This window comes from Podarcis liolepis (assembly GCF_965112155.1).
Source record: "Podarcis liolepis genome assembly, chromosome: 3".
Classification (NCBI taxonomy): domain Eukaryota; kingdom Metazoa; phylum Chordata; class Lepidosauria; order Squamata; family Lacertidae; genus Podarcis; species Podarcis liolepis.
Genome location: NC_139557.1, coordinates 119,180,135 through 119,293,144, shown reverse-complemented (window position 1 = coordinate 119,293,144; position 113,010 = coordinate 119,180,135). Strand labels below are relative to the sequence as shown.

The following is a 113,010-nucleotide window of genomic DNA, read 5'->3' as shown; positions in this document are numbered from 1 at the left end:
TAGAGAGGAAGTTTTATCTGCCCTGGACAAAATATATGATGGGCTGCGACAGCTGGATGAGAAAGTGTCTCTGATGAATCAAAAGTTGGACTATATAACAGCTGCAGTCAGCAAAGGGGTGCCAATGGGAAATGCAGTTACAGAAACTGCACAACAATCTATCCAGGAAACTGGTTTAACAGAGCAAGTGCAAGGGCAGAGAAAGATGGAAGAGATTGTGAATGCATCTCAAAAGACACAGAGAATTCAAGTCCTACATGACCAAAAGCTGCAACACTGGGAGATGGAATTTGGAGGACACTGGCTAAATTTTGGATTTAAGAAAATTCCAATGTCTGGTGGGACTGTGAAACAAGTGGAAGATCTTTTTTGGAACAATTACTCTTTGGATTATAAACTAAATACTGGGGAGTGCAACACCAGGGAATGGGATAATTGGATAAAAGGAAATGAAGAATATTACTTGTCACGGGAATTGGGGTTGCTTGTGTGTAAACCTCTAGCTGTTCCAAACTGCTTAGGGGCGGTTGTGTCTTTCCCTGACTGAGCAGCTTGGGTGCTGCTGCTCAGTCGCTCGAAGAATCCGTGAGTGGGCGTCTCCTAAATTTCCTCCAGCATAAGAATTCCTTAACGGACAACCTTCGCCTCGCCTCTCTGCGCGGAAGCCTTCTGCGCAGAGTGGGCGTGCCTAGTGGTGGTCCTCCACCCTCCTCACTGACTTCACTGCTAGAGTCTCGGAGCCTCTCCTCCGAGATGCTCTCTCCCTCTCCCTTCTTCCTGGTGTCACCTGGACATTCTTCCCCAGATGACGTTCTCTCTCTACCCTTACTCGTTCCCTCTCCTGCAGAGTCTGGAAGCCTCGCCTCCCCCCTCTGCTCTGATGTCAGTTCCCTGACATCCACCTCCCTCCCAGGGCCCTCCACCCCCCCGTCCTTCCCTCTGACGGTGATGCAGGAAACCCTCGGAAGGAACTCTCCTCTCCATCTGACGATTCAAACACCCCTCTCCAATTGCTGCTGTCTCTTCTCTCTTCCCAATCTCCCCAGTCGGATTCTTCTTCGGGCCAATCCCCTCCCTCCTCTTCGGAGGCGGGAAAACCCGCAAACTCTTCCTCCTCATCGGTGGTGCCAAATTGCTCCCCCCAGAACCTCTCTGGTGGTTTGGGCTTTCTCGGGTACCTGCTATGAAACTCCTCCTGCAGATACTCATCCCTCACCTCTTCTGCTGGGACCCATGCGTTTTCCTCTGCTGGCTCCCCCTCCCACGCCACCAAATACTCCACCCGCCCCCCTTTCCACCTGGAATCAAGAATTTCAGCTGCATGGCCACTGAGTTCCCTTTCCTCCATCTGTGGATGCAAGGATGTTTCATTTTGCTGACCCAGAAATTCCCTCCCTTCCCTGAACGGTGAGAGTAAGGACCTGTGGAACACAGGGTGCAGTTTCATGTGAGATGGCAATTTGAGCCTAAAGGCCACCGGATTAACTTGCTGGGCTATTTCGAACGGTCCCAGTCTCTTTGGCCGTAGCTTCTTGCACCCTCCTTTAAACGGTAACCCTTTGGTGGACAACCACACCTGGTCCCCTACTCTTATGTTTTCTCCCTCCCTCCAGTGCTTGTCTGCCTGCCTCTTGTACTCTTCTTTGGCTCTTTCCAGGTTTAACTTAAGCTGTTGGTGTAAAGCCTCCATCTCTTCCACAAATTTTTCAGCTGCGGGAACACTCCAACTTCCCTCCCCTTCCCCTGGGAAAGCCCTGGGATGACACCCGTAATTTGCCATAAACGGACTCATCCCTGTGGACACATGTTCTGCGTTATTGTATGCAAACTCGGCCAGCGCTAATTTGTCCACCCAATCCTTCTCCCTCTCGTTGACGTAGCAGCGTAGATATTGTTGCAGCACGCTGTTCGCTCTCTCTGCCTGTCCGTTGGTTTCTGGATGCCGGGCCGTTGAGAAACCAACCTCAACGTCCAGCAGACTCACGGATTGCTGTCACGGGAATTGGGGTTTCTTGTGTGTAAACCTCTAGCTGTTCCAAACTGCTTAGGGGCGGTTGTGTCTTTCCCTGACTGAGCAGCTTGGGTGCTGCTGCTCAGTCGCTCGAAGAATCCGTGAGTGGGCGTCTCCTAAATTTCCTCCAGCATAAGAATTCCTTAACGGACAACCTTCGCCTCGCCTCTCTGCGCGGAAGCCTTCTGCGCAGAGTGGGCGTGCCTAGTGGTGGTCCTCCACCCTCCTCACTGACTTCACTGCTAGAGTCTCGGAGCCTCTCCTCCGAGATGCTCTCTCCCTCTCCCTTCTTCCTGGTGTCACTTGGACATTCTTCCCCAGATGACGTTCTCTCTCTACCCTTACTCGTTCCCTCTCCTGCAGAGTCTGGAAGCCTTGCCTCCCCCCTCTGCTCTGATGTCAGTTCCCTGACATTACTGTACGGAATTCCCTGATGATCGGCTCCCCAAAGAGAAAGAGAAGAAAATGCGAAAGAATCCAACAGGGAACAAGGATGTATGCAACCATAAGCAGAAACAAGAAAACTCGCAGAGGGGGCTTGGAAGTGACTTGAGAGCTTTAGATATTAGAACACCTGACTGATGAGGATATAATGACATAAGGACTGACATCACCCGGAACCAGGAAAAAGGACGTTGGATAAACTTAGAATGAGAAATGCTTTTTGTAATAAATCTATATTTATGGAATTAGTGTAATACTAATGAAATATTAAGAGATGTTGGAAAGGAAGTAATTGGCTTTTGCAGAAAGGTTAAATATGGATAAAATTTAGAATTTTTAGAGATCTGAGGACAAGATAAAATTAATGAAATTAATGTAAAAAATGAAGTGGCTGAGTAATAAGGTGAAATAAGAATTTGCAAGAATGGTTTGATTATAAATGAAAATATGAAGTAATATTATATGAGGACATATAATTAAGGGTAAGATAAGAGGGTATGAATTTGCTGAATAAATTTTTAAATGGAACACAAAGAGGGAGGTGAGAGGAAGTCAGTAAAATAAGTAAAAGAATGGTAGAAATTGAAGGGAGGGATTTTTAGCTGTATTTTTCTTTTTTTCTTTTTTTGTTCCTGCTTTTATGTGGAATTTTTGGTTTTGGGGTTTTTCTGGTGTTTATTTTCTTTATCGTTTGTTGTTATTTTTTTGTTGATGTTTTTTGTAACCTTTTTTCTTGTTAAAATTTAATAAAATATTATTATTATTATTATTTTAAAAGAAACTTTTAGAGACAAAGGTAGAAGCCATTTCAAACTGGCCTACCCCTACCTCCAAGAAGAAAGTCAGAGCTTTCCTAGGACTAGCCGGTTATTATCGCAAATTTATTATGAAATTTAGCGAGATAGCAGTGCCTTTATCTGACCTAACGCAGAAGAAGGAGCCAGACAAGGTTAACTGGACAGCAGCATGTCAGCAGGCGTTTGACGCCTTAAAAAGCAACTTGACATTAGAGACTTCCAGGTTAGCGCGATCGACTAATGGCGGATTCCCTCCGAGCTCCGGAGGGAATCGGCTCCGCAGGAGTTGGGTCTAGCCGCTGCGGCGACGCGGGGACCCTTAAAAATCACAGGCGGTGAAGCCTGTGAACCTGGTGACTCAGCAGGCACCATTTGCGCCCCCCGACCCGCGAAGGAGCCTTTTTAAAGGCTTCGGAACGGGGGACGGGGTGAGTGGCGTGGTGCTGAGAGTCGACTGCTTCTCCTGCAGAGTGAAGCCACATGCCATGGTCGGAGAGCGCTGACTTCTTCTTATGAACAATTGGACTCTAAAGCAGCAACCCGTGAGTAGTACAGAAATTGGACTTGTAAAGAAAATATTTTTTTGAATTAGGCACGATCGGGGAAGGCGCAAATAGGAAGTCCGTCTCCCCGTCTTATACATAATCTAAAGCAAGGACCAGCTAACTAAGGTCGAGAGGATTTTATCTTTTTTATTGGGTAAAGACATTAATTTCACGATTTGGCAGTTTAAGTAATCTTACTGGAGGATAAGAGCTAATTTTGGGAGCTGAAGTGCCATCCCCCAGGACCCGGGAGTGATCCGCGAGAGAGCCTGCTGAAGAGATATTGAAGAGCTTGACAGCTGTCAAATTAGCTGTCAAGACGGGAAAAGAGAACTTTGTTTTATACTGTCTCTGCTGGTTATATTCGTTACAATTTGGCTATATTTTGTTGAAAATAAGGAAAAACTGATACAAACTAACTTGATTTTTGGATTTGAACTGGAAGGATACTAAGTAACCAAAATCCCTCTAGAGGGGTTTTTGGGACATTACAAGAATGGCTGAAGGAGGGAAAATTCAAGCTAAATTGGACAGAGTGTTATTTCTCTTGGGAAAGTTACAAGGCCAAATTGATGTTTTGGCTACCAGCGTTGCAACTCTGGACTTAACAGTAAACAAATTCACTGAATTCGATAAGGACTTGATCCAGGTAGTTTATGCAGCTGGACAAGAGGAGAAATTTGAGAATCTTGAGAGTGCGGAGAAAGAGACACAGGTTGTTGTTTCTGAGGAAAAGGGAGGAGGAGATGTAATGTTGCAGACGGCAAAGGAGAGCCAGAGGCCTGACATGATGGTTACAAAGGAAAATAAGAACTTGATGATGAAAATCTGGTCTGAGCTCGAGATTGAAGAATGGAGAGATCTCCTTATGTGGAGATCTGAAGACCCAAGGATTACAAATTTGATTAAGGTGAAAGTTGGAGCTTTGGGGACATTTGGACTTGAAAGGAATAAGAAACAAGATTTGGGCTCCACTTTTAAGTATGGAGGCCTGGCTGGAAGAAACATTGTCCCTATCGGGCCAGAGCGTCTCCGACATTTGGTGTTTAATACTAAGGACTATCAAAAAAACCGGCAGAGAGGAACTGAGAGAGAATTGAGAGCCTCGGACGTGAGATCTCCAGGCTGATAGCAGATTAAGACTGATGGACATCTGTTGGGGATTGAAACCGGGAAAGGGGACGGGGTGGGGTTTGGGGATCCAAAGGGTGCATAATTATAATCCATCTTTTTTCTTTTTATTCTGTTTTGTTACTAGTATGAAAAGTGGGGAATTCGTGGAAGGGAATTTGGGTCGACTTTAGAAAAAGGATTTAAGATTGAACATTGATGCATAAATTTTGATGTTGTAAAAATGGTCTTTTAAATTCAACTAAATATAAAAAGGTTAAAAATTGGGGATAAGAACTTGTTGAATTAACAATTTGAATTGGAATATAAGAAGGGGAGGTGTGGGGAAGTCAGAGAAATATGTTATAGAAAGGAAGGGTTTTAAACTGTATATGTTTTCTTTTTTTTGTATTTTCTTTTTGGTTTTTTTTTTTTTGAAATGGAAAATTCTTAATAAATATCTATTAAAAAAAAGCGGCTTGACATTAAATCCAGTCCTTGTTGCTCCTGATTATGATCGTGAGTTCACCGTCTTCAACGATGCATCTAATGCCGGGATCGGGGCCGTGCTGTGCCAACAGGAAGGACAACCTGCATCCCATCACCTTCATAACCAAGAAACTACTACCAAGGGAAAGACATTATTCGACCATCGAGAAGGAATGCCTTGCCATCGTGTGGGCATTACAGAAACTGAAGCCGTACATCTGGGGCCGAACTTTGACTTTATGTACTGACCATTCACCCTTGCTGTGGCTGAGAACCATGAAGACCAACAGTAAGCTGATGAGGTGGGCCCTATCACTGCAAGACTTTAATTTTACAGTTAAAAATGTGAAAGGGACCCTGAACACCGTTGCAGACGCCTTATCCAGAAGACCTGCAATTGAAAGTTAAGTGAATGCTTAAGATGTAACAGGTTTTTGTATATATGTATATTTTACCAGAACACAGTATTTGATGTACAAATGTTAGGTGTGAAGTGAAGGGTGAAATGGTAGGTTAGGAAATGTTTATTTGCCATAAAGATGTACTGCTGATTGATCAGGAGAATAACTAGGTTAAGTTATCCCTCCTGAGTCAATCTTCTTAAGGGGGGAGGAATGTGGCGTTTGCCTCCTAGGATGCGTCATAGGAAAGGGTTAAAATGAGTGTGAGAATGCAAGGGGGAGTAAAAGTTAGAGTGGGAGACTTTGAAAGTCAGTTGAGGTTTGGGAGTTGAGAGTTGAGGTTTGGGAGTTGAAGAAGGAAGAGGGAGGATTAGGTTTGGGTTGGCAGAGATGTATTGTGAGAGGAATTGTCAGGTGGAGTCAGATAGATAGTTGGGAAAAATCAGTTTGGAGTTGTTAGGAACTAAGATTAAGAAACTGACAAGAGAAAAATAAACTGAAACCATACGCTTGTTCCTGCATTTAAAAATAAACTTGATTATTTGTTAATGTTAACAACTGTCTGGAGTCCGTGTGTCCCCATGAGAAGCGGGGTGGTGGCAGCGAAGAAAGCAATCACAGTGGTGGCACAGGGTCAATAGACCATCAAACGTCCGGGGGCCCTGTGTGATCGCCACAGTGAGTAAGTAAGTAAATGGCTTAGTCATCCTCTATGGTGTAAAGGAGAAGGGAATGGACAGGTTGGCCAATTGTTATTGTGAAAGGTGCCCTTCCTTCAGGTAACCACAAGGGTCCAGCAATGTGATGGGCACAGGTGAGGGGTGAGTTATTTACCTGAGGGATACATCCCCCTGGCACTGCCTATTCTCCTCATAAACTTTTTGTTTGATCCAAGCTATCTCCTTGTGAAACATGAATGCAGCAGATCTGAATGTTTGCGATCTGTAGTTGGGATCCTACTTCTGTGGAAACTGCTATGACTACCAGATTTCAGCAATATCTTCCCACAAGCATGTGATTTTGGCAACATTCTCCTCCATGTCAGCCTAAGTCAAAATGTTCCAAACAAATTAAAAATATGGGAAGCATGGGTGCAGCCAAGATTTATTTTAGGGGGGTCGGTTATGAAGTTGTGCCTCCGTTTCTTCCTCTTATGAATGAACTTTCCTTTTACTTGTGGACCATGGTATTTGTTCTTCCTCTACACAGGATATGGCCTGTCACAAACTGATTGTATCTGCCTCCCATTTGTTTGTCCTGCTGTCTTCACTGACATTGGGAGCTGTCAACCACGGTATAATTGTTGCAGAAGGGAACTTCAGCTTAGCAAAGGAGAATCAAGTGTCCAGAGGAAAGTATTATTTCTTCTCCCCGCACCATGCCCCTCTTGTAGCATTTTTTGGATCAATCATTTTCAGGAGCCTCCGATCTGAGTAGCTTTAGGCTACCACCCTAAATGGACATCCCTTCTCGGATTTAGGCATAGGGAGCCAGTGAACTGAGAAAATAGTTTCATAACGTAAAACTTTTATGATGCCTGCTAACATGAACAACAGGTTTCTTTACAAGTTGATGATCATTTATCTGATTCCAGTTTAACCTCCTTTAATATAGCATTTTTCTGCTATATCCATTTGAGTTTTCCATTAAACCTTTATTATTTCCTCCATTATGTAAAAACTGCATCAATACAAACTCATCTCCCCTCGCTGCCTCTTCCCTCCATTCTGTGTCTTAGAGCCATTCTATTCCGTCAAAAACAGAAATAAGCAGTTGTCATAATTAGGTTTTTCATTAATTAAACAACCACTAGCAGTACAAAGTATCTCTAATGCAACCTTTTTATTACACAGAATGTCATTTTGATAGAGCAGTGAGTACTAGCTCCCTGTTCCATTCCTTACACAAAGCCTCAATTACTTAAGTGGTCCCTGAATACATCGTCCTTTGATTGCAAGCTTAATTGGTTGCGCAGCCAGTTGTTTCCATACTTTGTCCATTGCAAAAGACACCTATGGCAGAATCAGCTTAGGGTGGCACATCCCTTATTCCCCCAAATGGCTGTGAACTTTTCCAAAATCAGTGCTGATGATACTGGTGCTTCTCCTCCACTGGCAGAAGCATCAGGGCAGGAGGGGCACCCATGGGCATTGTGCCTGGTTGCGGGCTTCTGCAAGCTTAATTGGTTGCTTTGCTCTGTGAGGTTTTGCCAATTCTTCTCGGTCGAATTCTTCAATCACATGGTATTTGATTGTTTAGATTAATATGCAGTTTCATCTATTGTTTATCTCAGTGGAAAGGGATTACTATAACTGTCCATCCTAAAACTTCAATAGCTGCTGGACATTTGCTCAGTGTGATCTTCTCCCCTCCTTCTTGTTTGAATAGCTGAGGACTAAAAGGTAAAGGACCCTTGACAGTTAAGTCCAGTCGCGGACGACCCTGGAGTTGCTGAGCTCACCTTGCTTTACTGGCTGAGGGAGCCTACATTTGTCCGCAGACAGTTTTTCAACGTCATGTGGCCAGCATGACTAAGCCGCTTCTGGTGAAATCAGAATAGTGCACGGAAACACCTTTTACCTTCCCGCAGGAGCGGTACCTATTTATCTAGTTGCATTTTTTGGTGTGCTTTCGAACTGCTAGGTTTCCAGGAGCTGGGACCGAACAACGGGAGCTCACCATGTAACGGGGATTTGAACTGCCGACGTTTTGATTGGCAAGCCCAAGGCTCAGTGGTTTAGACCACAGCGCACCCGCGTCTGTTAGCTGAGGATTAGGTTGCATATATTCCTTGCAAAGGGATCCACATTCAGTTCCAAGCACCTTGCGCATGAAAGCACCAGGCCTGAGCATGAAAGCTCAAATGAAACCTCAATGCAGAGAAGGTTAACTCATCGGCCTTTGGATGTTTCTGTTCTGGAGATCCCATCACCCCTGATCTTTAGTCACAAATAACAGTGACTCCAAGGAGTGCAGGGCAGAAGAGTGAAGCAGCTTCAGAAACAGGGTTGGGAAGGGGGCTTAGTCATCTTCAAGAGTGGAAAGGAGAAAGGAAAGGACAGGTTGGCCAATTATTATGGGGTGCAGAGTGGACATGGCAGGTGGAGCAAGCAGAGAAGCAGAGCCCCTCATGTTTGAAAATATTTTTGTAAGTGCCATTGAGTCTAGTTAGAAAAAGGTGTTTGCGAAAAAGGATGATGATGATGATGATGATGATTGTAAGAATGAGAAAAAGGACAAGAGAGCATGTGAAGATTGCCTTGACTTCAAGTAAGCAAAGAGTCCATCATTTCACCTTTGAAATCTCCTTGCCTTGCATGTCCCACTCAACCTCTTCAATCGGTGGACTTGAATCTTCCTTTTTCTTTTTGGAAGAACTGTTTGAAGCTATTACTACTCCCAGTGCTATTTCATGGGGGGATGGAGGGGTAATGCATACCCCTAAACATTTTGTGAATCCAAGTTTGGCCAGATTAAGAATAATCGTTGTGGGAGGTGAGCATGTGAAAAGTCCCCTTCCTTCACGTAACCGCAAGGGTCCAGCAATGTGGTGGGCACAGGTGAGGGGTGAGTTATTTACCTGAGGGATACATCCCCCTAGCACTGCCTATGTGGGGCATTGCATCCTCCGCATAAATGTTTCATTTGATTCAAGCTATCTCCCTCTGAAACATGAATACAGCACATCTGAATGTTTGTGATCTTGTGTGGAAACTGCTATGACTGACAGAATGCGGGAATGCCTTTCCAGAGGCACGTAATTTTGTCAACATTCTCTTCCACGTCAGCCTAAGTCACAATGTCCCCAAAAAATTACATTTATGCAATCTGCTTCTCCCTCCCAGCCCTCTCTTGGCAAGCTTTGGGGCTCCATTTGGCTTAAAAGCTGGCTTTGCCTGGCTTTGCCACCACAATTCATCCTGAGCCATGAAGATCCTTCACCTGTGCTTGGCAGTTCTCTCTTTGCTGCTCCTGGCTTCCCCAGGTAAGGGATGGAGAGGAAGAAGACAGAGGGACACCTGCCAGCCTATTATGGGGTGGAAGAGGGAGAGGAGTACAGTTGCTGTTCTGTGGCCTTGCAAAGGAAGCTCACTTTTCTTGCTAGAGACATTTCTTTAGTGGTAAAATTAGCATAAAAATGTATATATCAGACAAAACTGCTTACCAAAGTGTGTCTATTAGGGGATATATGCACTGTGTTGGTGAATTTCCCCCATTATGCCCATAATTGCTATGCAATTTGCCCTGTTATAACCTATATTTTCATGCTATTGTCATGAAATTACACTTTTTCATGTACATTTTTAAAATGCATTACTTGGAGGGAGAGCTGCCTTTCAGAGGACGGCTGTGCTTTGATGTTCACATGTTGACTTCATTATGGCAGAGTAATATAAGGAAAAGGGGACATGAGTGGCCCTGTGGTTTATTTTATTTTTTATAAAATTTTTATTGGGTTTTCACAATTTATATAAACACACACAATACACAATACAAACATACAAACACATAAACACAAACATGTATAATTTCAAATCCTTTTTTTCTTAAAACCTGTTTCACCGACCTCCCCATACCTCCCCTTTCTGCATTCCAATTTCAAAATTTATTTCAGCAAATCCTCCCCCTTAATTTTATCTAATTGTTTCTTTTTCTTTTCTTCTACTTGATCTTTACAGTTGTAATCCACTTACTTTCTATAACCATAACATTTTAGCACTCGTTAATTTTACAATATTTCTTAAGATAAATTTTAAATTTCTTCCAATCTTCTTCCGCCATCTCTTTCCCCTGGTCACAGATTCTGCCAGTCATCTCAGCCAAAGCCATATAGTCTATCACCTTCATCTGCCATTCTTCCAGAGTGGGTAAATCTTGTGTCTTCCAATACTTTGCAATGAGTATTCTTGCTGCCGTTGTAGCATACATAAAAAATGTTCTATCTTTCTTTGACACCAATTGGCCGACAATGCCCAAGAGAAAGGCTTCTGGTTTCTTAGGGAAAGTACATTTAAGTACCTTTTTCATTTCATTATATATCATTTCCCAGAAGGCCTTAATCTTCGGGCACGTCCACCAAAGGTGAAAAAAGGTACCTTCAGTTTCTTTACATTTCCAACACTTATTATCAGGCAAATGGTAGATTTTTGCCAGCTTGACTGGGGTCATGTACCACCTGTAAATCATTTTCATAATATTCTCTCTTAAGGCATTACATGCCGTAAATTTTATACCGGTGGTCCACAACTGTTCAGAAGGTTGGTGGTTTGAATCCCCACGACGGGGTGAGCTCCCATTGCTCGGTCCCTGGTCCTGCCAACCTAGCAATTCGAAAGTGCAAGTAGATAAATAGGTACAGCTCCGGCGGGAAGGGAAACGGCGTTTCCGTGTGCTGCTCTGGTTCACCAGAAGCAGCTTAGTCATGCTGGCCTTGTGACCTGGAAGCTGTCTATGGTCAAACGCCGGCTCCCAGAGTTGTCTGCAACTGGAATTAACTGTCAAAACAGTCCTTTACCTTTTTATTAATATATGGAAAATGGCATCGCATGTAAAACTGGTAAGGAAAAACAAAAGGAGCCTCTTCTTTTCTCAGTTTGGTAAGATTTTATGCAATTCTATGCAAATTTATGGAATACGTTTTAGAAAATAAAATTTTGATTTGTCTCTTCCACAGGTCTGCCAATAAATTTGGGGTATAAAGTTTCTAATTAGTGGGGAAATGTTTCTTGATGTAATATAGAGCCTTTTATTCTGGGTAGTCCTAGGGGCTCTGATGGCTTCAGTTCCAGGCTTTAGTTTCTCTATAACTTATAAGCCATGTGTGCCTCACTTCTTGCTGTTGTGTTTCGTGGACTGACACCTTCCACTCATGAGCAAATATCTGGATAAGCAGATTGACCATTTCTTCTTGTGAATGTAGCAAGGGTGGAAAACACCAGTGGCCACTGGCGGGGTGGGGGGTAGGAGTTGGGATGCCACAGCACCCAGAGCATCACAGAGCCACTCCTGTTCAAAGGGCTGTGGAGTTGTTCCTCTCTTTCATTCTATTGTGATTTAACTTCCTTCTCCCCAGTGGACAGTTATGTGTGTTTTTCTCTTTGCACAGGATCTGCACAGGACCAGGAACCTAAGAATGCTAGGCAATGCCATGACGCCGAAGGTCTTTGCTTCTTTCTAGGTTGTCGCAATAATACTGAAAAGATTGGAAAGTGTTTTCATAATTATCTCTGTTGCAAAAGGTAATTTCAGCTTACCAAAAGAGAATTACACCTCCTACCCCTCTCCCATTACCCCCTGGATTGATCATTTTAAGTACCCAATGCAGCGTCCCCTAAACTGATCATCTTTTGCCTGCAAGCTCATTTGCTCCATTGCAAAAATAGAAATAAAAATACCTTTGCCAGAATCAGCCAAGGGTGGCACATCCCATTTTGCCGCTTGATGCAAAATGCTAATTGCTGCTTTGCCATTCCGCCAGCACGGCTCCTAAGCCCATCGACCTGCTCCTCCTGCCATGGCCTGATCTGCCGCTGACACACACCATACCCTGTTGGTTGCAGGCACAGAAGCGTTTTTGCCCATTTTTGCCCATTTTAAGCAAGATCGTGCCGGGTACTTTCCCCACAGGCAGAACCAGCGGGGCAGGAGGGGCACCAATGGGTTTGTTGTCTGAGGAGCTTCTCCCACCGGAAGCAGGGTCCTCACCTGCCTCATGGCTGGTCTAGCTGTCTTTGGCCCCTTTGCCCTCTGAGCTTATGCCAGATCTTCTTTGCCAAATCCCTAAACCACACCAGATGGGCACATTTAATTTGTTGTGCAGCTTCATCCATTGTTTATCTCAGTGCCTAAGGGATGTCTATTCTGCAGCTTTAACAGATGCTGGGCTCTTACTCTGTGTGATGTCCTGCCCTCCACCATTTAAGATTACCTCAGTATCACATCCCATACATTCCATGCAGATCTCCCACTTTCAACTCCAAGCAGATTCATTATTATTTTATCTTTTAAAGAAAGAACCTGAGGCAGTAGACTTTTGTCTTGGGTCCTGGCAGAGAAATTAGCAACTGGACTGAAGGAACCCCAGGGTGCCAGTTCTCCTGTGTTTCTCGAAACATCGTCACAAAATTGTGAGCAAGCTTCCTGTTAACCCTGAACTCTTCCTCACGGCCACAAAGACAAGAAATCCCTGCCGTGCATAACATCCAGTCTGCAGGAGAATATTGGAATCCTTGCAAGCTCACTCACTATTCTTTGACATATTTAATTGTACCTAGAAAAGAAAGTCCCCCAGGGGTAGGGGTGTCTGAGACACTGCATTTAATTCTCATCAAAAGGGGAATCTATGTAATTCATAGAGAAAATGCGAAACTGAAACAGACCTATCCCTACCCAATGGCTTATTATCATGAAATCTTTCTTGTGGTCCAACATGCCTTGCTTTGTATTTTCGTGTCTCAAACATGGTCACTTTGCTATGAAACTGAGTTAACTGCTGTCTTTTTGTTGCTGGTTTCTATGTTTTAGACGGGAGGAGTGATAGATGCCTTTGAAAAGTGGAAGATGCTCCCTCTCTTTGAGAGCCACTGGATCCCGCTTGATCCCCAGCTAGGAACTTCTTCTCCAAAGCATCCAGATTGAAAAAGCAACATTTTCAAGGCTTACATGAGCTTGTGCCTTGCAATAAAACTAGATCCAAAAGCCTTTTCCCCTCTGTTTTTCATTTCTAAGCATGAGTGTTCTTGCTAGTGAAGCCAAAATGGCACCTTACATCCATGAGACGGAGGTTTCAGCAGGCATGGTTGTGCAGAGGCCTAAGACGTCATTACAAAGGAAAACTAAAAGGATGCGAGGATCTCTCAAAACAGTCTAGCGAGTAGGACTGGACCACAATGTGGAAAATGAAGAGTGACAAAATATGGAGGGTGGAATGAGAGGGAGAAGAAATTCTGTTCAGTTTCCTTTTAAATGGTAACCAAACTGAGTTGCACTCTTTGAAAAAGTATGCCAATTGAAATATAGTCATCCTTCCAAATTCACAGGTCTCTGAATTTTGGGGTTATTAAACTGACCAGACCAGATCTGGAAGTTTCCTCTTATAGATTCTAGGCCCCTCCAGCCACAGAATTACAGGATGGGAAGTAGCCCAGGCTTTTACAGAAACTAGCTCCACAAAGCCCACTCATTACAGTATATTAGGCATAATTGCATGCACATGTGCCTACCAGGAAGAATTCTTCATCCTAGGATCCCATGGCATCCAGCCTGGTGAGATAAGAGAATGCACATCCATTCCTCTCTATGGCAACAGAGCTCACTCTTTTAAGATGTGAATGGTGGGTACTTAGCTGAATGGCTATACAGTGGTACCTTGGTTCTCAAACTTAATCCGTTCCAAAAGTGTGTTCCAAAACCAAAGCGTTCCAAAACTAACGTGCGCTTTCCCATAGAAATTAATGCAAAATGGATCAATCCATTCCAGACTTTTAAAAACAACCCTTAAAACATCAATTTAACATGAATTTTACTATCTAATGAGAGCATTGTTTCATAAAGTGAAAACAATCAACAATGTACTGCCAACCCACAATCCATCAATCAGTAGCTGAACTGTGTTCCAAACAGTCAGAAAAACAATTCCAAAACAGTGCCTCAAAAACAAAAAGGCAAAATAAATAGGAAAAAAAGACAGTCCTCAGCATAACACTCGTAATGCAAGCGTAACACTCAAAATGGAGCAAAACTCCAAGAGAGAGGAGTGTGAGGAGGAGGAAGATGTAAAACAGGATGAAAGCTAAGGTGTACCAGCCTAAACAACAAAGAGATTCAGAGGTCCGCTGAGAGTGGAGCAACCACACCACTCTAAGGGTGAATCAACAAACAGGGGGAGAAATGTCGGGAAATCTACTGTTGAGACGTGGAACGGTCATTTTTCCAACTTGGCATACAGCCAGTGTTCTCGCCACCTCTGAAGCACATCTTTCATAGGATGTATATGCTGTTCTTGATTCTCTGAATAAATCAAAATGTTATCAAAACAGTCCACCAGGAGTCTGAGTATGTAGCTGATGAAATCTTGGAACGTTGCTGCTCCTGAGTGGAATGCAAAGGGCATGACAAAATACTTGAAGCTGCCATACCTGGTGGAAAATATAGTTTTCCACTCATCTCCCTCTCTGATTCAAATTGACTTTTACACCCCCCTCAAATCCAACTTTGTGAAGACTTTCGCTAGCCTCATCCTTTCCAACAAATCCCCAATCTGTGGTAGAGGATAGCGGTTTGTCAACATTATTTTGTTCACCTTCTTATAGTCCAGACACATCCTCAATTCAGCAGTATTTCGCTTTTTTATGGACCGCGCCACCTGGTTTCTTCGAAGTTCTTGCCAGGTTCTTCTCCAGTAGAGGTGACTTGTGGGCAAATGATTGTAAACATGCAGACTAATCAATAGTTAATCATGACAAGCATCCTAAAGTTTTCCAAATTATATGTACAGGTTGATGATAATTTATATGATTCCAGTATACAGTGGTACCTCAGGTTACGAATTTAATTCATTCCAGAATCAGACTTGTCTTTGGTTGTTTTACTCTGTGAGGTTTTGCAAGTTCATCTTTGTCCAATCCTTAAATCACACTTTATTTGCATGCTTATATTAATATGCAGTTTCATCCATTGTTTTTCTCATTGGATAAGGGATCACTATCATTGTCCATCCTGAAGCTTTAATAGCTGCTGGGCATTTGCTCAGTGTGATCTTCACCCCACCTTGCTTGAACATCTGAAGATTCGGTCCCATGTATTCCATGCAAAGTGTCCCACATTCCGTTCAAAACGCCTTTACTAAAATAAATAAAAAAAGAATCTGAGGTTGCAGACTTTTGCTCTGGGTCTTTACATAGTAACTAGCAGCTGGGCTGAATGAACCCAGGTGGGAAAAGGCCTGTGAGCAGAGAGCAGAGCTTCCTGGACTCACAGCCAAGAAGGTCTCCCAAGATGTTTAAGGTCGTTGCCTTGACAAAAGGACTGCCTGCACATCCCTGGCCCTCTCCTCCTGGTGGCCTTGCTGCCTTCCCTGGGACCCTGCTTGGCTTACATGACTTAAGGAAAGTATTTGTATGGACAGTGGTTTAGGCAGGAGTGCCATCTCTGGTTGTGGCATCTTAAAGTGCAGTCCTAAAACAGGCCCACTCAGAAGGAACTCCTGTTGGTTTCCATGGGGCATGCGCCCAGGTAAATTAAGGCAGGATTGCAGCCTTGAGTGTTGCTGGACGGGGTAGAGGGAACGGCTTCAGAAACAGGGGTGGGAAGGGGAAAGGGGACTTGGTCATCTTCTAGGGTGGAAAGGGAAAGGAATGTTTGTGATCTGTAACTGGGATCTCACTTCGGTGAAAACTGCTATGACTGCCAGACTGCAGGGATACCTTTCCAGGTGCATGTGATTTTAGCCATGTTCTCTTCCACGTTAGCCTAAGTCACAACGTCCCAATGAAATTACAATTATTTAATCTCCCTCTCCCTCCCTGCCCTCTCTTGGCAAGCTTTGGGGCTCCAATTGGTCTACAAGCTGGAATTCAGCTTTGCCACGTCAACTCATCCTGAGCCCTGAAGATCTTTCACCTGTGCTTGGCAGTTCTCTCTTTGCTGCTCCTGGCTTGCCCAGGTAAGGGATGGAGAGGAAGAAGACAGAGGGACACCTGCCAGCCAATTGTGGGGCGGAAGAAGGAGAGGAGTACAGTTGCTCTTCTGTGGCCTTGCAAAGGAAGCTCACTTTTCTCACTAGAGATGATTCTTTAGTGGAAATATCTTTAGTGGGAATTCTTTGCATAAAAATGTATATATTGGACAAAATTGCCAAGAAAAGTGTGGCAAAAGTGTAGGGGAATTTTCCCCATTACGCCCATCATTGCTATGCAATTTCCCCTAATATAACCCATATTTTCATGAAGTTATTCTTTTTCCTGTACATTTTATAAACACATTGTTTTTTAGTCGTTTAGTCATGTCCGACTCTTCGTGACCCCATGGACCAGAGCACGCCAGGCACTTCTGTTTTCCACTGTCTACCACAGTTTGGTCAGACTCATGTTTGTAGCTTCGAGAACACTGTCCAACCATCTCGTCCTCGGTTGTCCCCTTCTCCTTGTGCCCTCCAACTTTCCCAACATCAGGGTCTTTTCCAGGGAATCTTCTCTTCTCATGAGGTGGCAAAAGTATTGGAGCCTCAGCTTCACGATCTGTCCTTCCAGTGAGCACTCAGGGCTAATTTCCTTAAGAATGGATGCGTTCGATCTTCTTGCAGTCCATTGGACTCTCAAGAGTGTCCTCCAGCACCATAATTCAAAAGCATCAATTCTTCGGCGATCAGCCTTCTTTATGGTCCAGCTCTTACTTCCATACATCACTACTGGGAAAAGCATGGCTTTTTCTATACGGACCTTTGTTGGCAAGGTGATGTCTCTGCTTTTTAAGATGCTGTCTAGGTTTGCCATCGCCTTTCTCCCAAGGAGCAGGCATCTTTTAATTTCGTGACTGCTGTCACCATCTGCAGTGATCATGGAGCCCAAGAAAGTAAAATCTCTCACTGCCTCCATTTCTTCCCCTTCTATTTGCCAGGAGGTGATGGGCCCAGTGGCCATGATCTTCATTTTTTTGATGTTGAGCTTCAGACCATATTTTGCGCTCTCCTCTTTCACCCTCATTAAAAGGTTCTTTAATTCCTCCTCACTTTCTGCCATCAAGGTTGTGTCATCTGCATGTCTGAGGTTGATGATATTTCTTCCGGCAATCTTAATTCTGGCTAGGGATTCATCCAGCCCAGCCTTTCGCATGATGAATTCTGCATATAAGTTAAATAAGCAGAAAGGGAGATTTGTCATCTTCTAGGGTGGAAAGGAGAAAGGGAAGGACAGGCTGGCCAATTATTATGGGGTGCAGAGTGGGAAATGGCAGGTGGAGCAAGCAGAGAAGAAGATCCCCTCCAGTTTTGAATTATTTTTAAAGTTGTCTTGAGTCCTGTTTGAAAAAGGTGTCTGGGAGATATAGTGGTGGTGAGTTAGGAAGAGGAGGAGGAGGAGGAGACATGTGAAAATTGCCCTTCCTTCAAGTAAGCTGAAGAGTCCATCAATTCACCTTTGAAATCTCCTTGTCCTCCTTGCCCACTCAACCTCTTCAGTTGGTCGACTTGGGTTTTTTTTTTAAGAACTGTTTGATGCTATTATGACTACAACTAATAATAATTTTGGGATATGAGCCTGTGAAAATGCTCTTCCTTCAGGTAACTGCAAGGATCCAGCAATCTGGTGGGGACAGGTGAAGCGTGAGTTATTTACCTGAGGGATAAATCCCCTGGGCATTGTATCCTCCTCATAAAATTTTCATTTGATCCAAGCTATTTCGTTCTGAAACATGACTGCGGCAGATCTGGATGTTAAAATCCCCTAGGACAACCAAACTAGGTGTCTCCAGGAAGCAGCTCAGGCAGGGAATCCTTGGTGCAGCGGGGAGGTCAGTACACCAAAAGGAATCCTGTACTGCCCCTATTGCACAACTCCCAGAACATGAACTCAGAAAACTGGGTCTTCACAATAGGACGCCTGGTGCAGACTAACGACTTCCTAAAAATACTGGGGAAGCCAGGAGCAGCAAAGAGAGAACTGCCAAGCATAGGTGAAGGATCTTCAGGGCTCAGGATGAGTTGACGTGGCGAAGCTGAATGCCAGCTTTTAAGCCAAATGGAGCCTCAAAGGTTGCCAAGAGAAGGCAGGGAGAGAGCAGGAGATAACATTTCAGTCAGGAGCAGCAACGTTCTAAGATTTCATCAGCTACATACTCAGAGTCCTGGTGGACTGTTTTGATATAATTTTGATTTATTCAGAGAATCAAGAACAGCATATACATCATATGAAAGATGTGCTTCAGAGGTTGAAAAAATGTGCTTCAGAGTTGAAAAAATAACAGTTCCACTTCTCAACAGTAGATTTCCCGACATTTCTCCCCCTGTGTGTAGATTCACCCTTAGAGTGGTGTGGTTCCTCCACTCTCAGTGGACCTCTGAATCTCTTTGTTCTTTAGGCTGGTGCATCTTAGCTTTCACCCTGTTTTACATCTTCCTGCTCCTCCTCACACTTCTCTCTTGGACTTTAGGATTAGAAGTCACCTCCAAACTCTACGCTAGGAGATCAAAGGAGAAACAGGCCAGCCACAGCACAGATGGGCAAGAGAGGCCAGCAGGGTGTGGCCTTCAGGGCAGGACACAAGGGGAAGAGTTACCACGAGCTGAGAACTTTGCCCCGGGATGAGAATGGAAATCGTGTGCCGGCAGCGCAGCGGCAGCAAGAGGCCCCATTAGTGAAAGCACACCTCTAGTTAAGAACAGTTTCAGGTTAAGAATGGATTGCCAGAACGAATTAAGTTTGTAACTAGAGGTACCACTGAAGGAATGGCTTTCCCAAACCCAAAACTGACTGTGCAGGCAGTTTGAAACTGCACCAAAATCCCTATTTTTCCTTAGCTAAAATGCTTTAACTTGAGCTCTTGAGCCAAAACCCAGCTGTATAAACAAGTGCTCAAAGTTCTCTCCCTTATCAGTCTATGAAAGCTGGTAATGACGGATGGCTTTGTCCATTCCAGAGTGGAACAGGAATGACACTCTGGGCCTTATCTTACATCCTGACCACAAAGATGCACAGACCTAGTCCGGGAACAGCGCCAGAGTGTGTTCTTGGAGTTGGTGACCTCTTGCTCCAAGAGTAGAAGAACAGAAATACCCTTTTATGGTCAGAAGTACAGGAAGGAATACCCTTTTATGGTTAAAAATACCGGAGCAGGAACATATGTGATGTCAACCTGCGTGTATAGGCTGACGTGGTTGGATTCCTGGGGAAGGAGGGAGAGGGTGCCAGGAGGATATATATACTGCATGAAATTTCTCATTTCTTTGGACTTGCTGTGGACTGACCACGCAAGTGCCTTTCTGCTTTTCCGGAGAGCAGAAATAAAGAACTCTTTCTCTGAACCAACCCTCGGTGTCATTGGACATCCTTACTCCTGTCCGGGAGCAACGCAGAGCCCACCAATCAGTAAAGTCTAATAAGGCTACACCACTGTATTTATACCCCACCCATCTTAAGTGTAGTCAGGATGTCTGCAGATCTCCAGAAGCAAACCTTTTAGTATCTTTATTTCGGATCCAATAAATTATGTCTAATTTGTTCAGTTTGTGTGTTTTTGAATGATTTAAGACTAAATTTTTATGTTGTAATTATTATTATTTTCCATCTTGCAAGCCACCTCAAGCATGGTATGAACTATGGAAAGGCACCACTCCCATAAAATTATGTCTGGAGGTATATAGCCATTCAGCTAATTACCCACCATTCACATCTTAAAAGAGTGAGCTCTGTTGCCATAGAGAGGAATGGATGTGCATTCTCTTATCTCACCCAACTGGAAGCCATGGGATCCTAGGATGAAGAATTCTTCCAGGTAGGCACATGTGCATGCAATTATGCCCAACATACTGTAATGAGTGGGCTTTGTGGGGCTAGTTTCTGTAAAAGCCAGGGCTACTTCCCATCCTGTAATCCTTTAGCTGGAGGGGCCTAGAATCTATAAGAGGAAACTTCCAGATCTGGTCTGGTCAGTTCAATAACCCCAAAATTCAGAGACCTGTGAATTTGGAAGGATGACTAAATTTCAACTGGCATACTTTTTCAAAGAGTGCAACTCAGTTTGGTTACCATTTAAAGGGAAACTGAGCAGAATTTCTTCTCACTCTCATTCCACCCTCCATATTTTGTCACTCTTCATTTTCCACATTGTGGTCCAGTCCTACTCGTTACACTGTTTTGAGAGAACCTCACCCCCTTTTAGTTTTCCGTAATGACGTCTTAGGCCTCTGCACAACCATGCCTGCTGAAACCTCCGTCTCATGGATGTAAGGTGCCATTTTGGCTTCACTAGCAATAACACTCGTGCTTAGAAATGAAAAACAGGGGGAAAAGGCTTTTGGATCGGCTTTTATTGCAAGGCACAAGCTCAGGTAAGCCTTGAAAATGTTGCTTTTTCAATCTGGATGCTTTGGAGAAGAAGTCCCAAGGTGGGGATCAAGCGGGATCCGGCGGCTCTCAAAGAGAGGGAGCATCTTCCACTTTTCAAAGGCATCTATCACTCCTCCCGTCTAAAACATAGAAACCAGCAACAAAAAGATAACAGTTAACTCAGTTTCATAGCAAAGTGACCATGTTTGAGACACGAAAACACAAAGCAAGGCATGTTGGACCACAAGAAAGATTTCATGATAATAAACCATTGGGTAGGGATAGGTCTGTTTCAGTTTTTCAATTCCAGTAACTATGAATTACATAGATTCCCCTTTCGATGAGAACTGAATCCTATCTCTTGCCCATCCTTACCCTTGGGGGACTTTCTTTTCTAGGTACAATTAAATAGGGCACAGAATAGTGAGGGGGCTTTCAAGGTCTCCAATATTCTCCTGCAGACTGGATGTTATGCACGGCAGGGATTTCTTGTCTTTGTGGCCCTGAAGAAGAGTTCAGGGTTAACAGGAAGCTTGCTCACCATTTTGTGACAATGTTTTGAGAAACACGGGAGAACTGGCACCCTGGGATTCCTTCAGTCCAGTTGCTAATTTCTCTGCCAGGACCCAAGACAAAAGTCTACTGCCTCAGGCTCCTTTTTAAAAGATAAAATAATAATGAATCTGCTTGGAACTGAAAGTGGGAGATTTGCCTGGAATGTATGGGATGTGAAACTGAGGTAATCTTAAACGGTGGAGGGCAGGACACCACACAGAGTAAGTGCACAACATCTGGTAAAGCTGCAGAATAGACATCCCTTAGGCACTGAGATAAACAATGGATGAAGCTGTACAACAAATTAAATGTGTCCATACGGTGTGGTTTTGTGATTTTGCAAAGGAGAAGTGGCATAAGCTCACAGGGCCAAGGGGCCAAAGACAGCTGGACCAGCCATGAGGCAGGTGAGGACCCTGCTTCTGGTGGCAGAAGCCCCTCAGACAACAAACACATTGGTGCCCCTCCTGCCCCGCTGGTTCTGCCTGTGGCGAAAGAACTCAGCACCATCTTGCTTAAAATGGGCAACAATGGTAGTGCCGCTTTTGTGCCTGCAATCAACAGGGTATGGTGTGTGTCAGTGGCAGATCAGGCCATGGCAGGAGGAGCAGGTAGATGGGCTTAGGAGCCGTGCTGGCAGAATGGCCAAGCAGCAATTACCATTTTGCATCAAGCGGCAAAATGGGATGTGCCACGCTTGGCTGATTCTGGCAAAGGTATTTTTATTTTTATTTTTGCAATGGAGCAATTGAGCTTGCAGGCAAAGGATGATCAGTTTAGGGGACTCTGCATTGGGTACTTGAAATGATCAATCCAGAGGGTAATGGGAGAGGGGTAGGAGGTGTAATTTTCTTTTGGTAAGCTGAAATTACCTTTGGCAACAGGGAGAATTATAAATACACCTTCCAATCCTTTTATAATTATTGGGACAACGTGTAGGGTAGCAAGTACCATTGGCCTTATAGCACTGCATTCTATGCTTTGGTTCCTGGTCCTGTGCAGATCCTGTGCAAAGAGAGAAACAAACAAAAGTGGGGAGAAGGAAGTTAAATCACAATAGAATGAAAGAGAGGAACAACTCCACAGCCCTTTGAACAGGAGTGGCTCTGTGACGCTCTGGGTGCTGTGGCATCCCAACTCCTACCCCCCCCCACCCCACCCCTGCCAGGGGCCACTGGTGTTTACCACCCTTGCTACATTCACAAGGAGAAATGGTAAATGTGCTTCTCCAGATATTTGCTCATGAGTGGAGGGTGTCAGTCCACGAAACAGGACAGCAAGAAGTGAGGCACACATGGCTTATAAGTTATAGAGAAACTAAAGCCTGGAACTGAAGCCATCAGAGCCCCTAGGACTACCCAGAATAAAATGCTCTATATTACATCAAGAAGCATTTCCCCACTACCGGTAATTAGAAACTTTATACCCCAAATTTATTGGCAGACCTGTGGAAGAGACAAATCAAAATTTTATTTTCTAAAACGTTTCCCATAAATTTGCATAGAATTGCATAAAATCTAACCAAACTGAGAAAAGAAGAGGCTGCTTTTGTTTTTCCTTACCAGTTTTACATATGATGCCATTTTCCATATATTAATAAAAAGGTAAAGGACTGTTTTGACAGTTAATTCCAGTTGCAGACAACTCTGGGAGCCGGCGTTTGACCACAGACAACTTCCGGGTCACGTGGCCAGCATGACTAAGCTGCTTCTGGTGAACCAGAGCAGCACACGGAAACGCCGTTTCCCTTCCCGCCAGAGCTGTCCCTATTTATCTACTTGCACTTTGATGTGCTTTCGAATTGCTAGGTTGGCAGGACCAGGGACTGAGCAATGGGAGCTCACCCCGTCGTGGGGATTCAAACCACCAACCTTCTGATCAGCAAGCCCAAGAGGCTCAGTAGTTTAAACCACAGGGCCACTCATGTCCCCTTTTCCTTATATTACTCTGCCATAATGAAGTCAACATGTGAACATCAAAGCACAGCCGTCCTCTGAAAGGCAGCTCTCCCCCCAAGTAATGTATTTTAAAAATGTACATGAAAAAGTGTAATTTCATGACAATAGCATGAAAATATAGGTTATAACAGGGCAAATTGCATAGCAATTATGGGCATAATGGGGGAAATTCAGCAACACAGTGCATATATCCCCTAATAGAGACACTTTGGTAAGCAGTTTTGTCTGATATATACATTTTTATGCTAATTTTACCACTAAAGAAATGTCTCTAGCAAGAAAAGTGAGCTTCCTTTGCAAGGCCACAGAAGAGCAACTGTACTCCTCTCCCTCTTCCACCCCATAATAGGCTGGCAGGTGTCCCTCTGTCTTCTTCCTCTCCATCCCTTACCTGGGGAAGCCAGGAGCAGCAAAGAGAGAACTGCCAAGCACAGGTGAAGGATCTTCATGGCTCAGGATGAATTGTGGTGGCAAAGCCAGGCAAAGCCAGCTTTTAAGCCAAATGGAGCCCCAAAGCTTGCCAAGAGAGGGCTGGGAGGGAGAAGCAGATTGCATAAATGTAATTTTTCGGGGACGTTGTGACTTAGGCTGACGTGGACAAGAATGTTGCCAAAATCACATGCCTCTGCAAAGGCATTCCTGCATTCGGTCAGTCATAGCAGTTTCCACAGAAGATCACAAACATTCAGGTGTGCTGTATTCATGTTTCAGAGGGAGATAGCTTGAATCAAATGAAACATTTATGCGGAGGATGCAATGCCCCACATAGGCAGTGCTAGGGGGATGTATCCCTCAGGTAAATAACTCACCCCTCACCTGTCCCCACCACATTGCTGGACCCTTTCAATTACCTGAAGGAAGGGGACTTTTCACATGCAATCTTCACATGCTCTCTTGTCCTTTTTCTCATTCTTGCAATCATCATCATCATCATCATCATCATCATCATCATCATCATCCTTTTTCGCAAACACCTTTTTCTAACTAGACTCAAAGCAACTTACAAAAATATTTTCAAACATGCGGGGCTCTGCTTCTCTGCTTGCTCCACCTGCCATGTTCCACTCTGCACCCCATAATAATTGGCCAACCTGTCCTTTCCTTTCTCCTTTCCACCCTTGAAGATGACTAAGCCCCCTTTCCCCCTTCCCAACCCTGTTTCTGAAGCTGCTTCACTCTTCTGTCCTGTGCTCCTTGGAGTCGCTGTTATTTGTGGCTAAAGATCAGGGGTGATGGGATCTCCAGAACAGAAACATCCAAAGGCCGATGAGTTAACGTTCTCTGCTTTGAGGTTTCATTTGAGCTATCATGCTCAGGCCTGGTGCTTTCATGCACAAGGTGCTTGAAACTGAATGTGGAACCCTTTGCAAGGAATTTATGGAACCTAATCCTCAGCTAACAGACACGGGTGCGCTGTGGTCTAAACCACTGAGCCTTGGGTTTGCCAATCAAAATGTTGGCAGTTCAAATCTCCGATATATGGTGAGCTCCCGTTGTTCGGTCCCAGCTCCTGGCAACCTAGCAGTTCGAAATTACAACAAAAAATGCAAGTAGATAAATAGGTACCGTTCCTGCGGGAAGGTAAAAGGTGTTTCCTTTTTTTTTTTTGCAAGTAAATTTTTATTCAGAATTTGTAAAAGAAAGAAGAAAAAAGGACAAACAAATACAAAAATAAACATTTTAACATAAATTATTCATCCTATTTTCATGCTATACAAAAAGTAAGCGTACAATCATACAAAAAAAATAATATAAACATTAGGCTCTACTTAGCCTTTGACTTCCCTTCACCCTTTTGGTAAGTATCAAATAAATCCTGGGTTACGTAATTAGCTTATTAAAGTTTATAATTATTAGCTGATAAAGTTTTTCTAATACCGCCAGTTCCTCCTATATATCCGTTCCAATATATTTCCAAAATTTACTCCATTTTTTTTGAAATTTCTGGTCGTCTTGGTCTCGTATTCTGCCTGTTAATCTATCTAGCTCGGCATAGTTAATCATTTTGACCTGCCAGTCACTTACGTTAGGTATAGTTTCTGTTTTCCAGTTTTGTGCCAGCATAATTCTTGCGGCTGTGGTGGCATAGATAAATATTTTTTTATCTTCATTTTTTATTTCCTTACCCATAATTCCCAGCAAAAAGGCCTCAGGTCTTTTGGGAAAAGTATATTTAAAAACTTTTTTAAGTTCATTATAAATTGCTTCCCAAAAAACCTTCACCTTGTTGCATTGCCACCACATATGGTAGAGGTCTCCCTCCACTTCACCACATTTCCAGCATGTCTTATTTTCTGATCTATAGATTTTAGCCAATTTTGCCGGCGTAAGATACCATCTATAGAGCATTTTCCAAGCATTTTCTCTCAAACTCGTACAGGCCGTAAATTTAATATCTCTATTCCACAATTTCAACCACTTTTCAAACTCGATGTTATAGCCGAAGTCAATTGCCCATTTAATCATTGCCTCTTTGACTCCCTCATCTTTTGTATGCCATTCCAGTAATATGTCATATAATTTAGACAGTGTTTTGTTTTTACCTTCTATTATTTCTATATTGAATTTTGATTTCTTGTCCTCAAAGCCCATTTTTCTTTTGTCTTGCTTTAACATATCTGTCAGGGGTTCAGGAGCAGAGACGCAGAGAAGGGAGGAGACAGAGAGCGAGGGGGAGGAATACGAAGGAAGGATGAGTGGGGATGACGACCCGAGATCACCGAGCCTGTCTAGCGAGTCCGAGGATTCCCAGAAGGGAGCGCCAGCAGTCAGAGCAAGGGGGGAGAGCAGGGGGGCACCCCAGGAAGAAGGGTCCAGAGAGGGATCAGAGAGCAGCAGTTGGAGATCGGGACCCACGTGCCCAGCCGGGAGTAGCGGGGAGAAAGGGGAACAGATATCGGGTTCCGGAGACTTTCAGAAGGAGGGAGGGCATGAGTCAGGAGTAGTCACGCCCACCTCGGGGAGCGAGGAAACGGTCAAGAGGAAAGTAGAGAGTTGGGCGCGCGCGCCAAGTTCAAATGTAGCGGAAGCTGGCGCAGTTAGCAGCCCAGAGAGTGAGCCGAGTCCCAAAGCCCGCCGCAAGGAGGCGGAAGGGACAGGGGGGTCCACGTCAGAAGAGAGGAGGAAGGGAGAGACCCAGGGGGGCAGAAGGACCCAGAGACGGAAGGAAAGGCGCAGGAGGTGGAGCAAGGCTAGGGTATTAAGCTGGTGCGCTAGAGGCGGAGACTCAGACGGGTCTTCGTCGCTCTGACCTAGAAGAGGTAGGGCTGCACATTGCAGTTTGGAAATGGAACCTGTAATCCAATAAAGACTCTTTTAAACTGAACGCTGGATGACTTGGTCCTATGTGAGCTGGGACTGGGTGGCAGCCCTGACAGTAAGACCCGTCTCAGTAGCTTCTGACACCTGATACCTCGCAGCGGAGACAGAAGCAGCTGGAGGAAGAGATCGGTGTTTGGGAGCAAGCTCACGACGTTTAGCAGAGATGACGGAAGCAGAGAAAGTTGCAGCGCTGCAACAGGCAGTTACCCAATTGAATACGGAGGTACTGGCATCCAAGAAAAGGGAGGAGGATGCGGCAGCCGCCTACAGAGATCTCCACGCCAGGTTTGAAGCATGGGTTAAACACGGGCAACCAGGACCCCGACCGGAGGGGGTTGGGTTGGCACGGAGAGCAGGAGGGCTTGTGGCTCACTTCGATGGGAATTTACAACAGTACCCCAATTTTCGAGCAGACGTAATGTGCGCACTGCAACTGCTGGCAAAAGACTTTAGAGATGAGGAAGAGAAAGTGGGGTTCATACTGTCCCATTTGCATGGGGATGCTAAAGCGTGGCTACGCAATTTGTGGAGGGATAAAGATCCGGCGCTTCAGAGTGCAGATGCCTTTATCAAAGCGATGGATGGGTGTTTTTTATCAAGTATTGACGTGGATCTTGCACGGAAGGAGGTGCATGGGCTGAGACAAGGGAGGGCCAGCGTCAGGCAGTATCATGCCCGCTTTTTCGCCTTGGTCAGTGCCCTGGAATGGGACAGAGATTCGGCTCCGGTAAGAGACCTCTTTTGGGAGGGGCTGCACAACTCGATTAAAGATGAGATCGCGAGGGGGGAGAGACCCCGAACCACCCAGGAGGTCGTTCAGAGGGCACTGGCAGTGGGGGTGAGGCTGGAAGGACGTCCGTGGAGCAGGGACGAAGGGCGTGGAGAGCGCGAACCAGCCAGGGGCCCCTCCTTCCTTCCCAGAGAAGCAGCACGGGCGCAATCCACGCCTCCGCCAGGAGGAGGAGTCGAACCTATGGAGGTTGGAGGTGCAAGGGCTCAGTCAGCAACCAGAGCCCTAGCACCGGCAACAGTGAAAGCGAAGCCTCCTAGAGGGAACAGGAAGTGTTACGTCTGTGAGGAGCCAGGGCATATGGCAAAAGAGTGTCCCCAGAGGCTCCACAAGCTTACTGCAGCCTCGGCAATGGTGACTGCAGCACCACAGCAAGGGGAACCACTGCAGGGAAACGACGCAGTCTGGCTGGAGACAGAGGCACTGGGGCCCAGCCAGACGCATCAGTGAAGCAGTCCCCAGCGATATTGCAACCCATGGACCCCCTCCCACCCAAACCAGTAGTGCAGCTCACAGCGTCTCTCCAGCTACCCAATGGCGTCACTATCGAAGTGCCGCTTTCTGTGGATTCTGGAAGCAACGCAGACTTTATAGCACAAGATTTTGTGGAGCAGCACACTATAAAGCTACTGCCTGCCACTCTGCCCCTGCAAGTCGTCACAGTGGATGGCAGAGAGTTGCTAGGGGGGCAGGTGGTGAAGCAGACGCCACCAATGGTGATGCAACTTGGTAACCACAGGGAAGTCATCAGTTTTAATGTCACCCGACTGTCGGACACGCCCATTGTGTTGGGCATGAGTTGGCTGGACAGGCACAGTCCAACGCTGGCTTGGTACCAGAGACAGCTGATCTTCGGATCCTCTTACTGCGCAGAACACTGCATCCTGCCCAGACAGGAGGGAGAGGAGGAGGACTCACAACTGCAGTTGGGAACGTTGCAAGCAGTCCCCCACAAATACGCGGACTTTCTGGAGGTCTTCTGCGAGAAAGAGGCAGACAAGCTACCACCGCACAGGCAATATGACTGCAAGATTGACCTCCTGCCAGGGGCAACGCTGCCGAAGGGGAAGCTATATTCCATGTCTGAGGACGAACTACAGGAACTCAAACAGTTCATAGATCACAATTTGCAGCGCGGTTTCATCCGGGAGTCCAGAGCAGTGGGGGGCAGTCCTGTTTTCTTCGTGAAGAAGAAGGACACGCCCCAAAAAAGATTGGTCGTGGATTACCGCCTCTTAAACAGGATGACCAAGCCCTCCGATTTCCCCATGCCCAGGATTGACGACCTGCTGGCGACGGTGCGCAAGGGACGCGTGTTCACCAAGTTGGACCTGCGAGGAGCGTACAATCTCATCCGCATGAGGGAGGGCGATGAGTGGAAGACAGCCATGTTCACGCCTCTGGGCACCTACGAATACAGAGTGATGCCGTTTGGTTTGCAAAACGGTTCTCACTGTTTTCAAGCTTTCATGCATCACGTGTTGGCGGGACTCCTCTACAAGAAGTGCGTCTGCTTTCTGGATGACATCCTGATATTCTCTGACTCGCAGCAAGCACACGACCAGGACGTTAGGGAGGTGCTGGAGAGGCTGCAGCAGCATAGACTGTACGCCAAACTGGAGAAGTGCCAGTTCGACACGACGGAGGTGGATTTCTTGGGTTACAAGCTGTCGGACAAGGGGCTAGCCATGGACAGCGCCAAGGTTCGCGCGGTGTTGGATTGGAAGAGCCCGCGCAACCGGAAGGAGGTCCAGAGGTTTGTCGGCTTCGCCAACTTCTATCGCAAGTTTATCAAGGGGTTCGCGATGCAGACGGCGGCTATTACGGACACGCTAAGCTCCAAGAAAAAGAAATTCATCTGGACGGAGCAGGCGGAGCGGTCCTTTCAGACACTCAAGCGTCTCTTCGCGTCGGAAGAGCAACTGCTGCATATCGACCCCAGCAGACCGCTGCGGGTAGAGAAAGACGCGTCCGATAGAGCAGTGGGAGCGGTGCTGCTGCAGAGGGACCCACAGGGGGTCTGGAGGCCGGGGGCGTTCTACTCCAGAAAGCTCAGCAAGTCGGAGCAGAACTACACCATCTGGGATAGGGAGTTGCTTGCCATTCATGCAGCTTTCAAGGCGTGGAGGCACTTCCTGATTGGCGCCAAGCACACGGTGCAGGTATGCACGGACCACAAGAATCTGGAGCACTGGCGCACGGCTCGGTTCCTGAACCAGAGGCAGATACGTTGGGCGGAGTTCTTTGCTGACTTCAATTTCCGAATTGAGTACGTCCCGGGCGACACCAACATCATGGCGGATGCACTGTCCCGAAAACCGGAATACCTCGAAGAGGCGACGCCAGCGGCAGCCATGCACATCTTCGCGCCAACAGCGTGGGCGTGCGCTTCAGCCACAGTAGACCTGGATGCGGTGCGACGGGCGTTGCAGGACGACTCATTCGCGCAGGCAAAGATGGCAGAAGTGCACAAGGGCACGGCGACGGGCGACGAGTTCCAGATACGGGACGGCTTGCTCTTACGTAAAGGGGCCATCTACGTGCCGGGAGACGAACTTCGCGCCAGGGTACTGCAGCAGCTGCACGACGCACCCACGGCTGGGCATTTTGGCACAGAAAAAACGGTGGAATTAGTCGCAAGAGACTTTTGGTGGCCCAGACTGAGAGGGGAAGTCGCGGACTACGTCGCGAGGTGCGACACCTGCCAGAGGGCCAAGCCGGTGCACAAACCACCGGCGGGACTGCTGGAACCGCTACAAACGCCGTTTGAACCATGGGAGAGAGTGGCCCTGGACTTTGTCACGGATCTACCCAGCTCGAGAGGCAAGACAGCTGTACTAGTGGTGGTGGACTTGTTCACCAAGATGGCACATTTCATACCGTGTGCGAAGGTGGCCACGGCAGAACAAACAGCCAAACTGTTCATAGATCACGTGTTCAAAGTGCACGGGCTGCCGCGGTCTATACTGTCCGACCGCGGCCGCCAGTTCATCTCGAATTTCTGGCAAAAGCTGATGGGCTTCCTGAACGTCAAGATCAACCTGGCATCAGCGAGACACCCGCAGACCAACGGGCAAGCGGAGAGGGTCAATGCCATCATGCAGCAGTACCTGAGATGCTATGCCAATCAACAGCCTGCGACGTGGGTGGATTACCTGCCGCTCGCCGAATTCGCCTACAACAACACGAAACACGTGTCCACAGGGGTGACGCCGTTCTTTGCCAACAATGGGAGGAATCCCAGAACCTTCCCGGGACTGGACAGGGTGGGGGAAGGGGAACCGCAGATGGCGGACGCTTTCGCATCTGAGTTGCAAGAGGTCCACGATCAACTCAGACGGCAGCTGGAGCTAGCGAAGCACGCATACAAAGTGCAAGCTGACAAGCACAGGCGAGTTGGCGAGGAGATCCGAGTGGGAGACTGGGTCTGGTTGGCAGCCCACGCGGTGCCGACCCGATCGTTAGCCAAGAGGAAACTGGGGCACAAGCAACTCGGTCCATACAGAGTCGAAGCGCAGATCAACCCGGTGGCTTTCCGGCTGGTGCTACCGGAGGGTTCCAGGATGCATCCGGTGTTCCACAGGTCGGTGCTCACTCCCTACAGGGCACCGCACAGGTTCCAGGAACCAGGAACGGCACCGATGGAATTTTTTAAACAGGACAGGAAAATTGGCTTCCAGGTGGAAAAATCAAAATTAGAAACCGAACTGTTAGAACCCAATACTAAGAATTTATCTAGAATGTACAACTTGCTGTTGAAATGGAACACACAGGATGAAACAGTTAAATCGGCTATGGTTAAGTGGGCTCAGGATGTTGGACATAACATTATGTCAGCTGACTGGGAATGGTTATGGAACACCGGTATTAAATTTACGGCATGCAATGTTTTAAAGGAAAACATTATGAAAATGGTATACAGGTGGTACATGACCCCAGTCAAGCTAGCAAAAATCTATCATTTGCCTGATAATAAATGTTGGAAGTGTAAAGAGACTGAAGGTACCTTTTATCACCTTTGGTGGACATGCCCGAAGATTAAGGCCTTCTGGGAAATGATCTATAATGAAATGAAAAAGGTACTTAAATGTACCTTTTCTAAAAAGCCAGAGGCCTTCCTTTTGGGCATTGTCGGCCAACTGGTGACAAAGAAGGATAGAACTTTTTTTATGTACGCTACAACAGCAGCAAGAATACTCATCGCAAAGTATTGGAAGACACAAGATTTACCCACTCTGGAAGAATGGCAGATGAAAGTGATGGACTATATGACATTGGCCGAGATGACAGGCAGAATCCGTGACCAACGAAAAGAGACGGTGGAAGAAGACTGGAGAAAATTTAAAAGTTACCTTAAGGACCACTATAAACTTAATGAATGCTAAAATGTTGTGGTTTCCAGAAACAAAGGGGTACAGGGATATAAGGTTAGAATATAAAAGAGGACTAAGATGACAGAGATTTGAAAGCAACAATTGGGAGTTGCTAGTTGAAGTATGGACATTGGGATGCAGAGAGGGGGGGTATGGGGAAGTCCATGAAAAGAGGTTTACATGAAAATATGTTTGAAACTATACGTGTTTGTTTGTCACTTTTAATGTTTGTTTGTCTTTTTAAAATTTTGTAAAACCAATAAAAATTTTATAAAAAAAAAAAAAAAAGGAACCAGGAACGGCACCGAGTCAGTCTCCGGAGCGGACGGAGGCGGAAAGATTGCCACAGCAGGACCCCATTAACGAAGTCACGGAGATTTTGGACTCCAGATGGGGGGAAGACGGAGTAGAATATCTCCTAGCAAGGGAGGGCACCCGGGCCAGCGCGAATAGCTGGGTGCCGGACTACGCCTTGGAGGAACCCCTGCTTAAGGACGAGTTTCATGCCCTTTTCCCACACAGACCTATGCCAGCGGGCTTCTTCGACGACTGGTTGTTCACTCCCACGCTTTCCTCCAGCACGTTCCATGGCTTCGACTCGGACGGGGAACCCGCACAGCGCACACGTTCCCCAGAGGGGTCACCGGAGGGTTCGGCGTCCGACAACTCGTATTGGTGGGACGATCGGCCAGAGGAGCAGTGGCGCCGGAAGTGGCAGGAGATACCAGGTCCAGCGACAGATGCAGAGACTGACATGGACGTTTGCGGGGAGGATCTCGGTTTCGAGCACGGCGGCACCGAAATGGAGGCGGAGCAAATCACCGTTGACGAACGCGGGGAGGAAGACTCGGAGGTCTTCAGTTGGCGGCCAGCAACGGGGAGCGAACTGTATCCGACATTCACTCCCGTGATGACGGAGCACCCACCAACCACCCTTGAAAGCGGGGAGGGGGGAAGGGGGGGCTTCGAGGGGGGGATGGATGTCAGGGGTTCAGGAGCAGAGACGCAGAGAAGGGAGGAGACAGAGAGCGAGGGGGAGGAATACGAAGGAAGGATGAGTGGGGATGACGACCCGAGATCACCGAGCCTGTCTAGCGAGTCCGAGGATTCCCAGAAGGGAGCGCCAGCAGTCAGAGCAAGGGGGGAGAGCAGGGGGGCACCCCAGGAAGAAGGGTCCAGAGAGGGATCAGAGAGCAGCAGTTGGAGATCGGGACCCACGTGCCCAGCCGGGAGTAGCGGGGAGAAAGGGGAACAGATATCGGGTTCCGGAGACTTTCAGAAGGAGGGAGGGCATGAGTCAGGAGTAGTCACGCCCACCTCGGGGAGCGAGGAAACGGTCAAGAGGAAAGTAGAGAGTTGGGCGCGCGCGCCAAGTTCAAATGTAGCGGAAGCTGGCGCAGTTAGCAGCCCAGAGAGTGAGCCGAGTCCCAAAGCCCGCCGCAAGGAGGCGGAAGGGACAGGGGGGTCCACGTCAGAAGAGAGGAGGAAGGGAGAGACCCAGAGGGGCAGAAGGACCCAGAGACGGAAGGAAAGGCGCAGGAGGTGGAGCAAGGCTAGGGTATTAAGCTGGTGCGCTAGAGGCGGAGACTCAGACGGGTCTTCGTCGCTCTGACCTAGAAGAGGTAGGGCTGCACATTGCAGTTTGGAAATGGAACCTGTAATCCAATAAAGACTCTTTTAAACTGAACGCTGGATGACTTGGTCCTATGTGAGCTGGGACTGGGTGGCAGCCCTGACAATATCATTCACCTGATGATATTGTAGCCAACCGGTGAATTGATCCTTTATTTCCTCATACGGTTTAAGTTTAAGCCCTTGTTCTGATTTTCTTACCAAATCTTCGTAAGTGGCTGTCTTCCCTTCCATGTTGGTTTTTTTTATTGTTAAGACCTCTACTGGTGAGATCCACCATGGTGTTTTTTTTCCAAGAAGGTTCTTATTTCTTGTTTCCGTGCACTGTTCTGATTTCGCCAGGAGCGGCTTAGTCATGCTGGCCACATGACGTTGAAAAACTGTCTGTGGACAAATGTAGGCTCCCTCAGCCAGTAAAGCAAGGTGAGCTCAGCAACTAAAGGGTTGTCCGTGACTGGACTGTCAAGGGTCCTTTACCTTTTAATCCTCAGCTATTCAAACAAGATGGAGGGGAGAAGATCACACTGAGCAAATGTCCAGCAGCTATTGAAGCTTTAGGATGGACAGTTATGGTGATTCCTTTCCACTGAGATAAACAATAGATGAAACTGCATATTAATCTAAACAATCAAATACCATGTGATTGAAGAATTCAACCAAGAAGAATTGGCAAAACCTCACAGAGCAAAGCAACCAAAGACAGGGCTGATCCCAGAGCCTTGAGGCAGGTGAGGACGCTGCTCCAGGTGGCAGAAGCCCCCAACCAGGCACAATGCCCATGGGTGCCCCTCCTGCCCTGCTGCTTCTGCCAGTGGAGGAGAAGCACCAGTATCATCAGCACTGATTTTGGAAAAGTTCACAGCCATTTGGGGGAATAAGGGATGTGCCACCCTAACCTGATTCTGCCATAGGTGTCTTTTGCAATGGACAAAGTATGGAAACAACTGGCTGCGCAACCAATTAAGCTTGCAATCAAAGGACGATGTATTAAGGGACCAATTAAGTAACTGATGCTTTGTGTAACGAATGGAACAGGTAGCTGGTACTCACTGCTCTATCAAAATGACATTGTGTGTAATAAAAAGGTTGCATTAGAGATACTTTGTACTGCCAGTGGTTGTTTAATTAATGAAAAACCTAATTATGACAACTGCTTATTTCTGTTTCTGAAGGAATAGAATGGCTCTAAGACACAGAATGGAGGGAAGAGGCAGGGAGGAGAGATGAGTTTGTATTGATGCAGTTTTTACATAATGGAGGAAATAATAAAGATTTAATAGAAAACTCAAATGGATATAGCAGAAAAATGCTATATTAAAGGAGGTTAAACTGGAATCAGATAAATGATCATCAACTTGTAAAGAAATCTGTTGTTCATGTTAGCAGGCATCATAAAAGTTTTACGTTATGAAACTATTTTCTCAGTTCACTGGCTCCCTTTGCCTAAATCCGAGAAGGGATGTCCATTTAGGGTGGTAGCCTAAAGCTACTCAGATCAGAGGCTCCTGAAAATGATTGATCCAAAAAATGCTACAAGAGGGGCATGGTGCGGGTAGAAGAAATAATACTTTCCTCTGGACACTTGTTTGATTCTCCTTTGCTAAGCTGAAGTTCCCTTCTGCAACAATTATACAGTGGTGGACAGCTCCCAATGTCAGTGAAGACAGCAGGACAAACAAATGGGAGGCAGATACAATCAGTTTGTGATAGGCCATATCCTGTGTAGAGGAAGAACAAATACCATGGCCCACAAGTAAAAGGAAAGTTCATTAAGACGAGGAAGAAACGGAGGCACAACTTCATAGCCGACCCCCCTAAAATAAATCTTGGCTGCACCCATGCTTCCCATATTTTAAATTTGTTTGGAACATTTTGACTTAGGCTGACATGGAGGAGAATGTTGCCCAAATCACATGCTTGTGGGAAGATATTGCTGAAATCTGGTAGTCATAGCAGTTTCCACAGAAGTAAGATCCCAACTACAGATCGCAAACATTCAGATCTGCTGCATTCATGTTTCACAAGGAGATAGCTTGGATCAAACAAAAAGTTTATGAGGAGGATAGGCAGTGCCCAAAGAAATTAAAATGATGGAGGCACTATGAAGTTGTGCCTCCGTTTCTTCCTCTTCTGAATGAACTTTCCTTTTACTTATGGACCATGGTATTTGTGCTCCCTCTACACAGGATATGGCCTGTCACAAACTTTAGGCTACCACCCTAAATGAACATCCCTTCTCGGATTTAGGCATAGGGAGCCAGTGAACTGAGAAAATAGTTTCATTACGTAAAACTTGGAAAACTTTTATGATGCCTGCTAACATCAACAACAGGTTGCTTTACAAGTTGATGATCATTTATTTGATTCCAGTTTAAACTCCTTTAATATAGCATTTGTCTGCTATATCCATTTGAGTTTTCCATTAAAAACTTTTTATTTCATCCATTATGTAAAAACTGCATCGATACAAACTCATCTCTCCTCCCTGCCAGAATTAACCAAAACAAAACTCATTATAGTCATTATGTAGGTTGATTATACAGCCTGCAAGGTTTACAGTTGTCTTAATTAGGTTTTTCATTAATTAAACAACCACTGGTAGTACAACGTATCTCTAATGCAACCTTTTTATTACACAGAATGTCATTTTCATAGAGCAGTGAGTACCAGTTACCTGTTCCATTAGTTACACAAAGCATCAATTACTTAAGTGGTCCCTGAATACATCGTCCTTTGATTGCAAGCTTAATTGGTTGTGCAGCCAGTTGTTTTCATACTTTGTCTATTGCAAACGACACCTATGGCAGAATCAGCCTAGGGCGGCACTTCCCGTTTTGCCCCAAATGGCAGCCCAAAATCAGTGCTGATGGTACTGGTGCTTCTCTTCCACTGGCAGAAGCAGCAGGGCAGGAGGGGCACCCATGGGCATTCTGCCTGGTTGGGGGCTTCTGCCACCTGGAGCAGTGTCCTCACCTGCCTCAAGGCTTGTCCAGCTCTGGGATCAGCCTTGTCTTTGGTTGCTTTGCTCTGTGAGGTTTTGCCAGATCCACATGGTCTAATCCTTAAATCACACGGTATTTGCATGTTTAGATTAATATTCAGTTTCATCTATTGTTTATTTCAGTGGAAAGGGATCACCATAACTGTCCATCCTAAAACTTCAATAGCTGCTGGGCATTTGCTCACTGTGATCTTCTCCCCTCCATCTTGTTTGAATAGCTGAGGATTGAAAGGTACATGTAAAAGACCCCTGAAAGTTAAGTCCAGTTAAAAAAGTAAAAAGGATGAGGATGATGATTGCAGGAATGAGAAAAAGGACAAGCAACCATGTGAAGATTGCCCTTCCTTCAAGTAAGCACAAGAGTCCATCATTTCCCCTTTGAAATCTCCTTGCCCTGCATGTCCCACTCAACCTCTTCAATCAATGGACTTGAATCTTTTTTTCTGGAAGAACTGTTTGAAGCTATTACTACTCCCAGTGCTATTTCCTGAGGGGATGCAGGGATAACACATACCCCTAAAAATTTTGTGAATCTAAGTTTGGCCAGATTGAGGAGCAGTAGTATTTCAATATGAGTAGGAAAATGAGAGTAACCCTAAACATTTTTTTTGGGGGGGGGGGAAGCACGGGCTACTACTAAGAATAATCATTGTGGAATGCGAGCATGTGAAAACTGCCCTTCCTTGACATAACCGCAAGGGTCCAGCAATGTTTTGGGGACAGGTGAGGGGTGAGTTATTTACCTGAGGGATACATCCCCCTAGCACTGCCTCTGTGGGGCATTGCATCCTCCTCATAAATGTTTCATTTGATTCAAGATATCTCCCTCTGAAAAATGAATACAGCACATCTGAACGTTTGTGATCTTGTGTGGAAACTGCTATGACTGACAGAATGCAGGAATGCCTCTCCAGAGGCACGTGATTTTGTCAACATTCTCGTCCACGTCAGCCTAAGTCACAACGTCCCCAAAAAATTACAATTATGAAATCTTCTTCTCCCTACCTGCCCTCTCTTGTCAAGCTTGGGGGCTCCATTTAGCTTAAAAGCTGGCTTTGCCTGGCTTTGCCACCACAATTCATCTTGAGCCATGAAGATCCTTCACCTGTGCTTGGCAGTTCTCTCTTTGCTGCTCCTGGCTTCCCCAGGTAAGGGATGGAGAGGAAGAAGACAGAGGGACACCTGCCAGCCTATTATGGGGTGGAAGAGGGAGAGGAGTACAGTTGCTGTTCTGTGGCCTTGCAAAGGAAGCTCACTTTTCTTTCTAGAGATGTTTCTTTAGTAGTAATATCTTTTGTGGTAATTCTTTGTATAAAAAACGTATATATCCAACAAAATTGCCTACCAAAGTGTGTCTACTAGGGAAAATATGCACTGTGTTGCTGAATTTCCCCCATTATGCCCATAACTGCTATGCAATTTCCCCTATTATGACCTATATTTTCATTCTATTGTCATGAAATTACACTTTTTCAGGTACATTTTTTAAACATATTACTTGGAGGCAGAGCTGACTTTCAGAGGACGGCTGTGCTTTGATGTTCACATGTTGACTACATTATGGCACAGTAATATAAGGAAAAGGGGACGCGGGTGGCGCTTCTTGGACTTTGTTGGTTTTACGTGACTCCCGCTAATTGATTTGCGAACCTCAATTAGCGATTTATGGCCGCCCGGCACACTTCCGCTCGGAGCTCTCCGTCACGCCTCAGCAGAGTTTCACACAGCGGTGTAAAACTGTCACGCAGCTTGGCTTAGCTTTCAGACAAACACACAGAGTACAGTTTGTCTATTTACAGTTGTTTATTCCAACAAATCTCCGGAAAAACCAGGACTGCTTGCAGCCATTATAGGACTGCTTCCTTTCCCCTCACAGCATAGAGTGAGACTAGTGAACTCCTCCCATTCTCCTCCCAGCTTCGAAAACTGACGTCAGAATGCTGAGGCATCATGGGAAGAACTTAACCTGTTAAGTTCCGACTCCCATACCCCCTCTGTATCACATTCTGACAAGACCCTTTTGAGTTCAACACCTTTCCCTTTGCCTTGTGCCCCTTCCCGGCATCTTTCCCAGGCACCTGTTGAACCCCTTCAACACTCCCAGAATCACACTGTGCGACACTTTCCCACGCACCCGTGACCTGAAACCCCTCTGACCCACTTGGGCCAGCAGTTGTGTCTTCTCCGTCAGACTTTTCCCCCTCTGACTTGACAACCCGTCCGTGAGCTTTCTCCATTACGCTTACCGGAGATGAAGCCTCACACCTGGACATTCCTTTCACAACCCTTGGAGATGCCCAAACCTGCCCTGACCCCTGACCCTGGACCTGGTCCCCATCACTGGGTTCTGAACCCTGATCCTGGACCTGGTCCCCATCACCGGGATCAGCCTCTGCTTCCCTCTCCTCCCCTTGAGGAGACTCTGCACCCGTCACCTGGTGACGTATTTCCTTTTCCTTGAAAAACTCCTCCAGAGCAGACCCAGTAAACTGTGACCCTCGGTCGCCCTTGAACCCTTGCACCCTGGTGGAGAACCTTCGTTCCACCTCTGCAACCCAATCCTGGATCAGTTGCGCCGCCTCCCCCTGTGATTTGAGAGAGAAACACCAGCCAACCTGGCTGTGGTCATCTGTCAGCGACAGCACATACCTGGCCCCACCCAGACTCTCACACCTCATGGGTCCTGACAGATCTGTGTGAACAAGCTCAAAGGGCTCTTTGGCTACCCTCCCAAACCCGGGAAAACCATGTACCTGTGCACCTTTGCATGCCCTGCACCCTAGGGACCTCCCACATTCCCGGAGTTTGCACCCTTTTGTGCACCTGTGCAACTTTTGCACATGACTGGGAACCTTAGCACACTGCACCTGTGCTTTTCCAGCACTCCCACCACCCTCCAGAGGCGACTCCAGAACAAAGAGATTGTTCTCCCTTTTCACGTTGACCAGTTGTCTCCCTCCTCTGAAAATGGAACAGGTGTCATTTTCAAAACAAATAATGTATCCCTGCTTCATTAGAGCTGATACAGATAATAGACAACAATTCAGTCCCGGCACAACGTAGACCTCTAGCTCCTCCTGTAAAGGAGAAAAAAAACACGTTAGCCACACCACAGACTGATTTTCGTGTTCCGTCTGCGAACATAACTGTCATTCCAGTTGAAACAGCCCTGCAGTTCCGCATTTCGCCAGCAGGTTCGCTTATCAGGCGACGACTGACAGTAGCATCCAAAACCCAGCGCGCCACCATGTCCTGGCTGGAGCTGTTCTTCACAGTTGCCATAGAAGCAGTGATAAGAAAACAACCGTCCCCAGTGTCTGAGCCACGTCCTTCCCTTGCGTTCCCACGCTGGCCTCCTCTTCCAGACTGATTCCCATGGGAACTCAGCTGGTTGACCTTGGCAAACTTGGCAACATCCTGTCTTGCCTCTCTGCTCCGGTGGGGGCAATCTCGACGTATGTGGTCAGCTGACTTGCAAATGTAGCAACAACGAACTTCAGTGGAAAAAAACTGCCCGGGGCTCCTCCCAGCTGGCCTCCTTCTCCTTCTTCCGGAAAAACACTCCTTGCCAGCTTTGCCCCCTCTGAACCGCCATCTCATTCCAGCACGTACAGTGGAAAACTTTTTAAACTTGCCTTTGGAATTTTCCGCCCCCCTGACTTGCTCACTAGCACTCCTTGAGGCTAAATCGTCAGGAACAGGGGCTCCAGCCATCTCTAGGCTTCTCATTGCTTCTCCAGGGCTCTGGCCTCCTGCTGAAGCTTCACAGCAAACACAGCAGTACATCCCCAGACAGCCCTTGCTGACTTCACGTCCTTGCCCAACTTCTTAGAGTGAGCTTTCCAGACGGAATGTCCTCCAAGACCTGGCTGTCTGCCATCGTCTTCCCGGGGCCCCAAGCTTACTCACCAGCTTATCCGGCACCCGTTTCCAGCTGCTCCCAGCTCTCAGCAACACAGGCAAACACTTGCGTCTTTCAGCTAGCTGCTTGCCTCAAAACTCCGGCCTCCGCCTCCTGCCGTGCTCCTTTGCTCTAAACCGCAAACTTCAAACGCATTCCGGCAGCACCAGTGACAGTTTTACGATCGGTGATTAAGGTTAGCCATAACCTCTTGGACTTTGTTGGTTTTACGTGACTCCCGCTAATTGATTTGCGAACCTCAATTAGCGATTTATGGCCGCCCGGCACACTTCCGCTCGGAGCTCTCCGTCACGCCTCAGCAGAGTTTCACACAGCGGTGTAAAACTGTCACGCAGCTTGGCTTAGCTTTCAGACAAACACACAGAGTACAGTTTGTCTATTTACAGTTGTTTATTCCAACAAATCTCCGGAAAAACCAGGACTGCTTGCAGCCATTATAGGACTGCTTCCTTTCCCCTCACAGCATAGAGTGAGACTAGTGAACTCCTCCCATTCTCCTCCCAGCTTCGAAAACTGACGTCAGAATGCTGAGGCATCATGGGAAGAACTTAACCTGTTAAGTTCCGACTCCCATAGCGCTGTGGGTAAAACCTCAGTGCCTAGGACTTGCTGATCGTAATGCGGCGGTTCGAATCCCTGCACTGGAGTGAGCTCCAGCCGTTCGGTCGCAGCTCCTGCCCACCTAGCAGTTCGAAAGCATGCCTAACTGCAAGTAGATAAATTGGTACCGCTTTATAGAGGGAAGGTAAACGGCGTTTCCGTGTGCGGCACTGGTGCTGGCTCGCCAGTTGCAGCTTCATCACACTGGCCACATGACCCGGAAGTGTCTTCAGATGGTGCCGGCTCCCGGCCTCTTGAGCGGGATGAGCGCGCAACCCTAGAGTCGGTCACGACCCTCACGGGCAGGGGTACCTTTACCTTTTTAATATAAGGGAAAAGGGATGTGGGTGTCCCTGTGGTTTAAACCACTGAGCCTCCTGGGCTTGCTGATCAGAAGGTTGGCGGTTTGAATCACCACGACGGGGTGAGGTCCGATTGTTCGGTCACAGCTCCTGCCAATTCGAACGTGCAAGTAGATAAATAGGTACCACTCTGGCGGGAAGGTAAACAGCTTAGTCATGCTGGCCACATGACCCGGAAGCTGTCTGTGGTCAAACACCGGCTCCCTCAGCCTGTAAAGCGGGATGAGCACACAACCCCAGAGTTGTCTGCAACTGGACTTAACTGTCAAAACAGTCCTTTACCTTTTTTTTAATATATGGAAAAAGGCATTGCATGTAAAACTGGTAAGGAAAAACAAAAGGAGCCTCTTCTTTTCTCAGTTTGGTTAGATTTTATGCAATTCTATGCAAATTTATGGAATATGTTTTACAAAATAAAATTTTGATTTGTCTCTTCCACAGGTCTGCCAATAAATTTGGGGTATATAGTTTCTAATTAGTGGGGGAAATATTCTTGATGTAGTATACAGCCTTTTATTCTGGGTAGTCCTAGGGGCTCTGATGGCTTCAGTTCCAGGCTTTAGTTTCTCTATAACTTATAAGCCACGTGTGCCTCACTTCTTGCTGTCCTGTTTCGTGGACTGACACCTTCCACTCATGAGCAAATATCTGGAGAAGCACATTTACCTTTTCTTCTTGTGAATGTAGCAAGGGTGGTAAACACCAGTGGCCCATGGCAGGGGTGGGGTGGGGGGTAGGAGTTGGGATGCCACAGCACCCAGAGAGTCACAGAGCCACTCCTGTTCAAAGGGCTGTGGAGTTGTTCCTCTCTTTCATCCAGTTGTGAATTAACTTCCTTCTCCCCACTTATGTTTGTTTCTCTCTTTACACAGGATCTGCACAGGACCAGGAAATTAAGAACGGTAAGCAATGCGTTGAAGCCAACGGTCGTTGCTTCCGTAAACCTTGTCCCGATACTCATGAAAGAATTGGAAGGTGTTACTTATTGCCTAACTGTTGCAGAAGGTATTTTGAGCTGACCAAATGAGAATTACACCTCCTGCCCCTCTCCCATTACCCTCTGGATTGATCATTTTAAGTACCCAATGCAGCGTCCCCTAAACTGATCATCCTTTGCCTGCAAGCTCAATTGCTCCATTGCAAAAATAGAAATAAAAGTACCTATGCCAGAATCAGCCAAGGGTGGAACATCCCATTTTGCCGCTTGATGCAAAATGCTAATTGCTGCTTGGCCATTCTGCCGGCAAGGCTCCTAAGCCCATCTACCTGCTCCTCCTGCCATGGCCTGATCTGCCACTGACACACACCATACCCTGTTGGTTGCAGGCCCAGAAGCGGCACTACCATTGTTGCCCATTTTAAGCAAGATGGTGCTGAGTTCTTTCGCCACAGGCAGAACCAGCGGGGCAGGAGGGGCACCAATGGGTTTGTTGTCTGAGGGGCTTCTGCCACCAGAAGCAGGGTCCTCACCTGCCTCATGGCTGGTCCAGCTGTCTTTGGCCCCTTGGCCCTGTGAGCTTATGCCACTTCTCCTTTGCCAAATCCCTATACCCTAAACCACACCATATCTTACTGCTCCTGCTGTTATGGCCTGCTCTGCCACTGCCACACAATCTACCCTCAATGGCAGAGAAGCAGCACAGCTATCGTTGCAAATTTTAAGCAAGAAGGTGCTGCGGTGCTTCACCACTGGAAGAGCCAGCGGGGCAGGAGGGGGATGAAGGAGTGTGTGGTCTACAGGGCATCTATCACCTGAAGCACGGTCCTCACCTGCCTCGTGGCTGGTCCAGCTCTGCAGTCAGCTGTGTCTTTCTGATGTAAAGAATTTGAAAGTAGAAATTTTGTCCTGGGTCATTGCAGAGAAATTTGCAACTGGACTGAACGAACCCCAGGGTGCCAGTATCTCCCGTGTTTCTCAAAACATTGTCACAAAATGGTGAGCAAGCTTCCTGTTTCCCCAGAACTCTTCCTCAGGGCCACAAAGACAAGAAATCCCTGCCGTGCATAAAATCCAGTCTGCAGGAGAATATTGGAGACCTTGAAAGCTTGCTCGCTATTCTGTGACATATTTAACTGTACCTAGAATGAAAGTCCGCCAGGGGTATGGATGGGCTAGAGACTGCATTCAATTCTCATCGAAAGGGGAATCTATGTAATTCATAGTTTCTGGAAATAAAAAAATGAAACAGACCTATCCCTACCCAAGGGCTTATTATCATGAAATCTTTCTTTTTTTTATTAAATTTTTACAAATTTCTTTTTTACAAATCATTCAAACATTTTCATATATGCCAAATTACATCTTTATGACTTCCACCCGCTCCTCCCACAATCCTCATATTTTATATTTTTTTACGCATTTCCTTTGTACTGTATTGTAAATTAATAAAGTCCTTTCTTCTCATTTTCTTTTACAATACCCTTTCTCATCACAAAGCCTCTTTAAAACCGACTAGTGTTGTCTGTTCGTCACAAATATTTTACAGATAAAATCTTGAAATCTTTCTTGTGGTCCAACATGCCTTGCTTTGTATTTTCGTGTCTCAAACATGGTCACTTTGCTATGAAACTGAGTTAACTGTTGTCTTTTTACAGATAGGTAGCCGTGTTGGTCTGCCATAGTCAAAACAAAAAAATTCCTTCTAGTAGCACCTTAAAGACCGACTAAGTTAGTTCTTGGTATGAGCTTTCGATGAAGAAATGTGCATGCACACGAAAGATCATACCAAGAACTAACTTAGTTGGTCTTTAAGGTGCTACTGGAAGGAATTTTTGTGTGTTGTCTTTTTGTTTCCTGTTTCTACATTTTAGACGGGAGGAGTGATAGATGCCTTTGAAAAGTGGAAGATGCTCCCTCTCTTTGAGAGCCGCTGGATCCCGCTTGATCCCCAGCTGGGGACTTCTTCTCCAAAGCATCCAGATTGAAAAAAGCAACATTTTCAAGGCTTACATGAGCTTGTGCCTTGCAATAAAAGCAGATACAAAAGCCTTTTCTCCTCTGTTTTCAAACGGTCTCAGTGAATTACAATCATGGGGTGCCTATCCAGACCTATAACTTCTGCTACCTGCTCTTACTTACTAAACCACCTCTCAGATATTTACTTGTCTTCCTGGCTCCTAACTGTCCCTGACTCAGCTTATTTCGCTATACTAATTCAACCTACCCACAGACTATCCCAGTTCACTTCCACTCCAACCAACCTCCCAACGAACTCCTCCCTTTGCCACTCCCAGAGCTGGTTTTATAGTCCCTCTGACTCCACCCCCTGGGTTCTGATTGGGTAACCTGTTTAACTATTTCACCTCCAGCACTCTCATATGTTAACGTCACAGAAAGTAGCCCAGGCTTTTGCAGAAACTAGCTCCACCAAGCCCACTCATTACAGTATATTAGGCATAATTGCATGCACATGTGCCTACCAGGAAGAATTCTTCATCCTAGGATCCCATGACACCCAGTCTGGTGAGATAAGAGAATGCAAATAATAAGAATAAGAACAACAACAACAACAACAACAACAACAACAACAACAACAACAACTTATTATTTATACCCCACCCCTCTGGCTGTGTTCCCCCAGCCACTCTGGGCGGCTTCCAACAGAATATATATATATATATATATATATGCAGGTTTTGGTGTCCTCGGGTGTCTTCCCGTGTAAAAGTTGGGGTGTCTAGGCGACGTTTCGACGAGGTCTCACTCGTCATCTTCAGGCTGGTGCTTTCGGCTTCTTGTTACTGGAACAGAGCGGGATCTCAGTGTTTGAGTTCCTATAAATACTGTAGAGGGGTGTGGTGTATTGCCTCAAAATTAATATATATATTATATATATATATATAATTTGAGCAGCTTTTATTTCTTATATGAAAACAATACAAATAATAACACATAGAGAAGATTTTCATTATTGGTACAAGCAAACCTTGACAACTCCAGTCATTAATTATATATTATTGTGTTATATTGTGCTGTGTATAAATTACCATGGAAAACGTGCAGGACAACATATTAATTTATTATGAAAGGCATATTCGATATTTATGGTGTATATTGTTTTATATTGCTTCTTGATTGTATACAGGGTATGAATTTGGGTATATTTTGTACGTCTTATATGCTTGGCATTCTATTTTCTAAAAAACCCAAGAAACTTTCTAACTAGTTTCATTACCGAACTGGACTTTAACACCCCCCAAAAATTCTGTTTGTTTTTCTTTTCTTTTTTTTAAAATTCTTTTTATTAAGTTTCATATCCGTAACCAAAAAGAGAAAAACAAATCAACAATCACAAAAAAAAGAAAAGAATAAGTAATTTACAAGTGTTTACACATAGCAAAATGGTCTTATCCGTTTCCATTACAGTTATTTATCTTCGCATTTATTTCTTTATAGTTTTAAGCACTTCAATCATTCCTCTGCCCTCTACCGACCTCCATCCCACCCGCTTTCAGGCTTCTTAATTTACATAGTTTGCTTTTCCTGCAGCTTGTACTTGTCAATGATTTGCACATCGTAAGATTTATATCAAACCTGCTATAGTTTTTAGGTTTTTGTAATTCCCTTCAATATATATCATAAATTTACTCCAGCCGTTAATATTTTTTGGGTTTCTAATTTTCTGTGTCATTTTTGCAAGGTTAACAAATTCAAATAATTTGGTTTGCCAGTCTCTAATTAATGGGGTGTTTTGATTCTTCCAGTTTTGGGCAATTAGTAATCTGGCGGCGGTTGTGGCATACTGAAATATTACCTTATCCGCCTTTTTGATTTCGTCCCCGATTATTCCTAGTAGGAATGCTTCTGGTCTTTTGGGAAATGTGTATTTGAGTATTTTTTTTAACTCGTTATAAATATTTTCCCAATATTTCTTCATTACATCGCATGTCCACCACATGTGGAAAAAAATTCCCTCTTTAATTTTACACCTCCAGCAGTTCTTGTTTCCTGTTTTGTACTTTTTCCCTAGTTTTGCTGGTGTAATATACCACCTATACATCATCTTCTCTAAGTTTTCCCTGAGTGTTACACATGCCGTGAACTTCATTCCACTAGTCCATAATTTCGACCACTTATCATATTCTATATTGTAACCCAGATCCATTGCCCATCTTGTCATTACCCCCTTTATTTCTTCATCTTTGGTGTCCCACTCTAATAATATGTTGTACATTTTGGATAGTAATTTGTACTTACCTTCAATTATCTCTTGGATTTCTTTTCACTCATCCCTACTTTTTTGTCATTTAACCATTCTGCATGTATTTGATGGAATTGTAACCAACTCGTTAAATTGTCCTTCAGAACAGAATATTAAAATGCAATAACCTATTAAACATTAAAAACTTCCTCCTGGGCCGTGTTCAGAAAGTGGTGGTGGGGGAATGAGAATGAGTGTTCAGACCCCTGAGCTCTCACTTGTGGGGTGCCTCAGGGTTGTGTCCTCTCCCCCCTGCTTTTCAACATCTACATGCAGCCGCTGGGAGAGATCATCAGGGGGTTTGGGCTGGGTGTTCATCAGTATGCGGATGATACCCAGCTCTAACTCTCTTTCAAATCAGAACCAGTGAAGGCAGTGAAGGTCCTGTGTGAGTGTCTGGAGGCGGTTGGAGGATGGATGGTGACTAACAGATTGAGGTTGAATCCTGACAAGGCAGAAATACTGTTTTTGGGGGGACAGAAGAAGGGCAGGTGTGGAAGACTCCCTGGTCCTGAATGGGGTAACTGTATCCCGAAGGACCAGGTGTGCAGCCTGCGAGTCATTCTGAATTCACAGCTGTCCATGGAGGAGCAGGTCAGTTCTGTGTCCAGGGCAGCTGTCTACCAGCTCCATCTGGTACGCAGGCTGAGACCCTACCTGCCCATAGGCTGTCTCACCAGAGTGGTGCATGCTCTACTTATCTCTCGCTTGGACTACTGCAATGTGCTCTATGTGGGGCTACCTTTGAAGGTGATCTGGAAACTACAACTAATCCAGAATGCGGCAGCTAGACTGGTGACTGGGAGCGGCCTCCGAAACCATATAACAGTGGTCTTGAAAGACCTACACTGGCCCCAGTACGTTTTCGAGCACAATTCAAAGTTTTGGTGTTGACCTTTAAACCCCTAAATGGCCTTGGTCCAGTATACCTAAAGGAACATTTCCACCCCCATCATTCTGCCCGGACACTGAGGTCCAGTGCTGAGGGCCTTCTGGCGGTTCCGTTGCTGTGAGAAGCCAAGTTACCGGGAAACAGGCGGAGGGCCTTCTCAGTAGTGGCACCCGCCCTGTGGAACGCCCTCCCACCAGATCTCAAAGAGAAAAACAACTACCAGACTTTTAGATGACATCTGAAGGCAGCCTGGTTTAGGGAAGTTTTTAATGTTTAATAGGTTATTGTATTTTAATAATCTGTGGGAAGCCGCCCAGAGTGGCTGGAGAAACCCAGCCAGATGGGCGGGGTATATATAATAAATTATTATTATTATTATTACTATTATTATTATTATTACAATTACTATTATTATTAGCATTCTCTTATCTCACCAGACTGGGTGCCATGGGATCCTAGGATGAAGAATTCTTCCTGGTAGGCAAATGTGCATGCAATTATGCCTAATATACTGTAATGTGTGGGCTTTGTGGAGCTAATTTCTGTAAAAACTTGGGCTACTTCCTGTGACGTTAACAGATGAGAGTGTTGGAGGTGAAATAGTTAAAAAGGTTACCCAATCACAACCCGGGGGTGGAGTCAGAGGGACTATAAAACCAGTTCTGGGAGGGGCAAAGGGAGGAGTTCGTTGGGAGTTGGGTGGGTGGTTGGAGTGGGGGTGAATTGGGATAGAGTCTGGGAGTAGGTTGAGTTAGTGTAACGAAATAGGCTGAGTCAGGAACAGTTAGGAGCTAGGAAGACAAGTAAATATCTGAGAGGTGGTCTAGTGAGTGAGAGCAGGTATGAAACCACACGCTTGTTAAATTGCAATAAATAAACAGAAGTTTATGTTCCAACTTAACCTTGACTGGGATCAGTATTGTACCAGGTAAGGTCTGGGTGGTGGTAGCAAGAAATAAACTGGTGGCACAGGGATCAATAGATGGTGAAACGGCCGAGAACCCTGTGTGATCGCCACACTTCCCAACCTGCAATCCTGTGGGGGGAGGGGGCAAGAATCTTTAAGAGGAAGTTTCAGACCTGGTTTGGTCAGTTCAATAATCCCAAAATTCAGACACCTGTGGACTTTGAAGGATGACTATATTTCAACTGGCAAACTTTTTAAAAGAGTGCAACTCAGGTTGGTAACCATTTAAATGGAAGCAGAACTGAACAACTTCTCCCTCTCATTCCACCCTCCATATTTTGTCACTCTTCATTTTCCACATTGTGGCTCAGTCCTCCTCACTAGACTGTTTTGGGGGATCCTCACCCCCTTTTAGTTTTCCTTTCTAATGACGTTTTGGGCCTCTCCACAAACCATGCCTGCTGAAACCTCCTTCTCATGGACGTAAGGTGCCATTTTAGCTTCACTAGCAAGAACACTCATGCTTAGAAATGAAAAACAGAGGGAAAAGGCTTTTGGATCTGCTTTTATTGCAAGGCACAAGCTCAGGTGAGCCTTGAAAATGTTGCTTTTTTCAATCTGGATGCTTTGGAGAAGAAGTCCCTAGCTGGGGATCAAGCGGAATCCAGCGGCTCTCAAAGAGAGGGAGCATCTTCCATTTTCAAAGGCATCTATCACTCCTCCCGTCTAAAATATAGAAACCAGCAACAAAAAGACAACAGTTAACTCAGTTTCATAGCAAAGTGACCATGTTTGAGACACGAAAACACAAAGCAAGGCATGTTGGACCACAAGAAAGATTTCATGATAATAAGCCATTGGGTAGGGATAGGTCTGTTTCAGTTTTTCATTTCCAGAAACAATGAATTATATAGATTCACCTTTCAATGAGAATTGAATGCAGTCTCTAGCCCATCCATACCCCTGGCGGACTTTTTTTTCTAGGTACAATAAAATATGTCACAGAATAGTGAGGGAGCTTTCAAGGTCTCCAATATTCTCCTGCAGACTGGATGTTATGCACGGCAGGGATTTCTTGTCTTTGTGGCCCTGAGGAAGAGTTCTGGGGAAACAGGAAGCTTGCTCACCAGTTTGTGACCATGTTTTGAGAAACAGGAGAGATACTGGCACCCTTCGGTTCCTTCAGTCCAGTTGCTAATTTCCCTGCCAGGACCCAAGACAAATGTCTACTGCCTCAGGCTCCTTTTTAAAGGATAAAATAATAATGAATCTGCTTGGAACTGAAAGTGGGAGATTTGCATGGAATGTATGGGATGTGAAACTGAGGTAATCTTAAATGGTGGAGGACAGGACACCACACAGAGTAAGAGCCCAGCATCTGTTAAAGCTGCAGAATAGACATCTCTTAGGCACTGAGATAAACAATGGATGAAGCTGCACAACAAATTAAATGTGCCCATCTGGTGTGGTTTTGGGATTTGGCAAAGGAGATCTGGCATAAGGTCACAGGGCAAAGGGGCCAAAGACCGCTGGACCAGCCATGAGGCAGGTGAGGACCCTGCTTCTGCTGGCAGAAGCCCCCCAGACAACAAACACATTGGTGCCCCTCCTGCCCCGCTGGTTCTGCCTGTGGCGAAAGAACTCAGCACCATCTTGCTTAAAATGGGCAACAATGGTAGTGCCACTTCTGTGCCTGCAATCAACAGGGTATGGTGTGTGTCAGCAGCAGATCAGGCCATGGCAGGAGGAGCAGGTAGATGGGCTTAGGAGCCGTGCTGGCAGAATGGCCAAGCAGCAATTACCATTTTGCATCAAGCGGTAAAATGGGATGTGCCACCCTTGGCTGATTCTGGCATAGGTATTTTTATTTTTATTTTTCCAATGGAGCAATTGTGCTTGCAGGCAAAGGATGATCAGTTTAGGGGACGCTGCATTGGGTACTTAAAATTATCAATCCAGGGGGTAATGGGAGAGGGGTAGGAGGTGTAATTCTCTTTTGGTAAGCTGAAATTACCTTTGGCAACAGGGATAATTATGAATACACCTTCCAATCCTTATATAATTATTGGGACAACGTACAGGGTAGCAAGTACCACTGACCATATGGCATTGCAAAGTATTCTGAGGTTCCTGGTCCTGTGCAGATCCTGTGCAAAGAGAGAAACAAACATAAGTGGGGAGAAGGAAGTTAAATCACAATAGAATGAAAGAGAGGAACAACTCCACTGCCCTTTGAACAAGAGAGGCTCTGTGACTCTCTGGGTGCTGTGGCATCCCAACTCCTACCCCCCACCCCACCCCTTGCCACTGGCCACTGGTGTTTACCACTCTTCCTACATTCACAAGAAGAAATGGTCAATCTGATTATCCAGATATTTGCTCATGAGTGGAGGGTGTCAGTCCATGAAACACGACAGCAAGAAGTGAGGCACACGTGGCTTATAAGTTATAGAGAAACTAAAGCCTGGAACTGAAGCCATCAGAGCCCCCAGGACTACCCAGAATAAAAGGCTGTATACTACATCAAGAATATTTTCCCCACTAATTAGAAACTATATACCCCAAATTTATTGGCAGACCTGTGGAAGAGACAAATCAAAATTTTATTTTGTAAAACATATTCTATAAATCTGCATCGAATTGCATAAAATCTAACCAAACTGAGAAAAGAAGAGGCTCCTTTTGTTTTTCCTTACCAGTTTTACATGTGGTGCCATTTTCCATATATTAATAAAAGGGTAAAGGACTGTTTTGACAGTTAAGTCCAGTTGCAGACAACTCTGGGGTTGTGTGCTCATCCCGCTTTACAGGCTGAGGGAGCCGGTGTTTGACCACAGACAGCTTCCGGGTCATGTGGCCAGCATGACTAAGCTGTTTACCTTCCCGCCACAGCGGTAGTTATTTATCTACTTGACTTTAATGTGCTTTCGAATTGCTAGGTTGGCAGGAGCTGTGACCGAGCAATGGGAGCTCACCCCGTCGTGGGGATTCAAACCGCCAACCCTCTGATCGCTAAGCCCAAGAGGCTCAGTGGTTTAAACCACAGGGCCACCCACGTCCAGTGGCGTAGCGTGGGTTGTCAGCACCCGGGGCAAGGCAAGTAATTTGCGCCCCCTAACCCGTGGATTTGCGCCCCCTAACCTGTGGATTTGCGCCCCCTAACCCTAACCCCCAGATGTTGCGCCCGGTGCGGCGGGCCCCCCTGCACCCCCCACGCTACGCCACTGCCCACGTCCCCTTTTCCTTATATTACTGTGCCATAATGAAGTCAACATGTGAACATCAAAGCACAGCCGTCCTCTGAAAGTCAGCTCTCCCTCCAAGTAATGTGTTTAAAAAATGTACCTGAAAAAGTGTAATTCCATGACAATAGCATGAAAATATAGGTTACAATAGGGGAAATTGCATAGCAATGATGGGCATAATGGGGGAAATTCAGCAACACAGGTCATATTTTCCCAAATAGACACACTTTGGTAGGCAATTTTGTCGGATATATACGTTTTTTATGCAAAGAATTCCCACTAAAGAGATTACCACTAAAGAAACGTCTCTAGAAAGAAAAGTGAGCTTCCTTTGCAAGGCCACAGAACAGCAACTGTACTCCTCTCCCTCTTCCACCCCATAATAGGCTGGCAGGTGTCCCTCTGCCTTCTTCCTCTCCATCCCTTACCTGGGGAAGCCAGGAGCAGCAAAGAGAGAACTGCCAAGCACAGGTGAAGGATCTTCATGGCTCAGGATGAATTGTGGTGACAAAGCCAGGCAAAGCCAGCTTTTAAACCAAATGGATCCCCAAAGCTTGCCAAGAGAGGGCTGACAGGGAGAAGCAGATTGCATAAATGAAATTTTTGGGGGACATTGTGACTTAGGCTGACGTGGACAAGAATGTTGCCAAAATCACGTGCCTCTGCAAAGGCATTCCTGCATTCTGTCAGTCATAGCAGTTTCCACACAAGATCACAAACATTCAGGATGTTCTGTATTCATTTTTCAGAGGGAGATAGCTTGAATCAAATGAAACATTTATGAGGAGGATGCAATGCCCCACATAGGCAGTGCTAGGGGGATGTATCCCTCAGGTAAATGACACACCCCTCACCTGTGCCCACCACATTGCTGGACCCTTGCGGTTACGTGAAGGAAGGGGACTTTTCACATGCTCACCTCCCACAATGATTATTCTTAATCTGGCCAAACTTAGATTCACAAAATGTTTAGGGGTATGCGTTACCCCTCCATCCCCCCATGAAATAGCACTGGGAGTAGTAATAGCTTCAAACAGTTCTTCCAAAAAGAAAAAGAAAAAGAAAGATTCAATCCACCAATTGAAGAGGTTGAGTGGGACATGCAGGGCAAGGAGATTTCAAAGGTGAAATGATGGACTCTTTGCTTACTTGAAGTCAAGGCAATCTTCACATGCTCTCTTATCTTACTCCTTATCCTTCTTGCAGTCACCATCATCCTATTTCTCAGACACCTTTTTCTAACTAGACTCAAAGCAACTTACAAAAATATTTTCAAACATGAGGGGCTCTGCTTCTCTGCTTGCTCCACCTGCCATGTCCACTCTGCACCCCATAATAATTGGCCAACCTGTCCTTTCCCTTCTCCTTTCCACCCTTGAAGATGACTAAGCCCCCTTTCCCCCTCCCCAACCCTGTTTCTGAAGCTGCTTCACTCTTCTGTCCTGCGCTCCTTGGAGTCGCTGTTATTTGTGACTAAAGATCATGGGTGATGGGATCTCCAGAACAGAAACATCCAAAGGCCGATGAGTTAACCTTCTCTGCTTTGAGGTTTCATTTGAGCTTTCATTCTTAGGCCTGGTGCTTTCATGCGCAAGGTGCTTGAAACTGAATATGGAACCCTTTGCAAGGAATGTATGGAACCTAATCCTCAGCTAACAGACGCAGGTGCGCTGTGGTCTAAACCACTGAGCCTTGGGCTTGTCAATCAAAACGTCGGCAGTTCAAATCCCCGTTACATGGTGAGCTCCCGTTGTTCGGTCCCAGGTGTAAAAGGTGTTTCCGTGCCCTGTTCCGATTTCACCAGAAGCTGCTTAGTCATGCTGGCCACATGACATTGAAAAACTGTCTGTGGACAAATGTAGGCTCCCTCAGCTAGTAAAGCAAGGTGAGCTCAGCAACTCCAGGGTCGTCCGCGACTGGACTTAACTGTCAAGGGTCCTTTACCTTTTAATCCTCAGCCATTCAAACAAGATGGAGGGGAGAAGATCACACTGAGCAAATGTCCAGCAGCTATTGAAGTTTTAGGATGGACAGTTATGGTAATCCCTTTCCATTGAGATAAAGAATAGATGAAACTGCATGTGAATCTAAACAATCAAATACCATGTGATTGAAGAATTCGACCAAGAAGAATTGGCAAAACCTCATAGAGCAAAGCAACCAAAGACAAGGCTGATCCCAGAGCCGGACAAGCCTTGAGGCAGGTGAGGACGCTGCTCCAGGTGGCAGAAGCCCCCAACCAGGCAGAATGCCCATGGGTGCCCCTCCTGCCCTGCTGCTTCTGCCAGTGGAGGAGAAGCACCAGTATCATCAGCACTGATTTTGGAAAAGTTCACAGCCATTTGGGGGAATAAGGGATGTGCCACCCTAAGCTGATTCTGCCATAGGTGTCTTTTGCAATGGACAAAGTATGGAAACAACTGGCTGCGCAACCAATTAAGCTTGCAATCAAAGGACGATGTATTCAGGGACCACTTAAGTAATTGATGCTTTGTGTAACGAATGGAACAGGTAGCTAGTACTCACTGCTCTATCAAAATGACATTGTGTGTAATAAAAAGGTTGCATTAGAGATACTTTGTACTGCCAGTGGTTGTTTAATTAATGAAAAAACCTAATTATGAGAACTGCTTATTTCTGTTTCTGACGGAATAGAATGGCTCTAAGACACAGAATGGAGGGAAGAGGGAGGGAAGAGAGATGAGTTTGTATCGATGCAGTTTTTACATAATGGAGGAAATAATAAAGGTTTAATGGAAAACTCAAATGGATATAGTAGAAAAATGCTATATTAAAGGAGGTTAAACTGGAATCAGATAAATAATCATCAACTTGTAAAGAAACCTATGGTTCATGTTAGGAGGCATCATAAAAGTTTTATGTAATTGTCAGGGGTTCAGGAGCAGAGGCACAGGAAAGGGAGGAAGAGGGAGAGCGAGGGGGAGGGATCCGAAGGAAATATGAGCGATGACAGCGGCCCGAGATCTCTGAGTCTTTCCAGTGAATCGGAAGATTCACAGAAAGGGGTGCCAGTGGTCAGAGCAAGGGGGGCGCCTAGGGGGACACCCCAGGAAGAAGGGACCAGAGGTGACTCAGAGAGCAGCAGTTGGAAATCGGGACCAGCTTCCCCACCAGAGCGCAGTAGGGGGGAGGGGTCCCAGGTATCGGGATCAGGCGGCTCGCCGCAAGCGGGAGGGCATGAGTCAGGATTGGCCACACCTCCATCGGGGAGCGAGGAAACGGTCAAGAGGAAGGTTGAAGGCTGGGCGCGCGCGCCAAGTTCAAATGCACAGGAAGGCGGCACAGTAAGCAGCCCGGATAGGGAGCCAGGTCCTAAAGCCCGCCGCAAGGAGGGAGAAGAGTCCGGGGGGTCAGCGTCAGAAGAGTCCAGGAAGGAAGAGACCACGGGGGGGCAGAGGGACCCAGAGGAGGAAGGAAAGACGGAAGAGGTGGAGTAAGGCTAGAGTATTAAGTTGGTGTACAGGAGGCGGAGACTCAGACGGAGCTTCGCCGGTCTAGCTTCTAAGACGTAGAGCTGCGCGCTGCGGCTTGGAAATGGAAACTGTAACACAATAAAGACTTTTGTACAGTACTGCCGGCTAGCGTGGTCCTCTGTGAGCTGGGACCTGGAAGCAGCTCTGACAGTAATTAGCTTGGCGGAGATGAAAAAATGCCGCCTTTGTTATAGCTGCAATCTGCGCCTCCATGGAGAGGGAGGTATCGAAGATTACACCCAAACTCTTAACGGACGGTGCTGGCACTAATTGCACCCCCGCAAGAGATGGGAGTTGCCCCCTCAATCCCATATCGTCCCGTCCCAGCCAGAGGACCTCTGTCTTCGAAGGATTTAACTTCAACCGGCTCCCACGTAACCATCCAGCCACAGCTTCCAAGCATCTGATCAGTGTGTCTGGGGCCGAGTCAGGATGGCCATCCATCAACAGATAGAGTTGGGTGTCATCAGCATACTGATGGCAGCCCAGCCCAAAACTCCGGACAAGCTGGGCGAGGGGGCGCATAAAGATGTTAAAAAGCATCGGGGAGAGAATCGCACCCTGAGGCACTCCACACACCAAGGAGTGGCGGGATGACAGTTCCCCCCCAAGCGCCACCCTCTGTCCCCGACCAGAGAGAAACGAGCACAGCCATTGAAGGACTGTGCCCTGGATCCCCACGTCGGCGAGGCGGTGGTCCAGAAGTTCGTGATCAACCATGTCGAAAGCTGCTGACAGATCTAGAAGAATCAGCAGCCCCGACCCGCCTCGATCCAGCTGTCTACGAAGATCATCTGTTAGGGCGACCAGAGCCGTCTTGGTCCCATGACCAGCGCGGAAGCCGGACTGGAATGGATCCAGAGCCGATGTTTCATCCAGAAACCTACCAAGCTGTTCAGCAACCGCTCTCTCAATCACCTTACCCAGGAATGGAAGATTCGAAACTGGGCGGTAATTGGATAGATCTAAGGGATCTAATGATGTTTTCTTTAAGAGCGGACGCACCACTGCCTCCTTCAGTTCCCCTGGGAATGTCCCGGTGCCAAGGGACAAATTGATGATATCAAATTGATGATATTAAAGGAGGTTAAACTGGAATCAGATAAATGATCATCAACTTGTAAAGAAACCTATGGTTCATGTTAGCAGGCATCATAAAAGTTTTACGTAATGAAACTATTTTCACAGTTCACTGGCTCCCTATGCCTAAATCCGAGAAGGGATGTCCATTTAGGGTGGTAGCCTAAAGCTACTCAGATCAGAGGCTCCTGAAAATGATTGATCCCAAAAATGCCACAAGAGGGGCATGGTGCGGGGAGAAGAAATAATACTTTCCTCTGGACACTTGTTTGATTCTCCTTTGCTAAGCTGAAGTTCCCTTCTGCAACAATTATACAGTGGTGGACAGCTCCCAATGTCAGTGAAGACAGCAGGACAACCGAAAGGGAGGCAGATACAATCAGTTTGTGATAGGCCATATCCTGTGTTTAGGAAGAACAAATACCATGGTCCACAAGTAAAAGGAAAGTTCATTCAGAAGAGGAAGAAACGGAGGCACAACTTCATAGCCGGCCCCCTAAAATAAATCTTGGCTGCACCCATGCTTCCCATATTTTAAATTTGTTTGGAACATTTTGACTTAGGCTGACATGGAGGAGAATGTTGCCAAAATCACATGCTTATGGGAAGATATTGCTGAAATCTGGTAGTCATAGCTGTTTCCACAGAAGTAGGATCCCAACAACAGATCGCAAACATTCAGATCTGCTGCATTCATGTTTCACAAGGAGATAGCTTGGATCAAACAAAAAGTTTATGAGGAGAATAGGCAGTGCCAGGGGGATGTATCCCTCAGGTAAATAACTCACCCCTCACCTGTTCCCATCACATTGCTGGACCCTTGTGGTTACCTGAAGGAAGGGCACCTTTCACAATAACAATTGGCCAGCCTGTCCATTCCCTTCTCCTTTACACCATAGAGGATGACTAAGCCATTTACTTACTTACTTACTGTGGCGATCACACAGGGCCCCTGGACGTTTGATGGTCTATTGACCCTGTGCCACCACTGTGATTGCTTTCTTCGCTGCCACCACCCCGCTTCTCATGGGGACACACGGACTCCAGACAGTTGTTAACATTAACAAATAATCAAGTTTATTTTTAAATGCAGGAACAAGCGTATGGTTTCAGTTTATTTTTCTCTTGTCAGTTTCTTAATCTTAGTTCCTAACCACTCCAAACTGATTTTTCCCAACTATCTATCTGACTCCACCTGACAATTCCTCTCACAATACATCTCTGCCACCCCACACCTAATCCTCCCTCTTCCTTCTTCAACTCCCAAACCTCAACTGACTTTCAAAGTCTCCCACTCTAACTTTTACTCCCCCCTTGAATTCTCACTGGCCAATCACATCACACCCATTTTAACCCTTTCCCATGACCCATCCCACCAAGCAAACGCCACATTCCTCCCCCCTTAAGAAGATTGACTCAGGAGGGATAACTTAACCTAGTTATTCTCCTGATCAATCAGCAGTACATCTTTATGGCAAATAAACATTTCCTAACCTGTCATTTCACCCTTCACTTCACACCTAACATTTGTACATCAAACACTGTGTTCTGGTAAAATATACATATATACAAAAGCCTGTTACATCTTAAGCATTCACTTAACTTTCAATTGCAGGTCTTCTGGATAAGGCGTCTGCAACAGTGTTCAGGGTCCCTTTCACATTTTTAACCATAAAATTAAAGTCTTGCAGTGATAGGGCCCACCTCATCAGCTTACTGTTGGTCTTCATGGTTCTCAGCCACAGCAAGGGTAAATGGTCAGTACATAAAGTGAAAGTTTGGCCCCAGATGTACGGCTTCAGTTTCTGTAATGCCCACACGATGGCAAGGCATTCCTTCTCGATGGTCGAATAATGTCTTTCCCTTGGTAGTAGTTTCTTGCTTATGAAGGTGATGGGATGCAGGTCGTCCTTCTCTCCCTGTTGGCACAGCACGGCCCCGATCCCGGCATTGGATGCATCGGTGAAGACGGTGAACTCACGATCATAATCAGGAGCAACAAGGACTGGATGTGATGTCAAGGCGCTTTTTAAGACGTCAAACGCCCGCTGACATGCTGCTGTCCAGTTAACCTTGTCTGGCTCCTTCTTCTGGTTAGGTCAGATAAAGGCACTGCTATCTCGCTAAATTTTGGAATAAATTTGCGATAATAACCGGCTAGTCCTAGGAAAGCTCTGACTTTCTTCTTGGAGGTAGGGGTAGGCCAGTAGGAAATGGCCTCTACCTTTGTCTCTAAAAGTTTCATCACTCCTCCTCCCACCATGTGTCCCAGGTATTGAATAGTCGAGCCCCCTATCTGGCATTTGCTAGCTTTGATGGTCAAGCCCGCCTCTTTAATTCGCTGTAGCACTATCCCTAAGTGCTCTTTGTGTCTCTCCCAAGTTGGACTGTACACAGCCATATCGTCCAAATAAGCAACTGTGAACTCTCCTAATCCGTTCAGGATTTTGTCCACCAATCGCTGAAAAGTTGCTGGCGCATTCTTTAAGCCAAAGGGCATTACTTTAAACTCAAACAGCCCTAAGGGACTTCTGAACGCAGTTTTCTCCTGGTCCCTAGGGTCCATTTCTACTTGATAGTACCCCTTTGTCAAGTCTAGGCAGGTGATGTAATGACACTGGCCTATAGCTTCGATCAGGTCATCTAAACGGGGCATTGGATATGCATCCGCTTTAGTGACATGGTTCAGCTTCCTATAATCCAGGCAAAATCTAATAGATCCATCAGGTTTGTCTAATAACACTATGGGTGCTGCCCAGCGGCTTTCCGAAGGGGTTATCATCCCTGCCTTCAGCATCGCCCTTACCTCATTGCTAACTTTCCCCACATACTCTCCAGTTATTCTGTAGGGGTTGACAGCAATAGGCTTAGCATCCCCAGTGTCGATATGATGTATAACTCCTTTAGCTCTACCTGGAGTGTTACTGAAAATGTCTTTATAATCTTGTAGGATCTGCTTAACCTCCACCTGCTGATTAAGGGTTAATGTAGGAGCTATCTTTATTTCTTGTAGATTGCACAATTGCTCCCCTCTCCCTTCCCAGCATGTTATATCGGCTTCATCTGATTTGTCTGCCTCAAAACAATTAACTAAATCAGCATCTTTCTTTCTGTAGCATTCCCCTCAGCATCGAGTGACTGTTGACCCCCCTTGGAGCGAGTAACTACAAAAGAACTCTGTACATGCTCTAAGAGATCCCATCCGATCAGCACAGTAGTAGGGATCTCCTCAGAAATAGCAACCTGCCACTTCCCTGACCAATCTTGGAATTTAATATGGATTTCTGCAACTGGTAATACCTCAGGGTGTTTAGAAATTCCTTTTAATTTCATAACTTTCCCTGGAATTATTTTGGTGGGACAGATGATCTCTGGGTGGACAATAGTGACTTGAGACTCGGTGTTTTTTAACCCCGGAAATCTCTTCCCATCAATCCAAATACCTTCGCCAGCATTTTTTAAAAGAAGATTATCTTGTTTTATAGCATAGCAATGTGCCACTTTAGCCTCTACTACTTCAGCCGGCTTCGGCCTATCCTGACTAGCTTGGTTCTCCTCAGCTTCTTTGATACAAAAGGTTCTTCTCTGAGGGCTTATATTACCAGACTTTTCTCCTCCAGATCTACAATTAAATCTTTTGTGGCCAAATTTTCCACATCCCCAGCATTGAACTTCTTTGGGATTTGTATAGTTTCTTTTTCCACCCTTTCTCCTCAGTGAGACTGGCGTTGGCTTGGGCCTTGTCATTTTGCCCTTTTGACAATGGCCTATCTCCCTTGTCTTTCTCTGAAGAGGGGTTTCCCTTTGCTCGTTGGAATTTATTTCTGTTAGTCCCTCACACTTTCCCGCCAAAACTCGGTTCATCAAACCTATGGTCCCTTATTTCGTTTATTTGGTCAACTAAGTTAGCAGCTTCTTGAAGTGATTGAGGGTGTCTTTCCTTTATAAGATATTTTAATTGGCTGTTTATTGTTTCATAAAATTGTTCCAGAGCAAACACTTCTCTGATTTTTGGAACAGAGTCTGCCCTCTCCTGCTCTAACCATTTTGTGAGGTAGTTTGAGATTTTAGCCCCAAGCTGAGCGTATGTCTCCTCCCTCACTTTAGTCACACTTCTGAATTTCTTTCTCAGTTGTTCTGAGGTAGTCCCAAACCAGGTGTATATTAGTTGCTTAAATATCTCAAAATTTTTGGAATCGGTCCCCGACATTTGAGAATAAATTACAGCTAATCACCCACCAATCCTGGCTCTAAGGATCGTCATCTTCTCCTCATCTTTCACTTGAAAGTCTTGACAAGCTCTTTCAAATGGTATAATGAAAGCCTCAAGGCAATCTTTTTCCTTAAACTCAGGAAAGCGCTTTAAATCTACCTTCACTTGAGTTGGACTACTGGTGTTATTACTATTATTTTGATTCTCCATAGCTGCTAATTCCAGTTTCCTCATTTCCAACTGAAATTCCATTCTTTCGCTCTCACTTTCAGCCCTAATTCTTTCACTCTCCTTCTCAGCCTTAAGTCTTTCGCTCTCAGCTTTAATTCTTTCTATTTCTTGTGCAGATCTAATCTTTTCTAATTCCAATTTATATTCTTGTTGTAAGTTCCATTTTACAAATCCTTCAGTGAATTTTGGATCTCCTCCCTCAGGTTTGATATTAGTTACATTTTCTAAAGTCTACTCTGGGGATTTCCATTCTCCTCTCCTTCAGAGCTTTCATAAGTTGTTTTTCTCACAGGGTTTCTTATCTTTTTGGGTGGCATATTGTGTGAGTGAGAATTATCAATAAATTAACAAAATACGGGAAATTTCCTCTCAGTACTGTTCTTTCTGGCTAGGCTTCTCTCAAGACTCTGGTCCCAAAGGTCTGCTATGGGTTTTCTCTCTAACCCTTCAAGCTCTACTGTGGCATCTGAATATGGACTGCATTTTTAATCAAGGCATATATTGGCTTATATCTTGATCAGGTTCTTAAATTAAATGGGCTTAGATTTTCAAATGTTTCATGCCAGCTGTTCAGAGAACACTGGCAATGTTTTCCTAGACAAGGGGCCCCTTTGATAGATAGCAGAAAACAATTCTCAAAGTCGTAAAAGCTGGAATTACAGGCTGAAGACCAAGGTTACACAGACCCTACATAATTAAGAGTTTGGTAAACAGTAAAATAAAACCATGTGCCTTAAACTTGAGCCTAAGGTCAAAAGGCCAAGAGCACATGGAAAACAAACCGGCTGGAGAAGGGGGGGAGTGTAAACAGGGGAAGAGGCTTTTTTCCCTATTTTATTTTGAGGCTGTAAACTGTTCCTTCCTTGTTACTTTTAGGAAGTTTATCCTTCTAAAAAGCTATCAATGTATGAAATATCCTGGCTTAAATGTAATTATGCAAAGGATCTAGAAAGAAAGAAATGTTAAATTCTTATTTCATAGAATCATAGAGTCCTAGAGTTGGAATAGACCACAGGGGCCATTGAGCCCAGCCCCCTGTCAGACAAGAAGACGCCAATCGAGCACTTATGACAAATGGCTGTCAGACCTTTGTTTAAAGACCTCTAAAAGGAGATATTTCATTGATGATGCATGAGAATATGAACCCGAGGTCTCTGACATCTGTTCAAGATAAAAATTTAAGATTAACCATTTGTTTTAGAAGGTAATAGGGCAAGGAAGGCAAGAGGTGAGCTGGTAATTAAGATTCCTTGTTGAGACACATGTAAGATATATTACTACTTATTTGTCATTTATAGATGTAACAATATATAGCACTTTGTGTTCCATATAAGGACAGAAGGATATGGGTGTATCTTTTAGAATTGGATATAGCAATCAGCCAATAGGAAATTCAACCAGGCTGATTGAACAGAGGCAGCCAAAGGAGGAGCAAAGGGGGCTGGATTAAGGAAATATAAGTGCTGGCCATACTGGCAGGAGGCAGGCCAGAGCTTGGTAACCATATACCACTGTGCCTCTCATTTATTTGTCTGACAAATAAATAATTATTTTAATTTCTCTATTGCTGCGTTGAATATTTCATTCCAGCTAAGCGTTAACCACAAGCAGGGTGCTACACTACTTCCTCTGACCATGAGCCTAAACCCTCTACCAGAACAGACTTTGAGTTCTCTTTCTCTTTGTTATCTTGGCTTCGCTGATCAGAAGGTCGGTGGTTCGAATCCCTGCAACGGGATGAGCTCCCATTGCTCGGTCCCTGCTCCTGCCAACCTAGCATTTCTAAAGCACGTCAAAGAAAAGTAGATAAATAGGTACCACTCTGGCGGAAAGGTAAACGGCATTTCCGTGCTCTGCTCTGGTTTGCCAGAAGAGGCTTAGTCATGCTGGCCACATGACCCGGAAGCTGTATGCCGCCTCCCTCGGCCAATAAAGCGAGATGAGCGCCACAGCCCCAGAGTCGGCCACGACTGGACGTAATGGTCAGTGGTCCCTTTACCTTAAGTAAGTAAGTAAGTAATTAAGTAAATGGCTTAGTCATCCTCTACGGTGGAAAGGAGAAGGAAAAGGACAGGCTGGCCAATTATTGTTGTGAAAGGTGCTCTTCGTTCAGGTAACCGCAAGGGTCCAGCCAAGATTTATTTTAGGGGAGCCTATGAAGTTGTGCCTCCGTTTCATGCTCTTCTGAATGAACTTTCCTTTCACTTGTGGACCATGGTATTTGTTCTCCCTCTACACAGGATTTGGCCTGTTACAAACCGATTATATCTGCCTCCCTTTCGTTTGTCCTGCTGTCTTCACTGACATTGGGAGCTGTCCACCACTGTATAATTGTTGCAGAAGGGAACTTCTGCTTGGCGAATGAGAATCAAACAAGTGTCCAGAGGAAAGTATCATTTCTCCTCCCCGCACCATGCCCCTCTTGTAGCATTTTTTGGATCAATCATTTTCAGGAGCCTCTGATCTGAGTAGCTTTAGGCTACCACCCTAAATGAACATCCCTTCTCGGATTTAGGCAAAGGGAGCCAGTGAACTGAGAAAATAGTTTCATTACGTAAAACTTGGAAAACTTTTATGATGCCTGCTAACATGAACAACAGGTTTCTTTACAAGTTGATGATCATTTATCTGATTCCAGTTTAACCTCCTTTAATATAGCATTTGTCTGCTATATCCATTTGAGTTTTCCATTAAATCTTTATTATTTCATCCATTATGTAAAAACTGCATCGATACAAACTCATCTCTCCTCCCTCCATCTTCCCATCCATGTCTTAGAGCCATTCTATTCCTTCAGAAACAGAAATAACCAAAACAAAACTCATTATAGTCATTATGTAGGTTAATTATACAGCCTGCAAGATTTACAGTTGTCTTAATTAGGTTTTTCATTAATTAAACAACCACTGGTAGTACAACGTATCTCTAATGCAACCTTTTTATTACACAGAATGTCATTTTCATAGAGTAGTGAGTACCAGTTACCTGTTCCATTAGTTACACAAAGCATCAATTACTTAAGTGGTCCCTGAATACATCGTCCTTTGATTGCAAGCTTAATTGGTTGTGCAGCCAGTTGTTTTCATACGTTGTCCATTGCAAACGACACCTATGGCAGAATCAGCCTAGGGCGGCACTTCCCGTTTTGCCCCAAATGGCAGCCCAAAATCAGTGCTGATGGTACTGGTGCTTCTCTTCCACTGGCAGAAGCAGCAGGGCAGGAGGGGCACCCATGGGCATTGTGCCTGGTTGGGGGCTTCTGCCACCTGGAGCAGCGTCCTCACCTGCCTCAAGGCTTTTTCGGCTCTGGGATCAGCCCTGTCTTTGGTTGCTTTGCTCTGTGAGGTTTTGCTAGTTCTTCTTGGTCGAATTCTTCAATCACATGGTATTTGATTGTTTTGATTAATATGCAGTTTCATCTATTGTTTATCTCAGTGGAAAGGGATCATCATAACTGTCCATCCTAAAACTTCAATATCTGCTGGACATTTGCTCAGTGTGATCTTCTCCCCTCCATCTTGTTTGAATAGCTGAGGATTAAAAGGTACAGGACCCTTGACAGTTAAGTCCAGTCACAGACAACTCTGAAGTTGCAGCGTTCATCTTGCTTTACTGGTTGAGGGAGCCTACGTTTGTCCGCAGACAGTTTTTTTGCGTCATGTGGCCAGCATGACCAACCCGCTTCTGGTGAAATCAGAGCAGTGCACGGAAACACCGTTTACCTTCCCGCCGGAGTGGTACCTATTTATCTACTTGCACTTTGACGTGCTTTCGAGCTGCTAGGTTGGCAGCAGCAGGGACCAAGCAACGGGAGCTCACCTTGTAACAGGGATTAGAATTCCCAACATTTTGATTGGCAAGTCCAAGGCTCAGTGGTTTAGACCACAGCGCCAGCTGCGTCCGTTAGCTGAGGATTAGGTTCCATGTATTCCATGCAAAATGTCCCACATTCAGTTCCAAGCACCTTGCGCATGAAAGCACCAGGCCTGAGCATGAAATGAAATGAAACCTCAAAGCAGAGAAAGTTAACTCATAGGCCTTTGGATGTTTCTGATCTGGAGATCCCATCACCCATGATTTTTAGCCAAAAATAACAGCGACTCCATGGAGCGCAGGACAGAAGAGTGAAGCAGCTTCAGAAACAGGGTTGGGAAGGGGGAAAGAGGGCTTAGTCATCTCCTAGGGTGGAAAGGAGAAAGGAAAGGACAGGTTGGCAAATTATTATGGGGTGCAGAGTGGACATGACATGTGGAGCAAGCAGTGAAGCAGAGCCCCTCATTTTTGAAAATTGCTTTGAGTCTAGTTAGAAAAAGGTGTTTGAGAAAAAGGATGGACTTGAATCTTTTTTTTTTTAAGAACTGTTTGAAGCTATTACTACTACCAGTGCTATTTCCTGGGGGGATGCAGGCGTGCGCATACCCCTAAACATTTTGTGAATCTAAGTTTGGCCAGATTGAGGAGCAGTATTTCAATATGAGTAGGAAAATGAAAGTACCCCTAAACATTTTTAGGGGGGGGGGGAGAACTGATTACTACTAAGAATAATCATTGTGGGAGGCAAGCATGTGAAAAGTGTCCGTCCTTCAGCTAATTGCAAAGGTTCAGCAATGCAATGGGGACAGGTGAGGGGTGAGTCATTTACCTGGGGGATACTTCCCCCTAGCACTGCCTATATGGGGCATTGCATGCTCAGCATAAATGTTTCGTTTGATTCAAGCTATCTCGCTCTGAAACATGAATACAGCACATCTGAATGTTTGTGATCTTACTTCTGTGGAAACTGCTATGACTGACCGAATGCAGGAGTGCCTTTCCAGAGGCACGTGATTTTGGCAACATTCTCGTCCACGTCAGCCTAAGTCGCAATGTCCCAAAGAAATTAAAATTATGGAATCTGCTTCTCCCTCCCAGCCCTCTCTTGGCAACCTTCGGGGCTCCATTTGACTGAAAAGCTGGCTTTGCCACCACAATTCATCCTGAGCCATGAAGATCCTTCACCTGTGCTTGGCAGTTCTCTCTTTGCTGCTCCTGGCTTCCCCAGGTAAGGGATGGAGAGGAAGAAGGCAGAGGGACACCTGCCAGCCTATTATGGGGTGGAGGAGGGAGAGGAGTACAGTTGCTCTTCTGTGGCCTTGCAAAGGAAGCTCACTTTTCTTGCTAGAGATGTTTCTTTAGTGGTAATCTCTTTAGTGGGAATTCTTTGCATAAAAAATGTATATATCCGACAAAATTGCCTACCAAAGCGTGTCTGCTAGGGAAAATATGCACTGTGTTGCTGAATTTCCCCCATTATGCCCAAAACTGCTATGCAATTTCCCCGATTGTAACCTATATTTTCATGCTATTGTCATGAAATTACACTTTTTCAGGTACATTTTTTAAACACATTACTTGGAGGGAGAGCTGATTTTCAGAGGACAACTGTTCTTTGATGTTCACATGTTGTCTTCATTATGGCACAGTATTATAAGGAAAAAAGGACATGGGTGACCCTGTGGTTTAAACCACTGAGCCTCTTGGGCTTGCCGACCAGAAGGTTGGTGGTTTGAATCCCCACGACGGGGTGAGCTCCCATTGCTCGATCCCAGCTCCTGCCAACCTAGCAATTCAAAAGCACATCAAAGTGCAAGTGGATAAATAGGTACTGCTCTGGCGGGAAGGGAAACGGCGTTTCTGTGCGCTGCTCTGGTTCACGAGAAGCAGCTTAATCATGCTGGCCACGTGACCCGGAAGCTGTCTGTGGTCAAACGTCGGCTTCCTCAGCCTGTAAAGCGGGATGAGCGCACAACCCCAGAGTTGTCTGCAACTCTGGAATTAACTGTCAAAACAGTCCTTTACCTTTTCGTAAATATATGGAAAATTATAACACTGACATGAGAATACCAGCCAGTGCCTTGGGACGAGCCGTAAGGCTGTGCAAAAGAAGAGGAGGGAATGAAGGAATGGGTTTCTGTGTAGTAAGTTTAAAACTGACTCACCCCCCCTTTTTGTTTTTTCAAAAGAGAGCACTTTTAAGTGCGTAAAACTTGAGCTGTTGAGCAAAAACATAAACGAGCTCTCTCCTTTATCAGTCACGGCAAGGGATGGCCTTGGCTCTCTAAGGGAACAAAGAAAACACGTCAGAACTTTATCTTATGTGCTGACCACAAAATACGCGCAAGACCAACTTCCGGGAAAAACACCAAAAGCGTGTTCCCGGAGATTATGACATCTTCCCAGACAAGAGTAGGAAGAGGAAGATCCTTTTATGGTTGAGAGTACCAGAGCAGGAACATATGTGATATCAACCTGTGTATACAAGTTGACGTGGCTGGGGAAGGGGGAGAGGATGCCTGGAGGATATATATACACTGCATGAAACTTGCCATTTCTTTGGACTTGCTGTGGACTTGATTACGCAAGTGCCTTCTGCTATCCAGATAGCAGAATAAACTCTTTCTTTGAACCAACTCGGTGTCATTTGACTTCCTTCCTCCTCTCCCGGAGCAACGCAGACCCAGTCGGTGAACTCCAATAAGGCTACACTGGCTGTATGCCAAGTTGGAAAAATGACAGTTTCACGTCTCAGCAGTAGATTTCCCGACATTTCTCCCCGTTTGTTGATTCACCCTTAGAGTGGTGTGGTTCCTCCCTTCTCATGGACCTCTGAATCTCTTTGTTGTTTAGGCTGGTACACCTTAGCTTTCATCCTGTTTTACATCTTCCTCCTCCTCACACTTCTCTCTCTTGGAGTTTTGCTCCATTTTGAGTGTTACGCTTGCATTACGAGTGTTATGCTGAGGACTGTCTTTTTTTCCTATTTATTTTGCCTTTTTGTTTTTGAGGCACTTTTTTGGAATTGTTTTTCTGACTGTTTGGAACACAGTTCAGCTACTGATTGATGGATTGTGGGTTGGCAGTACATTGTTGATTGTTTTCACTGTATGAAACAATGCTCTCATTAGATAGTAAAATTCATGTTAAATTGATGTTTTAGGAGTTGTTTTTAAAAGTCTGGAATGGATTGATCCATTTTGCATTCATTTCTATGGGAAAGCGCACCTTAGTTTTGGAACGCTTTGGTTTTGGAACGCTCTTCCGGAACGGATTAAGTTATATGTATAGCCATTCAGCTAAGTACCCACCATTTACATCTTAAAAGAGTGAGCTCTGTTGCCATAGAGAGGAATGGATGTGCATTCTCTTATCTCACCAGGCTGGATGCCATGGGATCCTAGGATGAAGAATTCTTCCTGGTAGGCACATGTGCATGCAATTATGCCCAACATACTGTAATGAGTGGGCTTTGTGGAGCTAGTTTCTGTAAAAGCCTGGGCTACTTCCCATCCTGTAATTCTGTGGCTGGAGGGGCCTAGAATCTATAAGAGGAAACTTCCAGATCTGGTCTGGTCAGTTAACCCCAAAATTCAGAGACCTGTGAATTTGGAAGGATGACTATATTTCAACTGGCATACTTTTTCAAAGAGTACAACTCAGATTGGTTCCTATTTAAAAGGAAACTTCTTCTCCCTCCCATTCCACCCTCCATATTTTACCACTTTTCATTTTCCACATTGTGGCCCAGTCCTACTCGCTAGACTGTATAGAGAGATCCTCATCCCCTTTTAGTCTTACTTTCTAATGACATTTTGGGCCTCTCCACAAACCATGCTTGCTGACACCTCCTTCTCATGGACGTAAGGTGCCATTTTGGCTTCACTAGCAAGAACACTCATGCTTAGAAATGAAAAACAGAGGGAAAAGGCTTTTGGATCTGCTTTTATTGCAAGGCACAAGCTCAGGTAAGCCTTGAAAATGTTGCTTTTTCAATCTGGATGCTTTGGAGAAGAAGTCCCTAACTGGGGATGAAGCGGGATCCAGCGGCTCTCAAAGAGAGGGAGCATCTTCCATTTTTCAAAGGCATCTATCACTCCTCCCGTCTAAAACATAGAAACCAGCAACAAAAAGACAACAGTTAACTCAGTTTCATAGCAAAGTGACCATGTTTGAGACACAAAAACACAAAGCAAGGCATGTTGGACCACAAGAAAGATTTCATGATAATAAGCCATTGGGTAGGGATAGGTCTGTTTCAGTTTTTCATTTCCAGTAACTATGAATTACATAGATTCACCTTTCAATGAGAATTGAATCCAATCTCTTGCCCATCCTTACCCTTGGGGGACTTTCTTTTTTAGGTACAATTAATTACAGGAGAAACAGGAGAGATACTGGCACCCTGGGATTCCTTCAGTCCAGTTGCTAATTTCTCTGCCAAGACCCAAGACAAAAGTCTACTGCCTCAGGTTCTTTCTTTAAAAGATAAAATAAGAATGAAGCTGCTTGGAGTTGAAAGTGGGAGATTTGCATGGAATGTATGGGATGTGAAACTGAGGTAATCTTAGACGGTGGAGAGCAGGACAACACACAGAGTAAGAGCCCAGCATCTGTTAAAGCTGCAGAATAGACATCCCTTAGGCACTGAGATAAACAATGGATGAAGCTGCACAACAAATTAAATGTGCCCATCTGGTGTGGTTTAGGGATTTGTCAAAGGCAAACTGGCATAAGCTCACAGGGCCAAGGGGCCAAAGACAGCTGGACCAGCCATGAGGCAGGTGAGGACCCTGCTTCTGCTGGCAGAACCCCCTCAGACAACAAACCCATTGGTGCCCCTCCTGCCCCGCTGGTTCTGCCTGTGGCGAAAGAACTCAGCACCATCTTGCTTAAAATGGGCAACAATGGTAGTGCCGCTTCTGGGCCTGCAACCAACAGGGAATGGTGTGTGTCAATGGCAGATCAGGCCATGGCAGGAGGAGCAGGAAGATGGGCTTAGGAGCCGTGCTGGCAGAATGGCAAAGCAGCAATTAGCATTTTGCATCAAGCGGCAAAATGGGATGTGCCACCCTTGGCTGATTCTGGCATAGGTATTTTTATTTTTATTTTTGCAATGGAGCAATTGAGCTTGCAGGCAAAGGATGATCAGTTTAGGGGACTCTGCATTGGGTACTTACAATGATCAATCCAGGGGGTAATGGGAGAGGGGTAGGAGGTGTAATTTTCTTTTGGTAAGCTGAAATTACCTGAAATTACCTGAAATCACCTTTGGCAACAGGAATAATTGTAAATACACTTTCCAATCCTTTTATGCTTAGTGGGACAACGTAGAGGGTAGCAAATACCATTGGCACTATGGCATTGCATAGTATTCTTTGGTTCCTGGTTCTGTGCAGATCCTGTGCAAAGAGAGAAACAAACATAAGTGGGGAGAAGGAAGTTAAATCACAATAGGATGAAAGAGAGGAACAACTCCACAGCCCTTTGAACAGGAGTGGCTCTGTGACGCTCTGGGTGCTGTGACATCCCAACTCCTACCCCCCACCCCACCCCTTGCCACTGGCCACTGGTGTTTTCCACCCTTGCTACATTCACAAGAAGAAATGGTAGATGTGCTTCTCCAGATATTTGCACATGAGTGGAGGGTGTCAGTCCACGAAACACGACAGCAAGAAGTGAGGCACACATGGCTTATACGTTATAGAGAAACTAAAGCCTGTAACTGAAGCCATCAGAGCCACCAAGACTACCCAGAATAAAAGGCTCCATATTACATCAAGAAACATTTCCCCACTAATTAGAAACTTTATACCCCAAATTTATTGGCAGACCTGTGGAAGAGACAAATCAAAAGTTAAAATTCTAAAACATATTCCATAAATTTGCATAGAATTACATAAAATCTAACAAAACTGAGAAAAGAAGAGGCTGCTTTTGTTTTTCCTTACCAGTTTTAGATGCGATGCCATTTTCCATATATTAATAAAAAGGTAAAGGACTGTTTTGACAGTTAATTCCAGTTGCAGACAACTCTGGGAGCCGGCGTTTGACCACAGACAGCTTCCGAGTCATGTGGCCAGCATGACTAAGCTGCTTCAGGTGAACCAGAGCAGCACACGGAAACACCGTTTCCCTTACCGCCAGAGCTGTACCTGTTTATCTACTTGCACTTTGATGTGCTTTCGAATTGCTAGGTTGGCAGGACCAGGGACTGAGCAATGGGAGCTCACCCCGTCATGGGGATTCAAACCACCAACCTTCTGATCAGCAAGCCCAATAGGCTCAGTAGTTTAAACCACAGGGCCACCCACGTCCCCTTTTCCTTATATTACTCTGCAATAATGAAGTCAACATGTGAACATCAAAGCACAGCCGTCCTCTGAAAGGCAGCTCTCCCTCCAAGTAATGTGTTTAAAAAATGTACCTGAAAAAGTGTAATTCCATGACAATAGCATGAAAATATAGGTTACAATCGGGGAAATTGCATAGCAATGATGGGCATAATGGGGGAAATTCAGCAACACAGGTCATATTTTCCCAAATAGAAACACTTTGGTAGGCAATTTTGTTGGATATATACTTTTTTATGCAAAGAATTCCCACTAAAGAGATTACCACTAAAGAAACGTCTCTAGAAAGAAAAGTGAGCTTCCTTTGCAAGGCCACAGAAGAGCAACTGTACTCCTCTCCCTCTTCCACCCCATAATAGGCTGGCAGGTGTCCCTCTGCCTTCTTCCTCTCCATCCCTTACCTGGGGAAGCCAGGAGCAGCAAAGAGAGAACTGCCAAGCACAGGTGAAGGATCTTCATGGCTCAGGATGAATTGTGGTGACAAAGCCAGGCAAAGCCAGCTTTTAAACCAAATGGAGCCCCAAAGCTTGCCAAGAGAGGGCTGGGAGGGAGAAGCAGATTGCATAAATGTAATTTTTTGGGGACGTTGTGACTTAGGCTGACGTGGACGAGAATGTTGCCAAAATCACGTGCCTCTGCAAAGGCATTCCTGCATTCTGTCAGTCATAGCAGTTTCCACACAAGATCCCAAACATTCAGATGTGCTGTATTCATTTTTCAGAGGGAGATAGCTTGAATCAAATGAAACATTTATGAGGAGGATGCAATGCCCCACATAGGCAGTGCTAGGGGGATGTATCCCTCAGGTAAATGACACCTGTCCCCAAAACATTGCTGGACCCTTGCGGTTATGTCAAGGAAGGGCAGTTTTCACATGCTCGTCTCCTACAATGATTATTCTTAGTAGTAGCCTGTGCTTTCCTCCCCTAAAAAATGTTTAGGGTTACTCTCATTTCCCTACTCATGTTGAAATACTGCTCCTCAATCTGGCCAAACTTAGATTCACAAAATGTTTAGGGGTATGCACACGCCTGCACCCCCCCCCCCCGGAAATAGCACTGGTAGTAGTAATAGCTTCAAACAGTTCTTCCAAAAAGAAAAAGAAAGATTCAAGTCCACTGATTGAAGAGGTTGATTGGGACATGCAGGGCAAGGAGATTTCAAAGGTGAAATGATGGACTCTATGCTTACTTGAAGGAAGGGCAATCTTCACATGCTCTCTTATCTTACTCCTTATCCTTCTTGCAGTCATCATCATCCTATTTCTCAGACACCTTTTTCTAACTAGACTCAAAGCAACTTACAAAAATATTTTCAAACATGAGGGGCTCTGCTTCTCTGCTTGCTACACCTGCCATGTCCACTCTGCACCCCATAATAATTGGCCAACCTGTCCTTTCCTTTCTCCTTTCCACCCTAGGAGATGACTAAGCCCCCTTCCCAACCCTGTTTCTGAAGCTGCTTCACTCTTCTGTCCTGCGCTCCTTGGAGTCGCTGTTATTTGTGACTAAAGATCAGGGGTGATGGGATCTCCAGAACAGAAACATCCAAAGGCCAATGAGTTAACTTTCTCTGCTTTGAGGTTTCATTTGAGCTATCCTGCTCAGGCCTGGTGCGTTCATTCGCAAGGTGCTTGAAACTGAATGTGGAACCCTTTGCAAGGAATATATGGAACCTAATCCTCAGCTAACAGACGAGGGTGCGCTGTGGTCTAAACCACTGAGCCTTGGGCTTGCCAGTCAAAATGTCGGCAGTTCAAATCCTCGTTACATGGTGAGCTCCCGTTGTTCGGTCCCAGCTCCTGGCAACCTAGCAGTTCGAAAGCACACCAAAAAATGCAAGTAGATAAATAGGTAACGCTCCTGCGGGAAGGTAAAAGGTGTTTCCGTGCCCTGTTCTGATTTCGCCAGAAGCGGCTTAGTCATGCTGGCCACATGACATTGAAAAACTGTCTGCGGACAAATGTAGGCTCCTTCAGCCAGTAAAGCAAGGTGAGCTCAGCAACTCCAGGGTCGTCCGCGACTGGACTTAACTGTCAAGGGTCCTTTACCTTTTAATCCTCAGCTATTCAAACAAGATGGAGGGGAGAAGATCACACTGAGCAAATGTCCAGCAGATATTGAAGTTTTAGGATGGACAGTTATGGTAATCCCTTTCCACTGAGATAAACAATAGATGAAACTGCATATTAATCTAAACAATCAAATACCATGTGATTGAAGAACTCGACCAAGAAGAATTGGCAAAACCTCACAGAGCAAAGCAACCAAAGACAGGGCTGATCACAGAGCCTTGAGGCAGGTGAGGACGCTGCTCCAGGTGGCAGAAGCCCCCAACCAGGCACAATGCCCATGGGTGCCCCTCCTGCCCAGCTGCTTCTGCCAGTGGAGGAGAAGCACCAGTATCATCAGCACTGATTTTGGAAAAGTTCACAGCCATTTGGGGGAATAAGGGATGTGCCACCCTAAGCTGATTCTGCCATAGGTGTCTTTTGCAATGGACAAAGTATGGAAACAACTGGCTGCGCAACCAGTTAAGCTTGCAATCAAAGGACGATGTATTCAGGGACCACTTAAGTAATTGATGCTTTGTGTAACCAATGGAACAGGTAGCTAGTACTCACGGCTCTATCAAAATGACATTGTGTGTAATAAAAAGGTTGCATTAGAGATACTTTGTACTGCCAGTGGTTGTTTAATTAATGAAAAACCTAATTATGACAACTGCTTATTTCTGTTTCTGACGGAACAGAATGGCTCTAAGACACAGAATGGAGGGAAGAGGCAGGGAGGAGAGATGAGTTTGTATTGATGCAGTTTTTACATAATGGAGGAAATAATAAAGGTTTAATGGAAAACTCAAATGGATATAGTAGAAAAATGCTATATTAAAGGAGGTTAAACTGGAATCAGATAAATAATCATCAACTTGTAAAGAAACCTATGGTTCATGTTAGGAGGCATCATAAAAGTTTTACGTAATTGTCAGGGGTTCAGGAGCAGAGGCACAGGAAAGGGAGGAAGAGGGAGAGCGAGGGGGAGGAATCCGAAGGAAATATGAGCGATGACAGCGGCCCGAGATCTCTGAGTCTTTCCAGTGAATCGGAAGATTCACAGAAAGGGGCGCCAGTGGTCAGAGCAAGGGGGCGCCTAGGGGGACACCCCAGGAAGAAGGGACCAGAGGGGACTCAGAGAGCAGCAGTTGGAAATCGGGACCAGCTTCCCCACCAGAGCGCAGTAGGGGGGAGGGGTCCCAGGTATCGGGATCAGGCGGCTCGCCGCAAGCAGGAGGGCATGAGTCAGGATTGGCCACACCTCCATCGGGGAGCGAGGAAACGGTCAAGAGGAAGCTTGAAGGCTGGGCGCGCGCGCCAAGTTCAAATGCACAGGAAGGCGGCACAGTAAGCAGCCCGGATAGGGAGCCAGGTCCTAAAGCCCGCCGCAAGGAGGGAGAAGAGTCCGGGGGGGGTCAGCGTCAGAAGAGTCCAGGAAGGAAGAGACCACGGGGGGGCAGAGGGACCCAGAGGAGGAAGGAAAGACGGAAGAGGTGGAGTAAGGCTAGAGTATTAAGTTGGTGTACAGGAGGCGGAGACTCAGACGGAGCTTCGCCGGTCTAGCTTCTAAGACGTAGAGCTGCGCGCTGCGGCTTGGAAATGGAAACTGTAACACAATAAAGACTTTTGTACAGTACTGCCGGCTAGCGTGGTCCTCTGTGAGCTGGGACCTGGAAGCAGCTCTGACAGTAATGAAACTATTTTCTCAGTTCACTGGCTCCCTATGCCTAAATCCGAGAAGGGATGTCCATTTAGGGTGGTAGCCTAAAGCTACTCAGATCAGAGGCTCCTGAAAATGATTGATCCCAAAAATGCCACAAGAGGGGCATGGTGCGGGGAGAAGAAATAATACTTTCCTCTGGACACTTGTTTGATTCTCCTTTGCTAAGCTGAAGTTCCCTTCTGCAACAATTATACAGTGGTGGACAGCTCCCAATGTCAGTGAAGACAGCAGGACAAACGAAAGGGAGGCAGATACAATCAGTTTGTGATAGGCCATATCCTGTGTTTAGGAAGAACAAATACCATGGTCCACAAGTAAAAGGAAAGTTCATTCATAAGAGGAAGAAACGGAGGCACAACTTCATCGCCGACCCCCCTAAAATAAATCTTGGCTGCACCCATGCTGACATTTGCTCAGTGTGATCTTCTCCCCTCCATCTTGTTTGAATAGCTGAGGATTAAAAGGTAAAGGACCCTTGACAGTTAAGTCCAGTCACAGACAACTCTGGAGTTGCGGCGTTCATCTTGCTTTACTGGTTGAGGGAGCCTACGTTTGTCCGCAGACAGTTTTTTTGCGTCATGTGGCCAGCATGACCAACCTGCTTCTGGTGAAATCAGAGCAGTGCACGGAAACACCGTTTACCTTCCCGCCGGAGTGGTACCTATTTATCTACTTGCACTTTGACGTGCTTTCAAACTGCTAGGTTTGCAGCAGCAGAGACCAAGCAACGGGAGCTCACCTTGTAACGGGCAAGTCCAAGGCTCAGTGGTTTAGACCACAGCGCCACCTGCGTCCGTTAGCTGAGGATTAGGTTCCATGTATTCCATGCAAAATGTCCCACATTCAGTTCCAAGCACCTTGCGCATGAAAGCACCAGGCCTGAGCATGAAATGAAATGAAATCTCAAAGCAGAGAAGGTTAACTCATAGGCCTTTGGATGTTTCTGATCTGGAGATCCCATCACCCATGATCTTTAGCCAAAAATAACAGTGACTCCATGGAGCTCAGGACAGAAGAGTGAAGCAGCTTCAGAAACAGGGTTGGGAAGGCGGAAAGGGGGCTTAGTCATCTCCTAGGGTGGAAAGGACAAAGGAAAGGACAGGTTGGCCAATTATTATGGGGTGCAGAGTGGACATGGCATGTGGAGCAAGCAGAGAAGCAGAGCCCCTCATGTTTGAAAATATTTTTGTAAGTTGCATTGAGTCTAGTTAGAAAAAGGTGTTTGAGAAAAAGGATGGAATTGAATCTTTATTTTTTTTTAAGAACTGTTTGAAGCTATTACTACTACCAGTGCTATTTCCTGGGGGGATGCAGGGGTACGCATACCCCTAAACATTTTGTGAATCTAAGTTTGGCCATATTGAGGAGCAGTATTTCAATATGAGTAGGAAAATGAGAGTAACCCTAAACATTGGGGGGGGGGAGCACTGATTACTACTAAGAATAATCATTGTGGGAGGTGAGCATGTGAAAAGTGTCCTTCCTTCAGCTAATTGCAAAGGTTCAGCAATGCAATGGGGACAGGTGAGGGGTGAGTCATTTACCTGGGGGATACTTCCCCCTAGCACTGCCTATGTGGGGCATTGCATGCTCAGCATAAATGTTTCATTTGTTTCAAGCTATCTCGCTCTGAAACATGAATACAGCACATCTGAATGTTTGTGATCTTACTTCTGTGGAAACTGCTATGACTGACCGAATGCAGGAGTGCCTTTCCAGAGGCACGTGATTTTGGCAACATTCTTGTCCACGTCAGCCTAAGTCACAACGTCCCCAAAAAATTACATTTATGCAATCTGCTTCTCCCTCCCAGCCCTCTCTTGGCAAGCTTTGGGGCTCCATTTGACTGAAAAGCTGGCTTTGCCTGGCTTTGCCACCACAATTCATCCTGAGCCATGAAGATCCTTCACCTGTGCTTGGCAGTTCTCTCGTTGCTGCTCCTGGCTTCCCCAGGTAAGGGATGGAGAGGAAGAAGACAGAGGGACACATGCCAGCCTATTATGGGGTGGAAGAGGGAGAGGAGTACAGTTGCTGTTCTGTAGCCTTGCAAAGGAAGCTCACTTTTCTTGCTAGAGACGTTTCTTTAGTGGTAATATCATTTGTGGTAATTATTTGCATTAAAATGTATATATCTGACAAAATTGCCTACCAAAGTATGTCTACTAGGGAAAATATGCACTGTGTTGCTCAATTTCTCCCATTATGCCCATAACTTCTATGCAATTTCCCCTATTATAACCTATATTTTTATGCTATTGTCATGAAATTACACTTTTTCAGGTACATTTTTTAAACACATTACTTGGAGGGAGAGCTGACTTTCAGAGGACAGCTGTGCTTTAATGTTCACATGTTGACTTCATTATGGCACAGTAATATAAGGAAAAAAGGACGTGGGTGGCCCTGTGGTTTACACCACTGAGCCTCTTGGGCTTGCTGATCAGAAGGTTGGCGGTTTGAATCCCCACGACGGGGTGAGCTCCCATTGCTCGGTCGCAGCTCCTGCCAACCTAGCAATTCGAAAGCACATCAAAGTCAAGTAGATAAATAGCTACCGCTCTGGCGGGAAGGTAAACAGCTTAGTCATGCTGGCCACGTGACCCGGAAGCTGTCTGTGGTCAAACGCCGGCTCCCAGAGTTGTCTGCAACTGGAATTAACTGTCAAAACAGTCCTTTACCTTTTTTTAAATATATGGAAAATGGCATCGCATGTAAAACTGGTAAGGAAAAACAAAAGCAGCCTCTTCTTTTCTCAGTTTGGTTAGATTTTATGGAATTCTATGCAAATTTATGGCATATGTTTTACAAAATAAAATTTTGATTTGTCTCTTCCACAGGTCTGCCAATAAATTTGGGGTATAAAGTTTCTAATTATTGGGGAAAATATTCTTGATGTAATATAGAGCCTTTTATTCTGGGTAGTCCTAGGGGCTCTGATGGCTTTAGTTCCAGGCTTTAGTTTCTCTATAACTTATAAGCCATGTGTGCCTCACTTCTTGCTGTCGTGTTTCGTGGACTGACACCCTCCACTCATGTGCAAATATCTGGAGAAGCACATCTACCATTTCTTCTTGTGAATGTAGAAAGGGTGGTAAACACCAATGGCCAGTGGCAGAGGTGGGGGTGGGGGTAGGAGTTGGGATCCCACAGCACCCAGAGCCTCACAGAACCTCTCTTGTTCAAAGGGTTATGGAGTTGTTCCTCTCTTTCATCCATTTGTGAATTAACTTCCTTCTCCACACTTATGTTTGTTTCTCTCTTTGCACAGGATCAGCAGATGAGGGACCTACCGATGCTGCTGAATGCGGTCAAGCCAAAGGTCTTTGCTACCGTAAACGTTGTCCCAATAATTATGAAAGAATTGGAAGGTGCTACTTTATGCCTTACTGTTGCAGAAGGTAATTTCAGCTTACCAAAAGAGAATTACACCTCCTACCCCTCTCCCATTACCCCCTGGATTGATCATTTTAAGTACCCAATGCAGCGTCCCCTAAACTGATCATCCTTTGCCTGCAAGCTCAATTGCTCCATTGCAAAAATAAAAATAAAAATACCTTTGCCAGAATCAGCCAAGCGTGGCACATCCCATTTTACTGCTTGATGCAAAATGGTAATTGCTGCATGGCCATTCTGCCGGCAAGGCTCCTAAGCTCATCTACCTGCTCCTCCTTCCATGGCCTGATCTGCCGCTGACACACACCATACCCTGTTGATTGCAGGCACAAAAGCGGCACTACCATTGTTGCCCATTTTAAGCAAGATGGTGCTGAGTTCTTTCGCCACAGGCAGAACCAGCGGGGCAGGAGGGGCACCAATGTGTTTGTTGTCTGGGGGGCTTCTGCCAGCAGAAGCAGGGTCCTCACCTGCCTTATGGCTGGTCCAGCTGTCTTTGGCCCCTTTGCCCTCTGAGCTTATGCCAGATCTCCTTTGCCAAATCCCTAAACCACACCAGATGGGCACATTTAATTTGTTGTGCAGCTTCATCCATTGTTTATCTCAGTGCCTAAGGGATGTCTATTCTGCAGCTTTAACAGATGCTGGGCTCTTACTCTGTGTGGTGTCCTGTCCTCCACCATTTAAGATTACCTCAGTTTCACATCCCATACATTCCATGCAAATCTCCCACTTTCAGTTCCAAGCAGATTCATTATTATTTTATCTTTTAAAGAAAGAACCTGAGGCAGTAGACTTTTGTCTTGGGTGCATACAGAGAAATTAGCAACTGGGCGGAATGAACCCTAGGGTGCCAGTTCTCCCGTGTTTCTCAAAACATTGTCACAAAATTGTGAGCAAGCATCCTGTTAACCCTGAACTCTTCCTTAGGGCCACAAAGGCAACAAATCCCTGTCGTGCATAACATCCAGTCTGCAGGAGAATATTGGAATCCTTGCAAGCTCACTCACTATTCTGTGACATATTTAATTGTACCTAGAAAAGAAAGTCCCCCAGGGGTAGGGGTGTCTGAGACACTGCATTTAATTCTCATCGAAAGGGGAATCTATGTAATTCATAGAGAAAATGCGAAACTGAAACAGACCTATCCCTACCCAATGGCTTATTATCATGAAATCTTTCTTGTGGTCCAACATGCCTTGCTTTGTATTTTTGTGTCTCAAACACTTTGCTATGAAACTGAGTTAACTGTTGTCTTTTTGTTGCTGGTTTCTATGTTTTAGGAAGGAGGAATGATAGATGCCTTTGAAAAGTGGAAGATGCTCCCTCTCTTTGAGAACCGCTGGATCCCACTTGATCCCCAGCTAGGGACTTCTTCTCCAAAGCATCCAGATTGAAAAAGCAACATTTTCAAGGCTTACCTGAGCTTGTGCCTTGCAATAAAAGCAGATCCAAAAGCCTTTTTCCCTCTGTTTTTCATTTCTAAGCATGAGTGTTCTTGCTAGTGAAGCTAAAATGGCACCTTACGTCCATGAGAAGGAGGTGTCAGCAGGCATGGTTTGTGGAGAGGCCCAAAACGTCATTAGAAAGGAAGACTAAAAGGGGATGAGGATCTCTATACAGTCTAGTGAGTAGGACTGGGCCACAATGTGGAAAATGAAGAGTGACAAAATATGGGGGGGGGGGGTGGAATGAGAGGGAGAAGAAGTTCAGTTCTGCTTCCATTTAAATGGTAACCAACCTGAGTGGCAATCTTTTAAAAAGTATGCCAGTTGAAATAAAGCCATCCTTCAAAACCCACAGGTGTCTGAATTTTGGGATTATTGAACAGACCAGACCAGATCTGGAAGCTTCTTCTTATAGATTCTAGGCCCCTCCAGCTACAGGATTACAGGATGGGAAGTAGCCCAGGCTTTTACAGAAACTAGCTCACTCATTACAGTATATTAGGCATAATTGCATGCACATGTGCTTACGAAGAAGAATTCTTCATCCTAGCATCCCATGGCATCCAGTCTGGTGAGATAAGAAAATACAAACAATAACAATAAAACAATAACAATAATTTATTATTTATACCAGACCCATCTGACTGGGTTTCCACAGCTACTCTGGGTGGCTTCCAACAGAATATTAAATTACAATAACCTATTAAACATTAAAAACTTCCCTAAACAAGGCTGCCTTCAGATGTCTTCTAAAAGTTTGGTAGTTGTTTTTCTCTTTGACATCTGGTGGGAGGGCGTTCCACAGTGTGGGTGCCACTACCGAGAAGGCCCTCTGCCTGGTTTCCTGTAACTTGGATTCTCATAGCGAGGGAACTGCCGGAAGGCCCTCAGCACTGGACCTCGGTGTCCGGGCAGAACGATGGGGTGGAGATGCTCCTTTAGGTATACTTCACTGAGGCCATTTAGGGCTTTAAAGGTCAGCACCAACACTTTGAATTGTGTTTGGAAACGTACTGGGAGCCAGTGTAGGTCTTTCAAGACCAGTGTTATATGATTTCGGCGGCTGCTCCCATTCACCAGTCTAGCTGCCGCATTCTGGATTAGTTGTAGTTTCCGGATCACCTTCAAAGGTAGCCCCACATAGAGCGCATTGCAGTAGTCCAAGCAAGAGATAACTAGAGCATGCACCACTCTGATGAGACAGTCTATGGCCAGCTAGGGTCTCAGCCTGCGTACCAGATGGAGCTGATATACAGCTGCCCTGGACACAGAATTGACCTGCTCCTCCATGGACAGCTGTGAGTCCAGAATGACTCCCAGGCTGCACACCTGGTCCTTCAGGGGTATGTTTACCCCATTCAGGACCAGGGAGTCATCCACACCTGCTCGCCTCCTGTCCCCCCAAAACAGTAATTCTGTCTTGTCAGGATTCAACCTCAATCTGCTAGCTGCCATCCATCCTCCAACCGCCTCTAGACACTCACACAGGACCTTCACTGCCTTCATTGGTTCTGATTTGAAAGAGAGCTAGAGCTGGGTATCATCCGCATACTGATGAACACCCAGCCCAAACCCCCTGATGATCTCTCCCAGCTGCTGCATGTAGATGTTGAAAACATTTGCCCTCAGATCTGTGGAAGAGACCCGGAGGCAGGGATAGTCCTCAAACAACGGCTAAACCTGCCTCTTCGGTAATGACATAGTCTGGTCTTAACGTAACTTCTCCTCCTACCCCTAATCACTGAGATCGGTTCTCCCAGTACACCCCCCCCCCCGTGGAACCTGCCCCAGCCATTTTGTTGGATGGTCCGCCCCCACCACTTAATGGATCCAAATGGTTTCCAGAAAGTGGCAGGGGATGCTTTATCTTATGTTGATGGCCTTTCAGCTGATTCCCTGGTGGCCCGCTGGAATGTGGAGTTAACCAGGGCTATTGACTGTTTGGCTCCGAAGCGCCCTCTCTGATTGAATGGTTTTCCACAGATCTGAGGGCAATGAAACAATCGCTGAGATGGCTAGAGCACCAGTGGCGGATAACTCATTCTGAAGCTGACCGGACACGGGTTAGAGCTCAATGTCGAGCCTACCAAGTGGCGGTAGCGATGGCAAAGAGGACTTTCTTCTCCGCCTCTATTGTATGTGCAGAAAACAGCAGCAGGAAACTCTTTCAGGTGGTTTGCAATTCAGCGGAAGCACCTGCTACATCAGGGCCCAGTATGGGCCACATGATCTCCTGCAATGATTTTGCAAAGTTTTTTGCAGATAAAGTCACTCAGATTCAAGAAGAGGTAGACTTCACCGTGGGAGCAGGGCCGGGGCGGGAGAGTGCTAGAGTCCTGTCTAGTCAAGTTGCGTGGGATCAATTCCAATCTGTTACCTCTGAGGATGTGGACAGGCTGCTTGGACGAGTGAAGCCAACCACCTGTCTCATTGATCCTTGGCCATCCTGGCTTATAAAAGCTAGCCGGTAAGGGCTGGGCGATGGACTTCGTGGGGTGGTGAACGCTTCTCTCTGTGAGGGAACCTTCCCAGACGGGCTGAAAGAGGCAGTTAGGAAACTACTTCTTAAAAAAACATCTTTAGATGCTTCCAATCACTCAGTCTGAAATCTTCCATTCTTGGGCAAGGTGATTGAGAGAGTGGTTGCTGAAGAATTCCAGGCATGCCATTTGGATCCCTTCCAGTCAGGATTCAGGCCTCATCATGGGACTGAAACTGCCTTGGTCACAATGGTCTAGGATCTCCGGTGGGCTAGGGACAAAGGTGAGAGCTGTTTCCTAGTTCTCCTGGATCTCTCAGTGGCTTTTGACACCATTGACCATAAGATCCTTCTGGACCGTCTAGAGGGGCTGGGAGCTGGGGGCACTGTCATACAGTGGTTCCGCTCCTTCCTCCTGGGCAGTGTTCAGAAAGTGGGGGGGGGGGGATGAGTGTTCAGACCCCTGAGCTCTCACTTGTGGGGTGTCTCAGGGTTCTGTCCTCTCGCCCATGCTTTTCAACATCCACATGCAGCCGCTGGGAGGGATCATCAGGGGGTTTGGGCTGGGTGTTCATCAGTATGCGGATGATACCCAGCTCTAGCTCTCTTTCAAATCAGAACCAGTGAAGGCGGTGAAAGTCCTGTGTCTGGAGGTGGTTGGAGGATGGATGGCGGCTAACAGATTGAGGTTGAATCCTGACAAGACAGAAGTACTGTTTTGGGGGGACAGGAGGCGGGCGGGTGTGGAAGACTCCCAGGTCCTGAATGGGGTAACCGTCCCCTGAAGGACCAGGTGTGCAGCCTGGGAATCATTCTGGACTCACAGTTGTCCATGGAGGAGCAGGTCAATTCTGTGTCCAGGGCAGCTGTTTACCAGCTCCATCTGGTACGCAGGCTGAGACCCTAGCTGGCCATAGACTGTCTCATCAGAGTGGTGCATGCTCTACTTATCTCTCGCTTGGACTACTGCAATGCGTTCTGTGTGGGGCTACCTTTGAAGGTGATCTGGAAACTACAACTAATCCAGAATGCGGCAGCTAGACTGGTGACTGGGAGCGGCTGCCAAAACCATTTAACACTGGTCTTGAAAGACCTACATTTGCTTCCAGTACATTTCCGAGCACATTTCAAAGTGTTGGTGCTGACCTTTAAAGCCCTAAACAGCCTTGGTCCAGTATACCTAAAGGAGCGTCTCCACCCCCATCGTTCTGCCCGGACACTGAGGTCCAGCGCCGAGGGCCTTCTGGAAGACATCTGAAGGCAGCCTTGATTAGGGAAGTTTTTAATGTTTAATAGGTTATTGCATTTTAATATTCAGTTGGAAGCCGCCCAGAGTGGCTGGGGGAACGCAGCCAGAGTGGTGGGGTATGAATAATGAATTATTGTTATTGTTATTTTTATTATTGTTATTATTATTATTTGCATGTCTTATCTCACCAGATTGGGTGCCATGGGGTCCTAGGATGAAGAATTCTTCCTGGTAGGCACATGTGCATGCAATTATGCCTAATATACTATAATGAGTGGGCTTGGTGGAGCTAATTTCGGCAAAAGCCTGGGCTACTTCCTGTGACGTTAACATATGAGAGTGCTGGAGGTGAAATAGTTAAACAGGTTACCCAATCAAAACCCAGGGGGGTGGAGTCAGAGGGACTATAAAACCAGCTCTGGGATGGGCAAAGGGAGGAGTTCGTTGGGAGGTTGGTTGGAGTGGAAGTGAATTGGTATAGTCTGTGGGTAGGTTGAATTAGTGTAGCGAAATAAGCTGAGTCAGGGACAGTTAGGAGCCAGGAAGACAAGTAAATATCTGAGAGGTGGTTTAGTAAGTAAGAGCAGGTAGCAGAAGTTATAGGTCTGTATAGGCACCCCATGATTGTAATTCACTAAGACCGTTTATGAAACCACACGCTTCCTAAATTGCAATAAATAAACAGAAGTTTATGTTCCAACTTAACCCTGACTGGACTCAGTATTATACCAGGTAAATCTGGGTGGTGGCAGCGAGAAATAAAGTGGTGGCACAGGGATCAATAGACGGTGAAACGTCCGGGGACCCTGTGTGATGGCCACACTTCCCAACCTGCGATCCTGTGGGGGGAGGGGGCAAGAATCTTTAAGAGGAAGATTCCAGACCTGGTCTGGTCAGTTCAATAATCCCAAAATTCAGACACCTGTGGACTTTGAAGGATGACTATATTTCAACTGGCAAACTTTTTAAAAGAGTGTAACTCAGGTTGGTTACCATTTAAATGGAAGCAGAACTGAACAACTTCTCCCTCTCATTCCACCCTCCATATTTTACCACTCTTCATTTTCCACATTGTGGCCCAGTCCTACTCACTAGACTGTATAGAGATCCTCATCCCCTTTTAGTTTTCCTTTGTAATGACGTTTTGGGCCTCTCCACAAACCATGCCTGCTGACACCTCCTTCTCATGGACGTAAGGTGCCATTTTGGCTTCACTAGCAAGAACACTCATGCTTAGAAATGAAAAACAGAGGGAAAAGGCTTTTGGATCTGCTTTTATTGCAAGGCACAAGCTCATGTAAGCCTTGAAAATGTTGCTTTTTCAATCTGGATGCTTTGGAGAAGAAGTCCCTAGCTGGGGATCAAGCGGGATCCGGCGGCTCTCAAAGAGAGGGAGCATCTTCCATTTTTCAAAGGCATCTATCACTCCTCCTGTCTAAAATGTAGAAACCAGAAACAAAAAGACAACAGTTAACTCAGTTTCATAGCAAGGTGACCATGTTTGAAACACGAAAATACAAAGCAAGGCATGTTGGACCACAAGAAAGATTTCTTGATAGTAAGCCATTGGGTAGGGATAGGTCTGTTTCATTTTTTTTATTTCCAGAAACTATGAATTACATAGATTCCCCTTTCGATGAGAATTGAATCCAATCTCTTGCCCATCCTTACCCTTGAGGGACTTTCTTTTCTAGGTACAATTAAATATGTCACAGAATAGTGAGCAAGCTTTCAAGGTCTCCAATATTCTCCTGCAGACTGGATGTTATGCACGGCAGGGATTTCTTGTCTTTGTGGCCCTGAGGAAGAGTTCCGGGGAAACAGGAAGCTTGCTCACAATTTTGTGACGATGTTTTGAGAAACACGGGAGATACTGGCACCCTGGGGTTCGTTCAGTCCAGTTGCAAATTTCTCTGCAATGACCCAGGACAAAATTTCTTCTTTCAAATTCTTTACATCAGAAACACACAGCTGATTGCAGAGCTGGACCAGCCATGAGGCAGGTGAGGACCGTGCTTCAGGTGATAGATGCCCTGTAGACCACACACTCCTTCATCCCCCTCCTGCCCCACTGGCTCTTCCAGTGGTGAAGCACCACAGCACCTTCTTGCTTAAAATTTGCAACGATGGCTGTGCTGCTTCTCTGCCATTGAGGGTAGATTGTGTGGCAGTGGCAGAGCAGGCCATAGCAGCAGTAAGATACGGTGTGGTTTAGGGATTTGGCAAAGGAGATCTGGCATAAGCTCACAGGGCCAAGGGGCCAAAGACAGCTGGACCAGCCATGAGGCAGGTGAGGACCCTGCTTCTGCTGGCAGAAGCCCCTCAGACAACAAACCCATTGGTGCCCCTCCTGCCCCACTGGTTCTGCCTGTGGGGAAAGAACTCGGCACCATCTTGCTTAAAATTGGCAGCAATGGTAGTGCCACTTCTGTGCCTGCAACCAACAGGGTATGGTGTGTGTCAGCGGCAGATCAGGCCATGGAAGGAGGAGCAGGTGGATGGGCTTAGGAGCCGTGCTGGCAGAATGGCAAAGAAGCAATTCTTACTTCGCCTCAAGCGGCAAAATGGGATGTGCCACCCTTGGCTGATTCTGCCATAGATTTTTTTGTCCTGTTTTGCAATGGAGCAATCGAGCTTGCAGGCAAAGGATGATCAACTTAGGGGACTCTGCATTTGGTATGTGGAGCAATTGACTATTTAGGTAAACGATGCTTTGGGTAATTAATGGAGCAGGTAGCTGGTACTCATTGATCTATGAAAGTAATATATGTAATTAACAAATTGGATATAAGAGGGTTGTGATGGAAAAGTCCAATGGATTTTAACAGCGGATGAATGCTACGTTAAAGGATGCTAAACTGGAATCAGACAGATTATTGTAAACATGCAGACTGATCAATAGTTAATTGTGACAAGCCATCCTAAAGTTTTCCAGGTTGTACGTAATGAAACCAATTTCTTAGTTCTGTGGGTCCCTTAGCCTCAGTCTGAGAAGGGGTGTCAATTTAGGGTGGCAGCCACCCAAATCAGAGGCTAATAATAATAATAATAATAATAATATATTATTATTATTATTATTATTATTATTATTATTATTATTATTATTAACAATAATTTATTATTTATACCTCACCCATCTGGCTGGGCTTCCTCAGCACTCTGGGTGGCTTCCAACAAAATAATAAAATACAGTAATGCATCAAACATTAAAATGAAATGAAATGAAATAATGAAATGAAATGAAAAAATGATCAATCCAGAGGCTGAAGGGAGAGGGGCAGGAGGTGTAATTCTCCTTTGGCAAGTAGAAATTACCTTCTGCAACAGAACAGATCTTCATCACACATTCCAATCTCTTGAGAATTATCTGGACAACCTCCATCTATGCAAATACCGTTGCTATATTCACACTCGACATAATTGTTAGCTTCATCTTCTTGTGAAGATCCTGTGCAAAGAGAGAAACAAACATAAGTGTGAAGAAGGAAGTTAATTCACAATAGGCAGAAAGAAAGCCACAAAATGCTTTGGCTTTACAGCATTGCCTACCATTATTAGATTCATCGTCTTGTGAAGATCCTGTGCAAAGAGAGAAACAAACATAAGTGTGAAGAAGGAAGTTAATTCACAATAGGCAGAAAGAAAGCCACAAAATGCTTTGGCTTTACAGCATTGCCTACCATTATTAGATTCATCGTCTTGTGAAGATCCTGTGCAAAGAGAGAAACAAACATACGTGTGAAGAAGGAAGTTAATTCACAATAGGCAGATAAAAAGGTAAAGGTACCCCTGCCCGAACGGGCCAGTCTTGACAGACACTGGGGTTTGTGCGCCCATCTCACATCTATAGGCCGGGGGCCAGCGCTGTCCGGAGACACTTCCGGGTCACGTGGCCAGCGTGACAAAGCTGCATCTGGCGAGCCAGCGCAGCACACGGAACGCCGTTTACCTTCCCGCTGGTAAGCGGTACCTATTTATCTACTTGCACCCGGGGGTGCTTTCGAACTGCTAGGTTGGCAGGCGCTGGGACCGAGCAGCGGGAGCGCACCCCGCCGCGGGGATTCGAACCGCCGACCTTTCGATCGGCAAGCCCTAGGCGCTGAGGCTTTTACCCACAGCGCCACCCGCTGATAGAAAGCCACAAAATCCTTTGGCTTTATAGCATTGCCTACCATTATTAGGTTCATCGTCTTGTGAAGGTCCTGTGCAAAGAGAGAAATAAACATAAGTGTGAAGAAGGAAGTTAATTCACAATAGGCAGAAAGAAAGCCACAAAATCCTTTGGCTTTACAGCATTGCCTACCATTATTAGGTTCATCGTCTTGTGCAGATCCTGTGCAAAGAGAGAAACAAACGTAAGTGGGGAGAAGGAAGTTAAATCACAATAGGATGAAAGAGAGGAACAACTCCACAGCCCTTTGAACAGGAGTGGCTCTGTGACGCTCTGGGTGCTGTGACATCCCAACTCCTACCCCCCACCCCACCCCTTGCCACTGGCCACTGGTGTTTACCACCCTTGCTACATTCACAAGAAGAAATGGTCAATCTGCTTCTCCAGATATTTGCTCATGAGTGGAGGGTGTCAGTCCACGAAACACAACAGCAAGAAGTGAGGCACACATGGCTTATACGTTATAGAGAAACTAAAGCCTGGAACTGAAGCCATCAGAGCCCCAAGGACTACCCAGAATAAAAGGCTCTATATTACATCAAGAAACATTTCCCCACTAATTAGACACGACATATGCCAATTTCAGTGAAAGACCTGTGGAAGAGGCAAATCAAAATTTTACTTTTTAAAATGTATTCCATAGAATTGCATAGAATTCCATAAAATCTGACCAAACTGAGAAAAGAGGAGGCTACTTTTGCTTTTCCTTACCACTTTTACATGTGATGCAATTTTCCCATGTATTACTGCACCATAATAAAGTTAACATGTGAACATCAAAGCACAGCCATCCTTTGAAAGGCAGTTCTCCCTTCAAGTAATTTTTTTTTTTTAAATGTGTCTACTCAACTGCACATGAAAAAGTATAACTTCATGAAAACAGAATGAAAATAAAGGTTATATTAGGGGAGATTGCATAGCAATGATGGGCATAATGGGGGAAATTCAGCAACACAGTGCATATTTTCCCTAATAGACACACTTTGGTAGGCGATTTTGTCTGATATATACATTTTTATGCAAAATTTACCACTAAAGAAATGTCTCTAGCAAGAAAAGTGAGCTTCCTTTGCAAGGCCACAGAAGAGCAACTGTACTCCTCTCCCTCTTCCACCCCATAATAGGCTGGCAGGTGTCCCTCTGCCTTCTTCCCCTCCATCCCTTACCTGGGGAAGCCAGGAGCAGCAAACAGAGAACTGCCAAGCCCAGGTGAAGGATCTTCATGGCTCAGGATGAATTGTGGTGACAAAGCCAGGCAAAGCCAGCTTTTAAACTAAATGGAGCCCCAAAGCTTGCCAAGAGAGGGCAGGTAGGGAGAAGAAGATTTCATAATTGTAATTTCTTTGGGTCGTTGTGACCTAGGCTGACGTGGAAGAGAACGTTGCCAAAATCACATGCCTCTGGAATGGCATTCCTGCATTCGGTCAGTCATAGCAGTTTCCACAGAAGATCACAAACATTCAGATGTGCTGTATTCATGTTTCAGAGGGAGATAGCTTGAATCAAATGAAACATTTATGAGGAGGATGCAATGCCCCACATAGGCAGTGCTAGGGGGATGTATCCCTCAGGTAAATGACTCACCCCTCACCTGTCCCCATTGCATTGCTGGACCCTTGCGGTTACCTGAAGGAAGGGCACTTTTCACATGCTCGTCTCCCACAATGATTATTCTTTTTTTATTAAATTACTTTTTTATTCAAAATTAAAACAAAACATAATATCCAGAAACATATCATCCTTATTTTTCCCCTTTTCCCTCCCTCCTCCTCCTTCCCCCCACAGAACCCACCCACCCCCCGACTTCCCTCAGTTCCAGTCTTTGATTTCTCTAAAAATGCTGTTTTCTGCATGTTACACAGTTGTACAGATCCTCAAACAATTTAAGTAATAATTATCAATAAAAAGTTTGTGAATGTTTATTCAAAACCAGCCAAGGAATCCAGTTCGCTTTGTTGCGTCTTCAAATACTTTGTAAAGGGTTCCCATCCATCTTTAAAGTCACAGTTATCCTTGTCCCATAGCTTGTATGACAGTTTTGCCAGTCCATCAATTTTTCTTGCCATGCTTCTTTAATTGGGGTTTCTTCAGTCTTCCATCCTTGTGCTATTAAAACTCTCGCGGCCGTTGTCGCATGCATGAAGATGTTTTTCACAATGATTATTCTTAGTAGTAGTCTGCTTTTTTCCAAAAAAAATAATAATAATCATATTGAAATAATGCCCCTCAATGAGACCAAACTTAGATTCACAAAATGTTTAGGGGTATGCGTACCCCTGCAACACCCCAGGAAATCGAGTCCTCCAAATCATGGAGAGCCACGTGTTGTGGTGAGATCACCAAACTGCCTTTTTGTTGCAGGGGCGGGCCCGTTTGGATGACCTCCTTGCCTCATTGGTCACCCCTTTGTTATTGGGGCAGATTTCTGTCAGTTGGGGTTTGATTGGCACATAAGGGGCTATTTAAGGGGCTGCACGTGGTGAAGTACTTTCTATTTCGCATCGTGCAGCGGATCTCCCTCCCTCCCTATAATTTTAGGTTGTGTTTTTGACCTTGCTATGCCTGTCTAGGGGTCGTCTGTTTTTGGAGCAGGGGCCTGGTAGGAATTTTGCCACTTGGCTGATGGGCTGGTGCCATTTGGTTTTTGCCTACCATGTAGCAAATTGTCACAACTTTGTAAGGTTGGCGGTTAGGCATTGGTTCATTCTTTGGTGGAGGGGATTATGGATTGTCTGTGCCTGCCCCTCATTTTTATTGCTGCTGCTAGGGAATTCCGTTAAAGGAATCCAGGGGCTCAATTTGCTCTGTCCGATCCCCTCTCAGGGGTCGGGCCATGCCAGAGTTCCTGGGAACATCTGGGGTGAACTAAGAGGTGGAAATCTGCCTCTGTGCTCCCCCAGTATGTTTTCCCTTACTGACCTCGGGAGGTTCCAGTTGTCAGTCCAGTTCCTGCCGGTGCAGGTTCAGATAGTCCGAACCAATGCCTAAGCAACCACTCACATGTTGTAAACAATAAAGCTGTGGCCAAATTAATGCCAAAAATCCTAAACAAATATTCTGTTTCCTGTGTGATTTATTTTGGAGATGGTTTGGGGGTCTTCACTTTCAAAAAGCACTGGTAGTAGTAATAGCCTCAAACAGTTCTTCCCCCAAAAAAAGATTCAAATCCACTGATTGAAGAGGCTGAGTGGGACATGCAGGGCAAGGAGGTTTCAAAGGTGAAATGATGGACTCTTGTACTTACTTGAAGGAAAGGCAATCTTCACATGCTCTCTTGCCCTTTTTCTCATTCTTGAAATCATCATCATCCTATTTCTCAGACACCTTTTCCAGACAAGACTCAAAGCAACTTACAAAAATATTTTCAAATTGGAGGGGCTCTGCTTCTCTGCTTGCTCCACCTGCCATGTCCACTCTGCATCCCATAATAATTGGCCAACCTGTCCTTTCCTTTCTCCTTTCCACCCTAGGAGATGACTAAGCCCCCTTTCTCCTTCCCAACCCTGTTTCTGAAGCCGTTACACTCTTCTGCTTTGCGCTCCATGGAGTCGCTGTTATTTGTTGCTAAGGATCAGTGGTTATGGGATCGCCAGATCAGAAACATCCAAAGGCCAATGAGTTAACCTTCTCTGCTTTGAGGTTTCATTTGAGTTTTCATGCCCAGTCCTGGTGTTTTCATGCGCAAGGTGCTTGGAACGGAATGTGGGACACTTTGCATGGAATATATGGGTTATAAACCTTACGACCCATTAAAGCTTCAAACAAGATGGAGAGGAGAAGATCACTCTGATCAAATGCCCAGCAGTTATTAAAGCTTCAGAATGGACAATTATAGTGATCCCTTATCCACTGAGATAAACAATGGATGAAACTGCATATTAATCTAAATAATCAAATACCATGTGATTGAAGAATTCGATCAAGATGAATTGGCAAAACCTCACAGAGCAAAGCAACCAAAGACAGGGCTGATCACAGAGCCTTGAGGCAGGTGAGGATGCTGCTCCAGGTGGCAGAAGCCCCCAACCAAGCACAATGCCCATGGGTGCCCCTCCTGCCCAGCTGCTTCTGCCAGTGGAGGAGAAGCACCAGCATCATCAGCACTGATTTTGGAAAAGATCGCAGCCATTTGGGGCAATACGGGAAGTGCCGCCCTAGGCTGATTCTGCCATAGGTGTCTTTTGCAATGGACAAAGTATGAAAACAACTGGCTGTGCAACAAATTAAGCTTGCAATCAAAGGACGATGTATTCAGGGACCACTTAAGTAATTGATGCTTTGTGTAACTAATGGAACAGGCAGCTGGTACTCACGTGTTTAGTCATTTAGTCATGTCCAACTCTTCGTGACCCCATGGACCAGAGCATGGTACTCACTGCTCTATGAAAATGACACTTTGTGTAATAAACAAGTTGCATTAGAGATACTTTGTACTGCCAGTGGCTGTTTAATTGACGAAAAACATAATTAAGACAACTGTAAATCTTGCAGGAGGTACAACCACTCAATATAATGACTTTAATGATTTTGTTTTGGCTTTTTATGCTTTTTATGTTTCTGAAAGAATAGAATGGCTTTCAGTTGGAGATATTAGACACAGATATTGCCAGAGAAAATAAGAAAATATTCCTTTATGCTACAGGGGCTGCGAGAACACTAACTGCTAAAAATTGGGGAAAAGAAACAATACTGACAAAAACAGAATGGCAAGACAAATTATTTGAGTATATGGAATTGGCTAAATTGAAAGAGGCGATTAGGGGCCAGCCCAAACAAATATATCCAAAAGAATGGGAAGAATATAAAGATTACCTTTAAAAGCAGTGCCCTCAAATTGATACTTGGACTTGTTTTGATTAATTTCTGCAAAATAATTTATGGTACTTAAGTTAAAACAGAAAGTAAAAGGGATAATAAAAAACTAAAAAGGTGACAGTTTACCAAAAATTGAAAAGAGAAACGTGTTGAGGATGAAGGAAGACAATTGGAAGTAAAGAAGAATTGAAATATGGTATTTCATATGGACGCGGGTGGCGCTGTGGGTTAAACCTCAGCGCCTAGGACTTGCCGATCGCATGGTCGGCTGTTCAAATCCCCACGGCGGGGTGCACTCCCGTTGCTCGGTCCCAGCGCCTGCCAACCTAGCAGTTCGAAAGCACCCCCGGGTGCAAGTAGATAAATAGGGACCGCTTACTAGCAGGAAGGTAAACGGCGTTTCCGTGTGCTGCGCTGGCTCGCCAGAGTAGCTTCGTCAGGCTGGCCACGTGACCCGGAAGTGTCTGCGGACAGCGCTGGCTCCCAGCCTCTAGAGTGAGATGAGCGCACAACCCTAGAGTCTGTCAAGACTGGCCCGTACGGGCAGGGATACCTTTACCTTTTATTTCATATGGAGGGGACATGGAGGGGACTATTTCCTATAAGGAATATAAAATCTGGTTATAACAAGAGAAATCCTGTGTAGAGGGAGAAACAAATACCATGGTCCACAAGGGAAAGGAAAGTTCATTCAGAAGAGGAAGAAGTGGAGGAGAGCCAGCGTGGTGTATTGGTTAAGAGTGGCGGACTCGTAATCTGGGTAACCGGGTTCGCGTCTCTGCTCCTCCACATGCAGCTGCTGGGTGACCTTGGGCCAGTCACACTTCTTTCAAGTCTCTCAGCCCCACTCATCTCACAGAGTGTTTGTTGTAGGGGAGGAAGGGAAAGGAGAATGTTAGCCGCTTTGAGACTCCTTCCGGTAGTGATAAAGTGGGATATCAAATCCAAACTCTTTTCTTCTTCTTCACAGGCCCCCCTAAAACAAATCCTGGCTACACCCATGCTTCCCATAATTGTAATCACCTTGGGACACTGTGAGTTAGGCTGACGTGGAAGAGAACCCTGCCAGAATCACATGCCTCTGGAAAGGTATTCCTGCAGTCTGGCAGTCATAGCAGTTTCCACAGAAGTAAGATCCCAATTACAGATCACAAACATTCAGATCTGCTGCATTCATGTTTTAGAGGGAGGTAGCTTGGATCAACAAAAAGTTTATGAGGAGGATGCATTGCCTCACATAGGAATTGCTTCCTGGGGTGTTGGTCATTCTTTTCCAGAAAACTGTGAGTTTCTGTATGTAACACAAGGCTATGGCTGTGTAGCTGGATTGCTTACACAGGTGCAATGATAAGACAGTGAAGTCTTGGACATGTGCATTGCATTATTTTTTATTTTTTTAAAAAATGTCTTTTTATTAAAGATTTTCTTGGTTTACAAAAGTATGTGCAATCTCTCTCTCTCTCTCTCTTTTCAAGTAACATTTTTTACAGATCACTTTTATTTGCTGAGACATTAGGAAGAAAAGGGGGAAAGAGGTGGAGGGGGAGGTGATTGGGGGTGGGGTCGTGTGGCAATGTTTCTATTTTACTTAATATATGTGGGGTTTTGTGTCAGCGTCGCTTCTGCAGGTTCTCTGCTACAGTGGTACCTCTGGATGCGAACAGGATCCATTCCGGAGCCCCGTTCACATCCTGAGCAGAACACAATCTGCGTGTGAGCATCTGCGCTTGCGCGGGTCGCAATTCGCCTCTTCTGCACATGTGTGTGATGTCATTTTGAGCGTCTGCGTCTGCAAAACGAGCAGCAAAACCCGAAAGTACCTTGGGTTACATATGCTTCAGGTTACAGACTCCGCTAACCCAGAAATATTACATCAGGTTAAGAACTTTGCTTCAGGATGAGAACAGAAATCACGCAGCAGCGGCGTGGCAGCAGAGGGAGGCCCCATTAGCTAAAGTGGTGCTTCAGGTTAAGAACAGTTTCAGGTTAAGAATGGACCTCTGGAATGAATTAAGTTCTTAACCAGAGGTACCACTGTATTTACTTGTGTTTCTTTGGGGTTGGGGTTGGCCTAGGGTGTGGCTGTTTGTTTGTGATTGGCTGTGGTGATCTTTGTTTTCATGTGTGAGTGGGGTGGGTGGGTGTTTTGGATCAGGTCAGCCATATTGATTTGTTCATTGCATTATTTGACTGATGGAGAGAGTTTGGGTTTTGATCTGCTGAGACGATCCACAGCAGTCTCTGTATTTAACAACCATTAAGCTTAATGACAGACCATAAAGTACGGTAATCTCCCTGCAACAATCGTGTGTTGCTCAAGACTCAGGGCTGATTTCCTCACACTTTGCTGCAGACTGTATTTCAGCTCTGCTAAATGCCTGGTCAGAAGTGTGCCAGGCAAATCTGTTTATTTAAGGTGCTGGCTTTGACCTTTAAAGCCCTATGTGGCCTAGGACCCACGTACCTACAGGACCGCCTCTCCTGGTATGCGCTGCGGAGAACTTTAAGGTCCACAAATGACAAGGTCCCAAGTCACAAGGTGGTTATATTGGTTTCAACTAGAGCCCGGGCCTTTTCAGCACTGGCCCCAACGTGATGGAACACTCTGTCACAAGAGACTAGGGCCCTGCGGGACTTGACATCTTTCTGCAGGGCCTGCAAGACAGAGCTCTTCTACCTGGCCTTTGGTTTGGACTCAGTCTGACCCTTATGGTCTTGATTTATCGGCTACTTTAAAATGAGGCTGCATTTTAAATTGCATTTTAACCTGTATTTTAAATTGGTCCCCCCCATAATGTTTTTTTACTGTGATTTTATTGGTGTTAACTGCCCTGAGCCTGGCTCTGGCCGGGGAGGGTGGGGGTATAAATAAAATGTATTATTATTATTATTATTATTATTATTATTATTATTATTATTATAGCAGCTTTCATGCCATAAAGAGCCACATTGCCAGTGGGCATCATCCCTATGGCAAGTCTGTCCCCACCACCTTGCTGGACCCTTGTGGTTACTTGAACGAAGGGCATTATTTTTACATGCTTGCCTACCCAAAGTATTATTGTTAGCATTAGTAATAGCGTCAAACAAAATCCTTCAGAAAGAAAAAAAAGTCTGGTTTTATTTTATTTTTTAAGGTGACTTAAAAAATAAAATGAAACCAGTGGGCTCTATTCCACTGCTCGTTCCTATCACCAACCCCCCTAGTCTCCTCTGAAATCAAATGCCGTTGTAAAGATATTGCTGCAATGTGCCCATCAAATTGGTTTCCACAAAAGCAACATGGCAGTTACAGACCACAGATGCTCAGCTGCTTTTAACATTGCCCGTCTCTTGCATCACCCAAGATTTCCACATTCCTTTCTGTTAAAACCTACGCAACTATCTTCAGATGTAATTTTTTTTAAGAAAATGGCTGTAAGGAGTTAAGGCATCCGAGCAGGAATAGACCATAACATAAAAAACAGGGTGTGTGTGTTTAAAGCACCTGCTGTCATTTAGGAGACAAACAAAACATCCAGAAAAAAACATCCAGTACCTGTGATACAGGCACCCCTGACTGTTTGCCACGCTAGCCAGGTCAGAAAGGCTTTGCGTTCCAAAAGAGCAATTCAGCATGAAGTCTACACTTTGGGTTTCTGACATGCCAGATTTCTGCACACAATGAGGTTTCGTGTCCACACTGATCAACGTCTTCCTCATGAGAAGCGTTGAAGCAGAGACTGGATGACCCTCTTTGAAGGATGCTGCAGTTATAGGCTGCCTTGAAGATCTTGCACTGAGCTCAGGCTTGTGGGATCTCTCAAGTTACTGCTGGCAGGGTTTCCATGTCTGGCTTACAGGATTGCTCCTCTTTTCCAAACAAGGCCAGAGCCAGGCTATCAGTGTGTGATGTCACAATGAGTCAGGCCATTGATTCATCCAGGCTTCCCCAATTTTGGCCTACAACTTCCATGATCCCCAGCTAGCAGGACCAGTGGTCAGGGATGATGGGAATTGTAGTCTCAAAACATCTGGAGGGCCGAGGTTGAGGAAGCCTGGTCTACACTGACTGACAGTGTCTGTCCTTGACACTCCCAGGCCTGCCTGGAGATACTGGGGACTTTACCAAGGACCTTCTATATCCTTATTTAAAGCAGCATGTTGAGGACAATCAACAATTCTGGATTGAGAAAAAACTCAAATTTCTTCCCCATCCCCAGCAATGAGCTTGACCAAAGCTTTCTTCCACTTTGTCCCACAGCTTCTGGGGTGAGAGTCTTCACCATGGACAAAGATTTGCTACGAAATTTAAGCTCTGTAATCCTCTTTACAGAGGCATAGGGATACAGGAAGGTGCCTTGACCGTGTCAAACCATTGGTCCATGTAGCTCAATACAGTCTACGCTGACTGACAGCTGCTATCCAGGTCTCTGGGCCAGAGTCTCTCCAAGCCCTAACCTGGAGATGATGGATTGATGCTGGACTGTTCCATGGAAAAGGGGAAATACTTGATCTCTGCTGCCCCCAGAGGGTAGGGTTAGATTTATTTGGCTTAAGTGACGCGTAGATTTCAGTTGAACATCAGGAAAGCCTTCTTGATGGTAAAGGCAATCGTGGTGGGCTTTTGCTCACTGGAGAGCCTTGTGTTGGGAATCCTCAACTTCTGGGTTCCCTGCACTGACCAGAGAGTGGAAACTAGATGACCTTGTAGACTCCCTCCAACTCTTTCCTATAAATCAACGACAAATTCCGAGTCCTCATCCTTTTGCAGCCAAAGCATCATCAACTGTGCACAGGAGGGATGTATCAGCATGGCCCTACCTGCCCACAGATTATCTTGCCAGAGTCACCCTGCATATTTAAAGATTAATCGCTCAACCCTAGTTTAGCCTCACCGTGTCCTAACATAGGTGAGTGTCATCAGCTGCTGACCAAAGTGGCAGTAAAAAAAACAACCCAGATAAATTCTGCATCTGCTTCCATTTCCCCTGAATTATTGATGCTCTCTAGCGTGTGTTGCTATTATTGCCAAGCCAGATGCATCTCCAGGGATGCGATCAAATTTTGAGTGCCCGTTTCCCCCCACCTCTTAGATTCTGGGGAATAATATAAGGAAAGGAAGAAAAGGGAGAGATGATGCAAAGATGGGTATTTAGGGTACTGTTGCTCAATTTAGGTCTCACCGCTGAGTGCCTGGTCAGGGCTGGTCAGGGCTGTACTGGTGGCAAGTTTGGACCTTCACAGTTGAACTCGAGTGGCTCAGAATTCAATTCAATTCAGCTCACAGGTTAATGTGAACTTATCAAATTTAAACTTCCCCGAACAGTATACGAACCAAAACGCAGCTATTTTGCACAATCCACCCCATTCCCCACTCCTCCACATGCAGCTGCTGGGTGACCTTGGGCCAGTCACACTTCTCTGAAGTCTCTCAGCCCCACTCACCTCTCAGAGTGTTTGTTGTGGGGGAGGAAAGAAAAGGAGATTGTGAGCTGCTTTGAGACTCCTTTGGGTAGTGATAAAGTGGGCTATCAAATCCAAACTCTTCTTCTCCTGGTTTTGCAACCCAGTATGCCAACCAATGGGATGCGGGTGGCGCTGTGGGTTAAACCACAGAGCCTAGGACTTGCTGATCAGAAGGTCGGTGGTTCGAATCCCCGCGACAGGGTGAGCTCCCATTGCTCGGTCCCTGCTCCTGCCAACCTAGCAGTTTGAAAGCACGTCAAAGTGCAAGTAGATGAATACGTACCGCTCTGGCGGGAAGGTAAACGGCATTTCCCTGCACTGCTCTGGTTTGCCAGAAGTGGCTCAGTCATGCTGGCCACATGACCCAGAAGCTGTATGCTGGCTCCCTTGGCCTATAGAGCGAGATGAGCGCCGCAACCCCAGATTCGGCCACGATTGGACCTAATGGTCAGGGGTCCCTTTACCGTTACCTTTATGCCAACCAATACATGTGTATATAGGGGAAAGTGTGCATTAAAAAGCACACATTTAATAATATGTATTATTATTTATCGGAACGCAGGTAGTACTGTGGTCTAAACCACTGAGCCTTGGGCTTGCCGCTCGGAAGGGTGGCAGTTCGAATCCCCGTGATGGGGTGAGCTCCCATTGCTCGGTCCCAGCTCCTGTCAACCTAGCAATCTGAAAGAATATCAAAGTGCAGGTAGATAAATAGGTACCACTCTGGCAGGAAGGTAAATGGCGTTTCCGTGTGCTGCTCTAGTTTTACCAGAAGCGGCTTAGTCATGCTGGCCACATAACCCAGAAAAAAACTGTCTGCGGACAAACATTGGCTCCCTTGGCCTGTAAAGCAAGATGAGTGCCGCAACCCCAGACTCGTCCGCCACTGGACTTAACTGTCATGGGTCCTTTACCTTTTTATTATTATTTATATCTCAACTTTTCCCCAGAATGTGACTCAAGGTATGTTACAAACAGATAAAAATACAAAAAAGCATATAAAAAACCATTGCTAAAAAGTAATTAAACTTTGATAGGATTGAAACAATATAAGAAGCAGCTCTGTGCATTGCATATGGGAAAATTGCTTGCATAACAGGCAAATACAAATTTAAAAAGTGAACGGTAAGATAAAAAAGCAATGAAATGCTGACAAACTTCCACAAAGAGGTTTTTGGTATTTTTTAACTGCAAGCTGTTGCAGAAATGCTGAAGGTAAGACCGAAAAAGGGGAACCCGAGAAAAACTGAAATTGACAGCTTTGTTCATCTCTACCCACAAGAGCAGCAGGTTCTGTTATTGCATTTTTATTAAAATGCTGTGGTTGTTCAGTTCACCAGGCAGGGGAATAATTCTACTCAGTGCAAGATGCAGGTTTGGAAAATTAATCAAGCACTGCAGGTAAGATAAGGAATGCTACAGTTCAAAGAGGGCTGCTTGGCATAGCCAAGGTGAAACATTGCCAGCATGTTCCATCTCTTCTTGGTTAGGCAAGCTTTAATTACCTGTTAGGATGGTGCCAGGTTTAGATTTCACCATAAAGCTCTTGGAAATGCAGTAAGAAATGCAGTCTCAGGGCGAGAACATACAACGTTGGCCAATGGGAAAGGGCCACATAAAACAGCCTTGCAATTGAGCCTAGAAAATGTTGCTATCCTATCAACAACAGGCTGACACAGGTATGGTGATGATCAAAAGCTGTTGGCATCTGTCTGTCTCAGGAGACAATGGAGGCATATTCCTTGGGGGGGGGAGTTATGCGCCTGAATCAGATGAGTTTTGCTGAATCAGACCAATGGCCTTTCTAGTCAAGCATTCTCCCAGTGGCCACCCAGATGCCCGCAGGATTTGAGCATAGCAGCTCTGTTATGTACAGTGGTGCCTCGCAAGACGAAAAGAATCCGTTCTGTGATTCTCTTCGTCTAGCGGTTTTTTCGTCTTGCGAAGCAAGCCCATTGACGGATTAGCGGATTAGCGCTATTAGCACTATTAGCGGCTTTTAGTGGCTTATCTGCTGATCGGATCAGCTGATAAGCGGCTTAGCGGCTTAGAAAAAGGGGGGAAGGGGGAAAAACCAGCAGGAACTCGCAAGACATTGCCGTCTTGCGAAGCAAGCCCATAGGAAATTCATTTTGCGAAGCACCTCCAAAACGGAAAACTCTTTCGTCTAGCGAGTTTTCTGTCTTGCGAGGCATTCGTCTTGCGGGGCACCACTGTACTGAGTTGAATAGGATCCAAAATGCAGCAGTCTGGTTGGTCCTAGAACAATAGGATTCAGAATGTAGCAGTCTGATTGGTCCTAGATAAATGCAGCAGTATGATTGGTCCGCAGGAGCCACCCAATCCAGCTCCAGGTGGAAGTGAATCCACAACCTGATTGGCCTACAGGGGAATCCTGGAATTAGCCAATCACGTGCAGCCCATTGGGTAAATAATGTATATAAAGCAGATATTTTGGAGGATCTTTCATTCCTCCTCACCACTATGAGCTAAATAAAGAGCTCCACTCTCAAAATCCACTCTCGACTCTGAGTATATTTCAAGCTCTATCTCCTCTAGCGTCTGATATTTGAAAGCCTTGCTGCCTCCAGCTGTGAAAACAGAGGCTAGCCTAGGGTGACCAGACATCCCCGGTTCCTGGGGACAGTCCCTGGATTTTCAAATCTGTCCCCGGACAAATTCTGTCTCCCGAATGTCCCCAGATTTGCAAATCTGTCCTCGGGAAACGTGGCAGCGGCAGCCTCAGCAGCCCGGAGCCAGCCTGGTAGCGCAGTTGGCTCTGGCTGGCTTCAGGAGCTGCTTGCTGCTCGCTGCAGTGGTGCCCGTCATTTTTCCTCTCCGGAAGTCTCCATATGATGTGTCTTGTGTGCAACACATCATATGGGGACTTCCGGAGAGGAAAAATGGAGGGTGCCACACCAACGAGCAGCTCCTGAAACCAGCCAGAGCCAACTGTGCTACAAGGCTGGCTCCGGGCTGCTGACTGCCACTGCCACTGCTGAAGGGGAACAGGGGACGTCCGGTGGTACAGATCTCCTGCACCCTGCACCCTTTGTTTTGACTGATTGGGGGAGGCTCAGGAGTCATGGGCAGCCAGCTGTTGCCCAGTTTTTAAAAAACTCTGCGCATTTATGTTTCACAAGGTGTGAAAGAAGGGCTTTGCACCTTGCCTGGCAGAGAAACTGTGGGCAGGCGGCCTGTGAGATTAGGGAAGGCTCGGGAGTCACGGGCAGGCGGTGCACCATTGCCCAGTTTTTTAAAAAAACTCTGCACATTTAGGGTGAACTTTATACAATATGCATGTGTGCTTGGGCCCAGGGTCTTTTGCCTCACCATCCCCACTACTGACTCCCTGTTGCTACTCAGTTAAAAAAAAAAAGTGTCCCTGGATTCATTGAAAAAAATCTGGTAACCATAGGCTAGCCGTCATGGCTGGTAGCCATTGGTAACCCTTCTTGATGAATTTCCCCAATAGTCTTCTAAAGCCATCCAAGATGGCAGCCATCACTGCCTCCTGGGGGAGTTAGTTCCATCATTTGACTGTGCTGCCTGTTGCTAGGAATCAAAAGTGATGGAGGGGGAGCGCTGTTGCCCTCAAGTCTTGCTTGTGGGCTTCCCAGAGGCGTCTGGTTGCCCTCTGTGTGTCAGGGAGCTGACAAGGAGAAACAGGTCATTCATGGTTCAGAGAAAGACAGTGAAACACCAGCTAACTTACAGTTAGTTTCTTTATTAAGGAAGCTGAACGGAGAACACGCAGAGACTTCTAAGGACTGCTCCTATCCATAAGAGCCAATTCTTAGGGGCTGTGGGGGCTTCACCCCCATAAAATATTTGAGAGGGCTGGGGCCCCCCAAAGTCGATGGGCATTGCCATTCAAATGGGGGGGTGCACGCACTGTATCATAACTGCAGGGCAGCAGTTGAAGAAGGAGCAAAAAGGGTTTTCTTGTGTGTGTGTGTTTCTTTGTGGCTGATTAGCTGTTTTCCCTGTGTAAAGGTCAGAGGGGGCAGGGTTTCTGTTGAGGCAGGGGATTAGCTGTGGGAGGAGCTTATCAGACCTAGCAGGGCAGCAGTTGAAGAAGGAGCCAAAAAGGGTTTTCTTGTGTGTTTCTTTGTGGCTGATTAGCTGTTTTCCCTGTGCAAAGGTCAGAGGGGGCAGGGTTTCTGTTGAGGCAGGGGATTAGCTGTGGGAGGAGCTTATCAGAGTTTGCAGGGCAGCGGTGCGCGCCTAGTGGCGCGCGCAGTTATACCCATCTTTTAAATTTAGGGGAGATAGTCTCAAACGTTTGTTGGGGGAGACCTAGGGTTTTTTTTGTGGGGGAAGTTATTTGTCCTGTCTTCAAGCTTTTTATGATGGAGGACCTCTGTAGCCACCCCCAACGACACTATCTCAAGATGGAAGGGGAGGGAACAGCTGCAGTCGCCTGCGATTCCTGCGCAATGTTTGCCATCTTGCCAAAGGTTGCAGGCAGCTTTACCTGCAGCAATTGCATGTTGATTGCCCTTTTAAAAAACAAAGTCCAGCAACTGGAGGAACGTGTAGCTACGCTTCAAAGAATTAGAGAGCTGGAGCTCTTCTTGGAAGCAGCAGAGCACACCGTCCCCACCAAGGAGGAGACAGGGGACTCCCCTGAGAATGAGGATAGTTCACCAACACAGGAGCCAGATATATGGAGAAACGTGACTCAAAGAAGTAGGAGGCCCAGGGTTCACTCTGATTGTTTAGAAATACACAATCGCTTTGAGGTCCTCTCCCCTAGCATGGAAGACGAAGAGCAGACTCCATTTGAGGATCTCTCCCTTATTACAGTCGATCAGGTATATGAAGACGAGCAGCAAAGTCAGTCCTCAGGGAATGTGCAGGCGACCTTGGAACGGACAGCTCACGGAAGAACCCCGACCAAACCCAAGAGGAGGCGTGTAGTGGTTATAGGGGATTCCCTACTGAGGGGAACAGAAGCAGTGATCTGTGGGCCTGACAAGATGTCTCGGGAAGTGTGCTATCTCCCCGGGGCTAAGATCCAAGATGTAACTGAACGACTGCAAGGAATCATAAAACCCACTGACAAATACCCCTTCCTCTTGGTTCATGTGGTAACCAATGACACTGCAAGCAATAGCCTCCAGAAGATCAAAAGAGACTACGAGGCTCTCGGCAGGAAATTGAAGCAACTAAATGCACAAATTGTCATCTCGTCTGTCCTCCCAGTTGAACGACGTGGCCCAGGGAGAGAGGGGAAAATAGTGGAAGTGAACAGCTGGCTTCGCAAATGGTGTAAACAGGAACGGTTTGGATTCTTAGATCATGGACTGCAGTTTCTTGAAGATGGACTTCTGGCAAGCGATGGGCTGCACCTCACAACGGTTGGGAGAAATGTTTTTGCCAAAAATCTCAGAAACCTCATCAGCCATTTTAGATCTGGTCCTAACCAATGTTGATGAGCTGGTTAGTGGGGTAGAAGTGGAAGGATCATTAGGCGCGAGTGATCATGCTCTTCTGAAGTTTACTATACAGCGGAAAGGAGCAGCCAAGCATACTAGGACTCAATTTCTTGACTTTAAGAAAGCCGACTTCATAAAACTTAGGGAAGTGCTGGGTGAGATCCCATGGACAGCAATACTAAAAGGAAAGGGAGTTCATGATGGCTGGGAGTTTGTTAAGAGGGAGATAGTAAAAGCACAACGTCAGGCAATACCAATGAGACGGAAACATGGAAGGTGCCTAAAGAAGCCAGGGTGGCTATCTAAAGAACTTTTAACTGAATTAAGATTAAAAAAGGATGTGTACAAAAAATGGAAAAGGGGGGAAACCACCAAAGAGGAATTCAAACAAATAGCCAGCACGTGTAGACACAAAGTCAGAAAAGCTAAAGCACAGAATGAACTCAGGCTTGCTAGAGAGGTTAAAAGCAACAAAAAAGGCTTTTATGGGTATGTTCGTAGCAAAAGGAAGAACAAAGAAACAGTGGGGTCACTCAGAGGAGAAGATGGTGAAATGCAAACAGGGGACATAGAAAGGGCTGAACTCCTCAATGCCTTCTTTGCCTCAGTCTTCTCCGATAAAGAAAACAATGCCCGACCTGAAGAATTTGGAGCAAATGATTCAGCAAAGAAAACACAGCCCAGAATAACTAAGGAGATAGTACAAGAATATTTGGCTAGTTTAGATGTATTCAAGTCTCCAGGGCCAGATGAACTGCATCCAAGAGTATTAAAAGAACTGGCAGATGTGATCTTAGAACCACTGGCAGTCATCTTTGAGAATTCCTGGAGAACAGGCGAAGTCCCGGCAGACTGGAGGAGGGCAAATGTTGTCCCTATTTTCAAAAAGGGGAAAAGAGAGGACCCAAATAATTACCGCCCAGTCAGTCTGACATCAATACCAGGGAAGATTCTGGAGCAGATCATTAAGCAAACAGTCTGTGAGCACCTAGAAAGGAATGCTGTGATCACCAATAGTCAGCATGGATTTCTGAAAAATAAGTCATGTCAGACTAACCTGATCTCGTTTTTTGACAGAATTACAAGCCTGGTAGATGAAGGGAACGCAGTGGATGTAGCCTACCTTGATTTCAGCAAGGCATTTGACAAGGTGCCCCATGATATTCTTGTAAAGAAGCTGGTAAAATGCGGTCTTGACTATGCTACCACTCAGTGGATTTGTAACTGGCTGACTGACCGAACCCAAAGGGTGCTCATCAATGGTTCCTCTTCATCCTGGAGAAGAGTGACTAGTGGGGTGCCACAGGGTTCTGTCTTGGGCCCGGTCTTATTCAACATCTTTATCAACGACTTGGATGATGGACTCAAGGGCATCCTGATCAAATTTGCAGATGACACCAAACTGGGAGGGGTGGCTAACACCCCAGAGGACAGGATCACACTTCAAAACGACCTTGACAGATTAGAGAACTGGGCAAAAACAAACAAGATGAACTTTAACAGGGAGAAATGTAAAGTATTGCACTTGGGCAAAAAAAATGAGAGGCACAAATACAAGATGGGGGACACCTGGCTTGAGAGCAGTACATGTGAAAAGGATCTAGGAGTCTTGGTTGACCACAAACTTGACATGAGCCAACAGTGTGACGCGGCAGCTAAAAAAGCCAATGCAATTCTGGGCTGCATCAATAGGAGTATAGCATCTAGATCAAGGGAAGTAATAGTGCCACTGTATTCTGCTCTGGTCAGACCTCACCTGGAGTACTGTGTCTAGTTCTGGGCACCACAATTCAAGAAGGACACTGACAACGTGTCCAGAGGAGGGCAACCAAAATGGTCAAAGGCCTGGAAACGATGCCTTATGAGGAACGGCTAAGGGAGCTGGGCATGTTTAGCCTGGAGAAGAGGAGGTTAAGGGGTGATATGATAGCCATGTTCAAATATATAAAAGGATGTCACATAGAGGAGGGAGAAAGGTTGTTTGCTGCTGCTCCAGAGAAGCAGACATGGAGCAATGGATCCAAACTACAAGAAAGAAGATTCCACCTAAACATTAGGAAGAACTTCCTGACAGTAAGAGCTGTTCGACAGTGGAATTTGCTGCCAAGGAGTGTGGTGGAGTCTCCTACTTTGGAGGTCTTTAAGCAGAGGCTTGACAACCATATGTCAGGAGTGCTCTGATGGTGTTTCCTGCTTAGCAGGGGGTTGGACTCGATGGCCCTTGTGGTCTCTTCCAACTCTATGATTCTATGATTCTATGATTCTATGATCATGTCGTCAATTATGTGGAACGGGGCTTACCTGCCCCTCCCCCACATTTTATTCAAGTTGGCACCCCTGCTCCTATCTTGATGAAGCAGTTATCTGGACTGGCTTGTAACTCCCCATCCCTCTGGGTCAGACCTCTCCCTCTGTCTATGGTGAACCCCAAGGGACCCTCGCTGTTCCTGCCTGGTACTCTGCTCAGTAACATGTACAGTGGCATCTTGGATTACATACGCTTCATGTTACATACGCTTCAGGTTACAGACTCCGCTAACCCAGAAATAGTGCTTCAGGTTAAGAACTTTGCTTCAGGATAAGAATAGAAATCGTGCTCCGACGGCGCAGCGGCAGCAGGAGGCCCCATTAGCTAAAGTGGTGCTTCAGGTTAAGAACAGTTTCAGGTTAAGAATGGACCTCCGGAATGAATTCAGTACTTAACCCGAGGTACCACTGTAATAGATTCCTCGTTCTGGGAGTTGGGGCAGTGGCGGGGGGGGGGGGTTGCAGGCTGTCAGCAGAGAAGCTGTCATAGTGACTTTGTGGTGGAGCTGCCACCACTGATTCCTATCCCTGCCTTGTGCTGGGGCACCTGCCTGTTTCCTCCTCTTTTTCTAATAGTAATTTTTATTAGTTTTCAGTCACAATCCAAAAATAGCCTCACAGTAACAATACCAATTTATAATACAATTACCAATACCAATTACCAATTTATAATACCAATTACTAATACCAATCGTTCAAATACCAAATTATATAATTTAGTTCCTCCCCCCGCCCCCTCACGTGCTAGAATTGATGGCTTGATGGTTTTCTTCATTCCTGCGTTCCAAAATCTCATTAATTTCAATTACATTCCGGTCATGATAATAATCCCTTACACAACAATTGCAATATTAATAACTTCCATTTGTGTTGACACAGTAAATGATTTATAAAACTACAAGTGAGGCACTCAAACTATATCCTTGTTCTTCCTGTGTGTGGCAATTGTTCTCTCCGTGGTGTTTCTTCCTGTCCTGCCTGTTTCTTCCTCTTCATCATTCTCCAAGCTCCCAGCCTCTAGTTCTTCCCAACTCTTCTCCTCCTCTGGGGCGTAGCTGGTTTCCCACCTCCAGGATCCAAATCCTCTCCCTCTGATTTCCCGGGGTGACTCTTGTTCAGGCAGCATCCACTCCTCCTCCTTATCCAGCCAGTCCCTGACACTGTGAGAACAGGGGTGCTGGATTGCACATGCCACAGGCTTGATGCAGCAGGACTCTTCTTACATCTCTAATTCCCATCCCTAAGCTGATAGCCATGAGATTTATGTTCTCCTTGTCGGCATGCAGAGGATTGCAAGGCCAGCTGGCTAGCCCCAGCTGGGTCGTCTCCTTCCAGCCACCCCACTGCAAAGACCCATCAGCCTCTGCTCTGACGTAAATCTGACCCAGGCTTCAAAACCAGGGCACACTATTTTCAGCAGAGCAAACTGCGCACACAGAATAGGTGTGAGGCTTGTGGAAGCATACTACAACTACGGATTTATTAATCATAAATCAGGACAAAGAAACATGTTGGCTCTCTCTTTGTCTTCTCAGAGAGACAGAGAAAAGCAAAAGCTATACACACAATGGAAGTTCCCAGCAAGCTGTGCTGGTATGTAAACAGACATGTGACATGCAACAGTTCCATGTCTGCAACTAAAGGTGGAGTGGAATTTTCCAACACTCCTTCCTCTGCATGTGGGCTTCCTATGTGGATCTGCTTCACCACCATGGGAAGCAATTTGCCATTGGCCTTGGGTCTGATCTTGCAGGGCTCTTCCAATATCCTTTATATCCTATCTACTTCCATTTCCAAGTGCAAAATGTTTTCAGACCAGGACATTCGCAGGGAAACCAAAATGCTTGTGTGCAAAGCTATTGTACTACCAACCTTACTGTATGCTTGTGAAACATGGAACACTTAAAAACGTCATCTCCAACTCCTGGAAAGATTCCATCAACGATGCCTCTGAAAAATTTTACACATCACTTGGGAAGACAGGCGAACTAATATCAGTGTACTGGAAGAAGCAAAGATCATTGGTGTCGAAGCAATGATTCTTCAACATCAACTTCGTTGGACTGGTCATGTTGTGTTGATGCCTGATTATCGTCTTCCAAAGCAACTACTCTATTCCGAACTTAAAAATGGAAAGCAAAATGCCGGTGGTCAACAAAAGAGGTTTAAAGACTCTCCCAAGGCAAATCTTTAAAAATGCCGTATAAACACCAACACTGGCCTACGAGCGCTCCCATTGGAGAATAGCCTTTACCAAAGGTGTCATGAGCTTTGAAGATGCTCGAACTCAGGACGAAAGGGAGAAACAATCTAAGAGGAAGGCACATCTGGCAAACCCTCTGGCAATCATGTCTGATCAACTCCTGCCTGGAAACCAATGTCCCCGCTGTGAAAGGATGTGCAGTTCCAGAATTGGCCACCACAGTCACTTACGGACTCACTGTTAAGATTGTGTTCATGGAAGACAATCTTACTCGGCTACGAGTGATCACCAAAGCAGAAGATGAATTTCCATTTGGGGAAATCTTTTAGCAGCGTTAGGTTATAAAACTTCAGCATGATGCCCACCCAGGCTGGCAGAGGCTACGCTCGAGTCCTTGGCAAGGCTGCATAAAACCCAATGGTCTGCTGATATTCTGAGAAGAGAATGGATGTTATTTGCTGGGAAATGCGGGCGGTTGAGCTGATCTGTGCGGTTCTCCCAGGCAGAAGCACAGGGGGGAGTGGATGACATTTAGAACAAAGGTCCCTGAGAATGGGGAGAGTTTATATCCTCCAGGAAATGGCTGGCAAGCAAGCAGAATCTCTGCAGGGCTCCGCTTTCTTTGTGACCGAAGAATCAGCCGAGGGGGGAAATGAAAGGAACAGAATGGTGTATGCAGTCATGAGCAGGGAAGCTTGGCACAGGTTTCACACGTTGCCAATGAGCTACTTCATGATCCAGTCCAGAACCGTAAGCATTATTCCCTGAAAATTGTACTATAAATATAAAGCACATCTTTTGCTCCTTTACTTGCAGAGATGCAAGGACAACCCATTCTATTTTCATACAATCATAGAATTATAGAGTTGGAAGGGACCCAAATGGTCATCTCTAGTCCACATGGCTACAATGGGGTTTTCTCTTTTATTTCATTTGTATTCTTCTTCTGTAAAACTTCTATACAATTTTATTCCGTTTAATTTCCGTGCTGCTTTCAATTGCAAGAAACTTCTATGCATCTCAACTAAACCCAATATATGTATTATTTAGAAAATACAAATTCCACATTCGACACAGCTGTTACGGATCACACTGCTTGTAATAAAATGACATGTTTCAAGTAGCATCATCCAACGTCCTTCTCAAAAGCATGTATGCAAAATAATGTAAATGAAAACAAAAGTGAGCTGCACAGAAACAAAAATACATAGAGGAAAGTCGGTTTCCAGGTGGAAAAATCAAAATTAGAAACTGAACTGTTAGAACCCAACACTAAGAATTTATCTAGAATGTACAACTTGTTGTTGAAATGGAACACACAGGATGAAACAGTTAAATCGGCAATGATTAAGTGGGCTCAGGATGTTGGACACAATATTATGTCAGCTGACTGGGAATGGTTATGGAACACCGGTATAAAATTTACGGCATGTAATGCCTTAAAGGAAAATATTATGAAAATGGTATACAGGTGGTACATGACCCCAGTCAAGCTGGCAAAAATCTATCATTTGCCCGATAACAAATGTTGGAAGTGTAAAGAGACTGAAGGTACCTTTTATCACCTTTGGTGGACATGCCCGAAGATTAAGGCCTTCTGGGAAACGATCTATAATGAAATGAAAAAGGTACTTAAATGTACCTTTCCTAAAAAACCAGAGGCCTTTCTCTTGGGCATTGTCGGCCAACTGGTGACAAAGAAAGATAGAGCTTTTTTCATGTATGCCACAACAGCAGCAAGAATACTCATCGCAAAGTATTGGAAGACACAAGATTTACCCACTTTGGAAGAATGGCAGATGAAAGTGATGGACTATATGACACTGGCCGAGATGACAGGCAGAATCCGTGACCAACGAAAAGAGACGGTGGAAGAAGAATGGAGAAAATTTAAAAGCTACCTTAAGGACTACTATAAACTTAATGAATGCTAAAATGTCGTGGTTTTCAGAGACAAAGGGGTACAGGGATATAAGGTTAGACTATAAAAGAGGACTAAGATGATTGAGATTGGAAAGTAACAATTGGGAGTTGCTAGTTGAACTACGGACATTGGGATGCAGAGAGGGGGGGTATGGGGAAGTCCAAGAAAAGAGGTTTATGAAAATATGTTTGAAACTATACGTGTATGTTTGTCATTTTTAATGTTTGTTTGTTTTTCTTAAAAATGTTGCAAAACCAATAAAAATTTTATAAAAAAAAAAAAAAAAAAGAAACAAAAATACATAGTGCTACAACATCAGAATGCAGGAAAATTACAAGATATGTCTTTTTTAAAAGCCCTCGTAAATATTCCAGAAAAGGAACGGAAGGAAGGAAGGAAGGAAGGAAGGAAGGAAGGAAGGAAGGAAGGAAGGAAGGAAGGAGGGAGGGAGGGAGGGAGGGAGGGAGGGAGGGAGGAAGGAAGGAAGGAAGGAAGGAAGGAAGGAAGGAAGGAAGGAAGGAAGGAAGGAAGGAAAATAATAAAACAAAAGCCCTCACATGTATTAATACAAGTCAATAATCCAGGCACATCAGTAAACTTTCCTTCTGCTTAATGTTCACTTCAATAAAGCAAATAATAATAATAATAATAATAATAATAATAATAATAATAGGTCAATTCTGTCTCCAGGGCAGCTGTTTACCAGCTCCATCTGGTACGCAGGCTGAGACCCTCCCTGCCCGCAGACTGTCTTGCCAGAGTGGTGCATGCTCTAGTTATCTTCCGCTTGGACTACTGCAATGTGCTCTACGTGGGGCTACCTTTGAAGGTGACTCGGAAACTACAACTAATCCAGAATGCAGCACCTAGACTGGTGACTGGGGGCGGCTGCCAAGATCATATAACACCAGTCCTGAAAGACCTACATTGGCCCCCATTACATTTCCGAGCACAATTCAAAGTGTTGGTGTTGACCTTTAAAGCCCTAAATGCCTCGGGCCAGTATACCTGAAGGAGCATCTCCTCCCCCATCATTCTGCCCGGACACTGAGGTCCAGCTCTGAGGGCCTTCTGGCGGTTCCCTCACTGTGAGAAGCCAAGTTACAGGGAACCAGGCAGAGGGCCTTCTCGCTAGTGGCACCTGCCCTATGGAACACCCTCCCACCAGATGTCAAAGAGAAGAACAACTACCAGACTTTTAGAAGACATCTGAGGGCAGCCCTGCTTAGGGAAGCTTTTAATGTTTAACAGACCACTGTATTTTAATATTTTGTTGCAAGCCGCCCAAGTGGCTGGGGAAACACAGCCAGATGGGCTTTATTATTTATACCCCGCCCATCTGTCTGGGTTTTCCCAGCCACTCTGGGCAGCTTCCAACAAAATGTTAAAATACAATAGTCCATCAAACATTAAAAGCTTCCCTAAACAGGGCTGCCTTCAGATGTCTTCTGAAACATACAACAACCAATATTTATGGACAAAAAGTATGTCTGCTGAATAGTAACTGAACAACAGGTAAAAAGCCAAAGTCACAGTCACCCAAACACCTGTATATACCATCTAATTAATACTATAATTCTGTCCAATTATTCAGTCTTGTGGCCGCCTGCATGCAGTTTTGGCTGAGGGTCCCAGGAAAGGTTGGGGGGCTGCTGGATCCAAGTTTCTGGGAATCACAGGTGGGCACTCAGGTCCTGTTGGGGGGCTTCCCATTGACACATCGGGTTGGCAGCTGTGAGAACACAATTCTGGGCTAGATGGACCTTTGGCCTGACCCAGCAGTGCTTTTCTTTTGTGCTCATGATGCGCTCTTCATCAATGCTGAAAGCATCTAGGAGAGGGTTTCCCAAACTTGGGTCTCCAGCTGTTTTTGGGACTACAGTTCCCATCATCCCTGACCACTGGTCCTGCTAACTATGGATGGTGGGAGTTGTAGTCTAAAAACAGCTGGGAACCCAAACTGACCAAGGAGAGGAATCACTGGAAATCCCACTCCGTATCAGGTCCTCTCGCTAGTCTTGTTCTGCAGCTTCTCCACCAGATCTAGCAGAATGGGACCTCCTGCAACAAAACATTTCAGCGTGACACTGCCTCTCCACTGTCAGAGGTGGAGTTCTTTATTTATTGGTTCATTCACATACTGTATTAATAGGCTCCTAAGCAGTTTGCAAGTATCAAAGCCAGTTACACAAACATTAAGATATATAAACCTGCGTGATTTAAACACACAAGAAACTGATCCTATTAAAGCATCCATAATTAAAAACAGGCAATAAAAAAATCCCATTAAAACAATGCAGTAATTAAAACAGGGGAGTCGTGGCAAGAGATCAGCAATTCTAGATGCTGGGAATTACAGATGGGGAGAAGTGATGTTATGTTCTTGCAGGATGGTGGGCAAGTGAAAACACAATGCTGAACTAGATGGGGTTGTGGCCTGAGCCAGCACTGCTGCTCTTATATTCCTCCTTAACACTCAATTCTATTCTCTCCTGTTTTCCCGGCTGCTCCCCTCCACACACACACACACACACACACACACACAGTCAGACAATCTGTGACTGCTGGGCCTGCTCATCATTTGAAGTCGCCCCACTCCATCCCCCCCCCCCCGAGACTTACAGTGGTACCTCTGGTTACATACGTTTCAAGTTACATATGCTTCGGGTTACATACACTTCAGGTTACAGACTCCGCTGACCCATAAATAGTGCTTCAGGTTAAGAACTTTGCTTCAGGATGAGAACAGAAATTGTGCTCCAGCGGCGCGGCAGCAGCAGGAGGCCCCATTAGCTAAAGTGGTGCTTCAGGTTAAGAACAGTTTCAGGTTAAGAACGGACCTCCGGAACGAATTAAGTACTTAACCCGAGGTACCACTGTATTTGACTTCTGCAGTTCTCTGTCTCTTGAATCTGCTGAGAGCTCCCTCTTGTGAATGGCAGCTGCCATTTCGGCGACTTATTCAGTGACACTCATTTGTGCAAATCAGAAATCAAGGAAAAGACGGCTCTGATCCAGCCTCCTTCCTGAGATGCTAGTCTTCTATATGTGGGGATGTTTTTTTAGAGAGGAGCATTCCACCATTTGCACTCCCACCTGAGTTCTGAAGTGGTACAGCCCTCACATAATAATAATAAGCTGGAGGAGACTCTTGAGAGTCCCATGGACTGCAAGAAGATCAAGCCTCTCCATTCTTAAGGAAATCAGCCCTGAGGGCTCACTGGAAGGACAGATCCTGAAGCTGAGGCTCCAATACTTTGGCCACCTCATGAGAAGAGAAGACTCCCTGGAAAAGACCCTGATGTTGGGAAAGATGGAGGGACAGTGTTCTCGAAGCTGCCAGCATGAGTTTGACCAAGCTGTGGGGGGCTGTGGAGGACAGGGGTGCCTGGTGTGCTCTGGTCCATGGGGTCACGAAGAGTAGGACACGACTAAATGACTAAAACAAATAATAATTATAATAATTATGATAAATTTTATTTATATCCCGCCCTCCCCAGCCAGAGCCGGGCTCAGGGCAGCTAACACCAGTAAAAATTACAGTAAAAACATAATGGATGGTGGGAGATACCAAT

At 45.6% G+C, this 113,010-nt stretch overlaps 2 protein-coding genes and 2 long non-coding RNA genes across 15 annotated transcripts; 2 read left to right on the top strand and 2 right to left on the bottom strand.

The window, feature by feature from the left end:
• Positions 1 to 20,860: 20,860 nt before the first annotated feature.
• On the bottom strand, positions 20,861 to 101,376 carry LOC310702806 (gallinacin-5-like). Of its 10 annotated transcripts, none has more exons than XR_014523618.1 (5): positions 101,276 to 101,376; positions 87,430 to 87,459; positions 87,299 to 87,328; positions 86,442 to 86,574; positions 20,861 to 20,978 (listed from the first exon to the last, which is right to left on the bottom strand). XR_014523618.1 is itself a non-coding variant. In XM_083494969.1 (5 exons), the coding sequence occupies exons 1-5, from the start codon at positions 88,519 to 88,521 to the stop codon at positions 84,549 to 84,551; spliced, it is 264 nt and encodes an 87-aa protein (XP_083351095.1). In that variant the 5' UTR covers positions 88,522 to 89,023; the 3' UTR covers positions 84,385 to 84,548. The 10 variants fall into 10 exon arrangements, 2 of the variants coding, with proteins under 2 accessions (XP_083351096.1, XP_083351095.1); XM_083494969.1 differs by lacking the exons at positions 20,861 to 20,978; positions 101,276 to 101,376 and adding exons at positions 84,385 to 84,561; positions 88,464 to 89,023; XR_014523617.1 differs by having other exon boundaries at positions 87,299 to 87,459.
• LOC310702901 lies at positions 37,528 to 44,338 on the top strand. The gene is made up of 3 exons (XR_014523768.1): positions 37,528 to 37,616; positions 42,225 to 42,357; positions 44,164 to 44,338. It is a non-coding gene; the product is annotated as an uncharacterized lncRNA (long non-coding RNA).
• LOC310702435 (uncharacterized protein) lies at positions 38,430 to 40,393 on the bottom strand (the record flags this gene model as incomplete). Its single annotated transcript, XM_083493910.1, has 2 exons — positions 40,378 to 40,393; positions 38,430 to 39,545 (listed from the first exon to the last, which is right to left on the bottom strand). Exon 2 carries the CDS (start codon positions 39,480 to 39,482, stop codon positions 38,430 to 38,432), a length of 1,053 nt encoding a protein of 350 aa, XP_083350036.1. The 5' UTR covers positions 39,483 to 39,545; positions 40,378 to 40,393.
• Positions 58,393 to 79,410, top strand: LOC310702884. 3 transcript variants are annotated; one of them, XR_014523744.1, is made up of 4 exons: positions 58,393 to 58,898; positions 65,527 to 65,656; positions 77,826 to 77,955; positions 79,234 to 79,410. It is a non-coding gene; the product is annotated as an uncharacterized lncRNA (long non-coding RNA). The 3 variants fall into 3 exon arrangements; XR_014523746.1 differs by lacking the exon at positions 58,393 to 58,898 and adding an exon at positions 59,293 to 59,464; XR_014523745.1 differs by lacking the exons at positions 58,393 to 58,898; positions 65,527 to 65,656 and adding an exon at positions 59,293 to 59,464.
• Positions 101,377 to 113,010: the final 11,634 nt, after the last annotated feature.

Bases quoted from the DNA above. Each gene is read 5' to 3' on its own strand.
- LOC310702806 (XM_083494969.1), bottom strand. From the start codon at position 88,521: ATGAAGATCCTTCACCTGGGCTTGGCAGTTCTCTGTTTGCTGCTCCTG. The intron at 87,329-87,429 runs GTAGGCAATGCT...CTCTTTGCACAG, and splicing joins AGACGATGAACCTAATAATG to GACCTTCACAAGACGATGAA. The intron at 86,575-87,298 runs GTAGGCAATGCT...CTCTTTGCACAG, and splicing joins AGACGATGAACCTAATAATG to GATCTTCACAAGAAGATGAA.